Consider the following 132995-nt stretch of genomic DNA (forward strand, 5'->3'; position numbering starts at 1 on the left):
AGAGCGCGTCGTATTTTGAGAGAATAGGGTGAGGTATGTGTGAGTTTGGCGGAAAATCACAAATTATGACAGTTCTGTATTCCTTTTTAATAGTTCTAGAGTTCTTGATATAAGTGAGACAAATAGTTCCGCTCATTAACGCAAAAAAAATGGCTTCTCCGTGCAAACTGATTTGCCAAGTTCACGCTGCGTATCACTTTATCCTACATGATTTCCGCGCACATACATTGTCAGATTTGTACTTTGTCACGGTAAATCGTTTATCCGGAGCCATTTTTTTTGTGTTAACGAACGGAACTATTTATTTAATTTATCAAGAATTCTAGAACCATTTAAAAGGAGGGCAGGATTCTCAATAATTTGTGGTTTCCCGCAAAATGACATGCCAATTTTACACATCCAGCGAGATATCGTAAGTTAAATATTGAAAAAGTTACCATGTTTTCCTGAAATATCTCGAAAAATATTAGGCAAATAAAGAAATGTTTCAGACAAAAGTTGCTCAAGTTAACTGATAGAAAAAGATGGTATAATAAAAAATTAAGGTTTCCATTTAAGAAAACTAATGATTAATGAATATTTCGAAAGCGGCGCCATCTGTATAATATAATCTGTAATAAACTGTTATTGTTATTTTATGTCCCTCTTGAAACCATATAACTTTTGTCTGAAACATTTTTTCATATCTTCCATATTTTACGAGATATATGATTGTCAAGAATAAGATGGGACTCTCTATATATATATATGTACACACATACACACACACACACACACACACATATACATATATATATGTGTGTGTGTGTGTGTATATATAACTGCTCTTTTCACTCAACTTTATTCTTTTCATCCCTATAAAATGAATATATCTTGCAGAGCTTTCTACAAAATATGTTCATTTTATTGGGATGAGAAGAATAAAGTTGAATAAACAGAGGAGTTACGAGCAGTATGAAGAAGTATCTCTTGAGGCTTAACATCGGTTCCGGTAGAATTATAAGGCTAAACAGAAAAGCATCAGTTATTCGATAGAATAATAAGGCTAAACAAAATCTAAAAGAGACGTCGTTACTAGCGCTACGATAGAATTTCTAGCACAAGGAGTATTAAAAGCGTACAGCTTAATACTTGATAGGCTTATAGCAGACTCTAAATTTCGACTCGGGCTCTCCTCTCTCTCTCCCCCGGTGGTATCTCGCGCGACGGCACATACGAATGTGCGTCCTGCTGTACCGTGCTTTTCAACAGTCGGGGATGTACGTCAGCGTCGGCAGGCGACGGGTATAATAAAATCGCGACACGTATCGTGCGTGCCTGCAAAAACATATTTTTCATCGCGTTCCAGGAAGTTCGCTTATTAAGGACTCGCCTCTCCCGGGGAGGCGCGATCGCCAGACGCCTCTTCGGGCGCAACCGTCAAGTAAAACGTGCGACGAATGGCCGGCCCGATAAATGAGGCAATAAATTCCCTCGGATATAACCGAAACTTGCCGAGAGAGACTCGCATCTTCCCGTCTCCTCATCCCTCTCTCTCTCTCTTTCTCTCTCTCTCTCTCTCTCTCTCTCTCTCTCTCTCTCTCTCTCTCTCTCTCTCTATCTTTCTTGACGCACGATTGGCGGCGCCGCGCTGACATTTTGCGGGGAAAAGTGCCGGGACCGCGGCGCTCTTGGGCGCGAATTATACACGCAGAGCTAATATCTCGCTCGCCGTTCCGCCTCGCGCGCGAAATTACGCTCCCGAGTATCCCCCTCCTCGTAAAAATATGCGCGGCCGCGCGAGACAATTAAATACTCGGCTGGAAATCGCGCGTTTCCTCCGCCACGAAGGCCACGGGACTCGTCTTCAATCATACACGAGGCGGGAACGTGTATCGCGCTGACGAATACATTATCCACGGACGTGGCACAAAAAATTAACCACATAAAACAATCGCTCTCCTTCCCTCCGTCTCTCTCTCTCTCTCTCTCTCTCTCTCTCTCTCTCTTCCTTTCCGCGATGACCGCGCACACTCTAGAGTCGCAGTTCCGCAGTTAATTATCAAGTCACGCGCGATATCTGACGACGAGAGTATCCAAGTGAGTTGGTTAAGCGCTCACTTTTTCACAGCGACGACGTCAAAGTGTGGCGCAAAATTCGACAATGCAAGATGGCCGAATTAACCGACGGCTTACCTCGGCGAGCGAATTAACAGCGGCGGACGATCGGAAGTTGTAGCGCGCGCGGTCAAGAGCGCTCTTCATTACGCGCTCGCCTCCTTCCTCCCTTTCCCCCTCCTCCTCCTCCTTCTTCTCTTCCTCCTCCTCCCCCCTTCTCCCCGTTCGTCGCGCTAACCAGAAGTAATGCCCGCTCTTACGCTTATTAGCATAACCTTCTTAAATAATATATCACCGAGGTGCCAGCATCGGGCTGAAGTCGAGATAAGTAACTTCCTGCGCGCGTACACGCGTCCTTAACCGCAACGCAACCGCGGCGTTAATAGCGTATGTGCGCTAACGTAACCGCGCCGATCGCATCAGGAGTGGAATACGAGCGGGCATAAGGCGGCGGCAGCGCGCGCTTGTTCTGCCTCGCGAACGGGCTCCACCATTGCGGAACTCAGAACTCCGAACCGTCTCGGCTTCGTTTCTCGAGCCAGCAAGCTGAGACGGCGGCGCGGAGAATTTCTATTCGCGGCCTTTTCGCCCAATTCTCATCGGTGAATATAACGACGAGAAATTCGCCGGAAGGATCAGCGCCGCGCGATTATTGCGCTATTGTGAAACTTTGTCGACGAAGTATGTGTCGTGCGTGAGAAAGAGCGAGAGAGAGCGAGAGAGAGAGAGAGAGAGAGAGAGAGAGAGAGAGAAGGGGAGATCGAAGAGATTAAGACGTGGCTCGCCCGGCCTCGCCGGATTTATATCCGGGCGGGCGCGTGAAAATGCGATAACACCTTTTATGCCGCGCGCGCTCTTGCTGAGAAACACCGCCATATTTCCCGAGCCGGCCGGGCCCGGTAACCAGAGCTGACCGATCAACTTGAGCCGCGGATGACACATCATAAACACGAGATCCATGCGCCGAGTGTCTCGGTATTATGATAGCTGCGGTGGAGCCCTTTCCTGTCACGTCCCACCTTGGCGTTCCCATCAGAATATCGGTTTTATGAGGACGGGAAGAGGAATATCGTGTGTCCAACTAGCCAAACCGATGCGTCGCGCCGCGCCGCGCCGTTTCGGGCGTTCCGAGCTGACGCGAGTCGACATTGCCGGTCTTCGGCCGCGAGTGATCGGCTGAAGACTCGAGCAACCTCGAGACAACATGACGCGCATCCGAAGGCACCGGTTCGCTCTCGAAAATGCGACAAACAGGTGCCGGTAACGGCGGTTCGGCGGTGCGGCGGTGACTCGGCTCGCTTAATAACCAGCCAAGCTCACGCTAACCCTTTGATATCTCGCTAAGCGGGCGCGTGTCTTATCGAGCGATTATATCTCGGCTCGCGCGCGCGGAATCGGTAAATTTATATGACCTGTCTCCCCCGCATCTCTCGACTCCAGTTATTCGACCGCGCGCGCGCGCGCGATTATCGCCACCGCTGCGACTTATGATAAAGCAACGCGTCTGAAACGCCCATCCATTCGCATTACCATTCGTAGGCCAGCACTTCCGCGTGGCTTTCACCTTTTGCAACAGGCGGCCTGTGTGCGTGGCGCGCGAGCGCGAGCGCGAGCGCGAGCGTGTGTGTGTGTGTGTGTGTAAGCAGGTTGCCGTAATGGCACCTGGAACAACAATGCCCCGGTTTAGCGCCATAGAGCTGTTCTGGCCGCGGGGATCTGCATGCGTTAGGTACAGTGAGAACTACCTAACTTAAGAGGTGGATGAGAGGATCGGTTTCGATGTTATCGGTGTGTGCCACCCGTGGTTTCTTTTCCGTTCCGGCCACGATCGGGCTTGAGCCGCCGACTCCTTTCCCCTTCCCTCGGCCCTTCGCTTCTACCTGACACAATGTGCCTCGGCAGCGACGCCGGCTGAATTGGCGTTGGCCGAGAGGTGTCAATTGTTCCGAACAGTCCGGAAGGACGAACGTCCGAAGGATGCTTGTTACCTTCTCCCCATCCCTCCCGTCACACTCTGCTGCGTGATCTCTCTCTTTTGCCCGAACGTTCGAATATCGACATGTTAGCATCAATTTTCATATTAATCGATGAGTTAATTAATGCGAGGTAAATCGATCAAGTGGATCGATTTTAACATCAGTGTCGGTCAACATCGACCTAATCGATTGGCTGTCGCATCAACGCACCCCGTACTTGAAAAATTATCAAGACACGAAAGAGAGGGGGGGGGAAGGGTTTTTGCAGAAAAAGGATTCCTCTTTCGATAAAGCGATTAAAGTGAATAATTCATCTCAAATTTATTCTAGATATTATTCTGTTTTCGTCTTATTTCAAGAGGATTTCCTCTCATATCAATTAATTTTCTTCTTATACGAAGAGGGATATGTTGATTTGAATGTCGGCTTCTTTTGCTCCGTCATGTTCTACCTTCAGACATGAACGAAGAAATAATCATACGCTCATACGTCGGAATATTTGAAACGTTTTTTTAAAAAAAATATGTGTATTGCTGTAACGTATAACGAAGATAATTTACCTATATATGGTTAAATGCAGTTTGTAATCTATTGCAAGAAATTGAATGATATATTCTTTCTTTCAACTATGTTTCCTCTCATATCAATTAATTTTCTTCTTATATGAAGAGGGATATGTTGATTTGAATGTCGGCTTCTTTTGCTCCTTGTCATGTTCCACCTCCAGACATGAACGAAAATATAACCATATGCTCATACGTCAGAATACGAGTACAATTGGTTACGATGAACATCTTTGTAGCTATGAAGTCCATAACAAAACTGAAATTGGAAATTAATTTCTCATGACGATCTGATTTCATTCGTGCCTACTTATCGTAAAACTGGAGTACCGGAAGTACGTTTATACATATATTATTTTTCGCTGTACATTATAATAATTTTTTTCAAATTAACCAGTATAACCGGTAAGAATAAAGTACAGTAAGAATAAATTATAATCCTCTTAGAAGAAGATTAAATAATCTGTGTATAAGAGGAAATTTATATTAAAATCAATAAGATTTACATTATAGTTACATACAACATATAATTCCTCCAACATTAAGAATAATGTGTTTATAATATTTTCCTCTTAACCTCAGAGTAATCCTCTTGAGGCCATATATAAGAGTAAAAAAACCTCTAAAATTTCGATGATTCCGCTTGTTCTGAAGTTACTTTTTTTTTTACTATTTAGCGTTCGGTCGACATCGCTCCCACCGCGGCGTCGGTTTATCCGCTCGGCGCGTCGAAGTATCGTCACTGATAACGCGCGGCCCGATAAAAAAGCGGCTTCGCCGCACGCGTTGGCTCAATTTTAGCCGCGATCGGGAGAGTCGTCCACGTCGCGCGCTCGCGCTTGCGGCGAATATCAGCGATCCTCCCGCGAGATTTTCCGATTTGATGCTCCGCATAATACCGACATTTGTAACAGTGCGTATCTACCCCTCAGCGACGGTAAGCAACGCTGAGCTCTCTTATCGTGGCACGAATGTATAATAAGCGGCGAGACGCCATCGAGCCGCACAAGGTGTGCGCGTTTACGTGTTTGATCTATGATCTTCCGGCGATCTTATCCCAACCTGGGGTACCCAACCCAAGAGGGGCGGAGGGGAGGAGGGGTAGAGCGTAAGGGATAGACGAGCGGCAACGAAAACGCGAGACGAGTATCGCAGCCCTTTCTTCCGCTCGCTCAGGCCGCGCGCTGACTTTTACCCGCTTGTCACGCGCAATTAGATAAAGCGGAAATAAATAATACGTCTGTGTTGGGGAGAGGGGGGGAGGGGGGAGCTAATCGGTCCTAATAACGTCGAATTCAAAGCGGCATCGGGATTTATCGATCGCTTTGGAAGAATGAAAATCCTTTCGCAGGCGGATTCCTTGAACTGACGAACTGACGAGATATTGACGAGTCTGGCTTTTTCTTCGTCCGCATCGACGAGCGCGCTCGCTCTCGGTCGCAACAATGATGTAACCGGTGTTGTACGAGGCCGCGCTCTTGTTTGTTTTCCCGCTCGGAGGCGCGCGAGCTTGCGTGTTACGCACGCGAGGAAATCATCCCGATGCAGATTTAGAGCCAATTATAAATTGCGAGCCCCGGACCTTCTCTGGTTTCCTTCATACGCTATTTTTCATCGGGGTGGCATTGTAATTCACGACGGAATAAATCGTTCGTCTCATGACGAATAACCGGGTAAATATAGAGAGATACGACCGTGGCGAGCGGCTGAAGGGCGGAAGGGTGGGGGGAGGCGAAGAGCGTCGGTCAGTCGATCGGGATACGGCGTGATGAGGTCTCAGTGGCCGCGCTCGTTTATTGCTCCTGGCAAATTTATTAAGTTAATAACGTCCGTTTATTTAAGGTGGCGCGCGGCCACCGCGATTAATCAGCTTTTACATTGTTTACTGGCTGTCATAACACGGCATGTCTGACGGATTAATGATCTCGCGCGAGCGCCCACGCAGCGGGGACACGCGAATCTGCGAAGCATCATCGCCCACGGCGGATTTTTCGCGGAGGTTCTCCCGTCGGAGCTTCTCGCGAGCGTCGCAGGATTTTGAAGCGTTCTTTTTTCTCCTCTTCTTTTCGCGAACGCGTCGCGGCGTGTAGCGGCGCTCTAGAAATCCGTTGGAGCGAAATCTCACTCACTCTCATCCAAAGAAAAATAATTTCATAACAAGCGGAATCATTTTAAATTTTGAAGGATTTTATTCTTATATATGGCCTCAAAAGGATCCCTCTAAGATTAAGCGGAAAATATTATAAAATCATTATCCTTAAAGTTAGAGGAATTATATGGTGTATGTGTAATGCAAATCTTATTGATCTTAAAATTTCCTCTTATGCAGATTATTTAATTTTTTTTTAAAAAGATTATTATTTATTCTTACTGCACTTTATTCTTACCGCTTATACTAGTTAATTTGAAAAAATTATTATAATGTATAGCGAAAAGTTTATATATATATATATATATATATATAGACGTACTTCTGGCTCCAGTTCTACAATAAGTAGTTAGACGCAAGTTAGACCAGACGAGGAGGGGTGCGGGTGGGGGGCCGAAGGCCCCCCAGACCCCTCTTTGGTGTGTATGTAAGTAGGCACGAATGAAACAAGCTCACCATAACAAATAAATGTCCAATCAGTTTTGTTATGGACTTTATGGCTACAAAGATGTTTATCATAATCAATTGTATAAAACATAGTTAAAAGAAAGAATATATTATATATATATAACTTTGATAATTATGCATAAAAGAGGCCCCCCTTCCGATTTAATTTATTTTTAAATATGTTGTTGCGGAAGTCTTCCTGAATCGCTTCATATACATACGAGTATATAACGGTCGGACACAAATAGCTTCGGAAATACAAGCTGAGAAACGATGAAAGTAGTAAATATGAAAATCCATTTAAAGTAATGAATCACCAAAGCATACGCACACACACATACACACCAAAGAGGGGTCTGGGGGGCCTTCGGCCCCCCACTCGCACCCCTCCTCGTCTGGTCCAACTTGCGTCACGTGGAAAATTGCAAACTCATGTGACAGAACAATACGACTTTCTATATGAAGCGAGTTTCGTGGCGATTACCGCATTTTTCGATGCAATGACTGAAATCTTTCCAAATCCCAACGATAGTACTGAATAAATCATCATTAAACATTTATTTTTATACTTGTTATTTCTATCCTTTCTCAACCTGTATCTCCAAAACTATTTGCGTCCGACCCTTATGTGTATATGAAACGACTCAGAAAGACTCCCCCAACAACATATTTAAAAATAAATTAAATCGGGGAGGGGGCCCCTTTTACGCATAAATACCACAACTTCTTGCAATAGATTATAAACTGCACTTGACCGAATATCGGTAAATTGTCTTTGTTGTATGTTACAGCAACACGCATATCTTTTTTTAAAAAACGTTCTAAATATTCTGACTCATGAGCATACGATTATTTTTTCGTCCATGTCTGGAGATAGAACATGACTGAACGAAAGAAGCCGACATTCAAATCAACATATTCCTCTTTACATAAAAGGAGAACTAATTGATATAAAAGGAAATCCTCTTGAAATAGGAGAGGAAAATAGAATAACATCTAATAAATTTTAGATAAATGGTTCACTTTAATCGCTTGATCGAAAGAGGAATCCTTTTTCTGTAAAAGGCTTGGCTTAGAATATGAGACCACGGGAAAAATCACTTTACAAATAGAATACTTTTTTTTTTGGGTGCGAGCTCGTGGGGACGCAAATGTAAGGGCGATTGCGAGGACATCGCCGCTCGCACGAGACACACGCAGCAAGCAGTTGACTGAAACTTGGCGTTTCTTCTTAGTTAATCTTTAGTGTCTTTGAATTTATCTCAGAGACGGTAGGACGAGTCGGACCCGCGCCGCGTCAGGTCTCCTGTAAATCGCGCTCACTGTTGCACCCTGAAAATAGTGGCAGAATTCGCTCGGTGAGCGCAAAAAGCCAGTCAACACCGAGTGGCTCGGTTGGCGTTGTTTCTCGAGCGGGATTTTACTGCAAGAAATTCACAGAGAGTATACGATGATGAGTCCGCCGGACAACACAGATGGTGATTATAACTCTCTCTCTCTCTCTCTCTCTCTCTCGTCGCTCGTTGTCCTTTTTTCATCGTTCTCCTCGTTTCTCGTCGCGACGGGCGAGATTCCGTGCGGCCGGTGTAACCACGGGTTATGAGTCGGCCAGATTACGGACTATTGGTCAAAACCGATCGGACGCGCGCCCATCTTCGTTTCATTTTAATATTCTAATTGCGACCTGTCCGGCCGATTGATCCGCGCGATTCGTATAATGTTCCCGTCACGGTGCGCCGGCCGGCCGACGCGACGGCTCTAATTCCACGCTGTCGCCCGCCGAGAGGTCTCATCGAGAGATGAAATCGCTTCTCTATTAATCGCAGGCCAATCAGCGCGGGAATCGTGCGCTCTGCAGTGCGCTTTTCCCTCGTGCCGCGCCGCGCCGGGCCGAGCGATATCCGGTGGGCAATTTTGACGAGCACGCCCAACAGATAATCGCGCCATTGTCCATGCCCGCTCGTTCCGCAGGCACGCTTAATAGCTCGAAGACATTTCGAGAAATTGCCCCGAGACGTCATTCGCGCAGAGGCTCAAACGGAGACTCGCTCGCTCGAGTCGCTCCCACCCGAGAATCGTGTCTCGTAGCCGGTATTAATTATCCAGTGAAATTTCCTTGCGACCGACTACCGATTTTTTATACGATGACAGAATCAGATGGCAGAATTGTTCTCGTCGGGAACAATGCCGGCGGCGTACAAGTGCTCGATGAAAGCTCGACTAGAGCTGACAATCAGTCGCACTTTTTGCGTCAGTCGACGCGATTCGGCGAAAGATCGTAAACGACCGTAGCGACCGAGCAGAACATCGTCCCACGGCCGTATTAAAACTCCATCCGGCTTCCAAACTTCAAATAGGGCCCGGATCATAACTTTATCGGATCCGGCACGTAATAAGGAGTGAAACGCACTGCTGCATAAAGCCCCGATAAAATTGCCTGAAATCGAGAAACCTGATGGAACAAATCAGGCATCCAAATGATGGCTCGTCATCGCTGGTCAGGGTATATAATCCGGGAAATATCGCAAGACAATTGGCACATTCCGACCGGATAAGGACCACTCGAAATGCCTTCTTATGACTTGCCATATCAGGCATAAAAAATTGCCGTATTTGATTTCTGGTCGGGAAGCTTCATGGCGACGGACATGTCGATCGGCGCGTTGAGACGCGAGGACGGATTTCCGCGGGAGGTGCAGGCCACGCATGACCACGCTGGAGAGACTGCGACGCTGGAATACGGTAAACGTATTCCCGGGCATTGACGGACGCGTCGTGCTCCGTCCATGTGCTCTGCGAAAATACCTCGCGCGCGTCCACGTATTTTCGTCCGGGTGCGTGGCACCGACGGCGTCATCGCGCCGCGCTGCGCCGCGCCGCGCCGCGCCGATGCCACGCCGAAGGAAACCATACGTGAAGACCGGTCAACCGGTAGGGTGAAAAGTGCGAACAGGGGCGAGCGGACTCGCTCGGTTGTGTGAGAAAAGGGCGCGACGATGCTCGCTCGTTCGCGTGGAGAGGAGCCGCGCCGGAGAAGGCGGCGCGCGCGGACGGCGCGGGGACGCGAGGAGAGAAGAAACAGGAGGGCATCTGCCTTCTTACAATTAAACGAAGCCTCAGAAGCCCTCGAAAGCGAGCGGCCCGTCGAGCAGTCAACAGCTGCGCATCTGAATACTAATTTGAAATGTTTACACACCCGTGTGCGCTTACAGCGCGCGGCGCGCGCCACCCGGCGGCACCCACGCTCGCTCTCTAGGACTCTCCGGTGTCGTGGTGAAACGGCAAAAAGTCGCCGCGCGCTGAGGCTTCGGCCGTGCGGCTCCTCGTCGTCGAGCGGGAAAAAGGATACTCTCTCCGGTGGGCGCGCGCAGGGTCGATGTCTAGTGGGGAGGGACGGTGTAAACTTGGAGATACTACGGCGAGAGAGGGAGGGAGATTGCTCTCGAGTAATTTTCCCGGTGGAGGAAAATCTCACTCGCCAAACGAAAGGGAGAGTGAAAATTGAGATCGGAAGCGGAAGTGAAGGGAAGAAAAAGAAAACAGAGCGCGACTCGCGCTCACAGCGAATTCTTAATCCGCAGGACGAACGCCTCGGCCGATTCGAGTGAATTTGTCACGGTGGCGGTGGCGGGTTTGTACCGTCGAATGTCGAGTGAAGATGTCTTCGCTCGACGTTTCGCAGTGGAGAATTCGTGCCGCGTACGAGCGAGAAGTCGCTCGACTTTGAGCGACTGCCGCCGCTGTGTGACTTTATTTTCTTTCCCGAGCGGAATTACTCCCGGGCGAACTTTGAGAGTACAGCGACCGGTTGCTGAATAATTATCCCGGCGAGCGAGTAATTGAAATTCGGCCGTCGAGTCTCGCGTGTATTCGACGGGGGAGAGCGAGTAGTTAATATTTATTATACGCATACAAGTGGAAGTGCGCAAAACGCTAATGGCGATTGGGCGTATCGGGCGAGAGGGAGGGAGGAGACTGTTAACTGTCGGATTAATTCCAATTTATAGATCGCTCTGTATGAGCATTCGCATGTAAGGACACTACGGAGCGGGATCTCGGGATTGCACGAGACGCGTCTCCTCGCCTTCCTTTTCGTTTTTCGGCGTCGTTCAAGGCGATAAAACCTTAAAGCAGACCCGCCGATGTGCGTCACGTGTGCGACGCGATTTTCGAAAATTTCCTTTGACGCGCGAATGATCGAAGCGCGACAGCGGGGGGAGGGGGGAAGGGCAAATTTCCCGACAAATGAAGGCAGAGGACCGCGAGCCTTTCTCCCCCTCCGTGATTTCTCAGACTCGCAGGGTGCGTCTGAAATCTCACTTTCTCTCTCTCTCTCTCTCTCTCTCTCTCTCTCTCTCTCTCTCTCCGTTTCTCAGCCGCTCATTTCCATAGCGATACGCCGACCTCCAGTCGCGGACCTCCAATAAAACGAACGGCCAAATATTTATGAAGATGTAACCATTATTTTGATAAGAGGCTCTCCGCGTCGATACCGGCGCCCTTTTCCCAAACCCGTTTTAGAGAGTGTGGCGCGGAGGGTGAAAGAGAGTGCGAATATAAACGCGTCCGCGCTCGTCCCCCGGGGCCCGCGCGCTAAGATCCGACTCCTGTTTCAATATTGGGGCGAGCATAGAAGGGCCGAGAGTGAGCGCTGGATGGATGAAATATGTTACGGGGGCGTTTCGCTTACAGCCGCGATAAGGTATTCCAAATAAACTGATCGCGTAATGATCGTTTCTCACGAGCGCTTTGTCCACACACGCGCGCGGCCCGATATTAACTCCTTCGCCGTCGCCCGGCGTCGTCCTTCGACTGCTTTGCACGAGACGAGACTGCTTACTCCCGCGACGTCATTAAATACTCGATTGCGCGCGCGCGCGCGCGCGTGACATCTCCGTGATGTCTCGGAGTAACCGAGGACCGTTGGGACGTAAAATTTTATCGAGCGACATCTTTCTTCCCGGGCGAAACGAAGAGAAGAAGAAGAAGATTTCTTCGCCCCGTCCGGCAAGGATCGCAAGGATTCTTCGCGATGGAGCGGCGATACTCGCCGAGTCGGTCGCCGGAGTCATTGTCATTGCGTCGGCGATTGCGATTCCCCGCGACGAATGAAACGGTTCCGGCGGATTCTTCATGGAACATACATAAAGCGAGATTACGCGGCGGACGAGAGCAGCGAGAGCCACCGGATCGCACTCGATCGGGCCGGTGGGAAAGGGTGTCGCGGCGGGGCTCGACTTGGAAAAATTACCGCGCATTTTCATAAATTTCCAACAGCTTAATACTTTATGCATGCAGGATCGCGGATTTGTCTCGGTAAGCTGAGAATGTCCACGTGCGGAGATCCGTTATATGTATAGGAGCAGTTCTCTCTGCATAGGATCGTGCGCGGCACCCTTTTCGAACCGCCCCTACTGTCAAAGCTGCCCCCGCTTCGCTCTCTCTCTCTCTCTCTCTCTCTCTCTCTCTCTCTCTCTCCCTCTCTCTTTCTTTCTCTCCTTCTCGCTCGCTCTTCTTCTCTATCCGCGTCTCTTCCTTCGCCTCTGCCTCTCAGCCACCGCACCCGTCACTGAAATAGAAATGGCACGCGTGGGGTGGCGGGCACGTGCGCGCGGAGGGTGAGCCACCCTTGCGCGTTAGCTCTCGGGTGCTGCAAGGTGCCTTTACGATTATTGTGCAGCGACATTCGCCACGGCATTTTATTAAAACCAATCGAATGCGCGCGAGCGCGCTCGGTCGCGTCCGCTCCGAGAAGCGGCTCGCGCTGGGATTCTGCGCGCAGCGTGACGCTAAATTCGAGCGTGAGCAGGATCCTTAATTAACACGTTAAGCGCCGAGCACTTTTTCTTGATCCGTTCACGCCGCGCGTGTGTATATATGTATATGTGTATATTAAAACTCAATTTTTAATATCGGGGTTTTATTTATCAAATTTTATTATCGGCTAACCGGCGTTTATAAGAAGAGCGCGCGGAAGCTCGCGGATGAAAATCCGACGCAACGTCTGCGACAATTTGCGCGAAACTCTGGCCGCGAGTGCGATTGGCGTGCGCTCTGAGCTTGTATGCAAATTTATATGATCCCGCACATTTATATTGTTGTGTCCGGGGCCACAAGGTTTGTGGCGGCGTCCGTTGTCCGTGAGTCTTAGGCATCTGATGCCGATTTTGATAACTGAACGAAGATTGTCTGGACGACGGAAAATCGATAAGAAGAAAATAACAACAGCTGACTGAGAGTCTCCGGCAAGCTGTCATCGTAGACAGACGCGAGAATTGTAGGTCAGAGAATTATTCTTGTTTAAAGCTTGAGTGAACTGCGCTGTAAATAGTAAAGCTTGTTATTTTTACGCGAGTGTTTTCATTTACCTGAGTGCAAGTGCGAGTGCGAGAGTGAGCGCAACAATATGATAACACCCAGGAAAAGTATTCTATTGGTGTTTCCTCTTGAAAAGAGAGGATATCAATTAATTTTCTCTCTCTTATATGAAGAGGAATATGTTGATTTGAATGTCAGCTTCTTTTGTTCAGTCATGCTCTATCTCCAGACGAAAAAATCCATCTCCATGAACGAAAAAGTAAGCTCATATGCTCTCATGGGTCAGAATATTTGGAACGCTTTTTAAAAAAGATATGTTTCTTGCTGTAACATATAACGAAGATAATTTACTCATATTTGGTCAAATACAGTTTATAATCTATTGCGAGAAGTTCAATAATATATTCTTTCTTTTAACTGTATTTCATACAATTGGTTATAATGAACATTTTTGTAGCTATGAAGCCGTAACAAAACTTTTTGTTTTGTTGCGGCTTCATTGGAAATTTATTTGCTATGATGATCTTGTTTCATTCGTGCCTACTTATTGTAGAACTGGAGCCAGAAATCTACATCTATATATATATTATTTTTCGCTGTATATTATAATAATTCTTTTAAATTAACCAGTATAACCAGTAAGAATAGAGTACAGTAAGAATAAATAATAATCCTCTTAAAAAAAGATTAAATAATCTGTGTATGAGGAAATTTATATCAAAATCAATAAGATTTGCATTATACATACAACATATAATCCTCCTAACTTTAAGAATAACGTGTTTATAATATTTTCCTCTTAATTTTAGTGGAATCCTGTTGAAGCCACATATAAGAGTAAAATCCTCTAAAATTTAAATGATTTTGCATGTTCTGAAATTACTTTTCTTTTTAAGTATTAACGTATCCTTACTGAGTAAAACGGGAAAATTGTCCGCGTGGCCGGCGCGGCGCGTACTAAATGCATTTGTTACGGTATGAAAGCTTAAAACAATTAAGCTCTCTCGAGCATTTTGCATTAGGTAGATATTCGTGTAAATTTTCACTTCAGCAGCGGGTCGCGAACAGATCGAGACACGAATATAATTGAATATGTCGGGGATATCTAGAGCGAGTGAATGATATTTTTAAAGAATTAGACTCTTTAAAGGGAACGTCGGACCGCGTTCTTTTTCTAGAAATGTGTCGCAATTTTTCGGACATCGTTCATGGATATCGGAGGACACAAATTGTGTTTGAAGGGCGCGAATGAAAATTTTAATTCCAACCCGAAAGCTCTGAGCGAAGTACAGCTGAAACCGAGATTCGAATCAGACTTTGACAGGCCATTTTATTTACAGCGTTGAAAAATAACGTTAGCAAGGTACGTTGTAAAAATCTGCGCGTAAATCGATATACGAACGTCCGCGCGTAATCGAAATTTTTCTATTTTCCCCAGATCGGTTGAATTAAATACGAAGCTTTTTGCGCGTGCTATGTGTATGCGCGCGCGCGCGCGCATATACGTGTGTGTGTGCGCGTATGTGTATGCGTGCGTAGGGGAATATCCATAAGCCGAAACACTCACCGAGCGCCGTGCGTCCGACCAATCCACTTAACTCAACCTTTCTTTCATGTTATCCATATGAGCTTTCAATGGCTCGCTGAAGCGCGGCATCTTTTTATAGCGGGCGTTATCGGTGATTGAAACGATAAGGTCTATCGGCGCTTTTTGCGCGAGACGCGCTTTGACGGGGCCTCTACACGGTGTGCTTTACGAGTCCCGCGAACGCACATCGACAAAGGACGCGCAAGTGCGCGCGCGCGAGCGCGCGAGTTGTCGGAAGAGAAACGATGTCGCGAAATCCAGCGGAAAACGCGCGTCGAGTCTAGCCGCGGCGCGCTGGCGGCGCCGCCAAAAATCCGATCTGAAATTATGCGCATGTTCGAAAAGTGAACACCCGATACGTACCCGTATCGAAACCGCTTCGATTTACATCCATTTGTAGCAGCGCTTCTGCCGGTTAGCGCGGAAAGAAAAGATATTCAAAAGCAAAAAAAAACGAAGAGAGAGAGAGAGAGAGAGAGAGAACACACGCGCATCTGCACACACACACACACATACACACGAACATGACACAAATGTGCTTAACGCAACGAGTACATACAGCGCGAAAAGTGACGCAAGTATACGCAACGTGAAAGCAATAATCCGCGTATGAAACGTAATATCGATTGCAGAAACGCGCTAAACAATGCCGACAAAATTAAAATTAACAAGCCCCGCTAATATTCGCTGTCGCAGTCGAGCGCAGCTCCAACGCGGTCGCGCAGAGTCGGTGAACTCGCGCGATACGCCGAGTCTCTCTCTCTCTCTCTCTCTCTGCCGAGTCAAAGCGACAAATGCGAAATCCCAAAAGATTGCCTATAACACGAGCGCGCACGAGAACGGCGAGTGTAACCAGCTCGTAGATCTCCGCGCCGTGACAATATACGTACTCTCCGTATCGAGCGTCTCTATATATATATTATGCAACATCTCTCCACAATGGCAATCGGCCGGCTCCTCCATTCCGCGCGCTGTCCGTGTAAACAGTTAATCTATATCCCGAGCAAGCAACGATGTAATGTTATGCGGCGCGCAAGACTCATTATACTTGTAAACCGTCCGAGCTTCGACACGACTTAACATGTGTGGGTGTGCTCGCGCGCGCGGCTCTGCGCCAACGTGTGTACGTGTACGTACCGCGCGTCGTACTTGCGTACGCACGCATGCACGCACGCACGCACGCACGCACGTACGAGCGCACGTATGAGCGCGGGACAGCGGCCGAAGGCATCTCGCTCGACGGCGCGGCGCACGCAAGTAGGCACACGAGAGAGAATGCCACTTATCGGTATAGCTACTAATTGTGGAAAGCGCGCAGCCCTCCGCGCCGAGAGGTACCTTGCTCGCTTGCGAGCCTTCGCACTATTTTCACCGTTCTCGACCGGGATTGCCAATCAGAGGCTCGGCCTCTCGGGCTTTTCCTCGTGCGCGCGCGCGGCCCAGCATCTTCGCGCACCTCCGCGCGCGTAAAAGCGGCCTCACGTCATGGGCTCCATCTTTTCTCTTCTTTTTCCCTCACCGAGCAGATTCGCGCGTTTCCGCGCTCGCGCGCCGAGAACAATGCAAGCCGAGATCGCAAGCCGATAAATTGATTTTTACGCGACATATACGTGTGACTTTCTCGCCGCCCGTCTTTCTCTTTCTCTCGCTCCCTTGCTGCGTGCGTGTGTCTGTCTGTCTGTCTGTCTGTCTGTCTGTCTGTCTGTCTGTTTGTCTTTCTCTCTTTTTCTTCGTGCGCGCTCGGATGAAGTTGCGTTACGTCACATCGGAATCAGCAAAACTAATTCGGCTGTTTTCAGATTTTTTCCCGCCTGCCGAGCGGAGATCCCCCCCTTCTTCCTGCCTCCAACGATGCGAGTCGTGGCCGCTCGACCGCACGGGGGGAGGGTCACCGAAATGGGTTATTAAAAATCACCTCTTATGCTAAAATCGGTCCCGATTTTAACGCTCTCTCATGATCGGATCATCTATATTTATAAGATCTATATCGTGCAGGATCATGGTGCCCAAACAACCGGCTTTACTCTTTGACCCGCACGCGCAGGAATATATAATGTATCCATTAAAAGCTTCTACAATTCTATTCGCGTCATAGGCGATATACCGGCCGCTTACGAAACAGCGGCTCGGCGCCGACAGGGCGCTTCATTTTAAATTTCATTTTACGCGACGCGCGCGACGCTGAAATGCAAAGCGCGACGCATCGCTCCTAACGCTTTAACGAATGTCCGCGAGTGTAACTCTCGGCCGGCTAACGATCTCTCACGGCGCGGAGAGGTGAAAATCGCGCTCGATTATCTCGATCGCGTTCCTCACTTGGCCGCGAAGAAACGTCGAAGGAAAAATAGAAGATCGAGCGGATCTCGTCGATCGGGGAGTCGCTCGGCGGGGCTCTCGAGACCTCCCATTTTTTTTTTTTTCTCCACCGAAGACGAAGGCCGACATATTCACATATTGCGATATTACGGATTCAACGCGATGCATATGGTTGTCACTCGCCCGCATCTTCTCACATGGAGGGATGTATAATATCCACTCCTGAATAACATACATACATGAACAGGCGGATACGTGCGCGCGCGCATTTGAATGCGTTAATATACAAGCGCGTCGACGCACACGTGCGGCGTATATACGTATGTTTATAGGCCTATGCGAGCACTTATAGGGGTCAACATATCTCTCTTTTTTCGTTCTTCCCCCCTCTCTTTCCTACACTTCGATCCGCCGAGGTGCGCGTGCGAGCGGGAGAGACGAGTGCATTTGGTGTTTCTCGCGGACGCGAAGGTGAGGCTCGCGCGAACGCGCGAGAGCGAGTCGATGTCTGAATTTCGTCCTGTCGTCGCTCCTGCGCGCCGTCGTGCCTGCGAGTGGTCATACCATCGCGGCGAGTTTCGAGAGGTGAGCCGATTACCCAGCGACGCGTGTCGGCTGTCTCGGACGCGCGACGGCGGGAATGCGCGAGATACGTGAAAGAACGCGCGCAGCCCGCTAATATTTCTAATATCTCGCGACATGGTGGCTCGTCGCGCGCGCGCGCGCGTCTCTTCGGCGCAGCAGATGTGAATTGTAAGTCACCGTCGCGCGTAACAGCTGCCTCTCCACGCAGGACACTCGGTATATATTTCACAGAGGACGCGGGCACACACGAATTAGGATGCGCCGCGGCTCCGATGTGACCATCAATTTTACTATTAGCATTACGTATTTTTGGAGAACCACATATGGCTGGCATACAGGGGGGAGGGGGGGCTGAGACATCTTCTCCTCTCTCCTGGTGCACCGCCGTCGTCCGTAGTCCTATGAGACAATTTCCGCGCGTCTCTCCATCGCTCGTTGCTTGTTTGTCGCGATGTGTTCGGCAACGCAACGATCGTTAAGGGGACTGGAGGGTCTGAAAAATCATGCTTGTTTTTGATAATGATTTTGTGACGAACTGAATAAAGAAGTGCAAGAATGAAAATTTTACATATATTTATATAACATATGAAGAGTAGAAAAATTTTATCTTTAAACAAATACTCATATAAATATACGTCCACTTAAATTTTAAACGCGTTCTTCTCGAAATTTTATTGTTCAACTTTTTGCAGTGATTTCTCCGAAACTGAGCTTCGTGTCGATTTGGAATTTTAAAGCAATAATATTTGTTGATGTGGCTCTTAGGCGAACCATAGACAACTGCGTCAAAATATTTCACTTCGAGATATTAAATTTTTTATTGTAAAAGAACTGAAAAATTTGAAATTTTTCCTAATAATAGCTGCCAATTTGTTAATTTTGTTCGATTTTTTTTTCTAGTAGTTCACCGGATAATGATAAGCCTCCTCAAGATTTCTAGTTAAAATTCGCTCTGATCGGACCACTGAAAGCCGAGATATTACTGCAAAAACGATAACTTGAAAAAAAGGAGAGTACATTTCAGCTATATATATCGTATATTTATACGAGTATTTGTTAATACACAAAATTTCTCTACTCTTCATATGTTGTATAACTATACCTAAAATTTTCATTCTTGCATATTTATTCAGTTCGTCACAAGATATTATCAAAAATAATTTTTCAGCAATCTGACCCTCCTTAAGATAAATGTCAGTAACCGGATGTTTAAGTGTAGGTTGTCACAAAAAATACAATATATAATATCAAGAATAGTTTTGATATAAATATTTATTCGAAAACTTAAGATACCCTCAAGTGGAGAAAAATAATTTAAATCAGTGTATATATCTATTATTAATGAAATATTTACACAAGTAATAAAGCGCATTAATGTATCATGGACCGGACAGTTGAAATAGGTTATGGCCCAATGTTCGGATATGATTTGTCCCAATTTGTCTGACAATTAGAAAATTAGTATGTGCTAACGTGAAATAATATAAATATAAATGCTATCTCTTAATGAATTTATTTTTAACCGTTATTTTGCCAAACTATAAGTGCATACTTATTTAATTAGTTTTTATCTTAACACAAAAGTATCCAATTGGGCATATTTTTTTCCAACTAATCGTCAAATATTGGAGTTTCTTTTTACAATAATTATTGCTTTTATTAATTATTGTTAAAATAAATAGTAAATACTTTTTTTCAAAGTGGTTGGGTATTGGAACGTTTACTTTATTGTTTTTCACGCGCGCATAAGACGAGTGAGCGTTTGAAGACGTTCGAGTGTCCGCGACGGCTGACTTTTCGTCACGAGAAAGTCGCCGCAAATGGTCGCGCGAGACATCCTTTCCTCATCGTAGTTCGCAGGTTCCACATTATAGCGCGTATTATACGGCTTAATCGCAGCAAGGTTTCACTGTCTTGCTCGGTGGAATCTATTTAGCCGTAAGGCGTCTACAATGTTGGCAGGTGTCGATAAGCCGATAAGGATCTTGATGTGCTCCGTGAAAAGAGTCATTTTCCAAAATATCCCCGAGACCTGAAAGACTCAATCCCCCAGCTTCAGCTCGCCGGTACCGAAGCGGCCGCCGAAGGGAGGAAGGAGACGCTTCTCCTCCGGCTCTCCTCGGCATACTCCTCCGACCGAGCTGACGACAATTATCGTCCTTCACGCTCACGTGTCCCCGCGATAAATCTCTTCGGAAGTTGGCGCTTCCGCGCCGAAGTCGGCGGAAATGTCGCGTCGACGTGCTGTCAAAACACAGAGGCGGCCCCGCCACGTGCAACCCCCGACCCTCGCGCCCTTTCCTACATTCGTAACTGCAGTCCGCAGCGGCCCCATCGCGCCGCTTTGTGTGTACACGCGCGAGCCACACGCGCGCGCCACGGTCACTCCGCGTACATTGTACGAGGAACAATAACAGAAGCGCACACCGGATCGCGTTCTGCCGAGATACACGTCGTTACCGTTACGTCGCGCGCGACGCGCTCCGCGGCTCCGCGAGGTCGCCCGTTATCACCGCCGGCGATAATAAATCATACTTGCGCGCACGCCGTTCTCTCTCTATGTTTGATCGGGCTTATGTTTGCTTTGCTCTCCGGCTCTGCGCCGCGTCCGTCTTGGACTCGCTTCCGCCGTCTGGCGAACATTCCATTCCGAGCGAGAGCTCGCGACTTCCTCGATCTTCCTCGCCGAGGTATCTGCTAATCATTTTTGTTCGTCCTGTCTCGCGCGCGATAAATTGTTGAGGATAATGAGACAAGGACGACAGCGGATGACTCGCCCCCCTCCCCCTCCCGGTGGGAGAAGCGCGCTCGTGAATTCTTCGGGAAAATCTCGGAAAGTCGTCCCCATCCGCTTGCTCGCCCCTCGCGACGGCGCGTGTACATCGCGACTCAATCGCGTCCCGTTGCCGACCCGGTTCGACACGGTTTCCTCTCCCAGGAAGCATTAGCGACATCCGCGCGCGCGGCCGGGGCCGGGGCTGTCCCGGGCTGCGCTCCTCGATGTGACGTAAATCACCGCTCGCCGCCATGGCCGTTTCTAATCACCTGTGTGTGCTTACGTCTCTCGCCTCGACATCCGTCGGTGTCCTCGGGAGTGCGGAAGGCGGCAGGACATTCGGCAGTGCTTTAACGAGGTCGTAAAAATACTCAGTGGTGCGCACGTGTTGTCTCTCTCTCTCTCTCTCTCTCTCTCCCTCCCGCGTTTTTCGTTCAGAAGAAAAAAAAGGACTCGAGTGCGTGTACGCGCGGCTCCGGGCGTCGGCGCGGCGGGGCGGGGGGGGGGAGGAGAGGGGCGCAAATTCAATCCGGGAAAATTTCACGCTGCTAACTACGACAAAATGATCCAACGGTGACATCTGTGTCAATAAGGCGAATCCTCTCCCCGGGGGATTGCGCGCGAGGCCGTAGAATTCGAGGGTCCGCGAACGCGATTATCCTCATTCAATCATCGATTTTATTTGGTTAATAAAACGATTATCCCGCTCGCCGCACTCCACGGGTCTATCTCCGCGCGCGCGAGCAGACTGAAACACCGTTGCCGTACCCTCCGGGAGCGTTCGACCAAAAATGTAATTTACATCCCTTTATGTCGCGAGATTGAAATATTTGCGAATTAATCCGCGCGACAGGATTATCGCCGGCCATTATACGCGGCTCCGACTCTCTCCCTCTCTCTCTCTCTTTTTCTCTTTCCTTCTCTCTCTTTGTCTTCCTCTCTCTCTCTCTCCCTCTCTCTCTCTCTCTCTCTCTCTCTCTCTTCCAGTTGTCGCTCTCTATACTCTACCTATATCTCCGTCCCGCTTCGTCTCCTCTGCCCCGCCCGCCGCTCCTCTCCATCATCTTTTTTCTCTTTCCCGCTTCTCCGCAAGGATCTCCTCCGGCGGAGTCGCCGTCCGTCTTTCTCATCCTCTTAACCCGCCGCCCGGGGCGTTTCTCATCCTAATGATTCCCCTTTATTCAATTCAAAAATATCAGTGCTACCCCATTTTACGGAAGATTGGATTCAATTATGACTGTCAGGCTCGAGTAGATCCTTTCTCTCTCTCTCTCTCTCTCTCTCTCTCTCTCTCTCTCTCTCTCGCCGCCTCGCAGGCTTTTTCTTGCTCCTTTGCGTCGGTGATACGACGTGCCACCGGGACATGTGCAATTCCGCAGATCGTGCTTATTCCATCCTCTCCCCCCTTCCGACTGCACGGTTCGAACGTAGATTTTTATTTAATTACCTCGCCGTACAATCATACGTACAATCGTCGCTTTATTTTTCGCGTCATCGAGAGAGATGCGCGCCACGCGGTTTGTATTGGTTAAACCGAGAAAAGCGCACAAACACACAACGACGATGCACAGACTCACCTCAGCCGGAAAGATATGACGATTCGAACGGCCATGGCGTCTACGCGAAATTCTCGTCTCGCGCGTCGGCTTAATCCAGCGATTAGAATTAAATCCACGACGCGGCGGAGATAGTTGAACGATCGTGGACCGGAACCCGGCGGGAGTGGCGGTCCGAAAGAGGGATGACGATGACGATATAACCCCGGCCAAGGGTTCGGGGCTTGCTGAAGAAGAGCCGGGACATAATGTCGAGCCCCGGGTTGTTAAACCGGCATACAATAATCTGCGCAGCGCCAATCCCGACGGCAGCATTCAATTAATTCTCCGGCAAAATTTGTCGCTCGTATTAAATCTCGCTGGATTAAAGGCAATCTCGCTTCCGCTTTCTCTCTCTCTACTCTCTCTCTCTCTCTCTCTCTCTCTCTCTCTCTCTCTCTCTCTCTCTCTCTCTCTCTCTCTCTCTCTCTCTCTCTCTCTCTCTCTCTCTCTCTCTCTCTCTCTTCTTCGTCCTTCGCCCTCCGCCGCCGGGGGTCTCTCCGTCTCTGTCGCGCGCACCAGTCGATTTCGTCTTTGGTCTCGCCTCCGCTCATACTTCCAGTCCCGTCATCCCGGCTCCCGTTCTATTTCGTAGACTTTACGATATCCTTAAGGTCTCGCGCGCAGCCAGGGCAGATCGTAGTTTCAATTAAGAAACTGACGTCAGTGGCTTCATCCCCCTCGGAACCGGCGGGCGAACGCGACCGTGATGAGTAATGAAAATTTGCCGCGTGACTCGGACATTGTCGACGGCGGGGCAAAGCCGGGGGAACAAAGGATTTGTCGGTTCTTGAAGAGAGAGGGTGGGAAAGAGAGCAAGAGAGAGAGAGAGAGAGAGAGAAGGGGGAGTTTCTTTCATACGCGTGCAAGAAATTCCGCGGTGTTTGACATTCTTTCACAAGGGCGAAGGGGGAGGGGCAGAGTGACGGGACACGTGGTGTTTTAGTTTAATAAACGAGCGATCGCCGAACAGCGAACCGAGGCAAAAGTGCGCAAACGCGAGTCGCGCGGTCGCCGACGCGACATGTTTTCACGCGTGATCGAAATCTCGCGGCGAGTGACGTGCTCACTTATGAGCGGGGTGCGTTTGCTCGGCGATATGGGCGAGTGTAAATAAGGTAGCCCGAGGGTTCATCACCCCGCGCCGAACACGCCAGGGTCGCGACCCTGAGTTACGGGGGGTCGGCTGGTGGCGGCGAAGTATAGACGGGCCGCAAGGGTGAGGCTTCGACGGCGATAGTGTGAGACGATTCAAAGCCAGACGACGACGACGACGACGACGACGACGACGACGACGACGACGACGACGGAGAGATAGCGGTCAATAGAGGAAGGCACGGCGAGCGCGTAATAGTCCCGCGGACGATCGCGCGTGACTCCAATCATTTCTCTCGGCCATTCTTCTGTTTGCGCGTATTTGTAGATTTTCACGGCGGAAATGCGAGCTACTACGAGTCATTGCATAATGACTGCGAAACGACAATTGACAAACGACAGTTGAGAATTTCGTGTGAAAATATTTATTACTATTCAGGAAAGAATACAGATACTCGTTGCCTTGTAAAGATGACAATTGCAAGAGTTTTCGATCGGAAAGGATCACATGAAAATTCCGCAGCGACCGACATGTTCGTAAAAGGGAGGGAAGAAATACAAATGAAAAGGAAATAGAAACATAGGAACATTCCAATATACGAAGCCGTCACTCGCCGCGCCGCTGAGAGACGGGCCCCGCGTCGATTTCGACTCGGCCGGCGGGATTTTTCGGAAAGCGCGGCATCGATCGATAAGAGCGTAATGTGCATCGGAGCGCCGTGCCGGAGGGAAATTTATTAGTTTTAATAAAATCAGGCGAGTCATGCGAATATTCTTGGAGATGGGCGGAGGAAGAATTCGAAGGGGGGAGAAACGCACAGTCCATTAGCGAGATTGCTTGTACCGTATCCTCGTAGATGGTGCACGAATAATATCTTATGCCGGAGAATTCCTGAAGAATGGATTTCATTTGGGGAAGGAATTAAATTTTAATTTATACGACAGGCCAGAAGGGGGCGCCAGAGGAGGCGCGCTTAGGGGCCCCGGCTCTCTGTCTCGTTATTATCGCCTCTCGGTCTCGCCGATATTTGGAGACTCGAGCGTGTATATTTGTCCAACGTGAGCGACTTTTTAATTATTTCTCACGCCGCGGCGCGCTGAAGAGCGTTGCGTTCCCTCCGCACGACACGCATTTTTACATCTCGTCTCGCAGTCCGATGAGAAACCAGTTATAATATAGAGAATAAAACGTTTCGCGGAGAGCCCGTCGAATCGATATTTCTCGTTATTCGGAAAATTAAAGAGCACCTCGGGCGTTACGTAACGCAGCGCCGCGCGACGGGGTCGCCCCGATGATGGCAGGTGATAATTAGACGGAGTAATGGGACGCCTTAATAATCGCCGGATCGGAGAGAGGGAGAGACGTAATCTTATATCTCCAAAAACTAATAACAGGCTACCTTATCGCGCTTGCGGCTGTGGATCAATAAAACGAGCGCTATGCAATTTTGCGAAAAGTCACGGCCTTCGCCCCGGGCTAACCCCGGGCTCGTTCTGCTCGGGATGTACTGCATTTGCAAAATGGCGCGCATAACACGATCGAAGGTATCCGACCCGCTGGGATATCCCGCGGAAAATAATGGTTATGCAATCGTAATTAACGCGCGAGCGCTTTTCAAACGAATGAGCTTGGCTTCGCCGCGGAAATTAACCGGAGCTCTCTCTCTCTCTCTCTTTCTCCCTCTCCCTCTCCCTCTTCCCGTCTCTCTCTCTCTCCCTCTCTCTCTCTCTCTCTCCCTCTCTCTCTCTTTCGCTCTCGCTCTCGATTTCCCCCTGTCGTTCGACTCGGCGCGATCTCTACGCGATTAAAATTTTACCGCGGACGAGGCGCGCTTCCTTATTTTTTCTTAAATCGAGAGATCGAGCAGCGAGCGTCTGAAGAGGAGGGAGGGAGGAGGCGGCAGTTGCGCGTGCACGCGTCTGGCGGATATGCGTGACGCAAAGCAACTACTTCCGCGCTCGCCCTGCTTTCCAGATTGCATCGGGCGCTCCGCGTCTTATTACCCTCGCTCGCGTCATCTCCGATGTACACACGCAGATTATTGCCAGCGTATCGGATGAATGGAATAGCGATATCCTTTGCGCGGATTCGAGAGAGAAAGGAGGCGGAAGAGAGAGAGAGAGAGAGAGAGAACGCGCGCGCGCGGGCACGAGTCTAATTGGCGGCAGGATTACGGATCGATATCGTCGTCGTCGGTATCTCTCCTGAAATTGTATTTGAATCACCCCCGCATGTTTCAATGCGCAGGCAAGATTGAGGTATCCGTACGACGGCGAAGGGAATTCCATGCGCCGCGCGTCCTCGATACCGCCTTGTTGCGACCGATGATTAAACGTTGTTGCACTTATCTCCTCCCGCCAACTCTTTCTCCCCGTCGAGGCGGGAGTCCTGATATCGAGGACGATGATATGAATTCTTCGTGTGCCTCCCCTCTTCTCTTCTGTGAGGGAAGATTAGGGGAGGGGAGAAGAGAGAGAGAGAGAGCACTTAGGAAATAATCGCGTCACTCGGTTATAACTATCGAGTCTTCTTTACGTAATCACTTTTCTATTTGCACTCAGTTAAGTTTCATTTCGATGGCGCTTAACGCAGTAACGGGGCCCGGTGTTACGATCCAATTACGATGCCGTAATTTAAATTCACCTCACCGTGGCACCGCGCGGCGCGTCGCATCGCGCCGGGTCGAGCCGAGCCGGGCCGTGCCGTGCCGGGCCGTGCCGCGAGTCGCGTAAATATTAATTTCACGAGCGAATATAAATAACGGTAAATCGTTTTTGCGCGTAGAAGTTGTCGTAATAAACGTCGCCGTGCAGGCGCACAATGTGTAAAGTGTCGGGCGTAAAGTTAGCCTTAGCCGTGTCCATCGCGAGGCGCGCTGCAAGTCCGGCTAGGTTATAACGGCGCCATAACCGTATACATTCGGCGACAATAATCGTTTTATGGTGGTCGGCAATATCGGCGGGTCGCACTGCCGCGGAAATTGATATCCTCCACCTACAACGGCCGCGAAAGTTTATAGCGAGTTCGCCGGCCCGGCCCGGCCCGGCCCGGCCCGGCTCGGCGTGCGCGGCGCGTCCGATTGAACCCTTCTTAGCCGATTAAACGATATGATTTCTCACGAGCGGTGTTGCGGCAGAAAGCACGCAAAGAGAGAATTGGCAGGAAGACAATACATGTTGTGTATCAATTGTATGATTTCTCTTCGCTTACACGACGCTTTGATAAAGCAGTTTGCACGAAGAAAAGTGTCCGGAAGAAAAGTGAAGCAATTTTCTGCTGAAGTTTGAACCACTCGAAAAGACCAGGATTTTGTTTCGAGTTAAACAGAAATCTTGATAGAATTTAGGCTGTATTCTAACAAGTTAAATCGGAATTTCTTCAACATCGTTCGTGTTCCGGATAGAAAATTTCTTCACTCGACCAGACATTTTTCTCCGTATAGAAATCTTGAAGGAGAATTTAATTTTCCGGGAGACAATAAGGTAAACGCCCTGACAGCTGGACACCCAGTCCCAGTATCCGATCACTTTGAAGAAAAAAATTTACTGTTTATTTTAACAATAATAAATGAAAGTAATAATTATTGTAAAAAAAACTCCAATATTTGACGATTAGTTGGACAAAAATATACCCAATTTGATACATTTATATTAAAATAAAAATTAATTAAATAAGTATGCATCTATGGTTTGGCAAAATAATGGTCAATTCTTGATAAATTCATTCAGAGATAGCATATCTATATTTATATAATTTCCTGTTACTACACACTAATTTCCTCGTTGCGACCAGACACTGGGACAAATTATATCCGAACATTGGGCCATAACCTATTTCAATTATGCGATAGTATCACTGGTTATATTAATGCGCTTCATTACTTGTGTAGATATTTCATTAATAATAGATATATACATTGCTTTAAATTATTTTTCTCTACTTAAGGAAATCTTGCGTTTTCGAATAAATGCAGATATTTACATCAAAACTATTCTTAATATTATATATTGTATTTTTTATGACGATCTATGCTTAGTAAACGTCCAGTTAGTGGGACATTTACCTTATCATATCAAGTATATCATTATGCAAATAGAGTCTCGGGATGACCTTGATGACTCTGCGTGTCTCTTGAAGACAACTTTCATGGGTTCGGGTTCGGGTTTGGGTTCGCTGTTGTCCGCGGCACTTCATAGGAACCGTCAGGGCGCGCGGACAGTTATCGAGCGTGAATGAAAATGGATAGCTCCTCTCGCGAGTCGGAGCGTGTTGCGAGGCACGAGCGAGGCCAGCGAGATCCATTGGAGCGGATTTTCCCCGGAATTCGCGGAGACGGAGAACATCGCGCGCGTCGGTAGGGACGAATAAATCGCGACAACAGAGAACGCCGGGAAAAGGGAGAAAAAAACTTAACAAACGTCGACCAACCGGGAATCGCGCGTTACGGGGAAGAAAGGCCGCGATGCAGCCGCGCGCGCCGTCGTTCCTCCCGCGCATTCGGAGGGATTGGCCGCTCCTCTCCTATTAATTCTTAAACAATGCGTCATCGGCGCGGCCGAGATAGTCGCGATTGTGTTCGGCTCGGCGCGGCGCGTCGCGACGCGCCGCTCAGCACCGATCACCTCCGCCGCCACCGCCGCCGCCGCCGCCGCCGCCGCCGCCGTCGCCGCCGCCGCCGCCGCTGCTGCTGCTGCTGCTGCTGCTGCTGCTACCACCCTTTACCCTCGTCATTGCCCATTCACAGACCCAGCCGGGAAGCAGCCGCAACCCGCACTGGAAGGTCGAAATTGGAAATAAAACGGCAGCAATAGGGCGGCGGCGGCGACCGCGTGGACGAATGCCCAATTCTATTCGGCGCAGAGCCTCCTCTCTTTCTCTCTCTCTCTCTCTCTCTCTCTCTCTCTCTCTCTCTCTCTCTCTCTCTCTCTCTTCCCCGCTCTATCTTCCTCTCTGTATCTCTCGTCACATAGAAACGCGCATATAGACTCGATGGACGATGTGTACGATTTTCCATCACGACCTGTGCCGGTGAAACTGGCGAAACTGAAGGTGAAGAGAGACGGGGGCGAATGAAGGGCTGGGGGGAGGGTGACGAGGGAAGTGGCCGGCGAGAGGGTCGAAAGGGAGAGGAGGCAGGGCAGGGAGCGCGCTCGGCTGGCAGGCGAGAAACGAGCAAGTCACGAGGTCCGTGCGTTTCGAGTCCGACTGGGTTGGACTGGGACTGGTTACGCATAGCGATGCGGGGGACGTGCGCGTGCGAGAGAGAGAGAGAGAGAGAGAGAAAGAGGGAGGAAGGGAGAGAGAGAGAGAGAGAACGGGAGCGCGAGCGCCGGGGGTTTCCCGGTTGTGTCGATGGATGCCGAAAAGAGCGAGCACAGGGTGGTTGGCTGGGGGAGTTGGGAGAGGGTGGTGTTGGGTGGCCGGTCGGTCGGTCGGTCGGTCGGTCGGGTGGATGGTTGGGGGAGTAGTAGGCAGCGGCGGAGGAGGGGGCTGGTTTTTTTCCAATCAAGCAACCTGCTGAATTTGTTTTTTCCCCGAAACGTCGCTGCCATTTCAAAGTTATTGATTGCCATCGGGAAGGTGGAACCGATGGGGCGGGGGAGGGGAGTCGAATTGAACGGGGCGAGGAGGGGGAGGGGGCGAGAGTGAGAGAATGAGAGAGAGAGAGAGAGAGAGCGAGAGAGAGAGAGAGAGAGAGAGAGAGAGAGAGAGAGAGAGAGAGCCAGCGGGAGAGCGAGCGGGAGAGTGAGGGCGAGGGAGAGGGAGAGAGCGTGAGAGGGTGGCTTGAAAGGGGACAGGCGGGTACGAAGCGCGCGGCACTGTGGAGGGCAGGACGTTTCGGTATATAGAGAAGATAGGTACGAGCAGCACTGTCGCTCGTTTCGTTCCGTTTCGTTTCGTTTCGCCTCGTCCCCGTTTCGGTACGTTACGTTACGTTTGCTCGGCCGTGCATCTCCTCGCGCAATATAGGGGCGGAATAATAATTACGAGAGGGAAAGGGGAAGAGGGGGGCAGAGGGAGGGAGAGAGAGAGAGATAGAGAGAGAGAGAGAGAGAGAGAGCGAGAGATAGGGAGGGTGAGGGGGAGAGAGAGAGAGAGAGAGAGAGAGAGAGGGAGGAAGGGAGGGCGATGGGGTGGCGGGTCCAGTGTCAATGATTGCCGATGGTTCCGACTGGCGGAAGAATAAAACGTCGCCGGGTATAGATGAAAGGGTTGCCAGAATTGTAGCGGCAAATCAGTCGTGACGATCGGCGCTTGATGACGTCGCCCGAGTCGGAAGTAATTATCGCGTGGAGCGTGCGACGCGCGCGCGCAGCTGGAAAATTATACTCGGCGGCGCGGCGCGTCGAACGCGTGGGCGATCTCTCAGGGAAATCGATGCGCGTTGCGTGCTAACGTCGCCCCGTCCTTGCCAATTAGTCGCGTCTTTGATTAATCTCGAGTGAATTTCTCACGACCATTTGTCATGAATCTACACACAAATATCAATGTTTCGGCGTGCGCGGAATTCACAGTCTCTCTTTGCATTTCGGTGTGGCTTCTCTCCTCTCTCCCTCTCTCTCTCTCTCTCTCTCTCTCGCGCGCTCGCAACATTGTCATAAACGTCGCGTACAAGATAGTTATCTGAGAAGGAGAGAGAGAGAGAGAGAGAGAGAGAGAGAGAGAGAGAGAGAGCGCTCGATTGGGAGGTCGATATCGAGTATCGACGCCGCCTCGTCGATCCCACTTCCCTTTCTCGTCTCTCGAAGGCGAGACAGTTTTTGCGAGGCCTGCGCAAGGAAACAATTGAAAATTACCGACAATCTGTTTGCATCCACAACGAGAACCGCCTCCTCATAAGGAGACAGCCATTAACGATCGTCGCCGTATGAGGTACGCGAAGCTACCCGCTCTATAAATTTATCGCCGCCCCGCCATTTTTGTCATCCGCGCCCGGCCGAGGCCGAGCCGATCTCGGGGAGATTCGACTTTTTGATTCGACTCGTTAGAATTCGACCGTCGCGCCGTCACGCATAAAGCCGGCTGCCAACGGTGAGAGGCGGCAGAGAGAGAGAGAGAGAGAGAGAGAGAGAGAGAGAGAGAATGAGAGAGAGAGAGAGAGAGAGAGAGAGCTCTATCTTTGAGACGGCTCTAAAGACAAACGCACGCGCTCCAGCCGCGCACGGGGTAATTCCAAAATGTTGAATTAATTCCGCGAAAGTTGCGGCGAGCTCCTCGAGATGAAGCAATTCGTGCAAACCGCCAGCTCGTTTCCTATGATCAAACGGCCGAAGCCGAGAGATGAAGCGAATCGTTCCCCGGGCGCTTTGGATAATTAACTGTACGCGCGCTACACGTATACACGCGCGCGTGTACGTGTTGGATATAATTTGCGAGGCGCCACGAATAATTCAACGCGACGCGACATAGAAATCCCCTCGCGAGATTAGCAAATACAAGGACGTTCGCAAACGCACGCCCCGTCCCGAGCAAAATTGCCGAAGCGCGATTAAACGGCGGCCGCGATTACGCGTTGTTGGCGTAATCTTATCTCGTCAGCGCAAAAAAGTCGGCGCAAATTCTCGTCGGATGAAAACACGAAATCGCGTTTTTCCAGATCTTGGCTCCCACGTTACTTCGAGCGACTCGCGCACGCGGCGGGCAGCGCGCGCTCTCAAAAATGAGATCGGCCGTTCGGCCGGCCTCAAGGCCGAGAATCCGCAGGACGAGAGCGAGCGGCGGCCAGCGCGGCGCAGCGGAGAAACACGTGACATTCCGGTTGCGCGCGTTACATCGCGACGTAATATAGAGTCAGTCGGCTGTCCTCAACGACAAAGGCTCAGCGAGCTGACAAAGGCGCGCACAGTAGACCGGCATATTAGGACGGTATGCGGACTTCTCTCTCTCTCTCTCTCTCTCTCTCTCTCGTGTCCACGTCCGCCTCGTATATAATAATGCGGGCGGCCCGGCGGAGAGGCGTACCTGACTCGGCGCGGCGGTCGGAAACCTCGGCGGGGCCCCTTCAGCCCTTGCGTCACCGGATGTCATCGCGCGGGGCCCCGCGTTGATTTACATCCCGCCGGGGCCCCCGCGCAGGAATCCGCAAGCGGCCGCCGCGACTTTTATACGTAAAATATGCGGCCGTCATATCGTTATGCCGCCCGCCGGCATAAGCGCGGCTATTCGCGGAGCACGCGAAAGCACTGCGACAAAGGACACCGCGCCGGCCCTGGGGCCCCGGGGCCCCGGGTCCTTGCGGTCTTGCCTTAGATGCCTGCTGTTGAAATCGCGGACGTGGGAACCGCGCCAGGGGGTTGGCTCGCGCGGAAACGGAACTCGCTCTCCGCCAGCGCCGGCGAACCGGGGCGCCGTTCGCCGCCGCGCGCGGAGAGGTGAATTTCTTTCGAGAGACGTGCTGAAGATAGCCGACTGACGCGACACTTCGATGTGCTCCAGGAGACGCGGTTACTCAGTGTTGCCTGTATCGGCGCCGGGAGGGGACGGTCGGCGTCTTTTTACGCTCTCATGACGGCGCAGGATGGATAACCGCAGAGCCCCCGATGGCCCCCGATAATTTTGTCATGAACCCCGCGAACCTTCGTTACTTTTTTCGAGAAACACCTGAGAGATGTGTTTCAGAGTTTCACGGTTACACGTCCCAGCCAGCAAGTTACCCGCAAGAAGAATAACTCGTGCGTTGAGACCGCTCGGTCCCTGCGAGCGCGTTAGAGCCGAGCCGACTCGGCTCCGAAGCCAGAGCTCTCTCGATTGACGTTCCACTCGATAGGAATTCCGTCGGTAATCGCTTTTTATTGGAGCGAATTAATTTATTACGGTCTAATCGGCCAAGGTTACGGGTACAATGAACGCGCCGAGTTTCCAGCAATCGAGATAAACAATTGATTTATCGGTGGAAAAAGGCCGGCTAGCGCAGGCGGACAGCAAGGCGGCGGGGGGACGGGGGGCCGGGGCGGGGGCGGGGGCGGAGGGGGGGAGGGCTTGGGTGAGCCGCGCGCGCTACGTAAAACCTCGGAACACAATTTTGTTTTCCGTCGGGACAAATAAAACTGTCATGGCGCGAGTGAGAGAGAGAGAGAGAGTGCTATGGATAAAGACACCTTCGTAATACTGAAAACCACTAATATCCTTTGTCGCGCTCGGCAGCCGCGTTATTTCACAGAGCGTTTCGATTTAACGCACAAATGGCTCTCTGTACGGCCACAGTGTGCCTACAGAGCCAGTCGGATCCGGTATCCCGGTCCTTTGATATCCATCGATGAAACGATTTATCTCTGTCCGCGCGTACTTTCAATCCGAGCGGGACACCTCTCCATCGGGACGTCCAGGATGCGGGGTACACCTAACCATGAAGGGGAACCACTACCATGGGGCACTCGACATTTCTGCATCTAACCGAGCGTCGCAACTCGTTTTACGAATTGCCCGTTTCCGTTGATCAGTGGAATCGCGTCTGGCCGGTCTTGCGCTGCCTCGATTTTACCAATAATTCTCCGAACTCTCGCCCGCGAGAGAGAGAGAGAGAGAGAGAGAGAGAGAGAGAGAGAGAGAGACAGAGACAGAGAGAGAGACAGAGAGGGGCTGGAGATTGAAAAACGCGTGTGCGCGTATTCGCCAAATTATACACACAAGATGGGGCAAGGCTGAGGACCAGCGGCTTGAGAAAATGTTGCGCGATAGGAGAGAACGGGACAGAGAATAATGTGTCCCTGCGACGCGGAAACGCAGGCGTCTTGTGACGCTCTTCCTCGGCTCTCGAGCGAAGCGAGACAGGCATTGAAGACGGTAATCATCATCGCACGTCACCCTTTGCGTTCGTGCGTCACCTTGGGACGTAATCGATATACCAAGTCTAATTAACGGTGAGAGCATCGGCGAGCAGGCGGTGAAGCGTAGAAACGAGCGCGCGGCGATCTAAAGAGCGCGGACGGCGGCGGCGGCGGCGGCGGCGGAGGCGGAGGGGTGGCGAGGGGGTTTTACGGAGCGGAGAGCCGACGATATGAATAAACGCGGCGCGGCGGGTGAAAAAGAGCCCGCAGCGGCGCGGCAGGTAGACAAGTGGCGTCGCGCATTGTCCATCGCCTGCGCGCATTGACTCGGGCCTGCTACTTGGCCGGCGTAAAATCCACCTCACAAAGTTCCTCAACACCGCTCCGCGTTCTACCGTGCGCTCTCGCGCGCACGGTTCATGCCTCCAAAGCTGGCACTGTACAGATTTGAGCGAACGAGGCGAACGCGCATGAGGCAAGCTGAGGCCGCACCGAACGCCTCGGATTGCAAAATTGAAGTCTCCGCATGAGAACGCATGAGGCAAGCCGAGGCAGCTGTTCCGACGTTGCTCCCGGTCGTTCGGAGTCAGCACACTGAGAGAAAAGTATATGATGTTTGGAACTATAATGATATAGTAACTAAATTATAGTCCGAAGTATCATATTTATAGTAAGTATTACCATAATATCGGTAATAATTACGATATAGGCATAGCATAATCAATCCATATAATATTTTTACTAAGAATTACAGTAAGTTAAACTAAAATTATTGTATGGATGCAGATATAAAATGGTAGGTAAAGTAACTCTTTCATATAGTCAATATTATATATAGTAAATATCAGAATATTTTCTAAATGATGACAGATGTAACTATATGAATATCAAATCTCACTATACTTGCGAATGAGAAATTACCATATATGTGGTAAAAGTAACTAAACAATTATTTAAGACAATCATTGGCTATATATTTGTGTTTATTCTACTATATTTTGCAGGTTCCACGAACTATAAAAATATGGTTGACGCCGAAATGAACTATAAAATACAGTGAGATTATAGTTAATTCAACGATATTTTTCTATCAGTGCAGAACTGCTGTCAACGTGGAAGACGAAAATGTGGCTTGTGTCAGTTTTATTATTTTATACAATTTATTAATAAAGAGGAAGAAAACGAGAGAGCAAAGACGCTGGTGGTCAACAGCAACAATTTGATCTAATCTATCCGTACACGCTGCTTCGCGAGTTATCGGACACTCTGTATATAATATTTTCTGCATTTATTACACTCACTGTAAATAATTGATTAAATTTTCTTAATTTTTCGTGTCGCTCATGCGCGGCATGCTCGGCTCGCCTCATGCGCGTTCGTGCTCAGGTCTGTACGCAGCTGATTACACGCAGCTCTCTGACGCACGTTTCTCATCCTCCGCCCATTCCCGAGGCGAGCCCGCTCGCGCGTCCCTCGCCGTTTAATTGCGACCGCCGTTGCGCGCGGCGTTCCCTTCGATCGAGCCTTCGATCGTCTTCTCGGTACGGTCTCCTCGGCTGCGGAGGGAGCTCGTTATGGCTCGCTGTAGCGGCTCGCGGCACGAGTCTTGGCACGAGAGACAACATGCCATATCGGAGACACCTGTTAGTGCTGGCCCGGCCGAGCGACTCCAAGCTATAAACGTATCCCGCGGCCGTATGAATTGAGAAGGAGACAGATAGATAAGGAGAGAGAAGGAGGGGCGCCGGGGGAGCGCATGTCGGGAATTAAAAGAGCGTTGTCATATTATAATCGTATTATGGCGAGCAGCCGAGAGAGGCAGCCGCCCAGGCGGCGGCGGCGGCGGGCGGCGGCGGCAAAAACGAGAGCGCGGCCATGCTATCCGCGACGACGTCACACTGCGCGAGGGTCGACCGTCGATCGGCGCGGCGGAGCGGAACACGAGAGTGTAGGTACGCGAACACCTACGATACACGAGCCGATAACCGTGTATCCCGACACGCGAAGACCGTCGGCGGCCGCGGTCTCGGCGTGACCGGACGGCGCGCGCGGCGCGACAGCCCGCCACCGAGGTGATCCACGAGCCGCCGCTGATTTTTGCCGCTCACTTTTCGGCGCTCGCCCGCGAGAGCGCAGCGAGCACTCGGCTGAGCGATCGACCCGGGCATGAGGGACGTTCGTGCGCCAAGTCCCGGATGCCTTCGTGAGGGAATGTCTGCTTTCGGAGGAGCCAGCCAGCTGGAAACAGAGAGAGACAGAGACAGAGACAGAGAGAGAGAGAGAGAGAGAGAGAGAGAGAGAGAGAGAGAGACCTTGCGTTACGTTGCCGAACGAGGCCTGAGGTGCTGCGAAGAAGAAATGGAGAGCGAAAGAGAGAGAGAGAGAGAGAGAGAGAGAGAGAGAGAGAGAGAGAGAGAGGAGAGGCATATCGATAGGACGAATGACAGTCCGAGGGAGCCCGTCGTATATAATGAGGCTGACGAGAAGAAGGCGCAGGGGCGAATGAGATGGCGGCGAGAGGAGAGGAGAGGAGAGGAGAAGACAGGAGACGAGCGAGCGAGCGAAGACACGATCGCGAGGACGGATTCCTAACCTGCGACAGGGAGGGTCGAGGGGGGGGGAGAGAGAGAAAGAGGTACCAAACGGCATCACACACAGCCGGGACTAGACGTCGTCGCGGAGTGCAAAGTGTAACAAATCCAGCTTTCACCCGAGGCAGACAGGGAGACAATTTATGTGGCGCGTGTTTCGTTTTGTTCTAAGGCCGATCTCCGGATGCTGCTACAACGAGGAGTCACTCTGCTGCTCGTCTGTCTGCCCGTGCCTATTCCTCGGCTGCTTATTTCCGTGGAAGTGAAATCCCATGCGGTGGTAGCACGATGAGTATTCGTCCTTCTGCCGTCGCGTCTCTCGTTTCTTCTCTCTCTCTCCTCTCCTCTCTTCTCCGCTCCGCTCCGCTCCTCTCACCTTCTCTCTGCGTATCGCTGTCGTACGCTGTGCATCACAGGCAGACAGACAGAGAGAGACAGAGAGAGAGAGAGAGAGAGAGCGAGAGCGCGAGAGCGCGAGAGAGAGAGAGAGAGAGAGAGAGGCAAGAGCCGAGATGATCCACGCAGGCGACTCGCGCCACCGGCCATTAATCTCTCGCTATGTAATACCCCGAAGAGAGATACCGGGAAGAAGCACGTTTCCGAACTTTTAAGAGCCGCTCGCCCACGAACACTCGCGCGCTATCGTCGCTGGACGATAAAAGAGTCCGGGAAAATTTTCATAACGGTCGTAATTAAAACCCGAAAGTTCACTCGGCTCGGCCCAGTGGGAGCTCGGGAGTGAAACGTCCGGGAAGATGGAGCGACCTTAATGATACGGAAATGTACATGGCGCCGTAGGTTTGTTCTTTTCAGCTGAGTCAGTGCAAGAAATGCGCGCTGCTGCAGCATTCTTCACGGGCGGAAATTACGTCAAACGTAGCCGTCGTGCATCTCGGCGAGTGCAACGGTTCTCCCAACGCCGAGTGCAGGCAGGAATGCAGGACGCGCTAATCGCCCGCAGGATTTGAATTCTGAGCCTGGCTGATTCAAACTGCGTTCTCAAGCTAGCAATTCTGAAGCTTGATCCGAAATTAATTCGACATCAGACCCAAGCACAAGTACTCTGCGAAGTACACGCGTAATGATGAAGGTATCCGAATGAAAATCTGAAAGGACTCGGTATCGCCGGCAGCAGTACCTTTTCATCCTTCTCGTCCTCTGCGCCCGCCAACGTTCCCCGCGCCAGTGTCCTCGCACAGTCCACTAAAAAAAAAAGTAATTTCAGAATGAGCGGAATCATTTAAGTTTTAGAGAATTTTATTCTTATAAATGGCCTCAAGAGGATCCCTCTAAAATTAAGTGGAAAATATTATAAACACATAATTCTTAAAGTTAGAGGAATTATATGTTATATGTATAATACGATTCTTATTGATTTCGATATAGATTTCCTCTTATACACGGATTACTTAATCTTTTTAACAGGATTATTATTTTTACTGGTTGTATGTTCCTTTATAAGGAAAGAAGAAAAAATTATTATGAAACTGTCCGGAAAAAATTCTAGTTAATTTTTTTTTTATTTTCTGCTGAAAAAGTAGGAAAAACATAAATTTGTAATTTTAAATACTCTAAATGGCATTTGTATAATGTAGTGTGCAACGCGATATGATAAGTGGATTAGGATAAATGAATATGTATGTACCTGCGCTGAAATATGGGCCAGTATGTCTTAAGTTAATTTTCTCCAAAAATTCTTGAACTCCGTTCATGACGAAACAACCGGGTAACACAACACGAATAACGATCCCTCCTCCTTTTTCCTTTGCTCTAGACGTTGTCCATAAAATAAATGTAGCGACAATCGTCGTGTACACAGAAAGAGTGTCTCTGTGTGAGTAGATGGAAGAGGAACAACGCCGACAAGCGTTCCTCCTCCTGATATAAGGGGAAAATTAATTGATATAAGAGGAAATCATCCTCTTGAAATAAAACAATTAGAGTAATATGTAATAAATTTTATTAAGATGAATGGTTCACTTTAGTCGCTTTATCGAAAGAGGAATCCTTTTCCTGTAAGAGGCTCTTCGCCTAAGGATATGAGACTGCGGAAGAAATCACTTTACAAATAGAATACGTTCTTTGGGTGTCGCGGTGCAACGAAAAGCAACAAAGCTGGAATATTCGGCAGGACACGCTGATATTTCCAAGACGGCTCATATCATTTTTCAAGGAGGGGCGATTTTGGGCGACGGCAACAATCACCAGGTCCCGAGCGCGCGGATTTACCCCCTCCCCGGCGCGAGTAATATCTACGATATTTCTCCGAGATATCGCGCGTGTGTCAACACGTATCAACCGCGCGCGGCCGTGTGCGTTAATGAACATCGCTCCGATTGCGGGCAACGTTAACGTTCCGCACGTTAACGTTCGTCAAGAACGTGACGGAGAGCGGCGCGCGCGCGCGCGAACAGGTTTCCACGGGCGTCGTAATAGCGTCCTCTGCCCGTTAATTGGTATTTATTATAATTGGTGCTCATACTCGCTCGTAGAGTGAGAGATAAGGCGCGGCTCGCACGGCCGCCGCGCGCGCGCTCGCGGCGCGGCTCCGTCGGCTTTGGGACTGCGGCGGACCCCGAGAGATGATAATACCATAACGAGTTAGGGGGGGTCCGCCATTAACATAGTAAATGCCCGGTCCGCCGAAAGCGATGTCCGCTCGTGGGAACTCTCTTAGAGGAGCTCGGGCGGAGGGAGCGAGAGCCGAGAGAGGGAGAGGGAGAGGGGGAGAGAGAGAGAGAGAGAGAGAGAGAGAGAGAGAAGGAGACAGAGTTGAGGACGATTCTTCACGCCCAGGTAGACGCGCCAACCCCGCGCGCGCGGCCCCGACACCACCCCGGCCGGATCTGAACTATGGCGGGGTAGGGCGTGATTTGACATCTCGGTCGAGGGTACCATAACTCAGCGCGGCGGCGGACCCACCTGGAGGAGCCGGCCGCGCGACCGGATGCATGCGCGCGGCGACGACGACGCGTCGCGCTCCTTTGGAGAATCGTCATGAGCGCCCCGGGCGACGGAGACGCTCGCTCGCTCGAGATCACCTCGGGGAGAACGCGCCGGCCCAACGGGGGAAGGTTCGTACACCTCGTCACCGTCCGTTCCTCCTGCGGACGCTCCGCACGTGCTCCAAGTCGTTACACCCTTGCCTTATGATTAGTATGGCTGGTGGCACGCCGCTGACGCTGGAGTATCGTAAACAGGACGAGCGACAGGATCGGGGCGGAAGTCGCTTGCAGTCCGTGGAGTCACGAGTGAACGCTGCGACACGCCGTTATCGAAATAGAGAGAGGGGGGAGGGGAGAGTAAGAATAGCATAACCGGCTCTCTTTCTCTCTCTCTCTCTCTCTCTCTCTCTCCTAACGTTACAACTTCTGACGTGTACTTTGAGTGGTTTTCCCCCTTTTCCGTTTTCATTGTTACGGAAACTTTCCGTCTCTCGAGGATATTCTCACGTGGCATCGGCGCGTGCTGCGAAACGTCCGTTTCTTGCGATCGGCTTCGTTAGACACACGTTCAGCGCCAAGGTCTCTCGGCGCACAATTACGTCTTAGAAATTTATATAACTATAAGAAAAAGTATCGCTCTTTCGAGACCGGAGTCGGGTCTTTGGTTTGTACTCAGCATGGCATAGCCATGTCATAAATCTGCTGAAATTTTCCGGCAAAAGATTTCGGAAAATTTGTTATGGTGGTTCCTGAAAATTTGTTGCTCATAATTTTTCCCTCCTTTCCAATAAGAATGACGTCCTATGCGTACTGCTGCATACGCAGGTAAACGAAAAACGGAAAATGCGACGAATAAGGGAAAAGGAAGGGAAAAGGAGACGAGAAGAAAAGAAAGCTCCCAAGTCAAGATAAATAGCTATATCGAGACATAGCCATGTTAAAATAGCTTTTGAAGATCGAGCAATTTAATCTCGAAATATATAGCTGCCATACCTGAGAACGGCACGTAACGTTAACTTGAGGAGCTAAGCATCTTTCCTTTCGTTACACCCGGCAACAATCCCAAATATGTTATTCCCTCTTGCGTCATTCATAAGACGTCTTCCCCAGCGTGACATTTTCCCCGAATGGCAATTCTCAATGTTTCAAAACTGCGGAAGCATCAAAGCACCGCATAGTGATTGCGTCGAACGAGTCTCTCGCGCCGCTCAACTTACGCCGAGCGACTTCAGCTTTGAACGACATTTCCCGCCGAAGCGCCGCGCCGGCTGAAACGCGTCGGCCGAAGCTGCCCGATTAATTAACCGGATGAATTATAACGCGCGCGCACTCTTTTGTCCCCTCTCCCCGCTCGATCGCGCGCGATAAAAAGTCGGCGAGCGACTTTTGGGCGGATAAATTCGAAAGCCCAGACATCTGCCGTACTATTTGCAAGAGCGCTGCCGTAACGGCATGCTTTATTCAGAGGTGCTCTCTCGCCGGAGGAAGAGAGACGGAGAGAAGAGCGAGACGTTCCGCGAAGCGCGCGAACTCGCTTGCAGAGAGGCGCGCTCGCCCATTCCACGAGACTCCCTCCCTCCCTCTCTCTCTCTCTCTCCTCCCTCGGTCTCTTTCAATGAATACCGAAACTTCGTCTGAATATTCACCGCGCCGCCCGTGATATTAGTTATACTTAATTCAGGCTACCGCGCTACCGCGCCGATGTGGGAATCTCGAAAGCGGACCATGGCCGGCCGGCCGGTCGGCCGGCCGACCGAGGCGCCGCTAAATCAGCGAGATATATCTCGTGAAAAGGTCAAAAGAGGAGGCTGGTGGGACGCTGCCCGGCTTCAAACGGCGCGCGCGCGCGCGCGCTGGCCTTTTATTTGAGATCCATCGCGCGCGCGCGCGCGGGAGGCGCGTAACTTATATTTTCATTAGGCTTTCAAGTCGAATGAGCCCCGTAAAATGTTTCACCTGTGCGCCTCGAGGCGCTCGCGCGCGTCTCCCCTTCGCTCGCGTCCGCCCGCTCGCTCGCTCGCCCACGCGCGTGCAGCTGCTCGGCGAGCGTACGTGCGCGCGCTCCGGAAATTCTTTTATTTCGACTCTTACACCTTTCCCGAAAAGTCCGCGAGCCTCCGCTCCGATCGCGCGCGCGCGCTCCGAAAGGCGCGATTAAATGCACGTGGGAGCGGGCGGGAGGGAGGAAGCAGAGCCCGGTTCGCCGGACGGCCGGACGAGCTCTCGCTGGCTCATGACGCAAATCTATGTGCAAGTGTACGTTTCGCCAGGCATCCCAGGCCCCCCTCTCCAACCCCTAAAGCCCGTGTCACACTACGGATTGAAGATCAAGGATTGCGGATTGGAGATTAGATTTCGACGAATCAACGAACTTCGGTTTTGATTTGCTTTATTCCGATTGGTCAAATATCGATCTTCAATCCGCAATCCTTGATCTTCAATCCGTAGTGTGACACGGGCTTTAGGGCTACGCTTCTCGCGGAGGCGGCAGGGAGCGGTGCGCGACGCTCGCGCCGATCCGCCACGTGGAAATGGTCGGTTTCTTTCTTCTCATCCTCCCGCGGAGAGATGATCGGGAAGCGAGACTGACAACGAGCGCGTCGCCGCGCTGATAAGCGGAGCGGGCATAACGTCGCGAGCGATCTCGCGCGCGCGCGAGAGATAGATGATAAGAGATTGCAGCCGCCGAGGCATGCATCTACCGCCCGGCCGGCGCGGCGCGCGTGCCGCTTGTGTGTTATATAAACTAACACCGAAGTTAAATGAATTCGAAATGATCGATAAACTTTATCATTGATCAATTAAACTTTGCGCCGTGTGAGTGACGGGCCCCGAGATAGACGCGCGCAAGAGGGTGGCGGATGGATGCGGATGGAAGGGGCGGTTTATTTAATGAACGCTAAATGCGGTGCCCCTGCCAGTCTCTCTCCCGACGTCGTTCTATAAAGGCGACGCGATGCGACGCGATGAGAACGACAAGAAGACGGCGCGGCCGCGCGTCTCGTCATCGCGTTTTTCGCCCGTTCCTCAGCCGGAAAGTTTAAATTGCCGCGAGATCTGCACTGCCCGCTTTCCTCTGGCAGTGCCGTCATCGACGGCGGACTTTGCGCGCGATCATTGGGCGCGCAGAGATGAACCCTCGAAGACGAGAGAGAGAAGATTATCCATCGGACAAAAAAGAAACAGAAAAAAAGACGTTACATATATTTTTAGTTTAGTCGAGATGACCTCCCCGCCCCCCCCCCCCCGGGATTTGCGAGGGTAGTTTTTTCCTGCGGCGCATTCTCCGCGGAAAAGTCACTGGATCGCGGCGTGTCTCATGTCGATGAGTCGCGAATAACGAGAACGAGTCGCGCACGTATGACGAAGTCCTCGACGGCCGGAGGGGAAAAGGGGGGAGGCACAGAGAGAAGGGGGTAAAAGCAGGCGTGCGATATACTCGCATGACGAGTGGCAGTCCCTCATTTGCATCGACCTGCGCCACGGCATGCCGCGGAATCGAAGCGTTTCGCAAGCCTGTAATAACTTCGGCCGGAGCGCGATTAACGAGCGCGAGAATTCTCTCGCCTAATGGTTTTAATAGAGCGCCGTGGTAAGTCACATGGCCGCGCTCGCGCACGCAACGAGCGTCGGATTGGCGATGTGCCTGCGCTCGCGCGCCGACCTGTGAACGGCCGCGAAACGTCCTCGAGAGGCTCCCTCACAGCGCGCTTCGGCAGAGTATAAGAAAGAACACAGTAGGTTCACTCGTTGGCGGTGCTTTTGATCTCAGCTGCTACAAGACCGCCATGTTATTGATTGTGCCCGGGTTATAATTTGAATGAATGGTAGCTAAAACAGATCTATTGCTGTTTTTCAATATTTACCGTCAAATCTATAATATACATTATAAAATAATATAAAAATATGAACTATTATTAAACTATAATAAGTTAATAATATCATAATTAATAATATATAGCATATTACTAATTATAATATAGAAAGATATATATATACAGATATATATACAGGGTGCTAAATTTCAAACGTAACAGATAAAAAATCTCGAAAAGTAAATGATATCGAGGTCCGCCTTTTTTTTTTTATATTGTATGTTGTTTCGAAGGGGACACATTTTGATTAAAACAAAATTTAACTCTTTGCACAATTTAAATTTGCACTTTTGCAGTTTATTATACAACATTTATATCCACCTCTTTCATGCATTTTACTGATTTTAATAGAACAACAATATTATATTAAAAATTCGGTCATATGATTAATCGTTGCTTACACTTGCACATTTTGACGGCTATTGGCCGCCGTATTGTTGGTTGTGCAGTTCGGTCATGCGCGACAAATGACCGTTTGCACTAGTTTTGTGCCGAGTGAGCCCACTGCTCTTTCTTATACTGTGGCTTCGGCGTTAACGGCCGGTAACGTTAGCGTCGTGTACGACACGTCGCCGTGTTTTATTTTCGGCCTTTTTCGGCCGAAACAGAAAGCACCGCGCGCGCGCGCGCGCGCGCGCGGTCGATGCACGTTGAATATCGCCGACGCTATTATAATTTCCGAAGTACGCTCCCGCCAAGTGTACCGCCAACACGACGGTTGCATCGCATATTAATCCCCGTGTCCGCGTTCTACGATACGTGGCCGCAATGCGGAAGCGCGACGCAATGCGGGAGAGGGAGAGGCGGGAGAGAGGCGGGAGAGAGACAGAGAGACAGAGAGAGAGAGAGAGAGAGAGAGGGGGAGAGAGAGAGAGAGAATATACGCGTGCTACGGGCTAGAAACATTATACATACATCTGCATAGAGAGACGTACGCCGACGAACACGCGTGGATAGGTTGGGCAAATTCGCCGCTTGTTTACCCGCGCTGCCGCGGTAGAGGTCTTGGTAGGCCTCGATAGAGATGTAAACTCGAATTAGGGCCGACTACCAGCGCGAACGCGAACGCGAGCGCGAGCGCGCCCGCCCGCTCGCGAGCTTCGCCCTTGCGTGCGCTCGAGCGATATTCCGCGCCCTATCCAAACTTGCGGCGAAACCGCACTTAACACGCACATATATTGCATGTGCCTCCTTCCTGCTCGCCGCGTCGTCCTTCTCCCTCTCTGCCTCTCGTTTGCGTCTGCTCCGGCACGAACGTGTAATAACGGCGATGATAATCGTATTAGAATACGCGGCGAGAGCGAAGAAATCGAGTCTAGCGATAACGACGGTGATTTCTGACAGCTAGAGAGAGAGAGAGAGAGAGAGAGAGAGAGAGAGAGAGAATTTTTCTCATCGGATGTGCGCTACTCACTCAAAACGTCACTCCGACATTCTGACGCTTCTCATTGAAGACGAAAGTCAGATGAAAGGGGTTGCAAATATATCGGTGTTGCGCAAACTGAGTGAAAGTAAAATCCGATCGACGACTTGAAAAATCGCGGCAAGATTTTCACTGCGAGATCACTCGACCTCCTCCAGGAGGTCGACGAGGCTGAAACGCGGTCTGTATTAAAAAACGTCAACATTTCGGCGAGAGAATCAGGGCGGTCGCAGCGAGCAAGCCTGAAATCCCTCGGATCCGAGCGAACTTACACATCTCGCCCGATCTCTCTCTCCCTCTCTCTCTCTCTCTCTCTCTCTCTCTCTCTCTCTTTCACAAGAGACGCTTATTTCTCGTATCGCCCGTGAGAAATAGATTGCTCGCGCACCGGATCGAGTTACTCACTTATGCTGCGTCCGCAGCGCGCGATCGCGATCCATAATAATGTCTGTTCCGCGAACGGGACGCGGCGACGCGGCTTTATCGGCGCGTAATTTCGCTCTTACGAAATTGCTCTTACGAAAAGCGCAAGGCTCGGCCTCGCTCGCGAGAGCCGAGCGTCGCGACGCGAGATTTCCGAGATTTCAGACGCGGCCTCGTCGTCGCACCTGCGACGAGCAGCCTACGAGCGATACGGGGACGTTGCTGAGTCGCGGCTGTGATAAATTAGCGCGCGGTGTTATAAAATTCGCGAGCGCTCGCCCGGCGTGTAAATTCAAATGATATACAGGCGAGCGCTGCGCGCGAGGCGCTTGTAGAGACGCGCGCGATGCCATCTCCCTCCTCCCTCTCTCTCTCTCTCTCTCTCTCTCTGCCGCCCCCTCCTCCCGTGTCCTCTCGTCCGTCCGCCTCCGCGAAACGTTCATAAAGATACATATTTATGATTGACTCTCGTTAGGCTTTTCATCGGTCCGCCGCGCCGGTCGCTTTATCGCGACGACCTTTCCGCTCGTTCGTACTCGCCCGGCGTTTATCGTATGCAGATATCGGGCCGGCCGACGCGAGCGCGACAACCGGCTCCTCCTCTCGCGGTTACCGGCGACGCGGTTTCCGCGCGCTCGCAACGTGGAAAAAAAGGGGGAGAAAAAGGTCGACGAAGGCGCGCGCGCGCGATCGAAATAGGGCAACGACAGCGAGCCGAGCGTGCGAGCCAGGCCACGGCGGAAAAAGGGATTTCTAATTGTCAAACGGCTGTCGTTCGTTTCCGAGCGCGTCCCCCCTCCCCCGCGCCGCCGTCCCCCACGTGCCCTCCTCTTGAAAATAAATATGTTCGATCGGATCGTATCTCCGCGAGCCGTACGATATTATTCCTGGCGTTTGAACGCACCCGTGCAATTATATGCATTTTATTGGAGGGCGCTGGGGAGCACTTGGGCGCGCGTAATCGCTCGATCTGCTTCGCCACTTGGCTCGTCCGTGCTCCATAACCGCTCTCCCTCTCCCTCTCTCTCTCTCCCTCTCTCTCTCTCTCTCTCTCTCTCTCTCTCTCTCTCTCTCTCTGGCGGAGAGAGGGCAAGGGGCGAGCGAGAGAAGGAGAACGGACAAGTGGAACGGCACGACCGGGAAAATAGCGAACAAGATGTAAATTCTGCGAAAGGAACGAGCGGAGAGCGATCCGACAACGACGACGACGCGGCGGTGCGAGGGGAGGGGAGGGGGGTGGGGAGAGCGGATAACGGTAGATCATGTCGATAATAAAATCCCTCTGGCTGGCTATAATTGTCATTAATTAAAGATGCACCTCATTTTTCGAGGCGAGCGTTTCGAGCGGCTCAATTAACGGCGCGCCGCGCGGATGAAATTGTGATCGCTATCTATGTGCCGCTCGATACGTTCGCGCTCGCGCTGATTGCACAAGGGCGCTGTGCGAGGCGTCGCGCCTTGGAGACAAACGTGCGTGCAAAGGCCGCTCCGAGAGCCGCGGATTGACTCTCGCGGATATCTCTGCGCCGGAACATGGAACTCCGCTTTCTCGCCGCGCGATCGCCGTACGTTATCTCGCGCTACGTCCTTGCTGCGCAGGATCCGTCGTTTCTCTATGAAATTCCCGCGGGAGCTTCGGGAGTATCGGAGGGACGACACGAGGTCCTCTGAAAAAATGCCGAGTCGACGCTGCTGAGTTTGTGCTCGCGAAAATGAGGAATCCCTCGACGAGGCTGGACGATTTCGTTCTCCGATTGCGACGAATCTCGTGCGGCCACCCCAATCGCTCGTTACACCCGCGTTAATATGAAGCGATGGCTAATGAATCGGTGCAATTTGTCCTTGCGGTGAGCCGAAAGAGCCGAGCGAACAAGCTGCCCGGCTAGACTCGACGCGACTTTTGGAAGAGTGCCACTACAATCGGCGTGTTTCGTCCCAAATGACCGCTCAGCGTGGGCGGCCGCCGTGTGTAGAATGGCGTTTCCTCCGAGAGAGAGAGAGAGAGAGAGAGAGAGAGAGAGAGAGAGAGAGAAATCCTCCAGCGAGAGGTCATTGTAGCAGCGCGTGATACCCGAGGAGCCAAGCATCCGTCGCGCGAGTCTGCGACTCTTTTTCGAAAAAGAACGTTTTTTTCAAACCACTCTCCCACTCCCCCGCCCCCTCGCCGCGAGATTTCAGACGGGTCGTTCCTCCGCGCGGGGAAAAGAAAGGGGAAAATGGAAGTCGATTAGTGTAAGTGTATTTATTTCTGTTGATTTCGAGAGGCGGGTCCGGGAGACGCGCGGTGTCCGTCGACACCTGCACAGGTGTGCGAGCCGGCGTTTCCTCGGATTTGTGTGTGCGCGCGCGCGCACACAAACGACCGCGACGTGTGTTGTGTGCGAACGGGGGCCTCGTATAATATCCGAAGCGTTAGGGCGTTCGGTGTCGGTATGTCGCGCGCGCCGGCGCGGCGTGGGCGTGCGTTTTATATTCATCGCGGAGGTATCATTTTCACGGGGAAGTTTGAGGAAAAAAAAGCGCGAGCGCACACACGCACACACACACACACACATACGGCCGAATAAATAATGTCGCGGCGTTAAACTCTTATCCGAGGTCGCCAGCCGGTGCGCATAAATAAGACTTGCGTGTAGGTACACTGTCTTTTCCCGTTCTCCCTCTCTCTCTCTCTCTCTCTCTCTCTCTCTCTCTCTCTCCCTCTCTCTCTCCCTCTCTCTCTTTCGAGGGCTCGGCGGATCGACCTCTCGTCGTCGCTCTCAGGCTCACCTTCGTCTCTCGCGCAAACTGCACAGAGTCGTGTAAAGACGGGAGTTTCTCACGTAGCCATGTCGAAGACGCTGGAAACTGTCGGCTCATGACTACCGGGTCACAACAGCGCAACGGTAAACGATAATTTTGCAGAAATATAAATCAGAGAATATACAGCGATGTACACAATCTGGAAAATACGTCAAGGGCAGAAATGGGCAAGGGTCACGCAGGATTACAGGGTTACCGGCTGCAAGCGGCCGAAGGGAAAGCTCGTCGTTTTGGAGCCTCATTGTTCTTCGTTCCATTTTAAAATTGCATAATGCTTGTCACAGAAACGGCCTGTAAAAAATTGCTGGGGGAAAAGAGAGGGAAAGTGGACATTTAGAAAAATATAAAAAGCATAGCCGGACTGGCATGAGGCAGACTGAACTTTTTCTGCGAATCCCTCATTGATGAATGTCAGGTCACAAACCCCGTGTCGGATTTTTTACACTTTTAACCCCAAACATTTCGTTAAACTATAAGGATTTTTTCGTACAGGCTATTGTCGTATCTCGATGTGCTGGGCACATAATTTTCCCTCGCGTTGAATTGCCTTTACGAAAGGATTTCGAAATTATTCGAGTGTCTTAATGTCCCATCTATGCGCTCGATTTTTATTCCCAACGGGCAACGTATAAATTGCGCAGCAGTGGTTTAACAGCCGATGAAATATGTAAGATGAGCGAATAATTTAAACGATCCAGCCGGGATCAATGATATGTGATTAATAGATCAGAGAATAACGTTTGCCCCTTCGCAGTTTCTTTATTATTCACGCTTTTCATGGACGTTGCAGCTGCAATATATAGGAAATGCTCATTCATTTTTCAGCACCCCGAGCCTGACGCCGCCGAAATCATCGGCGGATTTGCCTGTCACGCGACACTGAACACCGGCTCATGACCCGTGTAAATTACGGGAAAATTCGATCGGGGAAAAAATACGCGGTAATTAACTCGGTATAACGCCGGCTGGCCGATTAAATATTTCAAGAGCCGACGAATAATCGCGTGAAATGTAGCGCGACGCTCGGCGCGACGGGGGAAAAAAACGCGCGGTGCGCGCAAGTGCCGCAACAATCGGCAAGAAGTGTAAACTTTAGCCCGTCCCCCCTTCCCCCGCTCCCTCGTGGTCGCCCGACAGTGTAATAATCAAAATATTCCCCGGACCTTCATTCGCGCACCGAACATAAACACTCTCGCGCTTTCCCGCGTGTTTAGTGCGTGTCGAGCCGGGAGAGCGGTTTATACAGGCGCTTGTATCGGGAAGTTGCTCGTCTTCCCCTTTCCCCTGAACCTCCCCGGCTCCCCATCGGGCGATTGAAATATTTCGTCGGCACTTTTGAGATGCTCAATCAGCCTCTCGTCGGCGTTGCGTTGTTTAGTACGTACAACTTTCGGTCGAATCGTACCTACGCGAGTGTCGTCGTGAGCGGCGAGGATCGAGAGGCCAAGATGGAGGGCACAGGATGCGGGACGCAGGATGCAGGAGGTAGGACGCCGAGCAGCGATGCATCATACGTTGCCGAGGTACGCCAAATCATTTATTGCGCAAATTGCCGTTCCTGACGAATCTGCGACGAACTTGCCGGGAACGAGGAAATACCCGAGTCGAGATTCAGGCCGGCGTTCATAGTCCGTCGTCATTCGACTTTCGGCTTCGCTGAGCCTTGATTGTCTCTTCGTCTTTGTTTATTTCACGCGAGAAACTTTGATCGGAGCGGCCAAGTATCGGCCTATAAATGACTACGAACGTTTGACGATTAATGAGATGTTCTACTTCTCAGAAAGGATTCTAGATAATTGTGATCAACTGTGAGCGTCGGCCTTAAAGTATTATATTGTTATATAAATTTTGTAAATATTGATTTTTATACGCCTAATAATGCTCAGCCTGCGAGTGCGACCTTGTTTACATTTTCCGAACGCTTTTTCTCGCTCTTGCTTATTCGCTCTTGTTATTGCGCTGAATCGAAAGTTAAATTTTTGCCACTAAGGAGCATTATTGGACACGTAACTGCAATCTTTGTCTTGCAGCTTCTCATCAGCTCTCTCTCTCTTAAGGGCTATAATTCTCATCTGAATTTCCAAAGCAAGAAGAAAAGAGAAAAAGAAATGAGGAAAAGATGAGAGTAAAACGTGTCATTTCTTACTTCTATCGTTTAATATTTGTGCTTCTCTCACGCACTCCTCTCTATCCATTTGAAGTATTATGCAATTAATAATTGCAAACTGAAATTAAAAATAGGAGCTGAAGATGTAGAGAATAGAACATTGATTGAGAGGATCAAGTATTAAATACTTGGAAAATGAGTCTTTTTTTTCCGAGACAGGTGAGACGCAATTTCCCGTGAGATGCAACGTTGCCGTCTAAAGATCCCTCGTTGATCCTTCAAGTTGGGCGGAATTTGCAGGATTAATGTGGAATCAGAATTTCGACTCGGGGTGTGCGGGTAGAAATAAAAGCAGGGACGCACACTCGAGCCGGCGTCGTCCCAGATGTCCGCGCGAATCGTCCGACTTTTGAATATTTCCGCTGCGGAGCCGGAGAGCCTCGTCCCCTAGATGAATCGTTGAACGAATACCTAACTCTTACGGTCAAAACGTCGGGGGGGGGAATGTGTCCCTGTTTTTAGAGTGCAAGCAGCGGCGGGTTTTCACGAGGGATTGCCAGATTTATGACGGCCCGTGGCCTCTCTTACCTCGCCTTATTTTTAACCTTTCGCCCACTAACGAACCTTATCTCCCGGCTGCATTTCTCTGAGCAGCCGCGATAGACAAAAGAAAAACGTCTTGTTCGTTGGTCCCCATAACTTAAGGATCTGGCCGATTCCCGTATTCGGCCGGCCATTATACGCGCGTGTGCGTATGCGTGTATGCGCGCGCGCGCGCTCGCGCGCCTCTCAGAAATTTTTACATTTCGTATTATCTTTGCGCGAGATACCGGCATCGAGAAGTAATAAAGTGCGCCGCGATAAGAAACCCGTCGTGCGTCGCCGCATGAAATAATTGGCCGATCCAGCACGCTTAATTTTTTGATCGGAGCAGCTAGTCCGAAAATTAATTGGCCTCTGTCCATTTATCGTCCCGGCTAGAGGCCGAGCGAATCGGCAGCGCGCTCGTCACGTGTCGTTATCTTCGATTATTTCGCAACCGCCTTAACTAATATCTTAATGAGGCCGACTGTGCGTGAAAATTCATCTCGAGTGGAAACGATCGCGCTACAAGACGGGGGGAGTCGTCAAACCGCCGGGAGGATGTCGAGCTCTATCTGTCCGGACGAATCACTCGGTAAGGTCGGGAAAAAAATCGGAAATCGCGTCGCCCGGGAATTTAGTGGAGCGACACGGTCGAGCAAGAGTTCCTCCTTCAGATGTCGATCGGTATCGATCCAGATGTCGCTAACGGTCGTGACGCTGGACGCTCCCACAAGAAGGCGCGTTTTTTCAATTTTCCGTCAATAGCGCGTCGTCTCTTCTCCGGTGGTCGGCCCTCTGCGGTCCACGCCGGGTAATATGAATCGACCTTAAGACGTTCCGATAGGAGGGAAGCACCTCTGGATGTTGACATGTATAATGCAATTAGGAGAGACCGCGGTCTCTCTCTCTCTCTCTCTCTCTCTCTCTCGAGCACAGCCAGCCCTAAAAGCAGGGGAAGACGTTGTTTGAGTTGGGATAAGGAGAAATCGATCGCGCCCTCATTAGCCAATAATCGTAATTAGTAATCCGCGCGATTATACGCCTCGGGCTGAAATCGTCGGCCGAGTCTCTCCCCTCGCCCGCATCTTGGAGACGGTCGAGCGACGGCCCTCCGAGGCCGAAGGGTAAAAATAAAGAAATGTATATCTTCCGATGTGCAATTCGCGGCACGTAACGACCCGCGTATGAGCGCGATCGATAAGAAGGCGCGTTTTATGTCGCGTCTGGTCGTGCGCCGAAGGATCGTCGTTAGAAAGCAGATCTTGAAAAAATGTACACGTGCGCGTTGCTTCTTTCTTTTTTCTTTATTTTTTTTCTTTCAAGTACAGCGTATTTCTTTAATTAAACGCGGAATAATGAAGCAGCCGGACGGCGTCCGGGGTTTTTGTTTTCCGAGCGGAGAATTCTATGAGCGGAGGAGGAGGGAGAGCACGCTTTCCGCGTTTTACAAGTGGCACGTTTGGAATCTCCCTCGAGAGGGTCTCTCCCGGAAAATGTAAAACCGTGTACCTGCCCGAGAGAGGGCAGCCAGATAATAACGTCGACATTAATCGCATAATTATCTTATATTTTCACCGGGGAGAGAGGGGGAGAGGAGAGAGAGAGAGAGAGAGAGAGAGAGAAAACGGGAACGCTAACGAGCGCGTGACCCGCGCATGAACGAGGACCACACGCACGGGCGTAATATTACGGGGGGGACGGGGGGACGGGGAGGGGGGGAGTGTCCTCGGCTTTTTGTCGTCGGCTTTTTGTCCGGCTATGATACCGCCTGAAAATCATAGCCGGATCGCGCGCGATGGAACTGCCTGCGCGCAACAAAAGATCGCTCCGCCGGAGCGGAACACGCTCGATAGAGCTACGCGCGTTCCCGAAACTAGTGTACCGTTACGAAAATTAATTATAAATTTGGGCCAATAACGAAAGCCCCTCTGGTCTAGATATGCCTCGTCATAACGCCTACTTTCTGCTTCGCCGCCGCCGCGCCGATGCGGTACGGACTGCTGGCGAGCAGTACGTCGGAAATCGCGCTTCTAAACAATCCGAACGTCGGTCGGTTGAACGAGTCTCGAGAATTTTATCCGCGAAATTTCAGCCCGACATTTTCTCAGCGATTCACTGGAACCTGCCGGATCGTAAGGTAAACGTCCGAACGGACCGGACACGTCCTAGTATCTTTCTAGTAACGTCTAGTAACGTAGACCACTTTGAGAAAAAATACTTACTATTTATTTTAACAATAATGAATGAAGGTAATAATTATTGTAAAAGGAAACTAGAATGTTTGACGATTAATTGGAAGAGGATACAGCCAATTTGATACTTCTGTATTGAAATAAAAATTAATTAAACAGGTATGCACCTATGGTTTGGCAAAATAATGTTCAATCGTTGATAAATTTATTAAGAGATAGCATCTGTATTTACATTCCTGTTAGCACATGCTAATTTTCCAATTGCGCTCAGACACTGGGACAAATTATATCCCAATATTGAGCCATAATCTGTTTCAACCTATCCCCAATTACTGGTACATTAATGCGCTTCGTTACTTGTGTAGATGTTTCATTAATAATAGATATATACGTTGGTTTAAATCATTTTCCTCCACTTAAGGGAATCTTAAGTTTTCGAATAAATGCAAATATTTACATCAAAACTATTCTTAATATTATGCGTTATATTTTTTGTGACGACCTACGCTTAAACGTCCGGTTACTGGGACATTTACCTAACCCCGCCCCGTGCACAGACAGGTGAAGATGAGATCGCATCTCAGGTTTAAGAAATGACTGAAAACGAGGGAGGGCGGGCTGAAGCAAAAGTTGCCTCGGGATACTCGATACAACGACGAATCGCAACACTGAACCGACGTCCTCGTCGTCGCGACGCGCGATAGAGTATCGACGAATGTGCGAGATTGTTCGCATGGAACCGATCGGCCGGCTATTAATTAAGCATCGTCGGCGGCACGACGATGCTCGGACAAAGACGTCGCCGTCGTCGTCGTTCCCGGCGCGCTGCCGATCCTCAGTCCCAACTCTCGTAGAGAGAGAGAGAGAGAGAGAGAGAACATGCCGTTCTCCACTCATCCACGAAAACAAATGTTTAAATTCAAGAGAAGTTAATTAAAACTAAGCGTAATTATAGCGGCGCCGCTATGTAAACTGACGAGGTGGATGGGGAAGAATGACGACGAGGAGGAAGGGACGAGCGACGGCGGGACGCGATTGCCCTCCGTCGGGCCGGAGATGAGAAGCTATTTTGCTGTGCTCCTGGATATCGTGTCCTTGTGAAAGACTCTATCGTAATAATGAGCGGAGGGAGGGGTCGCGGGGCGAGAGGGGGAGGGGGAGGGAGACAGAGAGAGCGAGAGAGCGGGAGACGGAGAGCAGCAAAAAAGACCTTCCCGGAGATGGAGACTCGCTCGTCCCTTCAAAATTCAGCGTCATCGAGTCGCTATTAAAAATTCCACGCGCCGCGCCGCGGAATTGTTCGAGAGAGGGCCGCCGCCTCGTGCGATAACTCGCCCCGCTCGCGGTGAAATCGCGCGTACCTGAGTGCCGCGGATTTTCGCCCGGCCGACATTATCGAGACGAAACGCGCGCGCGCGCGCGCGCGCGCGAGAGAGAGAGAGAGAGAGAGAGAGAAAGAGGTCTTTTTATTCTCCAGCGGAAATAGCAAAGATAGAGGTTCGCGCCAGTTGTATATTAAGTCGTGCGTACACGCGAAGGCAGGGCGCGCGCGAGCGGGCGATTAATTATCGGGCAAGATTAAATGAAGTCACGGTGGAAAGCGCGCCGGGCATATCGGGTCCTTTGACGTGGCGGAAGGGCTATTCTTGGTGAAGCGAGCCTCGGCCTTCGAGACCAAATCGGTCATTCATATATTATGAGCGCGCATACAAAAGAAATGCAACACGGCGGGGAGAAGAGCGGAGGAGAGCGCGCGTAGGCTCCTCGCTCTCGGCCAGGAATAATCGCGACGTAGACGGCGGCGACGGCGACGGCGACGGAGACGGGGACGGGGACGGGGACGGAGACGCGCGGCGGTCCGAGAATACTGTGCGTTCGTTTCACCGGGGAAAAATCGGTTCGGCCGGTTATTATTGGTGGCCCCATCCGGATTCCGCCGTTAATTTCCATCGAGTGACAACTTCTCCGCCATTTAATCCGGGAGTTAAGCCCGTCTAATTGAGCGAGCGTGTTATTAATATTCTTGGCACGTGCGTTTCGCTTGTCCGCGCGCGCTCGCGCTCGCAACATCGTCTAATTATTCTCCGAAATTATCGCTCGCTCGCTCGCTCGCTCGCTCGCGTCCGGTCATGACAAATTCGAGGCTCCGTCTCTCTCCGTCTCCGTCTTCTCCGGTAAGTCCGACGGTGCGCGCCATTATTTCGAAACCAACCAACTCGTCTGGCGTGGACTTAAATGGGCTCGGACAATCGGCGGGCCATTAGGTTAGAGCCCGCGCCATTAAAATCAGACACCCTCGGGCTGCAGCGCGCGCCCCGGCCCCGGCCGGACCCGAGGACTCGAGACGTAACGCTAAACTCGTTACCAAAATTTTGGGAGCTAACGCGCTCACTCACCCATGAGGAAGAAGTACTGCCTCCCTCCCTCCCCCTCTCTCACTCTCTCTCTCTCTCTCTCTCTCTCTCTCTCTTTCTCGCGCGAACGAGAAGGGGACGCGCGCCGTGTCCGCACGCACGGACGCACGCACGTCGCGGGGAACGCGAGGGGGGGGGGGAGTCGTTATAATCTCGCCGGTTGTCACTTCCGTGCCGCGAATTTCTGCGCTCTCGTCGATCGTCGCTCGTGGAAATCCACGCCGCTCTTCGCCGAGGATACGAAGCGATGCTTGCCAGGGGCTCGCTCGCGTGTGATCGATAGGCACGACACGAGCCAGAAGAGAGAAGAGGGTGGCCCGACAGCCGGCTGCCATCTGCAATTTTTCCGGGTTCTAATCTGCGGAGAAAATCTTAAACGTACACATTGCCCGTAAAAGAGATTATGAAATTTTCCAAATCGGTAGCCTACTTTTCGGCCAGCCTGAAGAGACGATCGAGATTCCATCAAAGCACCCCCTTCGATGCTTTATAACTCTTTCCCAAATGCTGAATCGCGACATCAGTCGTCGAGACGAGGAGAGAGCATCTTCGCAGGAGAAGCGTCGCTTGCCAGTCAGTCGAAGTTTTCGGTCCGGTTTTTCCGCCAAACTTCACTTTGTCGCTCTCGCACAAGTGAGAACGACGAATTATTCATCGACCCTCGGCAGCGTTCGCGCAGCTGTATCGCAGCGGACGGCCGGCCCGCCGTCGAAGAAGGCGCGTCGATCGATCCGAACTTCTCTTGACTGATCCAGGCGACGTACGAGCGAGCAACGAGCCGTTAGACAGGGAATCGAGGTCGTCGCGGGTAATAATTTCTCCGAGAGCGCTTCGCGTCAGGAGAGTCGCATACGCGCAACAAAAACTTGAAACTCTCCTCCGCCTGCTGCGGATCATGCCGCGGCATGTCTCTGTCAAGTATACACGCGGAGTTATTAAGCTCGTTGGAAACGGTCTTCTCGTCAGCAACTCGCGAGCACTCTCCGGCGAGTTATCATCGCTCGCGCGCGGGAAAATGTACATCGGCCGCTAATCCGGAAAGATCCGAGGTTCGCGTGCGAGAGAAGTACACCGCGACGTGCGGCGACGAAAGAGAGGGAGAGAGAGAGGGAGAGGGAGAGGGAGAGCGAAAATACCAACGGAGCGAGGCTGGAAAGGTACGAAGGAGGGCGAGTGTGTAGTGGGTATAGGAGCATTACGGACATTAGATTGGGACACGAGCGCAATAAACCTATCTGTATAATCTGCCCTGCAGGAATTAACAGCCCTCTGAAGGTAGCCACTAACGAAGTAATTCACTGGATGAACGTGGGGGTCGAAGGGGCGAGCGAGCGAGCGAGCGAGCGAGGGAGGGAGGGAGGGAGAGAAAGAAAGGGAGAGGAAAGGAAAGTCTCGTGCGTTCGAGAGGGACGAACAGAGAGAGAGAGAGAGAGAGAGAGAGAGAGAGAGAGAGAGAGAGAGAGAGACAGAGAGAAATGGATAGATAGATAGGGACAGATAGACAGATAGACGGATGGTTGGCGGGGCGCGGGAGGGGGGGGCGTAAGGACCAACCCTACGTATATAGGATGCTCCAAAATTGAGATTTAGATCGAATCACGGTAAGGCGGCTACCTTTGCGCCGCCACCGCTGATGCTCACAATGAACGGTAAATAATCGCCGAGCGAGAGAGGAAGAGGGTACCCTCCCCTCTCCCCTCTCGATCACCCCCGGCGGGGAGCTCTTTGTGCGAGCCGGCGAGCGCGCGCATTTGCGTCGTCCGTCTGGTCGTTGTTGTTAGGGTTGTGGCCGAAGTAGGCGATGCGCTCCGGGCTGATGCAAGCTCTCGTCAGGGCCTCTCGCGTCGCGAATTACGTGAACGCGGTTGCGTTTACTCGTGCGTACGCGTATATTTAGCTCATTGTCGGCCGATCATGCAGCCGAAGACTCGCGCTTGGCCGGTCGAACGTTGTTGACTCGGCGCGGCCCACGGTTGTGGCTCACGTCTCGAGAAAAAAAAAAAAGAGAGAACGGAGGTAGCCGGTTACGAGGACTGGACAATGTTGAAAGCAGCCTGCCGATAATTTATAGTCGCTTATAGAATGTGTTAATTGAATTTGAGCGGTGAAAAACAGCAGCGTCGCCGCGGCGCGGCGGCTGAAGTAACCGGCCTGCAATGTGCCGAGCTACATTTACGCATGTATGAAAAAAACATATAACGGGATATATTCAAAATTAATATGCTTCGGAAGTGGTCATTTTTATTAATTATTCCGAGAAAGACGGAGAGAGAGAGACAGAGAGAGAGAGAGAGAGAGAGAGAGAGAGAGAGAGAGGAAAACGAAGACCTATAAAATTAATCTATTCCAAGGCTGCAAGACTGCCGGCAAATTCGTCAAGTTCTAAAATTCTTTCGCAGCAGATATCATCTCCGTGTGTCGACATATGGCGCACGCACACACACACACGCACGCACGCGCGCGCGCGCGCGCGCGCGGATTTTCCTCGGCGCGCGGCGATATTTGAAACAAAGTGTACCGCGCGGCGCCTCGGCGCGTCATGAGCGACTGCCGGTTGGGGGTGAGGACGTAGAAATAATAGCGATGGGACGGTGGAAATGTGGATAATTGCTGACTTAGGACCCTGCCATTTCCCTCATAGAGACCCACGGCCGAATCGATGCCTCTCGTCTCGCGGGCCCCCGGGCGAGCCACAATTTATTTATGTCGATAGTTTCTTGATTTGTCGACTCCTGCCGCTCATTTATATCCTGCGAGGGTGCCGCTCGCGCGGATATCTCCGCACGTGGAGCACGCGTCCTCCGACACACACACACACACACACACACACAAGCGCGCGCGAGGAGCCCCGCGTCTTCGCCGGGCCTTCGTCGGAGAATCGCAGAGCCGAGAATCGTAATAAAAGTAATCGCGCTCTTCCTCCCTGCTCCGGTCGTTCACTTCGGGAAACGCAATTTGCAAGGGAAAAGCCGAACGCGCGCGATGGCGCATGTCCGGAGGTGACGTTACGACTCGCCGGACTCGTATCTCATTCCGTCATTAACAACGTCGGGGACGTAACGAAGCGCGTGTTTCTCTTTTTAATACGTGAGCCCCGGAGCAAGATCGCCCGGAGCGGGGATTATCGAGCGGAGGAATCGGAAATCGAAGGGAACAGTCGACCGCGCTTTCGTCCTTCGTCTCCTGCCGCGACGGCCAACCGCGACGGATATCCGTCGAGAGAGAAAGAGTTACAGAGAGTTGGAGAGAAAGAACAACCCCGGTGAAGTCGAAGGCTTCGAGGGAAGCACCGCCGCGCTCTTCATCTTCCCTTTCCCTCATCCGTCATCTCGCGTCGGCGGCGACAGAAATACACGAAAGCGTGACGGCGATATGTGTAACGGCCGACGAAAGGGGTTATGACACGGCGAGAGCTATCGGTTACATGACGCGCCGACACGTTATCTTAATTGATTATCACGGCCGAACAAATCCGGGCTTCTCACTCGCTCGCTCGCGCTCGCGCGAGCGAGCGAGCGAGCGACCATCTGTCATCTTTAGCGAGCCGAGCGAAGAGGCGCCGCGCCGCCGCGGTGGCCGATCCTGATAATCTCATTCCTTCATTCGTCGATTTGTTGATCGGTCTCGAGGGGCCCCGCGGGGAGGACACGGGCGGGGATACTTTTTTGTTTACATGCGTTTCGCGTCTCGCTCGTTCTTTCGTCACAGATATCGCGAGCGATACCGACGAAACGACGAGAGCATGATTTCAATTTCTCGGCGATCGAGCGGACCGGAGCGTCTCTCCCGCGGGCTTCCAATTTAAATTTCATTGAGTTTACGGGCCGTTTCGTTTAGTTTTATTTAGTATAATTAATTTTTCAATCGGTGCGCCCTCGCCCGCCCGCTCGCCCGCACGCTCGTTCGCTCGCTCGCTCGCTCGCTCGCTCGCTCGCTCGCGCGGAGGACGAGACCGGAGCCTTTTACGATGCCGTGGATTAGCGCCTCATCCGCGTTACGTCACTACGAAGAGCGTCGTGCAGCCAATAGAAAGAGGCTCAATGTCCGGGGCTGCGTTAAGGTTCGCATGAGTTTACGACCGACGCGACTTTGCTCTTATTGGCGGACCCTTCTCTGTACGCTCCTCGTAACACTTCAACTTTACAAATCGCGATAAAGGCGGACGTTACGCCTCGGTAATGTAAAGATCGGGTTTACGGACTTTGGCCGATGCTTTACGACCGCGCGGAATTGCGCGCGGGGAAAAAGTATATACATGTACGAGCGCATACACGGCCGACGGTGATATGAGAGTATCGCGATTGACGTCGATGAAGTATTATGAAGTCAGTGAAAGCAAGGCAAGTGGGATTTATGCGACGGTATGCCGTTATGAAGGCCGGAGAGAGATAGAGTGAAAGAGAATGAGAAAGAGAGAGATAAAGACAGAGAGCTACGGAACAGATCCGACGGGCAGAGCGAATGAAAAACACGCCTAAAAAAGGAAAAAGTTATTTTAGGACAAGCGGAATCGTCCAAATTTTAGAGGATTTTTTTTTTATTCTTGTGGCCTCAAGAGGATTCCTCTAAGATTAAGAGCAAAATATTATAAACACATTATTCTTAAAGTTAGGAGGATTATATGTTATATGTATAATGCAAATCTTATTGATTTTACTATAAATTTCCTCATACACAGATTATTTAATCTTTTTTTTAAGAGGATTATTATTTATTCTTACTGTACTCTATTCTCACTGGTTATACTGGTTAAATTAAAAGAATTATTATAATATACAACGAAAAGTAATATATATATATATATATATAGATGTATTTCTGGCTCTAGTTTTACAATAAGTAGACACGAATGAAATAAGATTATCGTAACAATTAAATTTGCAATCAGTTTTGTTGTGGACTTTACAACTACAAAGATGCTCGTCATAACCAATTGTATGAAACATAGTTGGAAGAAAAAATATATTATTCAACTTCTTGCAATAGATTATAAATTATATTTGATCAAATATGAGTAAATTATCTTCGTTATATGTTACAGCAACACACATACCTTTTTTAAAAAGCATTCCAAATATTCTGACCCATGAGCATATGATTATTTTTTCGTTCATGTCTGGAGCAAAAGAAGCCGACATTCAAATCAGCATATTCCCCTTCATATAAGAGGAAAATTAATTGACGTAAGAGGAAATCCTCTTGAAATAAGAGAAAAAACAGTTAGAACATCTGATAAGTTTTAGTTGAATGTTTCACTTTAGTCGTTTCATCGAAAGAGGAATTATTTTTCTGCACGAGACTTCGCTCAGAATATGAGACTGTGGGAAAAATCACAGATAGAATAACTTGTTCTTGGTGCAACATACTCCTTTTTATACAAGAGGAAAATTAATTGATGTAGGAGGAAATCCTCTTGAAATAAGAGAAAAAAGCAGTTCGAATAATATCTAATAAATTTTAGATGAATGGTTCCCCTTAATCGCTTTATCGAAAGAGGAATCCTTTTACTGTAAAAGACTCGGCTTAAAATATGAGACTATCGGAAAAATCACATTACAAATAGAATACTTTTTTTTGGCTGCAGGATCCGCTCTCGGCCGGAGCGCTTTGAAATGCTGACAATTTGTCCCGCCGCGGCAATACCGCCTCTTAATATTCTCCGCTGATCTCTGAGGACCGCTGGCTAGCGGCTAGTTGGACGTAAAATTCGCGCTTCCTCTGCGGCGCGATTTTCACCGTGAGAAATTTCACCGGCGACTACGCGTGCGTTGAAAATTCGAGCGGCGAGCGAGTCGATCGCGATCGCGCCGTGCGATCGGCACGATCTGGAAACGCCGGCCGGTCGCACACGTCGTCGGGAATCCCGCGGTCGGTCGCTTAGATTTCAGCCTGCCGAGTCTTCTCTCGGCTGCGTCCGAGAAATTCACATTTCTCGTGGACGCGCACAGCGGTAAATCATAATTTATAAGGGCCGTGAATGGCTGCTCTCAGCGGCGGTATCAGCGTCGTCGCGGTGGTAGACCGCGACGTTCCGCTTTTACGACGTAGAATTCGGTGTAATTTACAACATCCGTGTCTTTTCCACGTTTATCTTCCCGCGGCGGGCGCGTCTCGTTTGGACAGAAGGAAGGGAGAGAGGAAGAGAGAGAGAGAGAGAGAGAGAGAGAGAGAGAGAGAGAGAGAGAGAGAGAGAGAGCCGTTCCGTCTCCGTGTTCTCTTTCGGAGATATGATTTTGCGAATGCGACTTTTCCGCTAAGCGGAGCGGACGTGACCGTAAATCTCGCCATGTTGAGCGATGACGCGGAAATTTCAAGATGTACCTCTCGAGATTATCGCCGTTTGCACTCATCTCGCGTACACTTCGCGCATAAAGAACTTCCGCAAAAAGTGCCCGTTTTTCAGTCTCCGATTTTTAAATTAAATTTTATGCGAAATGATAGCTGATGATAAGACATTAATCACAAAAATGTTTTACACTGAGCATACGATTGGTTTCAGGGATATAGAGGGTCAAATTGGTCACTACCTACTGAGGAAGTTTGACACTAATAACGTTTTATCGCACGAGTTTTTGCGAAATTCAGTATCTATGGATTTTTTTAGTTGCTTATTACGAATTCGATGTCAGATTTAAAGAATTCAAGATGGCGGATGTAATATAGCGGACACAAATAGTGAAACACTTTATTTACTTTTATTAGAACTGTTATGTTGTGGTATACTTTAAAACCGATAACTTCAGAACTGAATTTTTAGATAACTTTTATATTATTGGATATAATGATATGTAATTATAAAGAGTCACGGAAACTGCAATGAATAAGCTTCTAAATATAACAAATAAAACTATCACGTTATCATTTATGCGTCATCAATTTAGCGTATCAATTTGAATTTGATACTTTTTTTTATGAAAAAATAATATACTTTTCCCACACAAAAATTGTCGTTGAAAAAATTACTTTCGAAAACCTAATAGAAAATTTGGAATCAGCTAGCCAGAAGAACCACAACATAACAGTTCCAATAAAAGTAAATGATTGTTTCACTATGTGTGTCCGCCACGTTGCACCTGCCATCTTAAATTTTTAAAATCTGACATCAGATTCATAATCAGCAACTTAAAGAACCTATAGATACCGAATTTTGCAAAAATTCGTGCGATAAAGCGTTATTAGTGTCATACTTTCTTATACTTTCTTAATAGATAGTGACCACTTTTTACATCTTCGAAACCAATCACGTATGCTCAACGTAAAACCTTTCTGCAATTAATGTCTCATCGTGAACTGTCTCTTGGCATAAAATTCGATTCCAAAATCGAGGACCGAAAAACGGGCAAAAAATCGACCCTTAATGCGGAGGTTCTTTGCCCGGAAAATTGCGAGGGAGAATTTGAAAAATTACTCGGCAAATTTTTCTTCGTATTCGCGTCGCGTCGATACGGAACTTGACGCAACTCTGAACATTCGCCGGACATCACAGTGGCGCTCGCGCGCCTCTCGAGACACGAATTTTCGGCTGCGCTTTTGCGCGTCGCTCAGCAAACCGGACGTCACTTTCGACGAACATTCGTCGCTCAGATTCTGCGCGTTCGTCCCGGCCGCTTCCGCGCGCGTCGCGAATCGCGAGAGAGCGCCCGGCTCCCCGAAACTTCATCTTATCGCGAACCAGTATATCGAGTTGGCGGGAATTCGTAAGCGTATTCGGGCGCGATGCAAGGGGCAGGGGGGGGAGGGTCTGCGCTGGCAGCTGGCGACTGGACTTTCAGTCGTCGGATTGCGGAACGGCTTATTGAAAATTCAAAACACCGCGCGACGCGCATGAGACATCGCATCACCGCCAACCTCGGCCTTAAATTAGAAGCTCCCGGAGGAGGAGGGGGGGAGGAGATATCTCCCGAAAGCGCCATGAGACGACGACGATCACTCATAATTCCCTGCGTCGTCGGCTCCACGTAGTGTCGCAATCCCGGCGCGTTCGAATCGCTCGGAAGAGAAGAAGCACACACGTGCGATTCCCGTTCGACTGTCCTCCTCCGTCGCGCGTCGTCGTGCTCGCGACGAAGAAGAGAAGAAGAATCGCTCGCGGCCGAGTCTCTCTCTCTCTCTCTCTCTCAGTTTCTTCCTCCCGACGACGAGCGATACCGCGAAATGCTAAACGCGCCCCGCTAATGTCGGAAATAGCGCCGCTGCTATCGATCAGGCCGCGTCGCAGCTGAAAGACTTCATCGCACACACGGCGATCGCACCGCGACTGTGCGTTTCCTCACAACCGGCGGCCCTCGCGCTTAATGAAAGGGAATATACGCTTTATTTGCATAAGGTGTATATGTGCGTTGGAGTTGTCTCCACGGAGGGAATAGTTAAAGTAGAGAGATACCGCGTGGACAGCCGTAATATAGGAACGGTTCGGCGTACGCGGGTAGACGGAGAGATGTGGTACAAGGATAGCGACAGAGAGAGAGAGAGAGAGAGAGAGAGAGAGAGAGAGAGAGAGAAGGGAAAGAGAAAGCGAGAGTGAGAGGGATGAAGAAAGATGGAGAGAGATTCATCTTGAAATTGTATCGGCATCTGTATGGCCATTAGCATACTGAAACTGACGTATCTCCAAATGTTCTCATTAGCCGAAATTCATGGGCGGCTTCATCGCCCGGAGGCCGGGAGGAGTTTCTCTCTTTCTCTCTCTCTCTCTTTTTTATATATATATATATATATATATATATACACACACACGCTTACGACGACCTACAGGCTTGTCCAAGACTGACCCGACAGTTTTGTAAGATTAACCCGGTAACTAACCTGACTTAACTCGCCGGGACAGGAATGTTAATAGCATCCGACTTATTTTGACGAACCTGCCTGCCTGCCTGCCTGCCTGCCTACCTACCTACCTACCTACCTACCTACCTACCTACCTACCTACCTACCTACCTACCTACCTACCTAGCTAGCTAGCTAGCTAGCCAGCACTATCGCAGCGTCGCGCGCACATCGCACTTACGTAAAGCGAGTTTTATGAGCTCACGTAACATCGCGGGATATCGCGACCATTACAGGTACGACGAGATGATTATCGTCGATTTATGAATGATTTCCATATCGGTAACGTGTAACAGAGAGGCCCGTCGTTAAGGAGGAAGAGCAACAAGAGAGTGGGAGGGAGGGAACATAAAAACGAGTCGCAGGCTCGAGGAAGCGGGCCCCAGATGTGTATGATTAATTAAAATGCGTTTCTCGCTGTTACGTTATGTTAGACACGGCCGGACACTTAGAGGAGACGGCTATAAAATTTGAGAAAATATCATATGTCGACATCTCATTAAAATTTATCGCAGATTCGGATTACGCTGTCGTAGGGGAGAGAGAGAGAGAGAGAGAGAGAGAGGGGGGGGGAGGGGAGAGACGCCAGCCGCGGCCGGTTATTTTCAATGAAACTGCCATAAATCGCGTTCCATCTGAAATTCTATATTGGTATCCCATTTGTAACACCGGCATCTTTATATATGATAAATAAGGAATTTATGTGATGGCTGCGCGCGTCGAGAACTCGTCGTCCGTCTAACGAAAAACAGGCGAGAGATACTTGCTTGATCGCGAGCGTCAACACGCTGATCCGCGTCAACATGTTGACCGCGCCGCGTTGCTTGCCGCGAAATCGCGGCCGACGTGTCTCGCGTTACCAAAGGTACGCTCAATAAACGTGACCTTCGTGTTGTTCCTCCGCTCCTCTATCGGCCGTGCAGCCGACTTCTTCGAATGCACAATCGATTATACTTTGCGCGTAACTTAATGTACCGCAGCGTCGGTCATCGCTGACCGTCGCGGCATTCGACGTATGAAGTAGGAGGAAAAGAAGAGAGGAGAAAGAGAGAGAAACGTACATGCGATTTTGACGTCTGACTGAGATCGGCGTAAAACGACACGCACGCACACACACACACTCGTATATGCCTCAAGAGAGCATCGGCGAGTCATGAGCGCCGGCAGATTGTTGGCAGATTCTGTCAACGAGAACTTACAGTTATACGATTACGGCCGCGAGAGTTCGCGAAGCGGAGGAATGCCTTTATATGCAAATGAGCGCGAGAAGCGAGGAGGAGGCAGCTGAAGGCTAGTGGACGTTATTCGCGAGCTGGCGGGGGGGATTTAGGATTCGATTGCTAGATATGAATACTGTCGCGGCCGCGTAAGCCGCCGCTGCCATTATCGCCGCTGCTACCGGAGATGATGACGGATGAATTATTAACGACCGGCAGGAGACCCCAGGAGATCCATCAATGACAGATTCTTGGATAAACAGGCACCGGCCGTGAGCGACATCGACGATGACGACGACGACGACGACGACGACGAGAGTGTAATCGCTGAGCGGTGTCCGGCGTCGATGACGCTCTGCCGACCGGAGACACGTCTAGAGATTGCAAGCTCGAGTCTTGCAAAAACGCAACTTGTGGGACTTGCGCAAATTTGTACAGGTCGAACTTGCTCTCTGAATTTCCGAGTGAAAATCGTCCAGATAGAAACTCGAGTGGAATGCCTTCACTCAAAGTTGAAGAGTGAGTCCTGACATGTTGAATCGTCCTGTGAGAATCCGTTATCCTCATAACGGGGCTCCAGTCAAAGTTCGGGCCGAACGTTCACTCTCGCGACTTGAAGGAGCGGTATTTTCATCTCGAGTGAACGTTCACCGCGCTTCAGCGCGGTGGGGTTTCACTCCGAGAGACTCGGAGAGTAAGCAGTGTCGAATCCCCGTGTAAGGAAGGTATCCTTCCTCCGAGATTATAAACGATCTGTCTTCAGCACTCGGGCGAGCCTACCGCCGACGCAGCGAGTCCACTCGTCCGAACAACAACGTCGCGGTTTCAAATGAACTCGTCACACGTGACTCGAGAGGATCGGGTGCCGTGCGAAAGAGGGAGTGAAACAGGACGGAAGCCTTCGGGATGCCTCGTCGAAGAGGGGCGTAAATGCGGAGAACGAGCGAGCGCGATCTCACGCACGTATGGGCCATGAAGAGAGCGTCACTCTCGGAGAGTGGTCGCACTCTCTCCTGCCTTAGGGCGGATCGAGGCGAGGTGACTGCGAAACGACGACGGGCTCGGGTCACAACACTCACAACACCGCTGGAAAGTGCTGCGAGCGCGAGAGTAGCGCTCGTGCTCTCCGTGAGGTGGCCGGGTACGCGTTAAGAGAGAGAGAGAGAGAGAGAAAGAGAGAGAAAGAGAGAGAGAGAGAGAGAGAGAGAGAGGCGCGTCTTTCATCGTCCACATTCGTTGTGAAACGGCGCGAGCGAGCGAGATGGGAGGAGACGAGACAATCGTTGTCTCTCGTCGATCGATTGGCCGCTGATAGATGAACGCTAGCGCGACAAATCAAGCAGATTATCTCCGAGTCGTTCGAAGAAGGCTATTATTTCGTTGACGCGTTGATCGCCGCGTTAGGCGATTTCGCCAAAACTTAATTGATGGCCGAATCGCGCACTGAAAGGGCACGGTGAGGTGTAATTCGAAATTCGCATGTGCATCTCTCCCTCTCTCTTGCTCTCTCTCTCTCTCTCTCTCTCTCTCTCTCGCTCTCTCTCTCTCTCTCTCTCTCTCTCTCTCTCTCTCTATCTCTCTCTCTCTCGCTCGCTCGCTCTTCGTTTCATTGCCGCTTCATTGGCCGTAGAATCAATTTAGATGCAATTAATTATACCTTTCATTATACGTAACTCAATTAATTATGCGTAACCTAATGAGACGCGGTAATATCATCATAGTACCGGTCGCCGATGAGCAGCGACGGACGCGGCGTGCTCGCCGCGTTGATCAATCGGTCCCTATTCTTCGGAGGACACGCGTCCTCAAATTTACCGTGCGCAACATTTCAACGAGAGCCTCGTGGGGAGGCGGGGGAGGGGGGGGGGAAGTACGGTGTAAAAAGATCGATAGCGTGTAAGAAAAAAATCAGACGGGCCTTGGTAATTTTTCCAGCGTTCAGTTCGCACCGGAGAACGGCGCGGGACGGGACGGGCAGAAGGAGGGGGAGAAGAAGAAGTCGCGTTCCCTCCTCCCCAGTCGTCGCATGTCACGCATCATCAAGGATTCACTCCGCGCGATTTGATACGCATTAATGACGAGGCGCGGAGAAAGGAAGACCGGGCGGAGAAAAGGAAATCGAAGTCGAGGCGAGAAGGAAGGAGCGAGAGAGGCGCTCGCAGAGACAGAGCGAGCGAGAGAGAAAGACAGAGAGAGAGAGAGAGGGGGGGGGAAGGGAGGGAGGGAGGGAGGGAAGGAGAGACAGAGAGAAAGAAAGAGCGCGATGATGATGATGGTAGTGGTGATGGTGATGGAGACGAGGTTGCTGAACGGAAGGGCAGTCTGTCGATAGTCTACATCGCTCCCTAATATTTCGCGTCTTTTGTAGGGCTTCATTGTTGTCCCTACGGGCAATCCAACCTGACCCTTTCCGCCTAATCCGCGCGGCCAATCCGAATGGCAATCGGCCGAGGAGAGATTGACAGTTTAAAATATGTATAATGGATCGGCGTATGGAGAGCTTCCATGGCTGGCTAGCTGGCTGGCTGGCTGGCTGCGGAGTCTCCGGACCGATGGTAAGGGGGGGGGGACGAGGGGGCTAACCCTGCGATAACTACGATGCTTTTCCATCCGGCCTTCCTCGTCTCGCCGATCGGAGCCCGGGAGAACGGATTAAATTGGACGCCGTGAATTAATCGGCTTCTGTTTGAGTGAAATTGGGCGAGTGTTGTTAGGAAACGTGAGCAGCCGTGCCGCCATTGTCCGCGCAATTTCGACCCACGGCTCGTTCTCTTGAAATCATATACGTGTGTATGCACCACGCGGGCGCTCGCTCGGGCGCAACCCCTGCGACCTTCCGCACGCCGGCGTATTCATAGACCTATTCGCCGACAGTCGACGTCGACTCGAGTGCTGCAGATAATTTCACTTGGCCGCTCATTCATCACCGGCCGCCGTTCCGGCTATTATCTTCGTGCTCGCGCGAACGAAAGAGCGAGGCGCTCTGATCGTGAGACGACACTTTTCGGAAATTGAGACACGGCGGGACGGGCTGCAGCTCGCGTTCGTCAGCGTGTCCCGTTATGCAAAATCCGGATCTGAACGGAAATATGACCGGTACGTGAAAGAATATAGGAATAAGTCCGGGATAGAGAGAGAGAGAGAGAGAGAGAGAGAGAGGGGGGGGCGGGCATTTTTTAATTGGAAGTTTTTTTAATTGGAAATAACACATTTGTATTATTGCAATAAATGATCAACAACATATCAACGTACTCAGATAGCAGAGGATAATGTTTAGAAGAGGTAGAATTACAGTAGAGTTTAGTAGAATTTACGACAAAGTTTACAGGGGAATTTTTGTGAACAAAATTCATGGGACGCCAGTAATAACGAAATATTACAAATATTCTGTGAAGGGGATAAATGGTCATACGCGTGAAGGGGTAGTTGGGCATGCCTATAATAACGTAGAAATTGGTTTATCTTTATTTATTCTTTAATATTTTACATCCCTTTATTAATTATTAATCCTCTTATTAATTATTAATCAAATAAAATATTTCCACAAGTCTCTTATAGAGACCAAGGACAATATTGAAGAGAAAAGTGGCAGCGTAGAAAAAGGTCCTGTCCGGGAAAAGATTGTTTATTAAAGAGAGAAGAGAGAAAGAAATGTATTCGGCATCTTTAAACGAAATAAGCTGTTTAAAATGTACTGAAGTTTTTAATGTCACCTACCCAATGGAAAAATGATAATCGAATAGATATCGGATCGACGTCTTTTGTACGTCTAAAGCATCTAGAAAACGTCGATCCGAGATGTCCATCGCTTGCTATTTCTTGCTGCTGAGTAGGCTGCCCATCTAACCCTGATAAAAATGAACCATCTATCCCGTTCGAAGAGTTCGCGTAAAGCCGTAATCACACTAGCGACTGCCGATTGCATTACGATTGCGACTGGCGATTGGCGATTGAAATACAGCATTGCCTAAACGGCAATCACCAATCTTAGTCAGTACCTGTTTTGGCCGGATTGATTGAAAAGTAATCGCCAATCGTCAATCGCAATTGCAACCTAATCGGCAATCGCTAGTGTGATTATTGCTTAAAGATGCGTATACCGCGTGTGAAACGTAGTCTCGGTGACGAATTTTCAGATCGAGTACGCAAATACGGTATTTCTTCCGTCGTTTAAGCCCAGGTCTAATGTTGTAACTCGAAATAAATTGCGTGCTCGCAAGGTATTTCTCCGACGTGTGAAACATTTTGGAGGTTAATAGAAACATAAAACATTTATTTACTCACAATAACAGTGTTCTCAATGCATCAGGAAGAACCACACCTACTCGTGGTACATCTCCAACTCACAAGTGACTGATCAGCGCTGACGCCTAGCATATATTAACAAAATTATAGCAATTTACCATTTATCCCCTATGCCCGAATCCATCCCGGACTTGGCCTAACTTGACAGAAGCCTCAACAGAGTTCACTCGCCAGGTGTCGTCACGTGAGATCTGTCGACCGCGCGCGCGCGCGCGCGCGCGAAACGGCAGCAACGATGCTTGCCGGCAACTCCGGTGGGTAATATTCGAGATATCGGCGCGCACACGAAGGCGCACGATTGCGAACAGGCGAGGGTATCACTTGTCGAGCGCGCTTGTCGATCCTCGAGAGAACCTCGGCGAGCCGCGGTCGGTTTAACGGCGGTGATATTTCCTCGGCGGCTAGCCGAGACGCCATCGCGCACGGCCACGTATACGTGGTGCCGACGGCCGATTATGCCCATAATCCCGCGCCCGCCGTTCGCATTATATTCCCTTCACGTTCCCGTTGTCTCTCGCGGACGTGGTAACGGTCAAACGGTGAGGCGTCCATTGGGTTTTTTCGATTTCAGGAACGTGGGTGTCGTGCTACTATCTTACGGTCGCCGGAGATCGAAGATACATTCCTAATGTTTATGCAATGCCGCTGGCAGGAGCGTAGCATGCGCGTAGCGGGCGAATTTTTTCCTCGGGAATTGTGGTAGGTAGGTAGGTAGGTGGGTAGGTAGGTAGGTATGTAGGTATGCGATGCCCAGCTCGCAGAGCCCGCGGCCTCGTCCGAGGGCAATAACGCATAACTCTGACAGATCAGATACCGAATTCGCGAGAGAGAAGCGAGAGTCCGCGAGCGCAGAAAATCCCATAACAGTGGCCGCAACGCGCGATAAGGCACACTTAACGGGACCGATCCGCCGTGCGACGTCGAACACACGAATAATACCCGCTTCTAATTTATGCCGGACGTTTTTACGAGTGGCGGTCGCTCGAGACGAGCGACGTGGAAATTTTCGTTTCTAATACAAATATATCGCCGAAACGTTCGTAATAAAGATAAAGCGCGCTCGTTAGCCCGCGGAGACGATACCTCCTGCTCGCACAAAAAGGTATGTATCTATATTTTTTTAAGGTGTGTATCTATATTTTTTTATATACTTATACCGTCCTGCGCGCGCGCGCGAAAGAGAGAGAGAGAGAGAGAGAGAGAGAGAGAGAGGTTCCCTCGATTACGCAATTTTCGGATTTTTCATCGCGCCGCGAGAGAACGGCCGATATATGTCTCACGCTCCTCTCTTTATTTCTCTCCCCCTCCCGCGTACACGCGTGTGTAAACTGCACAAACGGCCGGTATTATAAAAATTCAGTCGATAATGTTACGAGCCCCGACGAACACACACACACACGCGCGCGCGCGCGCGCGCACAGCACACGTGTACGCTCCGCTCCGCTCGCGCGAGCAGCATATAAATTATACGGCGCGCACGGCCGTCGTAACCGAAAATTGAATTCATACATACTTCAAGATAGGAAAAGTTAATGGCCGACGGCGAGCTGAAAACGCCGTGACGGCGAGAAAACGAAAATGCCGTGTAAAATGTAAATGTAAATTCACGATTAAGAACACGGCGCACCTTAAATTCGACCAGCGGACGCGCGTGGGTGGCGCGGCCTCATGTAAACTGCTGACAACATATCTAGTTTGCGGAACATTTTACAACCCCGGCGATCCCTTACATATCTACACGCGCGCGCGCGCGTGTGTGTGTGTGTGTGTGTGCGAACGAGCGAGCGCAGTCAAATTCGACCGTAGTATCCCTCGCGCGCAGGAGGGTGGAAATTTTATGATTGCTACTCGTCCAATAACCTAGCGCTCTCTACAGCATCTCTCTCTCTCTCGCGCGCGCGCGCGCGCTTTTTCTCCCTCTCTCGCTTATTCGACATTCCATTTTCCGTCTGTCCCTGTCTCCCTCTCTCCCTCTCCCTCGCTCCGGCACCGCCCGGTGAAACTGCATACGTTGTGCCGTTTTTACGTCTCCTCTGGGTTTTCTGTTCCCGTACGGTGTCATTACACAGCTCATAAAGCAGAACACTGTATCGATCGGCAATATTTTCGCCAGATACTCGATATCATTGACCACGCAAATCAATACCGGCCCGAAGCCAGCGCGGCGGCGGGGCTCGCGCGCGAGCGCTCGCTCCCCCGAAGCGGATCCTGCGCGCGGATTCGAGAGAGCACAACGTGCTCTATGATATTCTATGCGGATGAAAATCGTGTACGATTCGTCGACAGAGGGCGGAACGGCCGATAAGAGGCTGAGAGGGAGAGAGAGAGAGAGAGAGAGAGAGAGAGAGAAGAGTAATTATCGACGCGCGTTATCGCGCCTACGCGCCGATCGCGCGGTGATTTGCATTTTCAGCGAGAGCAAATCAATGCGAGCCGAAGCGAGAACGGGCGGGCGCGCGTATCCGCGGAAACGTCGAATCGCGCGTATCCATCCGGATCAGCGAAGGATATCTTCATCAAAGTCACGCGCAAGGAGGGCCGCTTGATTATAAGGTCTTCATCGCTAATATCACGTGAGACGCGCGCAACGCATTCCCCGGCAGTGGTTCTCCCCTCGCATGACCTCCTCCGCTCCTCCGTGTCGCTTATCGAGGCTCGCCGCTCGCGTTACTTTGTTACACGTGTAATTATCCCATTTGTAAACGCTGAGATACACGGCGATACGAGGATACTTTACACGAAAGTCGCCGATTCGTGTAATAAGTCGGCCCGGACCCCGCGGAAAGATGCGGAAACTTGATTGTCTGAAGAATTAAGTAAATTTAATGTATATGTATACAAATATTTCCGCTCTCGCTTGCCGTCTTGATGAAATTTATATAACATTCCGGATTTGTCCGGGAACGAGATTTGCATATCGCACATTGAATCTCACGCTCCTCGGAGAAATCCAAAGTTTCGAAGTCCGGCCGAAACGCTGAAAATCAGCGCGCTTAGCGCGAAGTCGAATTTAATCGAAAGCGCGCCGCGCGCTCGGGCACTTCTCATTTAAGGAGCTCGTATCTCCGCGTGAGAACCAATGGCGGGGAACCGTAACGACGCATGCACGTGTAGCACGGATAGTTCTGCTCGTTAGAGGTCAGGTGGGGGTGAGTTAGCGGATTAATAACGCCTGGCACGAGCCTAATCAGCCGGTGTAGAGTTCGCACAGCGCGGACGCTTGGTGCTAGGTACCTAGTACACCTCTCTCTCTCTCTCTCTCTCGCTCTCTCTCTCTCTCTCTCTCGCTCTCGCTCTCGCTCTCGCTCTCGCTCTCGCTCTCGCTCTCGCTCTCTCTCTCTCTCTCTCTCTTTCTGTCTCTCGTTCTCTCGCTTTCCCCGAATTGTCCCCTCTCTCCCTCCCTCGCCCACCTCTGCGCCCGTGGCAGTCGAGCCGACCCCATAGACCCCGTAGACCCCATAACAATATCATATTCGCCGCTTGCACACCGGGGCGGCCAACCTCCCCTGAGTTATTAACCTCTAAGGTTACCGCAGCCACCCTCGCAGCGCCGACATAAGCCGCACTTAATTACCAGAAAAGCTTAAGCACCGTTTCTTAAGCCGCTGTCACACCGAGAGTGATGGGCCGATCGCGAGGCAAATCGCGCGCGCGCGCGCGCGCCATCCGGAAACTCGCGATTATCAACGCGAGAGGGTTGGTCGCCATGCGGCTCGGCAGAGGGATGAATCGCCCGAAAATACGATGAAACATATACATCGTCCCTCTTTCTGTTGAATTTTTTTTTTCATATCGTTTTATCCAGGGATACAATGCAAAGTCGGTACGATCGATTCGCGCGAGCGGCTTTGCTTGCGATCGCGATCGCGCGAAGACTCGCGGCGGCGGCGGCGTCCGGAAACGAGGTGATGGTTTTCTGAGAAGTTAATTAATAGCCGGGCCGCGCGAGAGACCCGTGAGGTCGCCGCAAGTTTACGCATGCAGTAATGACTCCCGATAAAGCTTTGTGCGAGAGGGTCGAGAAGAAAGATGGTGATAGGACGTGTGTTTACACAAACACGAATTCCATGTACGGGTTCGGCGTAGGTAGTACAGTGGTGGTGCCCCGGCGCGGTGCGGCGGCGGAGGCGGTGGGGGGGAGGGAGGGAGGGAAGGGGAGGGTTTCGCAACGGCGCAACGTTGTTGAGTGCAATAAAGATACTCGTTTGGTCTGCAGCAGCGTGAAAGTCAGGGCCGGCGGAAACTTTAAATTGGAAAAGTTTCGGCTCGGGCGTCTCCGTCCGATGTTTGACTCGAATAAAGGTGCAGAATGTTAAAAAATAACCGCGCCTACGCCGATCGCCGGGAAATATCCCGGGAACGCGGGCGGGGCTTTGCTAATTTTTGTATTTTGATTACAAGCACAACCCCCTTTCTCTCTCTCTCTCTCTCTCTCTCTCTTTCTCCCCTCTCGAGTGCTCTTCCGATCGCGCGAGAGAGCGAGGCTATCGAGTGGAAATGACACGGGTCGAAAAATTGCGGAGCGATCTTCATCCTGTCCCGATCGAGTCTCGCGGTTTCGCCGCGCGCTTTGTTATTTGGCCAACAATTGCGGGGTTAATTCGAAATGACACTTTTGTTTCTCCTTACATTCCCGAGACCCCGCTGAAGAAATTTGCGACGCCTCGCTCTCAGCATCTCCGGCGTCCAGGCCGCGTTGCTTTCTCCCCTCCTCGCTCCTTCAAGCTAGCTCCCTCGAAAGACAAACGATACGCGCGCACGACTGCAAAGAGATCGAATAATCGAATTCTCAAAACGTGCAATTCAATAAATATCGACGCACCGGCCATGTGTCTTGCGCAGACGGCCGGGGGACGGCGGCGAGGGGCGGGGAAGGAAGGAGAGGGAGGGAAGGATCGGTGCCGCGCGAAGCGAGTAAACCAGCGATAAATTGAAATTAATTAATAAGTCGACGACACGGGGCGACAACGGGATCGGCCGCGGTGTGGAATACATAATGAAAAGACGAGAGGTACAGCGCGCGAGTGGCGAGCTTTATCTCCACGCGACGCGGGAATCGCGTTTCGCAACACAGCGCAGTTTCGGTCGCAGCGCCGCGGCCGGCCTCACTCCTGCCTTAGCTCCTGCGCTATCGCATTATGCCGGGTAGGTGAAAGTAATAAACGTAAGTCATACGCACGGCGATCATAAATACTCGATATTAACGTTGATACGTGGAAATTAGCATAACCGTTCGCATGCTACCAGCTAATGTCCGACCGACCGAGTATCCGCTCGCCGCGGCCGAGGGAGATCGTTTATATCATTTTCTTGCATCGATCGCGCGCGAGCGCGCGCGCGCGCCGTGTGTGTATGTATGACTTCATGATTCTATAGGGGTTCGCAAATCAATCGTTTTATCGCCGATGCGAGTCACGGGCCTTAAAGCCGACTCCACACCGCGACAACGACCCGGCGCACACGGTGGTCAAAACGGCCGAAAATGTGACCAAAATCCATTTGTTTAACATTTTCTTTTAATCGTTATTATATGATATTTTGTTAATTCTAAGTCTTGTCTAGACTTCTGTAAAGGTGTATTCAACAACAAAATAATTTCATTTACATGGGAGTTACGAGTGCACGAAGTTCATGAAAACCGCAAGTCTCTTGTACGATTTTAGGAGCTATAATCAGTATGACAATTGTGATTCCATTCGCAGGATTACCACTACATCAAGTCAACCAATTGTTTTTTATCTGTATTTTTTATTCTCAGTCGTAGTTTAGAATATTTTTAATTGATCAAGAAATTAATTGCCTTGTCTGCAAACAAAAATTTTGTTGAATTAACCTTATGGATATCTGTAAATAAGATGCAGAGAACATTTTGGACCACAAAAAAAAAGTTGTTTAATGTTGTGAAATTTTTATAAATAAATAATTCAGATGATTATGGTAGAGATAATATTCTAAACTTCGACTGAGAATAAAAAATACAGATAAAAAACGATTGGTTAAAAAAAGATTGCAGCACTAATATTTCCTCTTAGTTTCGGCAAATTACCGAAACTCTGTTTCTGCCAGCTTCGTGCTGCGATTACAATATTCCGGCGCAATTTGGCGCAAACAAACTTTTTCTTATTTATTTCTATGTATCATTGCACTTTAAGTTCTGCAAGAGTCATAACACCGGTTCATAACGGGGACTTTGAATCGCAATTCTTAATTAGAGTTACATTTTACACAACAGCACTATTTTGCTATTACTCAGGAAGCGTATATTTATATTAATTGCAACGAAAATTCAATAAATAACAGTGTTATTAGAAGCACAAATCATACAACTAAACATCGATGAAAAAGTCTAATGACCTGATATAGTGGCAATCCTGTGAATGAAATCACAATTATCGTACTGATTATAGCTCCTAAAATCGTACAAGAGACTTGCGGTTCTCATGAACTTCGTATACTCGTAACTCCCATAAATGGAATTATTTTGCAATACACCCTTACAGAAGTCTAGAAAAGACTTAGAATTAACGAAATATGATATAATAATGATTAAAAAAGAATGTTAAAGAATGGGTTTTCGGCCACGTTTTCGGCCGTTTTGACCACTATGCGGCGTCTCCCTTCGGACGAATGTTTGACGTTTGATAATGGGAAGTTTTTGCGATACCGTCTCTCAGATCAAACGGTAAATGTAAATCGTCAATGCTATTGCTCGCGTACATTGCGACCTTATTTCGGAGCAAATAGCGTTTACGATTTATGTTTACTGTATATGAGAGACGGTATTGCAAAAACTCCTCAATGAACGGGATTTTGGACGATTTATCGGTCATCGAGGCCGGTGGCGGGGGGGGGGGGGCAGGAGAGGATTATCTCGAGCACTCACTGCGTCACTGCGTTCGTAACTAGATCGTAAATGACAGTTGGTCTCACGTCGCGATTATTGATAAATTATGTAGCCTTGACACGCGAGAGGAATTATTGAGAGGGAGGGAAGAGAGCAGTGACGCTTCTCAGAGCTCTATTAAATAATTGCTTCTTCGGCGACGCACCGCTCTAATTGCGTCGCGTTCTTACGAGCGATATGAGAAATGTTGCGCACGATAAATATTGATCGCAGAGAAGAAACCTCACGCTCGAGGTCGAGCTCGCGCGAGCGCGTCGTTACTGGGAATACCGCGCGTCTAAGGGATCTCGTCTTTATTGGGAACTGTAGCCACGTCGGCGACGCTAAATACGGCTTAATGAAACCAGCATGATCTTACGATTGAAGAAATGTACGAGTGCGCGCGCGCGAGCGATCTCGCGAGCTCGTATAACGTTTTACCTTCTCGACGCGGCATTATGAAATCAACGATACGATGATAAATGTGATTTGCGATCGGAGTTTATGAGGGTGATAAACGTCCGCCGCTGATGTTACATGAATCGCGAATAGACAAAGCCGTTAACAAACGTCGCAGTAAATCACTAACCGCGCGTCATCGATTGCGCGCGTGCGTGTGCGAGTGTGTGAGAAAAGAGAAGAAGAAAAAAATGGAGAGAATAAGAAAAACGCGGCATTTCGCGAGAAATCTCGATTCGACGAGGAAAAAAATTAGAACTGGACATCCGCGATGATCGTCCTCGTCAGGAGTCGACGAGGACCGCCTTCTCGAACGCGGGGACGATCCACAATTATCGGCGCCCCGTTAATGGAGATTTATTAATTTATAATTAAGAGATCAGTTATATAGCCGAGCGCGAGCACGTCCATTCATCGGAGTTATGTTAAGCGTCCATTAATATTCCGAGACTCCTTATCTGCCGGCCGAGGATAATTAATCCCGCGAATGATGCGAATACTCGCGAGGGACGCGCGCGCAATCTCCCGGTGATCAGGATACATAGAAGTGTCTCTTTCTCTCTCTCTCTCTCTCTCTCTCTCTCTCTCTCTCTCTCTCTCTCTCTCTCTCTCTCTCTCTCTCCTCTCTCTCTCTCTCTCTCTCTCTCTCTCTCTCTCTCTCTCTACATATTCGCTCGCGCGGCAATCGCGAACATCGAAATCCATAAATCGCGCGCCGACGTCGTCGTATATTTTTCACATAAATTATGGAAATACCACATCGGCGACGTTGTAAATCAAAGTACGCGGCCGCATTGGGAAAGAAGTAGAAGGGGGAGGGGAGGGGGGGGGGAGGAGAGGAATAGAGAGAAATCACAATGCACACATGGAAAATCGCGCGTGCGCGTACGCGCAAGTCGAAGTAGCAACATCCGCGGCTCTTTTGCCACGGCATTTTATATAATCGATCTCGCGTCGTCTCTCTCCTAAGGTCGCACCGCGAAGAATTTTATTTCCGCGCCGGACGACTCGCGGGGGGAGACCAGAGAGAGATGTCCGTTCTCCTCCGCAGAAATGATGCAATGTCTTGCCAGCGACGCCAACGGCAGGTGTACTCTCCTTCTCCTTCTCCGCTTCAACGTCAGGACGTCAGTCGAAGGGAAAAAAGTCGCGAATCTTTCTAATCGTTCTCTCCCTACCTGGACGTAACAGGACACGATGATGCGAAACGTGACGCGGCGTGTCAAGTTATCGTCAAATAGGGACATCGAATAGTTGGCCGAATAATCGACAATCCCCCCCCCCGATGCACCCGAGCGACTTTCGGGCGAAAAAACCGCACGTGGGTAAATACGCGCTCGCGCAGCGCGGTGAAAAATGCTCTCAGGATCTTACTCGCGGGGAATAAATCTTGCAGGCGAGCGATTTGGTTTTCTCGCCGTCTATTTTTAACGCGCCCGTACGTCAGCCGCGCGCACATTTTCAACGCACACGTTCGCATATATTCGTTATCCGCGGGAGAGACAGCAGCGCGTACCGCCCTTATTGAAACGCTCAAAATGCATCCGACGGCGCTCTGCCGATGCGCGCGACGTGCAACAACATATCGTCGTGCGGTCTGGATGAGGGTATCGTAAGAGGGAAGTTAGTCCTTAATTTATTCGTCGTCCACTCTCTCGTCGTCCAATGAACCGATGCAACGGCAATGCAATTATTATTAGCTTATTATTATATAATTGAACGGGCCGCAGTTAATGAGGCCTCTTGAGACAGCTAGAGCCGCGCGCAGGCAGTCGCAGTTGAAGAATCGCCCGTTTATTTGTCGAACGTTTAATTGGCTGGAATTAGCCCAGATTGAAGATTCAGGATGCGATCTCTGCGATGCGCTCGCGATACAGTGACGCACACGCGCACACGCACACGCACGCGCGCACACGCACATACCTCTCACGGTACATCGGACGTGGCGGTGGGACGACGACGTGGTGAAAAACGACACAGGTGAAATTGCAAATTCGCCACGATGTAAAATAGACTAAGGAGCGAAGCAATATAAATTACGTCCGCAATTAGACGCAATAATGATCCGAGTTTCGCTCGTTAATTCAACCTCGCCTCGAAATTTCCGTCGTTGCCGATTTTAATTTTCGGTACACGCTCCGCCGGATCAGCCGCAGCGAGAGTAGCCAGAGATATCTGATCGCGATTTGTCCCGACGCGTGTGACGGTATTTAAAAAATCCTGCCGTTTCAGGCAAAATTTATAGATGTCCCCGAGGCATTCGCGGAAAAACGGTCGGATCTTCATTAACGAGGCCCATAATTTATTTCATGAGGAAAAAAGATAACGAGGGAATGAGAGTGAGGGAGCGAGCGAGCGAGCGAGAGAGAGAGAGAGAGAGAGAGAGAGAGGAGGGGAGAGAGAGAAAGAGACAGACAGACAGACAGACAGACAGACAGACAGAGAGAGAGAGAGAGAGAGAGAGAGAGAGAGAGAGAGGAGCTACGCGGCGCGTTTCTTAGCTCAAGCAACGTGCGTTGCGAAAAATGCACATTAGTAAGTAACAAAAGAGCCGCCCGCGGGTAGCGCGACTTTTTTTCCAGCCGCGCCGGCGCGATAAAAACGGCCGGAGAGATTCCGTTTCTAAGGCCCAATTACTCGTGTCATTACACTTCTGGATTCCAGAGGCAAGTGCGAGGTAAGTCGCCGCCGCGACCCGATGTTTTTCACGTGGCGAGGCCTCTCTGCTTATGTAGAAGCGGTTTCAAATCTGGTTAGGCTTGGTTGCGATTTTGTAATCCATAAACGTCGCTCATATGGCGCGCGCGCGCGCGTGCGTGCGTGCGTGCGTGCGTGCTCCAGTTCCATCTATGGCGAAAAACTGCAACTGTCCTTGCAGGTGATGCGAATTGCGACAGGCGCGAGAGCGCGCGGTGCGCTACGTTCCTCTCATATCCATTATAAAGGACGTACAAGAGCGTGCGTGTTCGCGTGAGAATCCGGGAATCGGAGCGGCCCATTTCGAGACGGGAGTCCGCCCCTCTCTGAAACGAAAAATTTTCAGCGGTCGCGCGTGACGTCACGAGAGAGAGAGAGAGAGAGAGAGAGAGAGAGAAGGAGAGGGAGAGAGACAGCGACGAGAAGCTTTCTCTCAACTGCATCGCCATATCTCGAATCCGAGCGAGTTTTTTTACGACGCGCGTTTTCCTCGCCTCTTAATTACCGGACACGATCAATCAGCACTCGCAAATATTTGCAAACGATGGACAGAGGCGGGCATAACGCGGTGGAAATCCTCCGGCGAGCGCTCGAGGCGGCGCGAAAGTATTTAGTTTGCTGGCAGAAAGGGTTAATGAGCATGAAGGTGTAGCGAGGATACACGTACGGCCGTTGTTGGCATGGATCCTTCCGCTCCTCCCGTGGGAGAGCGAGAGTCACGCGCAGGGCGCGAGACGGGCGCGGCGGCAGGGAGGGAAAAGGGGTTAGGTTGGGTATATTGCTGAATTGAGGAAGGCGGTCTTACAAAGCGCCCCGTAAATCCGTGCCGGCTTCGACATCCGACATTCTCTCCATTTTATTTCTCCCTCCGACCCTCGCTCCTCTCTCGTCCTTCCGCTCCTCCACCTCCGGCCGTAACAATCCACGGTATACGTTGAAGCATTAAAAATAATAGGAGGCACGCACGGGAACGGGCGACTCCAGCACTCGCCGAGGAAGATTCGGCCCGGCCGAATCGGCGGCCGAATCCCGTCCGGGAAGATGGGAGCCGCGAGATTCCACGGAATCCTTCATGTTACGATGTCCGCCTACGGTGAGCTATTATTTTAGAATGAAACAATATCCGCGCCCGCGCCCGGGAGCGGCTTCGCATAAAGAAGAAAGGGAATTCAGCCGCCGCCGCCGCCGCCGTATGCGCGCGCGTTGGATCCGATCGAGGACGCGCTCGCACGTCGGCTGGTCGTTAATAAAATCGGAGGAGGTCGTACGATTTACGCGGCAGTAAACGCGTGGTGATCTCTGCGAGATGAAATTGAATTTAAGGGCGAGCGAGCGAGCGAGCGAGCGGCTGACTCCTGTCGGCGATCGCGTCCGGCCGGATCGTATCGTTATCGTCATCGTAATCATCATCCTCGCAACGACGATTGACTCACAAGCCGTCGGTCAGAGATGTTGATTCCGTCCTCCACCGTTAACTATTCGCCATCGCCAATCTGCATTGGCTCTCGCGGATACCTTCTCGTTAGCGGAAAGGTAAGAGAGACCCGCGATCAGGCCATCGCGAAAACGCCATAGCTACAAAATGGTATTCCTTTCCCCGGCGGGACGATCGTTCCCCTCGTTAAGCAGCGCGGATACACGGCCCGAGCGCGCCGCAGTTTATAAACATGTACAAATTCGTCAAGACGACGTCGCGAACACAATGGGCCATTTAGGGCATGAGCGTGTCCATACGTCATAGTACGCCGCTCCCGCGCGCGGCTGACAGGGAAGGAGAAGAAGGAAGCTCGGTGTGTGTATGTGCGTGTGCACGTGTATATATGTATATATCGGGAAGAGAGAGAATTATAACCGCATGAACGTACCGAGATTTACGAGCATAGCCGCTTTACTAACGGTGCGCGCACGGTAAATGTCGCCGTCGCCGTCGTCGTCGTCGTCGTCGTCGTCGTCGTGTCCGCGCGCGAGCGCACACATACGAGCGGTACATCATCTTTCCCGTTGCTCGCTCCGCGGGAAAAAGGCGTATTAACCTTCGCGATGGCTAATCCATTTATTTATACCAGTTGTCGCGAGCTCCGGTTCTTATTACGTCTCTTCCACAAGCTCGCAGCCTGCGGCCTGATCCGCGCCAGCACTTGCGACACGACACGGGCCCGTCGCCTCGCGAGCGGAAAGGTCGGCTCGAACATGTGCAGTATAGTCTAGTGCATCGTCATATATTAATTAATTAATTAATTATTTAATTAATGTTGCATGATATCCATGCCATGAGTAATATGTATAACTTGTGATATCGGTAGGTTAGGTCCGGGAAAGATGGTCAGTTGCTACAATTTTGTTAGTATATGCTAGGCATCAGCTCCCCGACTAGAAATTTTGACCAGGTTCACCTAACATTGATAAGGACCTAATAGAGTAGATGAAAGGTAATCCTAAGTCAGTCCTTATAATGTCCTAACGACAAATGAGTAAGGAAGACCTTTAGAAGGTTATAATGATTGGGTCCATATTAGGACCTTAATGTACCAACCTAGTGTATGATATAATGATGGTTCAGTTAATCAGGTCCTTGTCGGGATCTTGTTCATTGTACCTAATATGACTTGCATTATCAAGTTTTAACAAAACAATTTTTGGCTGTCATTTCCAGATATAAAGATGTTTGCATTGAAAAAACACTTGAGATCACTTGAATATATTTGTAAAATGCTATAGAAACTATCCTTTTTTTTAGCAGTCAATAAATAGTTGTAAAATTAACGTGACATGCAACTTTTCTCTTTAACACTACTTTATGTCTTGTCACCTTGTGATACTTTATGATCGTATGATATTCATTTTATGTTTCTTTTTGGAAACATTTTACAAGTATGCTCAAGCGATCTAAAATGTTATTTCATGCAAATATCTTTTTATTTGGAAATGACATGAAAGAATTCTCAGCGTGTCATTTCTTATTTCTAATGTCATCATCCAATATACCCGTAGCGAGTAATCAGGAGCCATAATTTCAAAAAAAAAAAAACGTAATAAGGATTCCATAAGGTAACTCAATAAGGACCTGACTATGAATGCTTACTAAGGTCCTGATATCCACGCTGTGTTACATGACTTACTAGGACCCGATGGTATTACCTTATTGGGATCTGATGTCCAAATGAGGTTAACCTGATCAGGACCATGGGATAAATTTCTAGTCGGATCTGATCGGTCACTTGTGAGTTGGATGTACCACAAATAGGTGTGTCTCTTCCTGATGCACAACATACTGGTGTTGTGAGTAAGTAAATGTTTCATGTTCCTATTAACCTGCAAAATGTGTTTCACATGTCGGGAAAATACTTTGCGAATACGGTTTATTTTGAGTTGTAACATTTTATCTGGGCTTAAATGACTAAAAAGACATCGTATTTGCGTACTTAACCTCAAAATTCGTCATCGAGATTACATTTCACGCGGTTTACGCGTCTTCACGTAAACTCTACAAACGGGATAGATGGTTCATTTTTATCAGGGTTAGATAGGCAGCGCACTTAGCGGGAAATAGCAAGCAATGGACATCGGATCGACGTCTTCCGGATGTTTTAGACGTATAAAAAACGTCGATCCGATATCTATTCGACTATTATCTTTCCCTGAGTACCTAACATTAAAAACTTCGGTACATTTTAAATAGCTTCTTGTTTCGTTTAAAAATGCCGAATACATTTCTTTCTCTTTTCTCTCTTTAATAAGCAGTGTTTTCCCATAAGGCCTTTTCTTGTGTTGCCTCTTTTCAATCTTCTCTCCAATATTGTCCTTGGTTTCTATAAGAAACTTGTGGAAATGTTTTATCTTATTAATATTTAATAAAAGGATTAATAAAAAGGTTAATAATTAATAAAAGGATATAAAATACTAAAAAAATAAATAAAGAGACAAATTTCTACATTATTATAGGCACGCCCAACTACCCTTTCATGTATGACCATCTATCGCTCGCAGAATATTTTCAATATTTCCTTATTATCGGTGTCTCATAAATTTTCTTTCACAAAAATTCTTCTGTACCTTAAACATTATCCTCTACTGAGTGTGTTAAGATGTTGTTGATCATTTATTGCAATCATACAGATGTGTTATTTCCAATTAAAAAACTAATCCCATCAATCCCGGACTTACCCTGTATATATAATCATATATTAATACATGTGGTATGATATTAATATTTTGCGAGTAATATATTTATACGATAGACGCGATATTGAGCTTCGCGATGAAGTGTGCTCACTCGTCAGTCCAATACTCATTGATCTCTGATCGTTCACATCGTGTTTGAGTATGCGCGTGCGTCATAGGGTTGTTCGGCTCACCCGTCATCTCAACAGCTCGCGCCTCTCGTTACATCGTGCGACACGGCAAGCTGTCAAAACGCCAAGTTGACGGGAGGCAAGACAAACGATGTGATAACACACGCGCGTATCCAGGCGAACGACTGCCCGGTGAGTTTCAGCCTGGTGGATGCTTACGCTTCATTGAGGCTCGGTTCACGAGAGAGCCACGGCGCACGCCTCGAAGACCGTGACTGGTAGCCGGCGGCTAATATGTCATCTCTCGGTCTGGCCCCCGCTGGTCGACATCGAGAAGGAACAATCCTCGGCCGCTTTAGGTGGCGGTGCTCGCGAACGGTGATAGCGGACGGGCGAACGAAAGGGACAAGAGTAAAGAAGCGAGCGAGCGAGCGAGCGAGAGAGAGAGAGAGAGAGAGAGAGAGAGAGAGAGAGAGAGAGAGGGAGAGGGAGAGAGAGAGTGACGGGATGAGACGAAGCGGGGGGCGAGGTGAGCGAGGGTAAAAGGCGAACGAGTGCGACGGAAAGAGAGAGAGAGAGAGAGAGGGGGGGGCAGGAGAGAAACAAAGAGAGAAGTGGTCGCGGGGGGAGGGAGGATGCCGCGCGATAGAGCGAGAACGGGTAAACTGGGCTGTCGTTGGATCGGCCGGGCGGCGAATCGGGGATACAAATGGGCAAAACACCGCTCTGTACGGATGCCGCGGAGCCGGTTGCAGGTGGCACGACCGCCGATAAATATGTCAGCCGGCAACACCACGGCGTGGCACACCGCGCCGAACCGCGCCGCGCCGAGGCCCGCAGGCCGGTACCGCGGCATGGCCACGCCGAAGAGCCACGGCATACCACGTCGTGTACCACACCGCACCTCCCAATTCCTCTTCGCCACTTGCTGCCTCGTCTCTCTCTCCGTTTCTCTCCTCTCTTCATCACCCCCTTCCCTCGGCCCTCCTCTCGTCTGCTCTCTTGGCGCTCGCGCTCTCTTTCTTCGCTTCTTCTAGCCATTTCTCCTCTTCCTCTTCTTTTTCCCACTCACTCTTTCCGATTCCGTCGCGTCTTTCTTCCCCTCTCTCTCTCTCTCTCTCTCTCTCAGCCTGTCGCTTCCCCGGCTCTTTCTTTCCCTCGCGGTGTATCGACGGATCATTCCCTCTCGCTCTCTCCCACGAGTGGACGCAGTCTCTCCGTCTTTTTCGTCCTCCGGCCGCTCCGGAGGATCGGTCCCGCGCCTTTATACATTTGAATATTATGGAAATGTCGACGCGCTCTCCGTGGACGCGGAATCGTATTGCCGCGGTCTCTGCGGCTCTCTGCCATCGGACCGGTAGTCCCGCGAGAAGCCGCGGGAGGAAGGAAAGAGCCGCCGGCCCCGAGAAGGACCGTCCGCGCGCCGAGCCGAGTTGGGCTGCAGCTCGGACTCGCTCGGCAAAGGGAGGCAAGCGGGAAGGCGAGAGAGAGAGAGAGAGAGAGAGAGAGAGAGACGCGTCGCCGGCCCCCTCGCCGACGGAGCATCCGCTCCGACGAATATATATCGTAGGAGGCATGCGGCCGCTATCTGCCGCCGCATCTATCATATCCCCTAATGAGGACGCGCACCGGCATCCGAGGGCGCGTATCCAGAAGCGCGTTATTATATGCCACTCAGTCGGAGCCCGTGCCATTTTCGGCCGTGGAGTGCCGCCGCCGCCGTCGCCGCCGCCGCCGCAGCGTCGACGTGCTGCTTTCCAGGGATCGCTACCTGGCCGCTCGCTCTCCTCCTCCGTCCCTCGGCCGTCTCTCTTCGTCTCTTTCTCTCTCTCTCTCTCTCTCTCTCTCTTCGTGCAACAGGTGAAACACATCTCGGTCTTCTTAAGCCGTAGACGCGCCAGCAGAAAGACGTCGGCGACGAAATCTAGATGATACTCGGCGAGATCCGTCGCGGCCTCCGACATTTTCCTAGGAATTTCTCTGCGCTTCCCGATTTTGGAACGAAATTTCGGCGCGGCGAAGCTCCGAGAGCCTCTCGTCTCGCGCTCCTTCTCTTTCTCTCTCTCTCTCTCTCTCTCTCTCTCTCTCTCTCTCTCTCTCTCTCTCTCTCTCTCTCTCTCTCTCTCTTTCCGCCGGCTGCTGAGTCATATCTTTGCTTTTACGACCATCTTCGGCACTTTGAGTTGTCCGGCATGTGGTGACGGTCGCGTTTGGCCCGCTGAGTGAGAAATGTGGGAGATTCTCTCGCTAAAAAATTGTAACGTCACGTTCTCCGAGGACTCGCCTCGGAAGGAGCGCGCTCGCGCGACCGGGAGACGAGGACACTTTGACGAGGTCGGCCGATCGCGCGAGGTCGCTCGCTAATGGCGAGCAAATCCGGCGAGGAGCGAGCGGGATAAGCATCGAGCTTCCGGTTTCGTGGATGCTTTCAATTAAATCGGCCATACTCGCGCGTTGCGATAGGGCGCGCTGCCGCGCGCGCCCGCAAGCGTAAATAATTGCCTACCGGGAATTCCCCCTGGGTTATGGCCAATTAAATTATTTTTCGCAAGGCAAACGGCACCGGAGAGGCGGCGCACAGGCGGCCGTGTTCCGCTGTGTTTCTCAAGCCGCGCGCGACGTACACACCGGCGCGTTTCTCACACCGATGCTATCGGCTCCCGAAATTCGCGCGCCGCGTCGCGCCGCGTCGCGTCGCGTCGCGTCGCGTCGCGGACAGAGCGAATCGCGCGCGCGGCTCGGTCGAACAGCGGCGGCGGGTTCCGGCGGAGGGAGGGACAATTGCTGCGGATCTGCGTCTCGCGATCTCTCGGTCCATCGGCCCCCCTCTCGCCCCCTGCCCTCCGGCCTGAGGACGCGAGCGCGAAATAACAGACTGTTCACAAAACCGCGGCGAATCGAATAATAATGTGAGAGAAGCAAACACAGACGGACAGAGAGCGGGGGGGATGCAGGGAGGAAGGCGGGCAGGCAGAAAGAAAGAGAGAGAATGACAGATAGATAGAGACAGAGAGAGAGGGGGGGAAGGGGAGGGAGGGGGAGATACAGGGACGTCAAAGAGCGAGAGAGCGAGATGAGACGCGCTCAGATCGCTGTTGAATTCGCGGCGCGGCGCGGCGCGGCGTAGCGAGGCGTGGTGAGGCGAGGCGCGACGCAACGCCGAGGTACGAAAACGCCAGGGAGAGGTTACATGATCGTTCGGTCTGTTGGTATGGCCTTTGGTCCCCGGTCGGCCGTTGTTTTCACTCTGTTATGCAGCAACTGAAGCACCGTTGCACCGGAGTGTAGTCCGTTTATACACTAGACGTCCCTCCCGCCCTCCCTGCCCCCTTTCTCCCTCCCCCCCTCTCTCTCTCTCTCTCTCTCTCTCCGCGTTATATATCCGCACACCAATGGAGGATAGGTCCGCCGACACACAGCAGCGGCGGCGGCGGCGGCGGCGGCGGCGGCGGCCGTGGACTGCGCCCGGTCCATCCTAGCCGGGCCAACGCGATTCGACGTGGAGATGATTGTAGTTGCAAATGGGCAGTTTGCATCAAGAAGCGGTCTTCCCCCTAGTCGACAGAACATGCACGGCCAATGCAAACAAAGTTGACCCGGACGTCCCGCTACGACCGGGATACCCAGCGAGAGCCGGCCGGCCGGCCGGCCGGCCAGCCAGCCAGCCAGCCAGCCAGCCAGCAGCCCGACCGACCGACCGACCGACCGACCGATCGACCCTCCCCTAGATCTATAGAACTCGACTCACTAGCCACGGCAAGTACACACGGGCTAAAGTATACAAATAGCCATCTTTGACGTGCCGGAATCAGCGCACCCCACGCCCGCCAACGGCGTCGCCCGGCAGTAATTGTCGCTCGGCCACGGCACGAAGCATCGCTCGCTCGTCCGCTCGCTCACTCGCTCGCTCGCTCGCTCCGTGGGGAGAGGCGTCTAACAAAAATTCGATTAAACGCGCGCGGCGCGAATTAGTTGCCGCGGCTTCTACCGTGTCACATATATACGTACACACACACACACACACACACACACACACACACATGTGGCAAAGCCACGTGCGCGTTTGTCGGCCGGCCGGCCGGCTCTCTGTTGTCGGTCCGTTCCGCTTAAAAATCCCGCGGCGCCGCGGATTTTTATATCATGAATTAACGCTCACTCGCCGGAGCGGATACGTACGGACGTGCGAAATATCTTCGAATTGTTCGACTGCCACGGTCGAAGCCAGCCGGCCATTCTCGGGGTGTTACGACACCCTCAGCTATGTAATAACGGCCAAGAAATGGCGCGAGAGATCCAGAGCTGAAAAGCAGTGCGAGTGTGCGAATGAGAGGAGAGAGAGAGAGAGAGAGAGAGAGAGAGGGAGAGGGAGCGAGAGGGAGAGGGAGAGGGAGAGAAGAGAGAAGAGAGAAACTCGATGCTCCATCTTCCACGAGGAGGAGAGCGAGTTCCGCAGGAGTTTGATATTTACCCGGTAGATCGCCGGGGTGAAATCGCTACTCGGCTTGGCCCAACAGGCCGGTGGCTTGGGACCATAGCGTTGTCGTAGTCGAATTCAAGTACGACGTATAAATAAAGCGGAGCCTCTCTCGCCCGCCGATGCACTCGCCTTCGAACGCCGCGGACGAAACTCCCCCGCCCGCCCGCCCGCCCTCCGTTCCTCCGCCGAGGCTGCGGACATCCCTCAGGCCCCGCTCTCGCACAAGGTATATCCTTGTGCGAGTGCACGCCGCTGCTGAAAGGAGGGACGAAGGCCGGGGCTCGATACAGAGCTTTGGTCAGTTAAACATGCGCATATTGCATGAAACTGGTAGTAGGCGACTCTCTCTCTCTCTCTCTCTCTCTCTCTCTCTCTATCTATCTATCTCTATCTCTCTCTCAGAGATCGACCTCTGTATTAACACCTCCGCCGCGACGTATCCGTTCTCTCCTTGTTCTGCGCCGCGTCCACGCTGTATGTCGCGTTTCTCTCCCTTTTACTTCCCCCGCTCGCTCGCTCGCGAGCGAGCCAGCGCCCTATCGAATAGTTAAACCATTATTTTCAGTCGGACAGCCGGACAAAAGGAATCGGGCTGTTTGCGGCTGTGCACTCGTGTGCGTCGCGCCCCGGCGACTCTCCTCCGCGTGACTGTGTTATCCAACTCTCTCGACCGGCTACAATTACAGCGCGCGCGTGCTCGGCGCGCTCGCGGGAGCTCGCGAGAGGTTCCGGCCGCGGCAAAGACGCGGAAATGCGCTCCTTGCTGTTACACGAGGACTGGTTTTAATTGCGCAGGAGGGGGAAACGGTGCGATGAGGAAAACGGGGGGAATGTTTCGTGACAAGCGTACATTTATTGTATGTTATACAAATTTGTTGTATGTATCAGAGCGTATCTGATATCGCAGGGTGTTTGACGATAGCAGGCAAAACTGAGCGAAGAATTCCTTTGGAGCCTTGCAAAATCATTGATCGAAAAGTATTTTCGTGAACGATTGCGCGCGGTTATGTAGCATTTTTTTTGTAATTGGTAACTCAAAGCCTCACTTGCTGTGCTTTCTTGCAAATCGATGCAGCAGGACCTTTCCGTCGTCGTTACAGCTCGCGCAAGTTGGTTCACCACACCCGAAGAAGAGTAATTTCAGGAATCATCTTTAAATTTTGGAGGATTTTATTTTCTTATGTATGGCCTCAAGAGGATTTCTCCAAGATTAAGAGGAAAATATTGTAAACACGTTTTTGAAGTTGGAGGAATTATATATGTTGTATATATAATGCAAATTTTATTGTTTTTAATATAAATTTCCTCCTAAGCACAGATTATTTAATCTTTTTTTAAGTATTTTTAAGTACTTTATTTTTACTGGTTATACTAAGAGTATAAAATCCTCTTAAAATAAGAGGAAAACAGAATAATATTTAATAAATTTTAAACGAGTGCTTCACTCTAATCGCTTTATCGAAAGAGAAATCCTTTTTCTGCAAAAGGCTTCGCTTAGAATATGAGACTATGGGAAAAATCACTTTACAAACAGAATATTTTTCTTTGGATGCAATCTTCTATAATTCATAACCCGACATTTTGCATGGTTATTCGCAAAATGGTGGAGGAATTTTCCTTCCTATATACAGCACTGCACAACATATCGTCGCACGATATATTTTTTAATACGCGCACTTACGTCCCAAAAATCCTTGAAATTCCCAAGGGAAGACCAACACGCAGAATAAGAAGTATCCTCGCGATCTCCGAAGCGGGCAGACTGCACAATTGCGCAATAACGCGCAAATCAACAGGCACTTTTGCAATCGAATTTTCGAGCGTCGAAAATTCAGTCGGTACCGTCGGTACGCGCCGACTTGAGAAATCCTTGAAAAAAAGTCGTCGAAAAATCAGTTGCGTTATTCCCACGAAGTCACATTACGCGCGCGCGCGCGCGCGCAATCGACGCGGCGCGCAAATTTGTATCCATAATTCTTTCGCCTCGTCGAGTCCGCGGACAACACGGACATCCGTATATTTAAGCGCGGCTACTCGGAGCCCGAGCGCATACTCGGGGCCCGACGTACGTACACCCGTGCGTGCGCGTCGCCGCGCAAACACGGCGTTAGCTCATACCAATTGCGGGGACATGCCGCATCATTACGTCTCGCTAATTAATTGTGATTTATCGACTCTAAAACGCCCGATCGGGGCTGCTGCCCGAGGATAACACAATGCCCGTGCCTCGCCAGCGACGCTGGCCAACGCGTTTTGTACGCATTTTACACATCCCCTCCCTTCCCCCGCGCGCTCAAAAATGTCCGCTCGTTTTGTCCGCCACGGTAATGCCACGGGCGCTCCTCGTGACCGTCGCTCCTTTGTGGAAAGGGAAAAATATAATATCGCTCTCTTCCGCTTTCTTCCGCTCGCGGGGACACTCGAGAGGACACCCCGAAATCGGAGCCGCGGAGCTCCTGGGGAGGGATGAATATGTCGCAGGTAGTGTTCCGACTACTTAAGATAATTTGTGAACTAGTGTCCCCGATGACGGATCTCACGGCACAACGAGAGGATCATCCCCGGCTACGAGGAGCCGGATTTCACCGCTCACACTCTCGTCGTCCCTCTCCCTCCCTCTCTCTCGCTCTCTCGAGTGCGCGCGGTTTGACAAACGCGACAAATATTATGAGCGGTTCGGCGATCCGTGAGTAAACGGTTTAAAGGACCCCGGGGTTTTAACGACCGGCTCCTTGTTGCCTCGCAGTCTCTCCCGCTCGCTGCTCCTCTCTGTCCCCCTGCCCCCCCCCCTCCGCCGCGAGCTGCGGCTTCGACCGTGCGGCGAGAGCGCGGCTTATTGTGACGCGTCGTCGGGAGCGGGCAACTTGTTGCACGACAAAAATTCATGCCTGATGAAATCCGACGAATGACGAGCGACACGGATGGGAAGGGACGAAGAGAGAGAGAGAGAGAGAGAGAGAGAGAGAACGTCTCTCGCGCGTAATTGTCGTGGTCGCCTGTCGCAACGGATGATCCGCAGCTGCCGCGGATAATAAGGGCGGTGTTCTGTGATATTCCGCAAAATAATCTCCGCCCGAAATTCCGGGTGGCGGATTCTCTCGCTCTCCTCCTGTCATCCCCGTCTCGTTTCACGCTTCGAGGAGGATCACCCTCCTCCCAGGATAAACCCACGGCCACTCCGGAGACTCTCTCGCCGGCGATCCGCGACTTCGCCGAGACGCGCGCGATAAGCATCGCCCGCGAAACCTGGCGACCTAGATGGGAGGGGGAGGGGGGCGGGGATGACCTCCGGCGACAGCCGGAGTTATCGTTATCGCAAATGCCGTCGGCCGGCATCTCCTCCTCTTCCGCCGTGCGTTGTGCCCGACGAGGTGACGATAACGACGGAGGAAGACTGCGGAATAGGCGAGACGATACTCGCCGATCGTCTCGGCGACGACGCACTTGAGCGATCGATTCGCCTCCCGGCGGCGGCATGGCAGTCCGGCTACGTCTTTCTTATCGCCGCGCGGCCCGGGATGAAGCGATACGATGAATCCGCTCTCGCCGGAGAGAACGCGTGACGACCGCGCGCGCACCTGAAGCCGCGGCACAAAGCGGGATACGCGCGTCGCCGCGCGCGCGCGCGCGCATGCGCACACGTGCGCGCAGCCCGCGCCGGACTTGGCCGTTCGCCAAGATTCCCTAAACGGCGCTTGGATTTCTTCTGAAAAATCATCGCAAAGACTGAATTCCCGCGTACGGTCGTTGAATGGAGAGCTCTCGCGAAACAGCGAAACGCAGACGGAGACGCCAAGCGAGGGAAAGAGGGAAGGGGTGGAACGGGGTGCAAGGAGAAGAAGCAGAGAGAGAGAGAGAGAGAGAGAGAGAGGGGGAGAAAGAGTGAGAGAGGGGGGGGAGACGTTACAGCTCGCGCATAAGCGACGTTTCGCTTTTTGCGCCGCCTCGCCTCACCTTGTTTATCGGCATATGTAACGTTATGGGCAGCGGGAGATGAGAGAGCACGGAAAAAGGACGAAGAATGCGCAAGAAAGAAGCGCAAGAGAGGCGGGAGGGAGGAAGCCGTGCACAAAAGAGGGGGCGCGTCGCCGCGGAACGAGCCGATCCGCCGAGAAGAGAGCGTCCTGCCGGTTTCCTTTCTTCGTCTGTTTCCATCGAAAAGAATATTCTCTACGCTCTGGCTACGGCAGAAACGGATATTCCTGATCGGCGACACATGCGCATGCGCACGCGCGAGACTTCGCGGAAAAACGCATCGCGGCGCGTTCGAGGGATTCCTCGAAGATTATTCCGCCGAGATTTCTTCGCGAGCGTCGCCGGTTTTGCACGAGTCGGTTTTGCGAGGCCGATTATTGAAGCCAGCGAGGCGCGGGTGACTCGCGAATGTAACACAAAATTCCGCTGCAAAGCATCACTGACCGAACGAACCAACACCCTTCGGTTACCCTCGGCGACAATATGGCGGCGGCCGGCACGGCCGAGCAGGTTCGCGCGAGAAGCAGCTCCGCGCTCGTTAACCTTCAGGTTCCTCGGGGGTTGCCGGCGAGCTTTGAATCGGCGACGTCGGAAGAGAAGAGGTTCGAAGGCTCAAAATCGCCAAGGATTACGTCCAAACGACGAGACGATTTCGAACGAGCATGTTTCCAAAGCGCCGCGAAAACTGCTGCTCTGTCTCGACGCTCCGAGCAAGCGTAAAGTGAAATTAATGACGGTGAGTTCTCTTCTCACGATTCGTCATGCTGATGGTTCTTGTTTATTTACATTGAGTATTTTAAACAAAGGAAAGTTTCTTCGAAACGCCTCCGCTCGACCGCGACTGTCGCTTCCCGGAGACATTTTTGTATCTCGACTCAAGCCGCGGTGTTTGACGCGAAATTCCTCGCTCCTTCACGTCACACTTAAAGATGGCCGCGGCCAGAGAGCCTTAATTAACCCTTTGAGGCACGTATTTTTCAGAAGATCCGAATCACATGAAAATTTATATACGTGGGTTTTTGAGGTCGCCGAATGCGTTATCAGATTTTCAAAAATGAAAAATCGCGATAATTTCGGTGTCATCGGTGATTCCTAATCAGCGACCTTGAAAGCTAACCAAAGTACAATTTCAGCTAATCATATAAAAATTTTATGATCCGCCATCTTGGGGAATAAATTTTAGAATGTGAATCTCAGATTCGTAATCAGCGAGTTCAAAAACTAACCAGAGTACAATTTTAGCTAATTTTATGTACATTCTATGACCCGCCATTTGGAATTCGCCATCATGGAAAATGAATTTTAGAACGTAGACCTCAGATTCGTAATCAGCGAGCTCGAAAACTAACCAGAGCACAATTTTAGTTAGTTTAATAAAAATTCTATGATCCGTCATCTTGGAAAATTAATTTCGGAATTTGGACCTCAGATTATCGTAATCAGCGACCCAAAAACCTCCCAAATCTTGATTTTGAGCAAAAAGTTCGAAGCTCATAGTTCGTGGAAAATGATTTTTTTCCGTAAAAATGTGTACTTTTCACACTTTGTTTATTTATAATAAATGAACAACTTACGCAAGACATTTTTCAACCTTTCATATATGTTCCCATATCATATAAGAAGCTAAGAAACGCAGGAAACCCGACGAAGAATCCCTCAAATATGAAACATTTCATGAAAATGTGAGAATAAATAGCTGTAGTAAGTATACTTACCACTACGCCTCAAAGGGTTAACAAGATCCATCGGACAAAGGGCGGGGCGCGGCAGGGTGCTTTTCCGCGATCGTTCCTCGTCGCGCGCAGACGGTATTTTCAGCGCGCGCCAGGAAAAGTCGCGGCGAACGCGACGGCGATTTTCCTCTCGGCCGCGAGAAGAAGAAGACGCGTCGGCCGCCGTTCGCTCGCGCACAATGGACGATTGTGCCCGGCGGAGGAGAGCCGTGCGGGCGAGGCAGTTCCTCACGCAGGCCTGCCGGTGCGATCTCGGCCGATTCCAAATATTATGACGTGCAAAACGCAGCAGGCCGGCGCGGCGCGGCCGTACGGATATACGCGCGGTCTAGGCGTCGCGCGTAATATCTCCGCTGTATCTCGCCTTATAACTGCGCCCCCGCGAAAACGAGCATCCTCCTGAGCGACGTATACTCGGCCGATCGTTTGTCTGTTTGAACAACGCCTATGTACACGGCCGATCCTTTTTACGTGTTATCTTTCAGGGAAACGAGGCCGGTTACGACGGCCACGTCAGGCGACGTTAATTCCGCGCGTCGCGCCGACAACCGCCGTGATTTTCTCCTCTCTCACTCTTTCTCGCTCTTTCTCCTTCTATCTCTCTCTCTCTCTCTCTCTCTTTTTTATTCTCCGTCTGTCTCTGTCTCTCTCTCTCTCTCTCTCTCTCTCTTGCGCGCTACGTCCTTGCCGCGATAAGATCGTTTAATATGTTTCGCGGCAGAGCGTCGTCGGCTCAGTTCAGCTCGCCTCGGCTCGGCAGCCTCCTTCCCCCTCCCCTTCTCCACCTTTGCGACTCGTCTAATTGATTAACCGGCGTATAATTTCAAGTATCGACACCGCGATATATGTCGTGATCGATAACGGGACGGATAATCGACGCAAAGATTGCCGAGGGGACGGGTGGTAGGGAGGGAGAAAGGGAGTGCGCAAATGTATATCCTGGACGCAAATGTGTATCCTGGACGCCTCGCGCGATGAACACGCGGGACGAATAGGATTGCCAACTGTCCGGTTTTGACTCGGACTGTCAGGTTTTCAGAAGTCTCGTCCAGTGTCTCCGGTTAATAAGTCAAACTGGACGTTATATGTCCGGGTTTTAAGTTATATCCAATCGATGGAATGAGAGAGTTCAGATTTTTTTAGCAACGTTTCAAACGCCTACAAACCGATCGAGCACGAAAAGCCATCTAGTGGATGATCTGCCGACCATTCCGTGTATATTAAAAAAGTAATAGTTTATTATTTTATTCGATCTTGTTGATAAAATGGTTTGGAAGTTAATATTGTAAATAAATTCTTGTCATATTTTGTATTTAATGCAACGTTATGATTATTATTCCCATCCGATTTAGTCCGATTTGGGTTTGTTGCTAAGGAAGAAATGTCCGGTAATTTTAACTTTTGGATTTGGCAACTCTAGGGACGAATGACAAATCGCGGATATTTTCCGGATATTTGCGCCCGGGCAGAGATCGCTCCCGGTGTTTAAACAGCCGCGCGCGCGCGCGCGCGCTCGTGCGCGCCGAGTATCGGCTGGATGCACTCGCGCGCGCCTTGTTTATTATCTTTCGCCGGGAGGAATCCCCCGGTGATGACAGAGGATGGTTTACTGGCGAACTTAATGAATAATCTGCGGTTTCACGATCTCGCCTCGCGGATGGCGGCCATCTTTCGCCGCGCCAATGTTATTTCGGAAACTTGGCGTGGCGCGACCTCGCGCGTTGCCGTCACCCCCTCGAACGGCCGCCCTCCGCGCTCTGAAGACGCCGTTGCCTTTGTCGTTAATCAGGCACCTTCGACGGAAGGAACGTCGCGAATTCTTTCCGTCTGAAGATTGCGACTTGCGTTCACCAGTGAGATCTCTCTCTCGAGTCTTCGGTCCCTAAGATGTAAACAGCGCGCGTGGAAACCGGAAGAATAAGAAGCGAAGGCGACGTGTCGATTGCAATCCTCAGCGCAGAATTCTCTCGATGCAAAAAGTGGAGAAGCGACTTCCGCTCGCTAATCGAAGCGCACGGCCAGGATGAGAAGACGCGCGCGTGAAAAAGTCCGCGCTAGTTAAGTCCGACCGGTCGCCGCGCAGTTCGGTGCACCTCTCGAACTTTCATACTTACAAACTGGTCCAGCATTGTAACGGCCGTAAAAGCCCATGAGCAACATGGCAGGACCAGGTTGCGTGACACCCTTTATGCTCTCGAACCTTTATCTTTATCGTTATGCGTCGTTGTTTCAAGCCTCTTTATGCCTGACAAGGGGTTCCCATTAACGTTTGATTTACAACTTTCTACAAATCTATAAAGGAGCCCTCACCTCCGCGCCTCCTCCGCTCGGAGGTATAGATTTCCTTCGAGCAGATACGGGGACGCGAGGCGCTCGTGCGCGTGAAGAAAAGAAGGAAAAAAAAAAAGAAACACGCACACGATCATAGAAAACGCGCGTGTTCGTGTCGCCTCCGTCGCGTCGCGTTTCCAGCGGTCCGCTCAGTGGAAGTTGGGATGCGTCTGTAGCAGACACACACACACACACACACATCCACGACGAGCATCCCCTGCCGTCTTCTTCTCTCTTCTTCTTCTCCTTCTTCTTCTTCTTCTTCTTCTTCTTCTTCTTCTTCTTCTTCTTCTTCTTCTTCTTCTTCTTCTTCTTCCTCTTCCCATCGCCACCACCTTACCACCTCGTACAAGAGACTCCGTGCCTCTTTCTCTCTCTCCCTCTCTCTCTCTCTCTTTCTCTCTCTCTCTCTGTGTGTGTCTTCCTCCCACTTTCTCCGTGTCTCGTTCTCCCTCGATGCCTCGACAATATTTGGCCGTGCGACGCGCGGTCAGATCGGCAGGCCCGATAAAATTATACACTAGGCCCATAAACGGCCCCGAAAGTCGGCCGTTAAAATTAAAATCTGCCGCGAGACGTTGTCCGCCGATGAGTTACAGCCCGGGGCGTGCTGCGGTCGTCGGCGCTGCACCTTACGCGACGCGACGCGACGCGACGCGACGCAGGGAGACCACCTCTGGTTCTCTTACTTCGTCACTTTATACACACATCCGACCCGCGCCGCGCCGCGGCCGTGTGCGCGCGGTTTAATATTAGCCGTACCAGCCCCCGCGAGAGAGAGAGAGAGAGAGAGAGAGAGAGAGAGAGAGAGAGAGAGAGAGAGAGAGAGAGAGAGCCTGGCGCCCGGTGATTTTCCGGTCGTTCACGGTTACAATGTGAAGATTAAAATCTGCGGGAGTATCAGCCGGGCCCGGACGTTGTGGCGTCGTTCGCGAGAGACGCACGTCCGTAAGCGCGCACATCGTGGGAATATATTAAAAGGAGATATAGATATAGCTGAAACATAAATAACACAAGGTTGAGCGATGAATATTCACGAGATGTAGCAAATGCTGGAAATGTAGCAATAGGCGCCGCGCGAATTTCACCTGATCGCGACCTTGCCTTGAGGTTTTGCGCAATCGCCGGCGGTCACCGTTGTTATCGTCGCCTCGTCTCTTCTGCACCGTATAACCGTCTCGCGTAACATGACGGATAACAGGAAAAGAGAGAGTCCGGGATGGATGGACATAGTTTCTTTTTTTTTTTTTATTTGGAAATAACACATCTATATTATCGCAATAAATGATCAGCAGCGTATTAACACGCTCAGTGGAGGATAATGTTTGAGGTACAGAAGAATTTTTGTGAAGAAGAAAAAATTCATGGGACGCCAATAATAAGGAAATATTAAAAGTATTCCGTGAGGGATAGATGGTCAGGGGTGTGGAAGGATACGAGTTGGGCATGCCTATAATAATGTAGGAATTTGTTTACCTTTTTTTTATTTATTTTTTTAGTATTTTATTTTTTTAGTATTACATTCTTTTATTAATTATTAACCTTTTTATTAATTCTTTTATTAAATATTGATAAAATCAAACATTTCCACAAGTTTCTTGTAGAAACCAAGGACAACATTGGAGAGGAGATTGAAAAGTGGCAACACAGAAAGACTCCCCTATGGGAAAACATTGTTTATTTACAGGAGAGAAGAAAGAGAAAGAAATTTATTCGGCATCTTTAAGCGAAACACGAAACTGTTTAAAATGTACTGAAGTTTTTAATGTTAGGTACCCAGGAAAAAGTGATAGTCGAATAGATATCGGATCGACGCATTGACGTCTTTTATACGTCTAAAGCATCTGGAAAATGTCGATCCGATGTCCATTGTTTCTAATTCTCGCTAAGTAGGCAGTCCTATATCTAACCCTACAAAAATGAACCATCTATCTTTGGAGAGTTCGCGTAAAGATGCGTATACCGCGTGAAACGTAGTCTAGGTGACGAGGTTTTGAGGTTAAGTATGCAAATACGATGCAAACGATTTTTTTAATTGTTTAAGCCCAGGTCTAATGTTGTAACTCCAAATAAATCATATTTGTAAGATATTTTCCCGATGTATGAAACATTTTGGAGGTTAATAGGAAACATAAAATATTTATTTATTCAATAACAGTGTTTTTGTGCATCAGAAAAAGACACTCCTACTCGTGTCCATACATCCAACTCACAAGTCACCGATCAGCGCTGACGTCTAGCATGTATTAACAAAATTATAGTAATTGACCATCTATACCGAACTTAGTCAATATGCATTTTGTCACGTCCTCCTTAGGTTTTGTCATCTTCGGATCGTCACGCATAGCTAAGCGTGCCCATAATTGCGTTTCTCCGCGCCTTTCGGAGGGGGGAGGTGGAGGAGGCAAGAAAGAGGGAGAGGGGGAAGAGAGACGGAGATTCGCGTAGAGCAGCAACACGTAAAGCCGCGTCTCGCTCACCGCTATTTATTTCCGTAATAAATAATTCGCTGCGCATCGCGCGCGCGCGCGCGCGCGCGCCCTCTCGAGATCCGACGCGTTGTTGCGCTACAAAGTGGCGGACGAGCGTAACAGCCCACTTTATCATGAGATACCGCGCCGTGGAAACGCCGCCGCATACTATAAATGATAAACTCGACTCTCTATCTGATCGTTCTCTCTCTCTCTCTCTCTCTCTCTCCTCTCCCCCTTTCTCCTTTTTGGTTTTTCTCTCTCCCCAGCTCTGCTCTTTCTGCTTTCTTTCCCTCGGAGTCGCAGTATTCTTTATCGGCCGTAAAGCCGTAGAAAATGTCGGGCAACCACGACGACAACGACGAGGCCCGCGCGCACGAATAAAGGCCTCATGTCGCAAAAGCGCCGTAAAATCAGCGCCGATGTATTGTAGCCTCGCTTGCATATAATATGGCAGCGTGTAATAAACTCCCTGTGGCGTGTCCGCGAGACGATTGGGTATTACTTTTCGTTTTATTATCACTTTATTATTACCGCCGCTCGCGCGCCTTTATGGTCGTATTAAGACGAGGGGCAAAGGGCGGGGGCGGCGGCACCAGGGGCTCTCGCACACACGGCGCGCGCGCGTGAGCGCAGAGCGCAGAGCGCAGAGCGCAGAACGTGATTCACTTTGCCGGGCTGTCCTCCGGCTTGCTATTTTACCACTCTATCAATTATAAGCCGCGGATGGGGACCAGTTCCTGCTTTTCAAAGAACGGAGGAGAGTGTAACGGATGGTAGCGCGGCGCGAAGATGCGACGCGACGCGACGCGCCGTTTCGCGGCCGAGCGCTAACGCGCCGGCGCTAATGGGGACTCGTCGCGGCTGACGAAAAGGCGGCGGCTTTACGATCGGATATTAAACTAATCCCGCTTGAAATAGTTAGTCGCGCTAAACTCAATAACGCCGGATCGTGTGTGTTCGCGCGCGCGCGCGCGCGCGCATGCGCGCACTCGGGCTCCATAGCGTTTATAGCGCACGCGCGTAAGCCGTTTAATACCTGCGTCGCTTCTTAGTTATGAACATCGCACGCGCGGCTGTAAAGCCGTACGGGCCGGAATTATCTGCCATTGATGAAAATAGCCGTGGCGAGTTTACAAGCGTCGTCGAGCGTGCTTTATCGTTGTACTTTCGCAGTTGTTGAGCGGCTCGCAGCAGCGGCCACTCGTCGTGTGTGCGTGCGTGCGTGCGTGCGTGCGTGCGTGCGTGCGTGCGGTTCGTCGACGGCTACTCGCGTGCTTGCCGTTGCTGGAACACGCAGCGAGCGCGCACGTGGGCTTGCACGCACGAAGGAAGGTGTGAAAAATCGTGGCGCACCGCCGGCCCGGCTCGACGCTTCGGGTTCAACGCGAACACGCTCGGTACGTCGAGGCGTTTCGACGACGCTTCTCGTGAAGAGGAAAGAGTCAGGGAGGGTTAAGGGTTGCACAATGTTGAAGACAGCCGGCCGACGGCGCGTGAATTTGCAGGAATTTCTGGGACATACTCGAAGAGCGCGAAAGGCAAGCTTTGGTGTCTTCAGCTTCGTAGGTAGAAAAGCGCGGCTGTCGTGCAGAAAGTGCGATGCCAGCGGAGGCTACTGGTGGAGCGGTTAATGTTGAGACGAAACGAACGGCGGGGGACAACAAGATGCGACGACGGCGACGACGACGACGACGACGACGGCGAGACTAACAGATCGAAGGGCCCGTGGCGGGCGGAGGGCGGACGAAGGAAAAGAAGGAGAGGAACGAGGGAGGATTGAAGGGTCAAAGGTGGGACCCGGCCTCTCGCTCTCGCCGGGCCGAGGGAGATCCAATCGGAGTCTGGCTGCGCTCTCTCGGACTCCCTTCATCCGCGAGCTCGCTCGCATCATGCTCTCATTATACTCGTATCGCGAGGCGCGATTAGAGGTGCAAATTTGTTGGAATCGCCCGACGCGCTCCGAGAGACCACAGCGCCGTGATTCCCGGAGTCTGCCCCTCCTCTTCCCCTCCTGCTTCTCATCGTCCTTCACCCTCAGGCTCGCTCCTCGAACCTTGCCTTGCGCTGTCTGATTTTCTGCGGAACCACGTCGGGGTTCAGACACGGGTTCATCGTCGCGAACGCGATCGAGTCTCGAGTCTCACCCGTTGGTTGGACCCGAGGAGGATATTCAATATTCAGCCGCGACGCGAATACACTCGTCGGTATTTTCTCCCAAGGCGGTATTCGTAGGCTGATCTTATATTTAACACGCTTTGGGCGCCACGCGTCAGCCATACTTGACTGGGCTTCCGCGTGGACCGCGCCTGCAGTTAGGTTAGGAATAAGCCTTGCGCCGAGTATTTCGAACACGCACCGATGCCGTCATTAGTTTTATCGATAGCCCAGTGCAGTCTTGCTTGCTGATCCCTTGAGCAACCGGCTCTCAAATATCAAATATGGCGCTCGGCGTGTTAGGATGGTCTCAAGCGCTGTGCAGCCAACGAGACCTTACGGCCCTTACGGCATCTTGGGGTGAACTTAAGAAAGCCTCAAGTACAAGATCGGGCTATGAGTGCCGCTTATAACGGCAGAAAGTGGCCGGAAGGTAAGGCAGAAGGGTAGTCGATCGTTAGATCGAAGTAGAAAAGTCGTCGAGATGATCTGGCCGAGAGTTGGCGACTTGATTCGATTATTCCAGCTGTCGGGCGCGCTTCGTAACGACGCGCGGCGGGACGGCCGAGGACGGCCGGAAAAGGCGGCCGTAGCGAGTGAGTGAAAACGCGAGGGCCTTAAAAGAAAAAAAATATATGTATATCTCGGCGACATTCTTCCAGAAACCTACCTACGCGCGCGGCTGCCTATCGCCGCCGCCGTCGTCGTCGTCGTCGTCATCGTCGTCGTCGTCGTCGTCGTCGTCGTCGTCGTCGTCGTCGTCGTCGTCGTCGTCGTCGTCGTCGTCGTCGTCGTCGTCGTCGTCCGTCGTCGTCGTCGTCGTCGTCGTCGTCGAACTCTCGAGGCTTCGGGAAAAATAACCGATCGGATAAGATCTTTATGTGAAATGCTGGAGCTGAAATATTACGCCCGTTAGAATCCAAATTGGGGTCTTTTAAAGCGCCCCTGCGCGCGCGCGCGAGAGAGGGAGAGAGAGAGAGAGAGAGAGAGAGAGAGAGAGAGAGATAAAGAAAGAGGGTGGAGGGGGAGAGCTGCAGGTATTTATAATTTCTTCAGCCCGGTTTTGATGTACTGAATTTAAATAGCGGCTGCGTGTATCTCCGGCGCGCGCGAACGCCGCACTTATAAATACGCTACTTTATTCCACGGCTACGATTTTACTTGACGCCACGGATTTTTACTGATCCTGAAGCGCGATAATTTCACCACGCCGCTTGTTACGCGCCGCAGCCGTGCCTAATGTGTGTGCAGCCTTAATTCTCAGCATCGTGTAATAATTGGAAGCTCGGGGGCGTTTCGCCGTAACGAGACAGTCGTAACGGTCTTGTGAGCGCGCGAAATCAATCGACGACGACGACGACGACGACGAGTCGACGGCGTGAATGACTCGGGGGTGTAATTTGAGGAGGCGGGGTGGGGGGCAAAAAATAATCGCGCTCGGAGGTCTTGTACAACGCGTCAAGTGCGATGGATGCGAATGATCGATGCGTAGGAGGAGAAAGACGACCGACCACACCGTCGCCTCGCTCAGGCTGTTGCTCCAGTGGCCAAGTAACTTTTCGCAACGTGGCCGCGCTCTCGAGATGCTTATCGGCCTCTCGGGCTGTTGTCGCCGGTCGATCGGCGCCGACGCGATCGATACTCATCGTCCGGGTAGGCCACGATCGAAACTTCCTAGGTCGGGGCGACATCCGGGGACAAAACGCGTAGGACCACCAGCATCGACGGCGAGTCCGCGAGTCCGCCGTTGCATACGTAAAAGGGACGGCGGGGCGGCCGTTGTTGTTTTTAATTATGTTTATAATCAACGCGCGGCATGTCTATGGTAATCGGTACCCGCCTATTCGATCGGCCAGGCGAGATTTACCGCCCGGTCGCCTCTCGGCTCTCGCGCAATGACTCTCAAATCGCACCCAGCGCGCCGACGCTCAGCGCGAAAGGAGCGTCGACGAGTGTTTTAATCACTCGCGTGCGGGTCATTTTGTTGTGACATTTCGTCGCGATGTGAATCGTAACGTCCTCGCGTGCGTACATAACGCTAGATGTAATTTTTCGTGATTTATGCGATTTATTGCGCAGCGCGCGCAATGTCGCGTTTGCTTTTCGATGAGACTTTTCGATGAGACAACGCTACACAAATTATATTTCAATATATATATATATATATTAACAAATAAATAATAAATTAATTAATATTATTATAATAATTAGATATAGATAAATAAATAAATGATTGATATTTTAATAGCATGTAACTATGCAAGTTCCTGAGAAAAATCTAGTCGGAAAGTCATTTTCGACGTTAACAATAACGTATACAATAATATTTATTTAAATAAACTTGAAGAAATACGAAAGAACGAGAATTAAAGGAGACGCTCAAAATGTCCCGTCTCGCGCGTTCAAATATTCCTGACGCATCGCGTACCGCTTGATACCCCATCTTCCACTCCTCGCAAGAGTTGTCGCTCATTGTCAGTCGGCCGAATCGAGCAAACAACTAATCTGAAACGCTCCCGCGGGTAAAAGTCAGGCTCACGTGGACTCGATGATTTAAATCAAATATCATCGAGACTAATTCTCGGAAACATCAACTTTCCAGCCAGACCCTTTCAGGCGTTATGCTTGTCGGAACTTTTTTATTCGTCCCCATGAGAAGAATATAAATAACTACGCGTACAGGCAGCTATATAGTACAGATTAAAATCAATACATAAAGTATAAGATTCATGATGGGAGAGAGGGATAAAAGAAATGATGCTCGTCATCGACGCGCGCCGCTCGATCGCGGCTGCCGTCTCGCCCCGTCGTCACTCCGTGATCGGCCGGCGTTAATGAACGGGGACAAGGAACAGACATAAATTGGACGTCAGTCACACGCAACGAACACACGGGGGTGGGCCCCCGAAAAAATGAATCGCGCCCCCGGAGGTGAGCCAGCGCCGGCCGAAGCGAAGCGAGATTCGCTAAAGAGTTCCGGTCATGCGACGAGAGAGGCTACGCGCGCGCACGCAGCTGCGCTCGCTAATGGCGGCGCGCGGGGAGGTGCCGCCGATATCTCTAATTAATTCTTCCTATCGTGTCGCGATATACAAATGCCCGTCCGGTCCACTGTACATTTTTACCGTGCGCCCACGTACGCCGCGCGGCCGCAGCGAGCGGCATTCTTGCGGCATCATTGAGGAAGATTTACCGCGAGCGGTAGTTAGCAGAGACGCGTAAGAAAGGAAGTGCGCGCTATTGTCTGCGAGAGATCGACCACGTCGTCGTCGTCGTCGTCGGCGGCGGCGGCGGGGAAACGACAACGACCGGAGCCGGACGGTGAGAGGAATGATCGCGCTGCGACAAAAATTGCCGGATTATCTAATATGTTTCTCTCTCCTTCTGTCTCAGACGGACTGTCCGCGGGAAGGGACTTCCGTAGCTTCAGGCCGCCGCCGGAGGTCCACGTGGCGAGCGCGCAGGATGCGCTTCGATCGGAAAATCGATGTGACTCCTGCAGCCCCCCAGCAAGCCCCGGAGGAAGAGAGCCTACGGGAATGAAGTCCCGAGTCGAGTAATAAGTATCAACGCTACCCGAGGAGGATGCTACAAGCCGTGAGCCATCCTTCGGGAGAATGAGCCGTGCAAGCTCCCACCGAAGGGTGAGAGAAAGATAGAGAGAGAGTGCGAGAGAGAGAGAGAGAGAGAGAGAGAGAGAGAGAGAGAGAGAGAGAGAGAGAGAGAGAGAGAGAGAGAGGGAGGGAGACACAGAGAGGACAGGCCGCGAATTTACATCGCGCATTAAACCAAATACGACGTTATACAATATAAAACGCGAACGTTATGGGCCATTCGCGCATAACATCGAGCGGCCGTCGTACTGGTTTGATTGGCCGGAGGCATACCGGATGACATCCGCGTGTTCCAGCCGAGAGCAGCTCGTCTGGACGCCAGCGCGGGCGACAACGTGTGCGGACATTAAAGCATAAAGTATCGCGGCACGGCCGTGTAAACGAGACATCGCTTTGATGCCCGTGACGAGGTGGACAGAGAGAGAAAGAGAGAGGGAGAGAGAGAGAGGTCGGCGAGGTGAAGTGGAAGGACGTACGACAACCTACGAGCAGCGGTCCTCAACTCCGACGGCTCGGACTGAGCCGCCGCACCGACAGGATCGGTCGCGCTTTTGTCGGCACCGGCGGACAATTTAATCACGCCGTTATTGGAGGGTGGGCGTGAACCGTTTGTTTGGCCGTCTATTAGGCAATAATAACCGGGGTGCGCCCGCTCTTACTTTCTCTCTCTCTCTCTCTCTCTCTCATTCTCGAGGAGAGCCCACGAGATAATTTATTCCCAACGGAGGCGCCCTGTGGCCTTGCCACGCCCAGATACGCCACCAGAGCGCACTCGCCACTGTTCTCTCTCTCTCTCTCTCTCTCTCTCTCTCTCTCTCTCTCTCTCTCTTGCTCTCTCGACGTATTTGGGGCTTGTGCCATCGTCGTCACTCCGCCGTCCTCGTCGTCATCGTCATCGTCGCTGTCGCTGTCAACGGCGACGTCGACGTCGACGTCGACGTCGACGTCGACATCGCCGCCGCCATCGGGTCGCGCAGCTTCTTTATAAAGTAACATCTGCAAACAAGCACGTCATAAACACACCCCTAACGGCAAGTACGACCGTTTATTTTCGCATTTCGCTCCACGATTCGTCGCCAGCGGACTGTGTTTATTGGCGCCCGGTATGACCGGCTCCGATAGCCACCGGCGCGACGAGTACGGATGGGTTTGTCGGCTGATTCTCGCGGCGAGTCGCGATTGTCGCGAGGATGACGTGGAGTGATGTTTAGATACGGGGTGGATCCTGAATCCCCTTCGTTTAAGATCAATGTTATCTTGAAGGCGTGACTACGAAAAGTATCTCTTTTAATAAATTCTTTAAAGAGATGTAATAATGTCATATAACCGCGTTGTAATTATATATATAATAATGTATTGCATTGTATTTTTTGCGGTGAAAGAAAATCATGTTATATTATGTTATAGTACGTATTATATTATATAACATGTATAATATATATAATATATTGTATATATATATATTAATATTATATTATATTGTACATATAAATATAAATATATATATCTTGTATTATATATTATATATATATATATATATTGTTATATTATATTGGATATTTTATATTAAAACAGAGATAAGAATAAAAGTTTTTGGATTACCTTTAGCGCAGTTTCTTTTTATTTATACCACTCTTTTATACCTTATATTCTCCTGATACCAAAACGCGAAAATGGGAATTGGAGGAAATTTCAAATTTCCCGCCAGAAATTCCGGATACCTCTTTGCGGATTATGTTCTCCTGATACCAAAACGAAAATGGGGATTTGTAAAAATTCAAAATTCCTGCTAGAAATTCCGGATATCTTTTTGCGGATTATGTTCTCCTGATATTAAAACGCGAAAATGGGAATTGGAGAAAATTTCAAATTTTCCGCCAGAAATTCCGGATACCTCTTTGCGGATTATGTTCTCCTGATACTAAGACGCGAGAATGGGAACTGGAGAAAATTTCAAATTTCCCGCCAGAAATTCCAGATACCTCTTCGCTGATTATGTTCTCCTGATACCAAAACGTGAAAATGGGAATTTGTAAAAATTCAAATTTCACGCCAGAAATTCCGGATACCTCTTTGCGGGTTATGTTCTCCTGATACTAAAACGTGAAAATGGGAATTGGAAATTTCAAATATCCCGCCAGAAATTCCGGATACCCCTTCGCCGATTATGTTCTCCTGATACCAAAACGCGAAAATGGAAATTTGTGAAAATAAAAATTTCTCGCTAGAAATTCCAGATACCTCTTCGCCGATTATGTTCTCCTGATATCAAAACGCGAAAATGGGAATTTGTGAAAATTCAAATTTCTCGCCAGAAATTCCGGATACTCTTTGTGGATTATGTTCTCCTAATATTAAAACGCGAAAATGGGAACTGGAGGAAATTTCAAATTTTCCGCCAGAAATTCCAGATACCTCTTCGCCGATTATGTTCTCCTGATACCAAAACGCGAAAATGGTAATTGATACCGAAACACAAATTTCGAAGAAATTTTTCCGATTTGGCGTTTTGCTATTAGGAGAACATAATCGGCAAAGAGGTAGTACGTATTTTAGGCGCGAAATTTGTACTAACTCTTTGCGGATTATGTTTTTCTAATACCAAAATGCTAAATTCGGAAAAGGTAAGTAACGGATAGGAAATAAATAATAATAAACAAGGGATGATAATAAGATCGTGTTGAGTAGTAAAATTTTTATTTTCCTTTTTAATTATGTTTTACATGTCATATATATATAACTATAATTAAAAGAGAATATTTAAAAATATTACATATATTACAATATAATGAATGTATAATATAATCGTGTCCGCGCATATGTATATATGTGTGCGCGCGCGCGCGCGCGTGTGTGTGTGCCTATTTTATACAATTATACATAAAAATATATATAAATACATATAAATGTAAAGTATATATTATTTTTATATATAAAAAAAAATATATATAATCTTATGTATGTATGTACGCGCGCGCGTGTGTGGTGTCTATGTTAAATACATACAATATATATAATAATATATGTACGCAAACACATATATACTAATATAATTACACTTACATACACAATATATATAATGTAAAACATATATATAGTAAATATATAGAATAAATATAAGTTGTGATATTTAATATATCTCATATATAATTCTACAACTAAATTTGAAAAATATATTTTTATATAAATATATTATATCAAAAATAAATTTATGTATAACAAGGAAACATCTAGAAGTATAATTCACTAATTTAATTTCAATATGCTTTAAATATGTGGTAAAGTAGCTGTGTTTGTAAAGATTAGAAACTTAAAAGTTGAAACTGGTAAAGAATACTTCGTAACGTTTTCTTATAACACTGTCGAAACGCCTGATGCTTAATAATCGCACATTAAATCGCGCTACACTAGTAACAACATATGCGCACGTTTTACAAACTATTATAAACAATATTTGTACTCGAACGTTCACGGAAAATTCGACGGGTGACGTATCGCGCGGCGCGCCACGAAAACTATAGGAGGAAATCGCACAGGGTGACGGATACGACGACGACAAGGCCCGCAACGAGGGCAGGCGGAATCTCGTGCGCGCGAAGTCTGGCTCGTCTCCGGTGCGGAGGGCATATCCCGAGGGTAGGTTTAAAACAACGACACTTTCTTTCTCGTAGCAGAAGAAGAAGAAGCGAAAGCAGGATGAGAATAAGAGGATGGGCATGAGAAGGAGAAGGAAAAGGAAAAGAAGAAGGAGACGAAGAAGTAGAAGTAGAAGAAGAAGAAGAAGAAGAAGAAGAAGAAGAAGAAGAAGAAGAAGAAGACGACGACGACGACGACGACAACACGGGTGCCTCATGAGGACTGACTCGGGTGCTTTGATTCGGCTTCGCCCGGCGATGCGCGTCCAAGGCCGCCGCGAATCTGGACGCATAAACATGCCAGGATCCGTGGGACGTCACTCCCCATAATAACAATAAGAATCCGTGGCCTCGCCTCCGTCCCGCTTGCGCGTCACATCATGTCCTCTCGCTCCCTCGGGAGAGACAGCGCCGGAGATCCCACGTGATTACAGCCGCGGGAGCGTCTTCACAAATCACTCTCCGTTCGCTCCGGCGGACTTCTCCTCCGAGAAGAGTGCGCTCCTTCCGCTCTCCTGCCCCTCGCCCCCGCGTCCATCGACCTTCCCCCGCCTCTCGTCTCCCCCCATCCTCCGCCGATATCCACCCGGCCTCTCGCTCGCCCCCTCCTCCTCCTCCTCCTCCTCCTCCCCCGCCGCCCTAGCCCCCTCGGGCCGTCCCGCTCCCCCGCATTCACCGCATACCCCAACATGTGCCCCCTTCCCAGGGGCGCACGTACACGTACCGGGGATTATACTCGCGGGGCCCGGGCCCCGCGATACCTCGCCGCGTGTGTTCCACTCGCTAATAAGTCACATCCGGTAATGCTGGCTCGAGAACGTGCGCCGGGATGTCGAAAAGCGTGGGACCGCCGCGGCCGCCCCGCCTCGCTCCGCTCGCGACGTCTTGTGCGATCGCGCATCGATCGGGCCGGCTCGCGGAGTGTTGATCGGCTCGACGCACGGCTTATCAGCCTGCCTGTCCTTGTGGCGTCGATTTTCACGAATTAGCGATTTCACGGCGAAGCCTCGGCGAAGAGGATCACGCGCGATATCGCGAGAGATCGCGGTATCATCACGCGTCGCGCCTCGATAGCGCGTCGTCCCCCTGCAAGCTCGTCGAAATCCGTTAAATCCGCTCCTGCCCCCCTCTCGCGGCTCCTGCCTTCCCTTTAACCGCCTTCGATCTTCGGCTGCATCAGGCTCTCTTGCGCTCTCGTTCAACGACGAGGCAGAGCGGTGCCCGGCTCTATCCGCGGCATAAATCTATATCATACGCTACAGCCCCCTCAGCCTCCCCCCTCCCTCCCGCGTGCTCGTGGTCGTTGCAGCTCGATGAACCAACCCCTCTCCGCCCCCGAGTGTATCGCGGCGGCATAAGGTAGCGACGGGAGCGTTGAGGTCGCACAGACGCGAACAGCGGCGGAAATTTATCGCGTTCGGCGAAAACAGCGGGACGAGCTCTCGCGGCTCCATTGCGATTGCCACTCGAATCGACCGGTCGATTCGATCTCTGTGAGATTACCCTCGGCGACTAGAGGCGATTGCGAACTGCACCCGAATCCGAATCGAACGTGGTCGAAGCGGGTAAGACTCGAATTTCGAGTCCCAACTGCTCGGAGATTTCGAATCGCGGGGATTTAAATATTTATATATTTAAAGCTGGCGAGAGAGCTTCGGGAGACGCATTTTCCGCAGCTTTTGGAAGGAATCGATCGGCGCAAAACTGAATAATTGGCGAGGCCTGTTTTAATGTCAACGATTACAATTCCGGATAGTTTTTTCACGTAGGAGCGCGATTCGGCCATTGTGTGCCAACATACGTTCGCACAAACATTGTTACTCTCTGCCTTGGTTGAAAATTACTCGTGGCAACATCCAGCGATCGATCCCCACAGAGAAGAGGGGGCTTTCTTATCAATTATGTCACTGATGAAAAGTCAAGTAAAATCAATTGCGTCTGTCGCGATATAAAATAAATTTCATTCCATTTTTACCGAAAACGAGCAAGTTGTTCGTTTTTCCGAAGACCGTCAAAAAGAAAAATCGAAAGTCAATCGATGATATTTTTACTTTACCGTGTCAAATAATAAATCAATGTCAGTACTGACGAATATTCATACGGCCATTAAAAAAATGTTCAACTAAAATTAAGACCAATGAGCGAAGTTTAATATTTCTATACTTTTCCCTTGACTTCCCGGCAGCGCCGAGTAACGACCGAACTCTTCCGTGGCCGAGAGAGAGAGAGAGAGAGAGAGAGAGAGAGAGAGAGAGAGAGAGAGCTTCGGATAATTTTGACCGTAAATCATAACACCAACGAGATTCTCTTCGCTCTTTCGTATGCGAGTAATTGCGAGGATCTCCTTCTTTCTCTCTCTCTCTCCTCTCTCTCTATTCCCTCTCTCTCTCTCGGTCGATCGAAATATTCGGCCGATCGAGATCGCTGTAGTTGCGCGAGACGGCAGGAGGCATCGATCTACCTATTTATACGTTAAACTGCGGGTTAACACAGGAGCGAGAGTGTGTTGGTACATAATAACGAGTCCTTCACTCGCCTCCGCCGACGTTGTCCTTCCCGGGGATCTCAGACAGGCCGGGGGGGGAATGAAGGAAGGAGAGAGGGAAGGAGGGAGGGAGGGAGGGAGGGAGGCTTTCTTCCGTGCGCACCACCGAGATCGCTCCCGCATAACACAGCGTGGAGCGCGCAGCCAATTAAATAAATATTCGTTGACATCACGGCCGCGTCACTTCTACAAACTGCGCTCTTGACGTTCGGCCGAAAGACGGTAGCCACCCTTGCCACGGCTCTCTCTCTCTCTCTCTCTTTTTCTCTTTCTCTCTCTCTTTTTTCTCTCTTCTCTGTCTCTTCTCTCTACCTCCTCCCGCTCTCGCCGCGACTGGTTGTCGCCGCGGCGCGCGGAGAGGACGCCTCGATTTCGAGGCCGCCATCGTCCGCGAGACGCCGAGCTTCCTCGTGCGCGTCGGCGACGGCCGAGCAGCACAATTGTCGCGCGATCGCGTCACTTAATATGCACCGATGAGAGATGACGAGCTGCAAGTGCGCGAACGTTTCCCGCCGTACGCAAAAAGCAACGACGCGACACTTTGCGTCGAACAACGACTCTCGTCTCAGGAGAAAGCGCGATCGCGCGACAATTCGGACGTCGGAATGTACAACACGAGTGGCCCGAGTCGGACTGCTCGGCAAAATTAATAATCAATTCAATAACCCCGGTACCTAAGACAATACCGGCCGAAAAACGCGACGCGACGCAGGACCACCCAGCGGCGTCCGTGAGAAAAGAAGAGAATCCACGAGGTGTCGACAGATCCGGGGCGGAGAGGATTCGGAGGTGAAGTAACACGGGAGGAAAGGAAAGGAGAGAGAGAGAGGGAGAGAGAGAGAGAGAGAGAGAGAGAGAGAGAGAGAGAGAGAGGGAGAGAGAGAGAATCACGAACGTGGGCGCGCACCGGCGTGTAACGCGTCCTCTCATCCGCGCTCTCTATGACGCGAGAGTTATCCCGAAGAGGTGTCGAGAGACGATCCCTCCGCGCTCGGCGCGGCCTCCGAAACGGGGGGGCTCCGGCGGGAACAACCGAGATATATCGTCCCGCTGGCTGTTAATAAGACGAGACAATGCTCGGGGACCGTCCCTCTCTCCTTCTCTCTCTCTCTCTCTCTCTCTCTCTCTCTCTCTCTCTCCCTCTCTCTCCGTATGCCGTGGCCGGAAAGCTCCGGCCGCTCGCGCGCGCGAGCGTGTGCGACCGACGACGACGCTGTGTGCGCGGCCGGGATCTCACGGCAGGGAGAGAAGGCACGGGCGTTCATATGTTTATTAGCCGGACCCGGCATAAATAACGCAGCTATAAGGTATAAGAACGAGAAGAAAGGGTGGCGCAGGGGCCCGGCGGGGCGGCGGGGGCAGGTACGGGTAGGGCCTGAGCTCGAGCCGATCGGAGGGACGGTGCTTGCTCGCTCGCTCTCTCTCTCTCTCTCTCTTTCTCTTTCTCTTCTTCTCGAAGGAGAAAGATAGAGTGAGAAGGAAGGGGGGAGAGGCCTAGCAGCGTGAGGACAGGGCGGACGACGAGCCTCTCGGTCCTGAAGATCGCCCGAGTAAATTGTCACACGCTCTCTCTGTTCTGAGGGAACGGAGAGAATTGGGGTGGTGGTGGTGGTGGTGTAGTGGAGTGTCCGAGCGACGACGACGACGACGGCGTTGGTGAGGGTGGGAGAGAGGGGCTGCTGAAGACGGCGATCGGTCCGTAAGGAAGAGGTGACGGAGGAGGCTCGCGGGTGGAAAGAGATCCTATCCTAAGATGGACTATATAGAGAAGTCGAGGGAAGCCAGGGGAGAGAGAGAGAGAGAGAGAGAGAGAGAGAGAGAGAGAGAGAGAGAGAATGTGTGTGCGAGCGAAAGAGATACCGAGAAAGAGAGAAGCAGAGAGCGAGTGAATCGAAGAAGAGGAGGAGGAGGAGGAGGAGGAGGGCAGCGAAAGCGGATGGTGCGCGTTCGCGCTCCTTTTTTCACCCGCGAACTTGAGACGAGGAGGTCGAGGAACGCAAGGCGGCGAGGGTGGCGCACGGGGAGGGGGGCGGGGGAGAAGAGGCAAGGTGAACGGAGGGAAAGATGGACCGAGAGCTGGACCTACCTAATTTACCTCCCAGATAATGCGGCATAATTAAAGCAAAATGTAACGTCGCTGGCAATTAAAACAAATTTATGCGGCCGAGATCCGCGATCGGCTTCGACCCGGCCCCGTCCCTTTCTGCCAACCTTGAGAGAGAGAGAGAGAGAGAGAGAGAGACAGAGACAGAGAGAGACAGACAGAGAGAGAGAGAGACACAGAGAGAGAGAGAGAGAGAGAGAGAGCGCACCTTCTCTCCTCCGCATTACGACGAGATGCATTATTATTGTTATTACGGCCGCTGGATGTCCTCCACGGCTCGATATTATCGAAGACCGCCGCGGAACATCTCCGCGAGACGAGAGGAGCTTTAAATCCTGGAGACTGCGGATTGTTACCTTAGCGTGGCCGCGCGCCTGTCGCGTCGCCACGGAGGACGAAGAGCCGTAAGGTCGCCGGAGTATTTACAAGTCCGGGGCTCTATTGAGCCTCCGATGTGAAAATTGCACTCGCTCGATCTGTGCGATAGGACGCGACGCAACGCGAAGGTACGAACACCCAGAGTCGATCGCGCGTCGCGAGAAGAGCGAGAAGAGTATCCTTGCCGAGAGAACTGGACGAGAGATATTAAAACGGACTTTTCGACTTACCGTGTACTCGCGCGATTCATCTGAGTGCTTATCTCCTCGACGGACGGGGCGATTCTTTGTATGATACAAGGTAAGGTAAACGTCCCAGTATCCGGCCACTTTGAAAAAAAATATTTATCATTTATTTTAACAATAATGAATGAAAGTAATAATTATTGTAAAAAAATCTCCAATATTTTTGACGATTAGCTGGAAGAGGGAAATATTCCCAATTTGATACTTCTGTGTTAAAATAAAAATTAATTAAATATATTACGCACCTACGGCACCTTGGCAAAATAATGGTCAATCGTTAATAAATTCATTAAGAGATAGCATCTATATTTATATTATTGCCCGTTAGCTAATTTTATTACGTACTAATTTTCTAATTGCGGTCTGGGACACTGGGACAAGTTATATTCGAATTAGGCCATAACCTATCTCAACTGCTCGGTCACTGGTACATTAATGGCGCTTCATTATCATTTGTGTAAATATTTCATCAATAATAGATATATACGTTGGTTTAAGTCATTTTTCTCTGCTTAAGGGAATCTTAAGTTTTCGAATAAATGCAAACATTTATATCAAAACTATTCTTAATATTATATATTGTATTTTCTCTGACGACCTACGCTTAAGCGTCCGGTTACTGGGACATCTTTTCTTAAAGGAGAGTGCTCGCATTCTGTGAGCGTTATGTGAAGAAGCGAGCGACTTTGTTTATATTAATCGTAGCTAACAATATACGTTATCTACCATCGCCCTTATGTGCTGTAATTCTCTTAAGAATTAATGCTTACGAGAGACGCGCTAATGAAGGAAAAAAGACGGAGAACATGGCCGGAGACGGGGAGAAAGAGAAAAAGGGAGAAACGAAGGCAGAGAAAGAGCGAAAGATTAATGAAGAATTATTCGGCCGAATTATCGACGACACTTGCGCAGGTGAATGATACAACTCAGGACATGAGTCCTCGTTAGCCGACGCAGATGTTCCTTACCGCGCAAGATCGTCTAACAGATACTTGGGCGGTGCAGCGGTGCGGGGCCGAGGAGGAAAAAAATCTCAAAGCACGGCGACGGTAATATCTCCGACGACGCGGCCGAAGGAGGCAGCCTCGACGGGACGCGTCGTGGCGCCAAGTCCTCCGAAGAATCAGGAAGCTGCGAGCGCGCAGATTTCGAGTCGAGTGGCGTCAAATCGCATCGCGAGCGGAGCGCAAAGCGCGCAAGAAAAGCGCAAGTCGATCGTCAAAGCACCGCGCGAACAAGAAGCGTTAGTCGCGCGACGGCAGAGGCAAGCTCTCTCTCTCCCTCCCTCCCTCCCTCCGTCGCGGATCCTCGGGGAGGCAAAAGAATTGCCGAGCGATCCTACCGAGTGGAATCGAGTCGAGAAAACCCGCGAAGGATTCCGCGGCTGAATCGAGAGAAAAAGCGCGAGTCTCGCCTTCGCGAGCGCAGCGGCGCTCGTTACGCCGTCCCGGCTCTTTCCACCCTTTCACTCCTAGGCTCTGCTGTGTTCTGCCACGTATGATAATCTCATATCTCTCTCTCTCTCTCTCTCTCTCTCTCTCTCTCTATCTCTCTCTGTCAAAGCTCCGCATTAGCGAGCTTCGTTTACGCGAAGCGCCGACGTCCGCTTTACGACTCACCTCGCGATATTGTCCCGCGGACAGTAAATGTAAATTCGCGGCGAACTTCCACGCTCCTCGGGTCCCGTCGCCCATCATCTCTTCGTCGAGGGGAATATCGCGTGTCGCACGGCCGCCCGGATTCATTATCGGCTGCTCTCATCTCGCTCGTCCACGTAAATTTCGACCGGCGGACGCGGCTTTTCCGTGGGTGAGAAACGCGCGAGCGAGCGAGCGAGCGAGCGAGCGAGCGCAGGACGTCCCTTCGTCCGCTCCTCACCGATCGGTTCGCGATACAGCGATAGCCGATCGGGAGAGGAGAAAAAAGAAGAGAAACAAGGAGCCGCTCTCTCTCTCTCTCTCTCTCTCTCTCTCTTTCTCTCGATGAATCCCCGGGCCCTTAATATTATTTCCAAGCGGCTGCCTAAAGCGATATCCGTTATTCCCACCGTCGTCTCTCTTATTAGCCGCGACCGCCTCTCCGGCGAGACAAAAAGGTGCTCCGCTAGTTATAAACGAAATTCATGCACCGGCGTGCCTTCGGCCTGCGCGCGGGGTGCAGCTCGGGCGAGGGGCGAGAGGGGAAAGAAGGACCGCCGCCGCCGCCGCCGCGCTGACTGGATATATCCGTAGATAAATTGACGTCAAATCGGATTTTATTGCGAGGCGGAGGCGCACGGGGACGCGGACAGGACAAGCGAGAGCCGGGCGGAAGGACGGAGGGGCTGAAGAAGGTGAGAGTGAGAGAGAGAGAGAGAGAGAGAGAGAGAGAGAGAGAGAGAGAGAGCGCGAGCGCGCGGAGGAAACCGGGAATATCCTGAACGGAGGCGAAGAAAGGTGATAGAAAACAGGTCCGGTCTCGCCTCTCAGCGAGCGAGAGGCGCAACTATTTCGTGTTTTTCTTCGGAGATCCGACGCGCCGCTATCGCCTCGCCATCTGCCTGACAAACCCGCGCCATCCTCATGAATACGTCATATCTATTCTTTTGCCACCGGTGCCATAAACCTGGACCATCCGGTCCCCCTTCCTGCCCTCCCCCCCTTTCCACCTCCTCCCCCGCTGCTCTTTCTCTTCCTCCACGCGGTTTCTCCCTCGTGTTCCGTTTAACTTGCGCCAACGCGCGCGGAGGACACTCTCCGCCGGGACTCTCTGCCGAATATTTCGGAAGAGAGAGAGAGAGAGAGAGAGAGAGAGAGAGAGAGAGAGAGAGAGAGCGAGTACGCGCGAACGGAGACGTCGCGAGTCTGCGAGTTCGGCCAACTTTTCGCGAGACTCGAATTCGTCGGTTAGTTCGGATTTGCTTTGGAACTTGTAATCTTCTATGCATACACTCCGATTGACTCCGATCTAAACCCGTCCGTTCTCCGCCTCCCCCTCTCCCTATCTGTCTCTCTCTCTCTCTCTCTCTCTCTCTCTCTCTCTCTCTCTCTCTCTCTCTCTATCTCTATCTCTCCATCTCTCTCTGTCCCGTGCGTGTATCTGTGAATCAAATGTTGCGCAAAATTTCAATGCAGATACGCATCACTTCGGCAATATTATGTCCCCCCTCTCCCCACCCCTCTGCCGAGAGAGGAACACGTTCAACGCGAATGAGCCCGTCGGACTACTTCGAGGAGAAGAGAGAAAGGAAAAAAAAGTAAGGATACATCGAGTACCTCGGGACTCGCTCATTTGACTCTAATTAATGCTCGCGCTCATCGACGATAATTGACTCGGCGACGACTTTATGGAGTTACGGCCGTCTGTGTTGGAAGCCGCGCGCGCTTCCTTTTCGCGACAAAAGCCGCGCTTTACGGCGTTTTACTGCTCGATTATTAAGCGAGAGCCGCTGTGGACGTAGGTGCGTCTACTCCATAAATAGGACGTACCCGGCGAATAACGAGTTACACGTCGACGTCGTCGGCGCGATTCGACGAGTCCGGGCGTAGACAAGAAAAGAGGAGGAAGAAGAAGCCGAGCGAATAATACGTAGCTGAACAACGGCCAGTCGAAAAACGAAGCACGCGGCCGGCCGATATCAGCGAGAGAGAATGACGAGGAGGAACGGGAGGAGAGGGACGGGGGAGGGGGGAGGGGTAGGATGAGGTCGCATTACGGCGCGGCGCGGATTAAAACGATTCGGCGATTATGTTGCCGCGAGATCGACGGAATCGCTTCATTTCCATCGAAATTAAGAGAACGAAAAGTCCTCGCGCGCGCTCCTCTCTCGATAGCGGCGGCGACCGGCGCGGCGGCGCGTTGCAGGATCGGACAAATCTAAATGAACGCGCCGGATGATAAAAGGACGCGCGCGAGTACACCCGCGTTTTTATCCGGCTGCGCCTCCGCAACCTAATTGAATGCAGCGCAATCTAAACGGCGTCAATTTGCCGACTCCCCTTCCGCCCTCGACGGCTTTAATGCCCCGCGTGTACGGCACGGAGGAAGAGAGGAGGGGGAGGCGCAAAGAGAGAGAGAGAGAGAGAGAGAGAGCGAGGACCGCCACCTGCTGCAGCGGACTTTCTGCGGAGGGGTGAACTTCCGAAAATCACCCGCGCCCTATCGTCATGCATTCTGGCGAAAACGCTTCAAGTGATCACAAACGAGCGGCCTGGGATGGATTTTCGCCGGAGAAGTTTAAATAATGCTGATAATACCACGCTGTTTTCCCAGACTACTCTAGTCGGCGAATTTCTTTGGGAGCCAAGACGTTTGGAATCGGTCAGGTCGAGTATTCGTTTGTTATCGCATAAACAGATAATCGCACACCCAAAGAACGGTAATTTCAGAACAAGCGGAGTCATTTGATTTTTTTAGAGGATTTTATTCTTATTGTTCCGGATTCAAAATTAATGCAGTAAGGCAAGCATATTATTATTTTTTCGTTCATGTCTGGAGGTAGAGCATGACTGAACAAAAGAAGCGGACATTCAAATGAACAAATTCCTCTTCATATAAGAGAAGAAAATTAACTGATATAAGAGGAAATCCTCTTGAAATAAGAGAAAAATAGTTAGAATAATATTTAATAAATTTTAGGTGAATTTAATCGCTTGATCGAAAGAGGAATCCTTTTTCTGTAAAAGGCTTCGCTTAGAATTTGAGACTTGGGAAAAATCACCTTGCAAATAGAATACACTTTTTGGGTGCAACATATTCCTCTTCATATAAGAGACAAGTTAATTGATATAAGAGGAAATCCTCTTGAAACAAGAGGAAAACAGTTAGAATATCACCTCATAAATTTTAGACGAATGGTTTACTTTAATCGCTTGATCGAAAGAGGAATTCTTTTCTTGCAAAAGGCTTCACTTGGAATATGCGAGCTTTTCACTTTATGGGTAGAATACTTTTTTTTGGGTGCAGCGCGCAGATAAATCTGAAAAAATACCGACAACGGTACTTAATGCTGCATAGGAATTTTTTCAAGTTTACAGCGAGTTAATTAGACGCGAGTGCTCTCCGGACGATTGTTCCTGCGGTCTTTTAACGTCGCGATCATGGAGGTCGGTCGCGAATCTCTCTCGTGTGGAACTCAAATGTCGAAAAGTGTGAACTCGCGACAGAATGAGGTGCGTCGCTTCTCACGCACAATTTCCCTTGCCCGAGAGCTTCCGGGCGACGCGAATTTTTGCGGTCAACGCACCTTCGATTGTCTCAGCCGATTTCCCGAGACGCTGCGTGCACGCAACATATGCGTCATAAGCGCGCACCTGATGAACTCGCGTGCGGGAAATCGTGTACCCCGTGTGAGCTAATTAGATTCGTGCGTTGCGTATTAATTATAACCGACGCACTGGCCCTCATCGTGGAGCCGAAGTTTCGGAAGTTTATATAGCTGTGGCGGAGGAAGTGTTCAATATTCCTTAGAATAGTGAACAATCCTTTATTACAACGCATTGTATGCTCTCTAAGGGTGGACGTTGAGTAGGTGTAACCGTCGCGCGAGGAAAGGAGAGAGAAAGAGAAGGGGAAAGAGAGAGAGAGAGAAAGAGAGAGAGAGGGAGGGAGGGAGGGAGGGAGAGAAAGAGAGTGAGAGAGAGTGCGAGAGTGTATAGATATCCCGTGTTTGTGAAAGACGCGCTCGAGAGGCAAGGCGAAGCAGGTATCTCTCTACTGATCCTAGGAGGAAAAATGCGCCACTGCAGGTGTCAGTCCCGGCGCCGGCGCTTGTCCTCGGCGGACAAGAGACCACCCTTTTTTTCGACCCTAGCCGCGCGCGGCGCATTATAGCCCCCGAGACCTTTACGCGAAAATTACGAGTCTGGGCGGACAATAAACATGCTCCGGAAACAGAAGGGAAATGTTGCATTTTTATTTTAATGGTTCTCTCTTTTGAGAGGGAGCAAGGGGGAGAGAGAGAGAGAGAGAGAGAGAGAGAGAGAGAGAGGGAGGGAGGGAGGGAAGGAAGAACTCGAGTTATACGACCGACGACGCCCCGGCACAATGGCGCTGCTGAATACATAATAACGTCGCAACGACGGCACACGTGTGATTATATTGCCGACCTTCCGCCGGGCCGACTTCGATATGTATCTCTGTCTCTCTCGTCGCAGGACATCGCCTGGATTTTCTCGAGGATCAGCGTCCGCACAGAATCACGGGCGTCCTCGTTCGGGCTTTTCCGTCCGACGTTGGAGAGCAAGTACCTGCTCGCTTTCTCTCTCTCTCTCTCTCTCTCTCTCTCTCTCTTTCTTTTTCTTTTTCTCTCTCTCTCTCTCTCTTTTCCACGGAAATTATCTCCACGAGACGCCTCTCTTTGTCTTACGGAGACGGTGCGAAAGGGGGGAATTAGGAGAGCGATGTAACATTCGGCCGGCCAAACACGGCGGCGCGATGAAAGCACGAAGAAGTAGACTTGAGCGGAGGAGAGGGAGGAGGGAGGGGGGGGCGAAGCCGTGCACAATGGAATTCCGAGAGTGCTCATAGGGTTGAGCGGCAACCGCGTTTGCATGAGAGAGAGGCGCGTCAACCGCCAGCAAACGCCATTGCGGTGTACACCGCGGTACACTTTTTATCATTAAAAAGAGAAACGAATTACGTGGAGTAAGGAGAAGCGTGAAACGTACCGACCGTTCTGTAAATATAGATACAACTGTGCCCGAGCGCCGTCGAGGGAGGGAGGGGGAGAGAGAGCGAGAGAGAGAGAGAGAGAGAGAGAGAGAGAGAGAGAGAGAGAGAGAGAGAGCGCGAAGTGTTCTCGACTTCGCGGATTAACGTGATTCGCCGCTCTCTCTCTCTCTCTCTCTCTCTCTCTCTCTCTCTCGCCTGTCCACTCTTTTTCATCATTTTTTTCTCATAACTTGTCAATAAGAAGGTTATGTCGGAAGACGTCGAGAATTTACCGAGAATTGCTTCTACCGTCAAGCGCATCATCGAGCAGCCCCAGTCAGTCGAGAGAAAGTTGCGACGCTTTTACCTCTGAGCTTCAGAACGCATCTGACATTCCGCAAAAAAATGCCTTCCGAATATGTCTTCTGAATATCTTCTGAAAATTGTGACGAAAGGAAAGAAAGAAAAAGAAAAAGAAACGCATTGGACACGGATGCGTTGCGAGAGAATCGTCGAAAATGAGATATTGCAACTTTTCCCTCGCACAAGTCGACGTAACAGCCCGAACGCATAAGTTACATCCTTCCGGGGCGCAAATGCACGGCCAATGGAGCAGTGGTCGCAACACTTTGTCCTCCAATTTCAGGACACGCTCGGTATGCAATGGGAAAAGTTGCTCTTGCCATTCTTGCCGCAGGATAAACTTTCCTGTCGCATATCGGACGCCACCTGAAATCCACCCAAATCCAGCCTCCTCGCCGGTTATTACGGTAAGCACGAAAACGGCGCAGCTAGCTACGTCGGGACACCGTCACACGCACGGAGGAGTCCCGTTAACCCCCCTCCCCCCCCCCTCTGCCCCGTAATCTCCGATAATCGCGATACACCCAATCGAGAAAAATCCCACGCTCGTGTCAACGGGCGCACGACGACGCGCTTGACAATTCGCTCATTGTGAGCTTCAGCGGCAGCGGCAGCGGCGGCGACGGAGGAGGAGGAGGAGGAGGAGGAGGTCGCGGAAGCACCTGAACCACACTATAGCCGCCTCATTCATACGTTAGGGCCGAGATAGCGAGCGACGCACCCCGTCTGCCACACCGCACAGTCTTCTCGCCTTACCCCGATCTGCCTCTCGGGCTCGCGCCCTTTGCCGCTTTTCTACCCTCCGCTTCACCGCAGCCTTTACCCTCCCCGCCCCGGTTTCTCGGTCGGTTCTACCGTCCGTCGTCGGCGATCCACCTGTTCCCTCGGGCCGCGTCTCTTCAGCGTGCCGCGCGTAACGCGAGTGAATCGAAGGCGCGAGCGCGCGCGTTTTTCCGCGCCGGGGCTGTTCTTCCCGGCGGCGGTGGCGGCGCGTCGTCGCGCCGGAAGACGTGGCTATTGAAGGCCGATCGGCGCGCGAGGTGATGTCGTGGCCGACAATGCGAGTAAGACAGACAATGCGAGTAAGATAGATAAGGCGCGCGCGCGCGCGCACAGACGTCGCGCAGCTCGGCGCGACGGCGAGCGGCCGCGATCGGGCCCGCTGCGTTAGCCGTGACAAAAAGTCGGCAGGCCGCGTTTGATTGCATTACGTGGGACGACGGTGTCGGCGATTAAGCGGCAATCGGGCGTCGACTTTTTGCGCGGATCCGCTTAAACGCGCTACAGTAGCGCGACTAATCGATACACACTGGCGCTCGTTCGACTTGAATAGCGGCCGAGCGGCACTCGAAATCTGCGGACCGGCGTCTTCGCGGGGCATAATTGCGCCGGCCTAGTCGCGCTCTTTCGCTGTCTCGAGGAGAGACAGAAAGGGGAAGAAAAAGAGAGAGAGAGAGAGAGAGAGTGTGTGTGTGTGTGTGTGTGTATCGCGACTCAGCAACGGGCGAGTCCCGGCGACGCTCGACGACGGCCAGCGCGCAGCGCGCCGCAAAGATGTCAACGTGCGAGCGCTCCGTCGGCGTTGTCGCGACGACGAGCCCGCCGCGCGGAGCGTCCGCTCTTGCTCTCGCGAGTTTGGCTCTCGCGGAACGAGAAAACAATTGGGCGGCATAAAACACGGTATCGCTGGCACATTGGCGGCGGCGGCGGCGGCGGCGGCGGCGACGCGGGGCGGCAACGGTGTCCGGGACGCGCGCGGCGGGAGAGAAAAAGAGATGGGGGGAGGAGAGAGAAAGAGAGAGAGAGAGAGGGCACGGTGGAGGAGAGGCGCGCGCGCTAGAATATTCACGCCGAAACGCGGCATATAAAATCATAGAGACACGAGTGGCTCGCTATAATAATGCATAAGGAGGCGGGCACCGCAGCAGGACAGGCCACGCCTCGCGCGACCGCGCGATCCGGTGGGGATATCGAGCATCCGCCGGAAGGGGAATAAGACGGAGAGAAAGACGGATCGAGTAGGAGAGGACGAGAAATGAAACGATACGCGCGAGGGGAAGCGGCCGAGGAGGAGAGAGAGTGAGAGAGAGAGAGAGAGAGAGAGAAAGAGAGAGCGTGCGCGCGAGTGAGCGAGCGAGCGAACGACGCGAAGACTCCGCGAGAGGATTCTCTTCTTGTTCTCTCTCTCTCTTTCTCTCTCTTTCTCTCTCTCTCTTATTCCTCCAGGGCTCATTCGGTCACGTTTTTGCGACGATGCGCGCGCGACGAGCCGCGACGCGTTCTCGTCGCCGTCGCGACCCGACAGAAGCGGGCTCGTGAAAACAGAGAGAAACCTGAGTCTTACCTCTTGTTCCACCCTCAGGGATACAACGAGTTGCTGCAGAACTGAGAATCGTCCGGCGTCTTGCAGACTACGAGAGAGCAACGGCGGCGCGGCAGGGGGTCCATCTGTCGAAAGAACGCACGCGGACGGTCTCGCGCGGCGGAAAGCGTGCATGCGTGCGGAGAGAGAGAGCGAGCGGCGGGCGGCGCGCGGTACGCGTGGAGGTCGACTTGCACTCGTGTACACGCAAGGGTGGATCTCTCTCGGTGGCGGCGGCGGCGGTGGTGGCGGCGACGGCGGCGGTGGCGGCGGCAGCGGCGTCGGCGGCGGCGGCGGCGGCGGCGGCAGCGGCGGCGGCGGTGGCGGCGGCGGTGGCGGCGCATGGAAGGGCGCATATCGCGAAGGAGGTTGCGCGCCGAACGTCGCCCCGAGCCGGAGTGGGGCGATCGGGCGCCGGAGTGGGGGCAACGATGACGCGGAACACGGCGGCGGGAGGAGGGGCGCAGCGCAGCGGCCGCGGAGCGCCGAACGGCGGTGGCGCTCCGTCGGTAAGGAGGAGGGGAGGGTCGAAAGCGCGCGCAGGGAATATCCGCGGCTGCCCCTACCAGCCGCGAGTCGCGAGGACGGCGGAGAGGGGCGTCTGGACGTCAGGCCCAGAGCTGGTCCGTCCGTCGTCCGGCCGACTCGAGGCATCGGAGCAGCGGATTTCGCGCGAGATATAGATCCATAAACACACGCGTACACACGTACGTACGCACGCACACCCACCCACCCACCCACCCACCCACCACCCACTCACACATACGTGACCACACGCACGCACGCACGCACAGAGTGTCTCTCGTATACGTACACGTACATACATACATACATACATACATACATACATACATATAGCACACACTTACGCACGATATACGTGTATACGTGCATGCACACACATGACACGCACATATGCCCACACACACGCGCCCACTACACACTCGGCTCGGCGCACACGTGTACCGTACGTGAGAGAGCACACAGTGCGAAGAGGAACGACGACGACAAGTTCGACGCGCCGCCGGCAGCGTCCGTAGGATCCCCTGGTGGACTCGCTCTCGCTCGTGGCTTACGCGCGCACCGTCCACGCATTTCACGGACTCTCACGCAGCAGCAGCAGCAGCAGCAGCAGCAGCAGCAGCAGCAGCAGTGACGGCAGCGCGTACGTCGTCGTCGGAGCAGTTGGTTCGTTCGCTCGCTCGCTCGCTCGCGCGCGCGGGCGCGCGCGCGCCCCGCGGCTACCGGCGGTTCCTTTCGTCGCCATACGGTCGCGATTCGCGGATGGATCGACAGCGTCGAGAGCGGCGCACCAAGTAGCGCGCGGCGGGTATCGCGGTTGTGTGGTGGTGAGAGCGGTCGTGATCCCATACGCGACAGAGAACAGCGCACGTCCGCCAGTCAAGCGGCCGAGCCAGCCAGGCCGCCTCATCGGCGACTCGTCTCGGAGCAGCGCGCACTACTTTTGACTTTTGGACAGCGGAGAGACAGAGAAGAAGGAAGAGAGAGAGAGAGAGAGAGAGAGAGAGAGAGAGAGAGAGAGGGGGAGAGAATCCCGACGCGGGCCACCACGTGCTAACCGCCGACGAAGGAGCAGCCGCGCGACTGTCGCAGTGAGGGAAAAAAAGTAGAGTGCGCGCGGAAGAGAGACAACGAAGACGACGACGACGAAGACGACGACAACGACGACGACGAATCCCATCGTCGGCGGCGGTTTCACCGGGAAAAGAGATCGCACGAGCGGCGGTGGGGGATGGGTTAGGGAATCGGAGCGAGGCTCTAGTCTCTATGGATTACTGGCCGAGTTGACACGCTCACCGGCCGGCGGGAGAGGACCCGAGAGCATTCTCCCTTGGCGACGATCCACGGCGTATGGAACATTGGCTCGGACAAGTGCGTGCTTACGCGCGGGGAGTCGCGGCTCCCCTGCTAGTCTCGAGTGCGCCAATGACGAGGCACGCGGGCCGGCACACGCTTAGGTAAAGTTTCGCCGCCGACGCTCTCGCACGTCGCACATCATCAGCTCTCTCTCCGCTGCCGAATTGCCGGAAGCGACGAAAGCGAGAGAGAGAAGTGTGTGTTCGAGAGAGAGAGTGAGAGCGAGAGAAAGAGAGAGAGAGAGAGAGAGAGAGAGAGAGAGACAGACGGACAGTCAGTCATGTGGTTCGTGATTTGTAACCTGCTGCGTTGTAACAAACCGTGCTATCGCAACTCCAAACACCGCTCGGACTGACCACGCGCCCCCCTGCAGAGGTAGGAAAGTCCCTTCTCGGACAGTCCAAGGGACCTGGGCAAGACACTGTCCATCGGCCATTTGGCCCCGAGCTGCCGGACGAGCCGGGGGTCGACGACGAGGACCGCTTCTGTGGTCCTAGTGTGCTAGGGAAACGTGGAAAACGAACTGACACCACCAGTCGGAGGGATGTCACGGAGAAAGCAAGCCCGACCGAGTCGTGCACACCTCGAAGAGGATCTTGCCCAGGGCACGTTGCTGATCCATCCGCTTGCGAACGTCCCCAGCGAGAGCAGTAAGTGATAACGATAGTACTCTTCCTTCATTGACGGCCTGAAACGCGCACGTGAGAGACTGCGAGAGGGAAACAGCGAGAGGGAGAGCGAGAGAGAGAGAGAGAGAGAGAGAGAGAGACAGACAGAGAAAGAGGGATTCTCTTCCCTTTTCTCCTTTTCCTCTCTCCTCTCTCTCTCTCTCTCTCTCTCTCTCTCTCTCTCTCTCTCTCTCTCTCTCTCTCTCACGTGTCCCCGCGTATTCGCGATCGTTCAGAGAAAACAACAGGCCGGACGTAGGGAAATGACGAGCGACACACACCCGCTTCTCGTCTACCCGAAGGGATTTCCCTCGCACGCGTGGCCGTCGTCCACGTCGCCGGATCGGCGTGGCCCGTTTCCCGAGCGTGACGCCGACGACGATGCAGTCGGTCCGTCGCTGCGCTGCGCGGCGCAGCGGGCCAAGACGCGGTGTAGCGCGATGAGTGACGTCCGGGCCGACGATCGGCGGTTTCTTGCAAAACGCAAAACGTGTGAACGCCGCGTAATGACGTGTCGCCGACGACGACGCTGAATTCGCTGAGTCTCCCGGCTGTCGACGGGACGCGCGGCGTCACGTTAACAATGACGCGAGATCTCTCTCTCGTCCGCCGAGGAGAGAACGCGTGGAGTGTTCTTCTTCTCTTCGGAATTTCGGAGCGAAGCGTATCGAGACTAAACGGTAATAGCGCCGGCTAGTTAGCGCGATAACGCGATAACAAGAAACAAAATTGTCTGTCCCCGGAGAGGAATGCGCAGCGGCAAGTTCACGGTACCGGCGGCCGATGGAAGCGGCAATGCCAGGAAGCACGCTCCGTTCCGAGAGACTACGCGAGAATAAAAAGCGAGCGGCGAGCACGCACGATTATTAGCCTCCGGTTATTGCGGCGATTAATCTCGCCGATATCGACGATTACGCGACAACGCTTCATTTCGCGCTGCCGCAATTAGAGACACGCAGGCGTAGCTAGCCGGCGGCGGCGGCGGCTGTCTTTCTCGCGACCAGCGAGACTTTAGACTCACAAAGTCGAGAGCGTCACAACCGAGCGATCGCGGACGCGGCCGACGCGCATTCGCGAAGAATCGTGGAAAATCGAAGCGATCGCTGCTCGGCCGAGCCGATAAATTCCGCTCTCGCCGGCCGGCGACCGTCGGGCGAGGATGCGCCGGGTGTCCCGAGATCAATGCCGACGTTCCCCGCGAGTAAGCACCGCTACGGCACCGGCCCGTTAAATGCAGCCCGTGAAACCCGATTCACCGTCGAGCACTTTCCGTCGGACTGAAACGCGCGGCGCAGCGCGGCCGCTCGCTCTCTCGCGGATCCCACCTCGGTAAACGAACCTGTCTCGGCTCGACATCAAAGCGTCCTGAGAGAAACGGCCGATAAAACCTTTCCATCTCGCCGGCCGTCCAGCGCGGGGCCTCGTCTCCTTCGCCGCGCGCGTTTTCGGACGCGATTCAATCGCGCCCGCGAGACCGCCGCGCCGCTAATTTCTGATCTCGAGAAACGGCTTTTGTTCCTCTGTTTTGTTTCCGACGAATTCGGGGCTCGCTCTGTCATTCGTTGAAACATCGTCAAGTCGGCCAGTACCGGGGGGGGCGCTGCGACGAGGAGGGGAATTTTCGTCGAGCCGCTCTCGCCGGCGTCGAAGATGATGGTTTACCGGCTCGGTGGAAAAGTTGGCCTCGCTTTTCGAGAAGTGACGTCACGCGTGCGGGCGGTGTATGATAATGATAATGTTTCGCCGCCGGGATTTTCGGGGGACCGCGGGGGCGACGGGTAATCCCGCAGCATCGAAATCGGTAGAGACAATTGAAATTCTCACGACAGAGTTGATAACGATGAACCGGCAGAGAGAGAGAGAGAGAGAGAGAGAGAGAGAGAGGGAGAGGGAATTGGCAATTAATAAAATTCCACTCTTGGAAATTGCGAATCCAATCCGACTCTTCGACCGACCGACTGGATAATTCGCGCGTAACGGCACCCCCCGGGGGAGGAGGGGGGGGCGCGTAGTCGCGGCGACGCGAATAAAGCCTGAGCGAGCGAGTGTGCTACATCGCGGCGTTTCGTGTCGAATGCGGAAAATTTCAAGCGCGATCATTTCCTTTCCGGGAGGTATAAACTCTATCAGCGACATTTACATTTCCCCTGCCATTAAGCATAAGCAGCTCGCTCGCGCCGCGCCGCTCCGGCACGGATAAGAACTCGTTGCTGTAAACCGCTCGGTTTTACCGAGCCCACGTACCTGACGTACCCGCGTGTATCTATTTGGTGTACGTGTTCCATTCGCAGAGATCACGAAACGGGTCGAAACGGGAAACGTTCAATGCTAGACACGCTTAGCTTTGCCGATAAAAACGGCCGTCCCGTAGAAATCCGCGGAAAATATTTTCCCCGAGCGACACGGGATATTTCGTGCGCGGCTACGTGCGGAAAAATATCGACGCTCACACACACACACACACACACATACATATATATATATATAGTATATATAAAATGGTAAACGCGTGACGAATGAACTTTCGGCAGCGCCAGCGCAGCCGAAGGCAACGAACCGATGGTCTTAATTTGTCCAACTTTTTCAATCGCAAGTTTGCTACCGCACCCTCCATCGCGCTCCCTCTCCCTCTCGCGCCGCCGCCAGCCTCTCTTCAAACAACAGTTCGGGGGACATCTCGAAAACAACATGAAGCGTGTCTGATTCCTGGCGCGACACGGACAGATTCACGCTGAGTCAGACGCGAGATCGAAAACGCGCTCCTGCGCGCTCTCTCAGAGTTTGTGTATAAATATTCCCCGGTTATTAGTTGTATCGGCCCGGCTGTGCTACGCCGTGTCGCTTTGACACGCGTGATGCGCGTGACACGAGCGTTCGACGCCGAAGCGGATTGTACGCGCCGCGCGTTCACGTGAACGTCGACGAGAGAGGATCAATGATAGGAAACCGCGCGTTGGAAAGTGTTGGTCGCCAACAGCCAAGTGGGATATCTTCGCTCGCTCCGGGACACGTAGTAAACACACGCACGAGTCTCCGTTAATTTTCGACAAGTACCTCTTTCTCCCGCTCTCTCGGCCGTTTCTCTCGCAGACGCCGAGAGAAAGAGAGAGAGAGAGAGAGAGAGAGAGAGAGAGAGAGAGCCCGACTTCCCCACGAGCGGCGTCTGCATCGAGGGTGAGAGCTGAAATTCCGCATGAAATGAAATTTCATCGCAACGCGAGAGTCCTCTCCGATTTTCCACCGATCGGGGCGCGGGCGAGGAGGGGGAGGGAGGGGAGTGGAATTACCGGTAGTGGCGTTTTATCACGAGGTAATATCGAAAGAGCGAAACCCCGTTCGTGAGTTACTCGTTCCGTTTGGGGAGCGGACGAAGGTTAAGGATATTGGAGTAACGCCAACGCTCTCTCTCTCCCCCTCTCTCTCTCTCTCTCTCTCTGTCGTGCGCGCGCGGTAGAATCGCAGATCGCTCGTGGAAAAATCGGGGGTAGCCCTGAAATCGCGGCCGCTTCAAACGCCGACCAAGGCGGCGTGTCCCTTTGCGAGTGTCTCCGCGAGCGACGGGATATGCTGACGCGAAGGAGCTCGTTGACAGACGAATAGACAACACGGAGGAGCCTCTCTCTCTCTCTCTCTCTCTCTCTCTCTCTCGCCGTGTGTGTCCGCCGCGAACGACGGACGGGGAAGTCGTCCGGCGGCTAATGTGTCACGAGTAACTAAGAACCTAAGCGGCGGCTGCATATTAATAGATCCTAATACGCGAGTACACGCGAGCGCGCTCGCGTATGTGTTCTGAAAGCTTGGCAGCATTATGTCAGACGTTTGTTCTCCGAAACTATAAGGGCCATTTATGCGGCCGGGCCAAGTCGCGCGGCCAGCCGGAGGAGCGAACCTCGTCGTCGTCGTCGTCGACGCGCATTCGAAAGAGGGAGAGACGACGCGGTCCCCCGAAGACAATCTCATCCCTCGCTTGCCGGCGCGCGCGCGCGCGCGCGCAAAGGCACTTCTTCAAAACAACAATGAGATACTAATGAGGCGATCCGGCGGATTCTTCTCCCGGTCGCGCCGCGTCGTCGCGCGGATTTGTCATCCGAGACAACAACGGTAGCCGCTCGCTCGCTCGCTCGCTCGTTGGCGCGTCGGATGAAAATATGCCGGCGCGTATGATGAGGTATGCGCTCTCGCGTCTTTCGTTCCGCCGCGCCGGGAACGTCTGTGAAATCCCGCGCGTATGGATCTGACAAATCGCGGCGGGAACGGTGTCTTGCGGTGCCCTCGCCGTCGGTTAATCAAGCGGCGTGTCGCGCGGCGGCAATGCTTCATTGGTTGCTGCGCGTCCTCGGTTTCCCCGGTCGTCTCGTTCCGCGGCAATTTTCGCGCGCGCGCGCGCGCGCGCGCGCTCGCGAATGATTCTTCGCGTGACACGACGCTGCGCTTTCCGCCGTCAACCGACTGAAACAGCATTTATGACTATTTATTGCCGCCGCGCTGCTTAACATGTATATCGCGCTGACGAAAGCATATAGAAAAATATACATTTCACCGGGCGCATTATCCTCGTCGTGGAAAAAGAACTCGTGGCCTCTTAATGCGCGCGTTTTATCGCGATGCCGGGCAGATACGAGGCGCGGAAAATTGTGCTCGCCTTTGTTGGAAAGCGCGCAGCGGCGATTCCAGACTTCAGACATCCGCGCGATGTCGCGAGGACGAACTTCGCCGGCGCGGCGGCCGGCACGAACCGAACTCTCACGCCGCACCGCGGAGAAGTACTGAAAAGGAGGTATCGAGAAAAGCGTGAAATTCGAGGGGAAAGCGTGCGTCATCGCAGAGTCCGTTTTTCGCTCGTCCGTCGCCAACACACGCGGGAACGGTTTGGCCTTTCGGAGCGCGATGGCCGATTTGCCGTTCGCTCGCGTCCGCGTTCTCGCGAGACGCGCCGCTGGAAATTTGATAAGCGCCGAGAGGAACGTTTCTCTCATCGCCTCCAAGTCCAAGTGAGAAACGATCGCGACGCGCCGCGGGGAGCACCGAGCGCCTTCGCTATTGCCGCCATTTACCTGTAAAATACGTAACACAGCGTTGCGAGCGGCAAATCGCGGCGGACCGTCGATTGTCGTCGCTTCGACTGCTGTGAGAGTCGAAGGCGGACGCGCGAAAGAGAGAGGAGAGAGAAAGAGAGAGAAAGAGAGAGAGAGATCGCGAATTGAAAAGATATTAATATCCGACGAATGGCGAGTGGATGCGCGCGCGCGATGCGGCACAAGTGTGCGACGAGGTTATGAAAAATATGGCGCATAGAGCGGCACGTCTCTCTCTCCTCGGGGACGTTATCGCGCGCGGCCGCGTTATCCGGCTCTGCGCGTATGAATATTTAAACGAATATTTAGAATATCTACAATATTATGCCGAGTATTGGGGTACAAGGAGAGAGACACACGTTTGTCCTATCTTAACAGTCTCGCTTATTATTAATCGCTCGCCGTTTGTATTAGCTTGTCAAAGCGATAACGCGCGCTCTGAATGAATTATAACAGCGGCTCACCGAGGTTTGCAAGTAAACACACTCGGCTCGCTCGTGCCCGCGTCGGGTCTCGGGATCTTAGATCCGAATCGCCGTTTCGGAAAGTCTACCTTGTAAACTCGCCGCACGTGCGCGCATGCCAAATATCGCTCATAAATATGTGTCTGCGACACGCTTTTGTCAGGCAGCTCGCAGCGGGCAGCGGGCAGTCCTCTGCGTGCGACAGATAACGATTGTGCATCGCGGCGCCATTAGCTACCGCAGCGGCCAGGCAGGTATATAAAAACGACGCCGATCGTCGCACTTTTTCGGCGAACGCCGCGCCGCGGCGCTGCGCGCTCGTGCTAATGACTTATGCCGCGTTTTCCCCCGCGCGAATATTTTCGGCCGGCATCCCGTGCACGCGCGAACCAACGGCCGGGCGAGCGATGTCTGACGCATCTATTTAAACGCGCGATTTAAAAACAACGCTAATGACGAAAAACGAATTACGCCGCGCATCGATCTCTCTCTCTCTCTCTCTCTCTCTCTCTCCCCCTCGCCTACGCCCAACCGAATTCCGGCATCCCGCGGCTGTCTCGTCGCAGCTTCCGCGCGCGACGACGCGGCGTCTCGAGCCTCGCCGGCTTCGCGTTTCCCTCGGAAGGGGCTTTCGCGGCAATCGGACGCGATAACGAGAGAGAGAGAGAGAGGGGGGGGAAGAGCGACGACGTTAGACGCGCGCTCCGAGAGAAAGGCACAGATAAGTGCACCAAGAGAACCGCGCGGTTTTTGTTTGCAGTAATCGATGAAACAAGCCGTGAAAGATATACGTACGCAAGTTTCTTGCAGGAGCGGCTCCTGCAACGAAAACCTCGATAAATCCTGCTCCGCATCGACCGATGCTTTTTCCCTGGGAAATTATGCGATTTCATACGAGTTCGCAGATTTTCGCGCGAAGCAAAGTTCATCCACCAATCCTAATCAGACCTGACTTGACTGGACTTAACCTAACCTAACCTAACCTAACCTAGCCTAATTTGACGAGAGCAACCGCAAGTTGGACAATTTACGCCTCAAACGAACGATAAGAAATTACTGTTGTGTATAACGTGGCTCTGTCGAGTTTCATCTCTCACAAAAAGGCTTTGAGCCCCTTCTCCCCTTAAAATCACATATACATCTTTTTACAGCTCGTTTTGCTGATTGCTGCAAGAAACCGCGGCTCTCGGTGCAGTAGTATTTCCAAACATTCGCCATTGTAATAAAATTATCCGCATTGAATCACTGTCGTCTGTACTCTTTGCGCACATTAGCGTGATTAAGCGTCCCTGGCGCGGCTCCAAGCAAGTAACTCATATTACTCGCGCATAACGCACACGTATCGATAAATTTTAAAGCGAGAGAGAGACAGAGGGGGGGGGAAGGAGAGAGGAGGCCCTGCTAAGAATTCCACCGCGTCGTTGAAACCGCGCTGAGAGGCAGCGCGGAGAAGCGGCGGAAGGAAGGGGGATGGCGAGAAAGGGGAGGGGAGGGCGAGGAAGAATCTGGAAAAAAGTATAGTTGCTGACTTACCGGTTTCTTGCCCTTTGTCGTGCGTGAATATTTTTGGTCGACATCGCGTGGATGCGGGGAAACGCGTGGGTGTCTGCGACTGTCCCGTCTGCCAACCCCAATCTATTAGACATCTTAGTGTACGTGCGCGTGTTTCTCACGCACACGCGCGTCTCCCCGCACGCACGCACGCACGCACGCCTGCCCGTGTGCACTCGGCCCCTGCCCCCTCCTTCGCGACTCCTCTTTTTGCTCTCCTCGCCTTCTTCTGCTGCCGACGATCGGCAGAGGAAGGAAAAAAGGAAAGGAAAAAAGACACGAGAGCGCTCGCGAGAGACAATGCCGCGAGGACGACGACGACGACGACGACGACGACGACGACGAGGACGAGGACGACGTTGCTCGTTCTCTCCGCTCGAATCTCGAGAAGCGAATGACCGGGGTGTACCTGAAAAATTGATCGCGGTTTGGCCCCCGACACCGGACGTTCGAAATGTCGTCTTCGCGTTCGCGACCAAGCGAGAATGTGGCGACGGCGGCGAAAGAAAGAAAGAAAGAGAGACAGGGAGGGAGGAGAGGAGACACACAAGAAGACAGAGAGAGAGAGAGAGAGAGAGAAATCGTGCGCGCGCAAATTCACCTCGCGACAGCTGTTGGGATTTGGTAAAAGCGTCGGTCAACGCAAACGCGCTTTCCCCACGGCAGTCTACTACTTCATTGACAAAATACGCCGGTATTAGCGGTTCGAAAGAGAGAGAGAGAGAGAGAGAGAGAGAGTCGCGACACGCGAAATATAACAATAAAATATCAGACGAGAAGGCGGATAAATACAAAAGGCGGGCACAATGTAGCGCGCCGCGTCACGCGAGGCGTGGCCGTCGCTCGCCGGCGGCTTGTTTTTCTTTGTCCAAAAGCCGCCGTTCAATCGAACGACATCACACATCCCGGAAACCAAATATGCCGATATGACGGACATAACCTCGTCGAATCAATCGCGCAAATCTCACTCGCCGACGCGCACCAAAATATTCCTACTTCGACGCATTCCTCACACAGAAGCGCGGCGACA

The 132995-nt window shown here is 51.4% G+C and overlaps 2 protein-coding genes across 2 annotated transcripts in view; both read left to right on the plus strand.

Annotated features, from left to right (window-relative positions):
- The first annotated feature begins 48162 nt into the window (after nt 1-48162).
- On the plus strand, nt 48163-104134 carry LOC112589994 (uncharacterized). The gene is made up of 2 exons (XM_025305289.1): nt 48163-48855; nt 103847-104134. Exons 1-2 carry the CDS (start codon nt 48673-48675, stop codon nt 103994-103996), a joined length of 333 nt encoding a protein of 110 aa, XP_025161074.1. The 5' UTR covers nt 48163-48672; the 3' UTR covers nt 103997-104134.
- A 19417-nt stretch (nt 104135-123551) lies between these two features.
- The window catches only part of salm (spalt major), a 78419-nt gene continuing 68975 nt past the window's right edge, over nt 123552-132995 (plus strand). The window contains exon 1 of the mRNA XM_011143026.3: nt 123552-124857. Coding sequence (XP_011141328.2) covers nt 124752-124857 — 106 coding nt within the window. The 5' untranslated portion in view covers nt 123552-124751. The remainder of the gene's footprint in view (nt 124858-132995) is intronic.

This window comes from Harpegnathos saltator, unplaced genomic scaffold, assembly GCF_003227715.2.
Source record: "Harpegnathos saltator strain DR-91 unplaced genomic scaffold, Hsal_v8.6 scaffold688, whole genome shotgun sequence".
Taxonomy (NCBI): Eukaryota; Metazoa; Arthropoda; class Insecta; order Hymenoptera; family Formicidae; genus Harpegnathos; species Harpegnathos saltator.

Bases quoted from the DNA above. Each gene is read 5' to 3' on its own strand.
- LOC112589994 (XM_025305289.1), top strand. From the start codon at position 48,673: ATGCTCAATCAGCCTCTCGTCGGCGTTGCGTTGTTTAGTACGTACAAC. The intron at 48,856-103,846 runs GTACGCCAAATC...CTTCTGTCTCAG, and splicing joins ATGCATCATACGTTGCCGAG to ACGGACTGTCCGCGGGAAGG.